Source organism: Acartia tonsa, chromosome 14, assembly GCF_053477335.1.
Source record: "Acartia tonsa isolate MP-2025a chromosome 14, ASM5347733v1, whole genome shotgun sequence".
Classification (NCBI taxonomy): domain Eukaryota; kingdom Metazoa; phylum Arthropoda; class Copepoda; order Calanoida; family Acartiidae; genus Acartia; species Acartia tonsa.
This window is the reverse complement of record NC_137273.1, coordinates 20,396,791-20,530,972: the sequence shown is the minus strand read 5'-3', so window position 1 is coordinate 20,530,972 and position 134,182 is coordinate 20,396,791. Positions and strand designations below refer to the sequence as shown.

General features: G+C 32.3%; 5 protein-coding genes across 9 annotated transcripts; 4 read left to right on the top strand and 1 right to left on the bottom strand.

Annotated features, from left to right (window-relative positions):
- Positions 1 to 11,160: 11,160 nt before the first annotated feature.
- Positions 11,161 to 24,225, top strand: LOC145305877 (uncharacterized). Of its 5 annotated transcripts, none has more exons than XR_013874760.1 (21): positions 11,161 to 11,300; positions 11,750 to 11,813; positions 12,396 to 12,441; positions 13,141 to 13,197; positions 13,552 to 13,604; positions 13,794 to 13,868; positions 14,309 to 14,372; positions 14,725 to 14,811; positions 15,036 to 15,129; positions 15,832 to 15,897; positions 16,189 to 16,298; positions 16,899 to 17,009; positions 17,287 to 17,351; positions 17,749 to 17,814; positions 18,534 to 18,593; positions 18,994 to 19,069; positions 19,732 to 19,803; positions 20,281 to 20,333; positions 20,689 to 20,740; positions 23,091 to 23,547; positions 23,915 to 24,225. XR_013874760.1 is itself a non-coding variant. In XM_080147718.1 (20 exons), exons 1-20 carry the CDS (start codon positions 11,178 to 11,180, stop codon positions 23,182 to 23,184), a joined length of 1,488 nt encoding a protein of 495 aa, XP_080003844.1. In that variant the 5' UTR covers positions 11,161 to 11,177; the 3' UTR covers positions 23,185 to 23,693. The 5 variants fall into 5 exon arrangements, 2 of the variants coding, with proteins under 2 accessions (XP_080003844.1, XP_080003843.1); XR_013874759.1 differs by having other exon boundaries at positions 23,091 to 23,569; positions 23,927 to 24,225; XR_013874758.1 differs by having other exon boundaries at positions 23,091 to 23,569.
- A 4,667-nt stretch (positions 24,226 to 28,892) lies between these two features.
- Positions 28,893 to 32,616, top strand: LOC145305363 (uncharacterized). The gene is made up of 5 exons (XM_080146982.1): positions 28,893 to 29,004; positions 30,730 to 30,784; positions 31,157 to 31,278; positions 31,606 to 31,703; positions 32,482 to 32,616. The coding sequence occupies exons 1-5, from the start codon at positions 28,917 to 28,919 to the stop codon at positions 32,614 to 32,616; spliced, it is 498 nt and encodes a 165-aa protein (XP_080003108.1). The 5' UTR covers positions 28,893 to 28,916.
- Positions 32,617 to 33,099: 483 nt separating this feature from the next.
- On the top strand, positions 33,100 to 40,933 carry LOC145305797 (pancreatic lipase-related protein 2-like). The gene is made up of 6 exons (XM_080147610.1): positions 33,100 to 33,162; positions 36,779 to 36,883; positions 37,342 to 37,498; positions 37,840 to 37,919; positions 40,058 to 40,218; positions 40,642 to 40,933. Exons 3-6 carry the CDS (start codon positions 37,383 to 37,385, stop codon positions 40,729 to 40,731), a joined length of 447 nt encoding a protein of 148 aa, XP_080003736.1. The 5' UTR covers positions 33,100 to 33,162; positions 36,779 to 36,883; positions 37,342 to 37,382; the 3' UTR covers positions 40,732 to 40,933.
- A 3,041-nt stretch (positions 40,934 to 43,974) lies between these two features.
- On the bottom strand, positions 43,975 to 88,993 carry LOC145305796 (uncharacterized). Its single transcript, XM_080147609.1, has 20 exons — positions 88,961 to 88,993; positions 85,706 to 85,756; positions 81,948 to 82,011; positions 75,568 to 75,642; positions 74,945 to 74,994; positions 66,744 to 66,798; positions 66,380 to 66,462; positions 59,489 to 59,564; positions 59,139 to 59,241; positions 57,236 to 57,322; positions 55,418 to 55,550; positions 51,134 to 51,227; positions 50,808 to 50,929; positions 50,273 to 50,322; positions 47,296 to 47,389; positions 46,815 to 46,904; positions 46,123 to 46,241; positions 45,438 to 45,531; positions 44,681 to 44,821; positions 43,975 to 44,147 (listed from the first exon to the last, which is right to left on the bottom strand). Exons 2-20 carry the CDS (start codon positions 85,727 to 85,729, stop codon positions 44,100 to 44,102), a joined length of 1,602 nt encoding a protein of 533 aa, XP_080003735.1. The 5' UTR covers positions 85,730 to 85,756; positions 88,961 to 88,993; the 3' UTR covers positions 43,975 to 44,099.
- Positions 88,994 to 115,146: 26,153 nt separating this feature from the next.
- Positions 115,147 to 131,297, top strand: LOC145305876 (uncharacterized). The gene is made up of 16 exons (XM_080147716.1): positions 115,147 to 115,232; positions 115,704 to 115,765; positions 116,400 to 116,446; positions 121,318 to 121,399; positions 122,284 to 122,350; positions 124,722 to 124,804; positions 125,388 to 125,435; positions 126,128 to 126,249; positions 126,686 to 126,775; positions 127,021 to 127,082; positions 127,490 to 127,569; positions 127,991 to 128,080; positions 129,026 to 129,096; positions 130,125 to 130,162; positions 130,512 to 130,594; positions 131,159 to 131,297. The coding sequence occupies exons 1-16, from the start codon at positions 115,170 to 115,172 to the stop codon at positions 131,226 to 131,228; spliced, it is 1,158 nt and encodes a 385-aa protein (XP_080003842.1). The 5' UTR covers positions 115,147 to 115,169; the 3' UTR covers positions 131,229 to 131,297.
- The last annotated feature ends 2,885 nt before the right edge of the window (positions 131,298 to 134,182 follow it).

Genomic DNA, 134,182 nt, shown 5'->3' with positions numbered 1-134,182 from the left:
TATGAATAGGTATAAACTTTGAATCGCCCCTAATTAAATAGTCGTGTTTTAAATTCATAGGACAACTACACCAAAGCCACAGTAAATGTTTAAATCCCTTTCCTGAACTCCATGGCTTATATGCAGTGGTGGATAAGGAGTTCCTTGTTAACATCCAAAATATTATATTTTTATTAGTTACTTATTAGTTACTAGATGCTTCACAAAGGCAGGGGAAATTAGAAAAATAGCTTAAAACCACCTCAACAAATTCTTTGCAAAAGTACAACTAATTCAGGCCAACATTTTTTGAGATCTTTATTTTCAGAGAAAAAAAAAATACTGCTTTATTTAAAGGATTTGAAGTAATTCGGCTTTTAAAATTATTAGAAAATATGAATAAAATGCAATTAATAAAGCATAACAGTTAACTGCTGTTTTTCGTAAAAATGTAGGTAATGCTGTTTGATTGCACCATTTTAACATAATTGTCCTTGCAAAGTACACAAGGGCAGTCTTCAAATATGGAGGACAGACAAAAAGTAACGATAATAGAGCAGCTTCGCAAATAAAAATCCTAATATTTTGAAAACCTATGGAACTATTCTCTTGTAAAGCTTGATAAACACTGGAACTGTTAATAAGATATGTTGACATACTAAAGCATTTTTTCACACCAACTCTGTGTCGATACACTGAACATGTTTTAATCATTTTACAGGGATAAAAACCAGGCATCTAACGGGATAAGACAATGGCCGAAGAATTGATGTACATCCCAAATGATGATAAAGAAATTAGCTCTTCTGTAGATTACAATTATTGGTTGAAATATTTAAACACCAAACTTAATGAATCAACTAATCAATATTCAATAAAAGTCCCCAAAGTTTTTAAGCGTTCCCTAGGTCCCTGGCATTTCAAACCCAACATTTGGTAAATATAATAGGCGATGACAGAAAAGTAACATTCCATGTGACAAAAAATTGTATTTAACAATAAACAATCATTTTTTTGTAGCACGGCTGCTCTTTAACATGCTTTCATATCTGAATATTAAGATTCTATATTTATACTGGAATAAATATGTTCACATTATCTGTGTTTGTCTTTTTGACAAACAAACTTATTTTCTAAAAATGCGCAAAGATTTTTTTCTGAAAACTAAATTTTTTCAGAACTGTATTAAAATTACTATTCTTTTTTCATGTGTTTATGATTGCTGCGCTAATCATGAACATTATTATCCCTGCTGTTAGTCTAAATCATGAAATATATATTTTGACAAGAATAAATATTAAGAAATAAAGGGATAGAAAATATAACAAAACTCATATAATTTTCTATCAAAATTCTATTTAACAAAATCCTGCAGAGGGGGGTTTGAGTTTCAACCCCAATTTAAAAGGCATGTATTCCCCTTTTCCCCACAAGAAATACAACACTCTGAAAAACTTTAAGCATTCCACTAATTTCTACAATTAATAATTTTTCAACTAGGACTCTTTAACTCATTTAAAAATCCCTATACTCATGAAAAAGATGATATTTTGCTAATAAATGCACTTTGCCTTATTATCATTTTTCAAAGCTATACTTAGTTCATTAATGAATAATAAAATAAATGAAGTATTTAGCTTTTTAAATAAGGTTCTTATTAATTTGATAATTGTAAAAAATGAATACACTTAAAGTGTTTAAATCATACACACTTTAATCTTGAATAGCATCCGAGAAAATCAGTGTTTCCCCAAATCGTTTCAAATAAGACATTTGGAGTTGTAGAGTAGCTTTACTACTAAAAAAACAGAAAATGCTCAAAATCAACAAGTTTTTTTTGGGAGATTTTTCTTCCAATTGACATTTGGATTTTAATAAAAAAAGTTAAAATTAGTAAGAGAAAGAGTAAAATTAGTGTATTTGCTTTTCCAGTTTACTGTAAAATTAGACTATTAAGTAAATATTTAACTTTAGATAAGATAACGTTAGATAAGGCTGGTTTAAATCAGATACAAGAATAACAAGGACAAACGTGTCTATAAATGGCATAACTTACATACAAAAAGAATCTAAACATTAAAAGGGGGGGGGGGCGAAAGTGACACTTTTTGAAACCAAAACTAAAAGTCAACAAAGGAACTCGACTAAAAAAAGAGTTACAGGTCTGAGATTTTGCATGGCAGTTGCTTTATAGGGGTACAATATGGAACTGTGAAGAAACGGCGGCGCAACCGCCGAAAACCGCCGTTTCCCGCCGAAATTTTTTTTGCCTTTTCTCGGCGGTTTTCGGCGGTTGCGCCGCCGTTTCTTCACAGTTCCATATTGTACCCCTATAAAGCAACTGCCATGCAAAATCTCAGACCTGTAACTCTTTTTTTAGTTGAGTTCCTTTGACTTTTAGTTTTGGTTTCAAAAAGTGTCACTTTCGCCCCCCCCCTTTTAAATAGCAGCTAAGTAAATTCAATTTTAGGGATACAACTATAAAATTGCTTCACTATTGTATATAGTAAAACGTACTAGGTTTGGAGGATTTTATCATTCTTTAAAATCAATAAACCCTGTAAAACAATATTCCTGTATGTATGGCTTGATGACCGCCCATAGAAAAGCCTCCCATAGACAAATTATCACATCCAAGCTTGTTTATTTCCTCAACTAATTCTCCCAGTCCGTCTGATATTTCATCTATGGCCGGCAAATCCTTTTGTAAAATTCATCAATATTTTTTCATAAGCATATTAGTAGAAAGCCTCATATTATGTTTTAGTATACATTATATCATTATATGATAAAAATTAATTTAATGTGTAACTCTTTTGTTTATTTTTGTTAGAAGTTAATATTTATTGAGTGCTAAATAAATAAATTGCTAAAATAACATGCAAAGTTCATTATATTTTCAAGCTTAAAATAATAACATCTAGTTTCATCAAGGAGGATGGGGACAATGGGCTGTTTATTACATTAGTCCTCAAAGTTTTATAATAGCGTTGTTTTATTAGTTCGATACCAACTTTGGGACTTCCAATGAATTTTGATTATTTGGTTCATTAAGTTGAGTGTCCAAACGTTTGGACCATTTCTTATTGTAATCTAAAGAAGGTAATTTGTTTATCATCATTGGGGATAAATGTACATCAATTTATCAACCATTGTTTTATCTCTTTAGATCCCTATTAAAAACGTTCATTAGATATCTAAGTTGTTATCAAATGTATTATTCAATTTTAAATAAATCATTCAAAAATACAAATATATAGTTTTATAGTAGTTGTTCTTACAACTACAGGATGTAACTAATAAAACTGTAGGTATATAAACATGTAAGCTAGGTAGAAAACAAATTATGACTAAATAGTGAAATTCAAAAAACCTTCTAAAACAAGTGTATTACACACAATATCCTATATGCTTCAGTAGTTAGATGTTCGTGTGTATGTTCGGTAGATACAACAGATATGGAAAAAAAAGTTCTAACTTAAATAAAGCTTTGTATTGTTTAATGCTGGTTTTATGCTATTTTGTGGGATATATATATAAATACAGAAGAAATACAGGGATCTAAAGGGCCGATGAATTGATGTACAGCCCCAATGAAGATTACAAATAATGGTTGAAACGTTTGGACACTCAACTTAATAAACCAACCAATCATAATTCAATAAAAGTCCACAAAGTTTATAAACAACGAATAATAAAAACATAATTATAAAACTTTTGGGACTAGTGTAATAAACAGTCCATTGTCCCCTCTTTCTCTGCCAGTGAGATCTTTAAATCGATTGGACTACTAGGTCTGCAATAAAGCTTGCACTATATATACTACCTTATGGGGGGGGGGTGTATGTTCCAAAAAGTTAGATGGGATAATGGCTAATTTTATTTAGTTTCCGGCAATTGTTACTCAAGTACATACAATTTACTGCAATGGACAACAAGAATTCAGGGATGTAACAATTGATGATAAATTAAACTTCGCCAAATTTCTAAATGTAAAAATCTACCTTTGGTAGATTGTAAATATTATGGAAACAGAAGTGTGTAGATTAATTTCAGTTTTTCCCTTTGTCCCTGAATTTTTATAGACATAAAAATTTAGATGAACCAAATACATTTTTATTTTTTTATTTATTTCTTTTTATACAATGCAGGTAGTTCTTTTAATCAAATAAATCGATTCGGACATAACATTACAAAAAGTTATATTTGAACCATAGATCTGTTTATTACTCTAGTCCCCAAAATTTTTTAATACCTAACGTTTTCTTGTAAGTTGGCTTAACTTTGGAACTTTTGATTGTATTTTGATTGGTTGGTTCATTGAGTTAAGTGTCCAAACGTTTCTTCAACCACTAATTGTAATCTTGTGTATTATCATCATTGGGGGTGCAATTTAATTTATAGGCCATTGTCTATTCCCTTTACATCCTTGATTTTAACTGTATAAAACTCCACTGTTCTCTATAAATTTATGTTTAGTACATATATCTAATAATAATATTTCTGTATGTAAGATAATTGAATTGGAATTTCCGATATAAAAATGTGTATCAAAATTCAAGTGTAATTTATGCCTTGTATAAAAGACATTTATTACTTTGACATTGTCAAAAAAAAGGGATGTGGAGCAATTTTAATTCACAAATATACATCTTTTATTTTAACTATGCCTCGAGGAGTAGAATCAGGATCTTAAGTCCGTTTCAAAATATATCGTTCCTAGCCTGAGAAAATCTCAAAAAACCTCTACAAATTTGACAATTTTTTTGTTTTTTTTTTGGTTTTGATAGTCATTTATAAGACTCGAAATGAGATATTTTGAAACGGACAAAAGTTCATGAATCCAAAGTTCTGATTCAATAAATTTCAGTTCGTTTTGCATATTTTAAAAACTTTCAGTCCTTATGTGGTCGCAATTTTTGCATTGCAGAAAAAATATTTTGCATGGGTCATTTTTTTTTGTATAAATCAACCACATTTTGGCTGGGGGCAAAACTTTTCTCAAAGTTTTTCCAGGGCGGAACAAGCTAATGCTCATTATCAGCAGAAAATTTACATAAAATTATTTTAACTTAGATAGCAGACGTGTAAATTACGATTATACTTGAAGTTGTTGCCAGATAAACGGACATCTTCATGTATAGGGTAACTTGGCCAATAAAAAGGACATTTTTTTATTGATGATTTATTTCCTCATGATCATGATTGACATCCAATGCTATTCTGTCATGCCATACAGATCTTAGACGTCCTTAAGAGTCCAGAAATCTCATTTTAAGTATTAATTCTTGAACATGTTCTAGCTTCTAGAAGAGCTATAATATTAATGAATTCTTGCAACTAACTACTCAGAAAAAATGTACAATTCTAAAAATGTTAGATTACATGAGATTTTCCTTTGCTCAGGGTATAATTTCTCATAGGCGAACTGATTAAAAAATGCTTAATTTAGTACATATATGCTAATCTTTGATAATATTTTAACTGTTTATTTGTTAAACTCATTCGTTAATATCTTTTGATTTTATCACTTTGAGGCCATTTTGGAGTTTTATTGAAATAATATTTCCTTACACTAAAAATCAAAGCATAATATTTATACTTAACCAGATAATCCAAATAAAGAATGTTTACCTATCTGACTTAGCCGTTTATTATGAGGTAGAAAAAATTTTTAAAAATATGTAGCTTACTCTTAAATTATTGATGATATTCTAAATAAGCATTCCTTGGCAGTAATAAAACTACATTTTCAGGAGGGGTCCAAATCTAAGAGAAAGGTAACTTTATATTTTAATTTAACTCTTATTGAAGTAATTAAAATTCATAAAAAAAAGTATTGAAACACGTAACTTTATATTTTAATTTAACTCTTATTGAAGTAATTAAAATTCATAAAAAAAATTATTGAAACACAGTAACTTTAAAGAAAAATTTACAATATTTAGAGGAATATTTAAGGAGTATTTTTTTAAAAATATAAAATAGAAATGCATAGTTTATCTCCAGAAACAAACTAAGCAATGACATCATTCCAAACTGTGGGCCGTCGACCGAAAAGAAGGACATACGACAATTACAGAGTAGCTATGCATTTTACGCAAGAAAATATTCATCAAAAACCTGTTTCATAGATTTTTCCATTCCAAATGAGGTAATGCGTGAGCCATGTAGAAATATTATTACTTCTAGTGGGAAAGTTTCTTCCCTATTATAACTTATTATTCAAATCCTATTATATAAAGTAGTAAGCGTTTTTTGTCTGTCCCGAAGGATCTCGCTAACCGCTGAACAGAAATTGTACTCCTTTACAGTGAAGCTTCTTAGAGGTCCTGGGAAGGTTTTAGACTATTTTTGGAGAGGGTGTCGTTACCCCATTTACCCCCCAAAAAATATTTTTTAACTCTTTTGAAACTTAAAAAAATGGGATGAGGTCGACTTTTCCCCCTCCTACCAGAGTGGCCCTAGAGGCTTCTAGGGGCGTAGCCACTAGTACCTTATACAAAAATAGCATAATGTTTATGAGTCTGATTGTCGGTCTGTGTGTACCGAAGGATCTCGCTAACCGCTGAGCCAATATAATTCTTCTTTGCAGTGTAGCTTAGCTTCCCAAAGGTACTTGGAAAGGTTTATAACTATTTTGGGGGAGTATACCACCACCCTCCCAAGATAAATAGCCCCTAGAATAACGCCCCGCTCCCCCTGAAAAAAATATAAATCTTAGCTTCAACAATAATCAAATACACTTAATTGATTTATTATTTTTTTATCAATGTATAGATATATAATGTATATATAAATAAGTTCCTGTGTGTTACAGGCGAAGCCCATACTCTTAATCTGCTGTTAAGGAACTTTAATTTTTGAAAGTCTTGTATTAGTCGGTTCAATTGTTTCATTTCTAATTCTAAATTTTTTAATACCTACATAAAAATAAAGAATATTTAAAAAACAAAATTTAATATTTTTTAAAGGGTTATTTCTGTTGGCTAATTTCTGGCATTTAAATTAATCTTAAATGTTATAACCTATATAGTTAAGATAAATAATTACAATAATATTAATGATTCTTTATATATTTGGCTAATCTTTTTGTTGAGAAATAATCTTTATTGATTTTAGATTAAACATCACCCAAAAAAATAATAATTTCTTATTCATAGAAGTTTAGCCTTCTTTAATTTCTATAATAAGGGGACCTGAGTCGGTTTAATAGTTATCGAAATCTTAAAGTACAGACATAAATCTTTCCATATTGGGATTGGAATCCTGTACTAAAAATAGCATTAAACAATCACAAATTTGACTAAACAAAAACACAATATTAACAAGTTTTAAACCCTTTTGTCGCTGTAAAATAATCACTTTTAAGCAAAAATTAATAATATTATTCACAATATTATTGAAGTTACACTATTTTTCACTAAAAAATTAATTTTACAAACTTTTATTTCACAAATAAATCATTTTAGGTAGCACAGCTCAAATAATAAACTCTAACTACTTGTAAATGAAAGGGATCTTATGGGGGGGGGGGAGATGAGAGATATAACATACTAAAAAGGTTTCGAAACCGGTCTTAATCCGGTTATTCACGCGCCGAACTTAAAAAATTATGTTTTGTTTTGTATGCCTGACAATTTTTGACGAGTAATGAACATCAATATTAATAACAATACTAGTTTTGTTAGCCCCTTCAGGGACAACAAAAATGAAATTAATCACATATATCCGCGGAAAGATGACTATAAAACGATACAAAACATAAGTAAGGAAGGGGGAAGGACGGGGATGCCCCAAATTTGCTTGCCCATTAGTTTACAAAGATAACAACAAATGTTGGGGAGGGGGAATTTACACAAAGGCAGGTTGCCCTACAGGGGAAGGGTGTTAAACAAATAATAAATAAAGGGGAAGGGAGAAAGGGGAAACATAACAATAGAACGGCCATATTGGAATTAATCCCTTTGGGGCCATAGCTGCCGGGTTAAAAATTAAAATTTCTTGATAATAAAATTATATATGTGTTTTCTACTATTTTTCCTGTATTTGTTATTTAAATCAAGATATTTTTTTTGTAAAATTTAAAATATTAATTATTCACATTATTATGGCAACTTGCAATTATTGTTTTAGTAGCAGGAAAAATCACCAAACCTTAATTTAATTATTGACCAATAAGAGGACAGAACATGAAACAAGTGACCAATCAGAGGCTACTAAGTAAAAATCAAACTAATCAGAGAAGAGATTGGATATCTTTCATTTCTCTGATTGGCTAAGATCTTAGATTAGAGGTAGCTTAGACAGATTTTGATGATAAGGGACAAATACTGTATTCTTTTTTTCCTATATTAAAAAAATAAACATTTTGGTTATTTCTAATTGTTGAACTGAACAACCGTATGAAAAATGCAATGAAAAAATTAATATTCTTCTTTAAAAAAACTAGTAGTGTCGTCCCAAGCTTCAAGGGAGGGGTAGTGGAGATCACGAATATAGCCTAAAACCAATCCAAGATAATTATTAAGCTTCACTGAAAAGTATGGGCAATACGGAACACTTCCCAAGATCAGAAAAAAATTTAAAACTTACTGGATAGATTATTCCCTAATCCCTAATTTAATGTTTGGAAATGTCTAGAGAAAGTATGCGACTATTTTTATAAAACGACGACTTTTTTGTCACCTTTGAATAATTATCCGCGGCAAAAGCGCTCAAAAACAAAAAAGTTTGTTTACATTTCTACATATTAAGGCACACCTATGTTTTCTTATCGTTTAAATAAATACAAGTTTTTTATTTTTGAAAAATTTTCAATTGAATCAAGTGAAGAATGAATTTAGAACAAAAAATAAGATTTTGAGGCCTAAACTGAGTAAGAAACCACAATGCATCGCTGAGACATTTTACTAAATAATATATTTACTAGTAGAAATATGTACGGAAATGTTCGGATTTTTTTTTAATATGGATGGAAATGTACGGATTTTTTTTTAAAAAAACCTTGTGGCCACCCTGATTAATTAGTTTTCTGAAGGAAAAAAATGCATTTACAAAAAACGTCCAAAAAATTGAAAAGAGAGAGCGACCTTTAACAGAAGAAATGATTATACAGCATGACCCTCGAAAAAGTATTTTTAAGCATCTGCAGCCCTTATTTCTCAATGAATTATCAAAAAATGCATATGTCCTTGTTCTCTATAGTATTCTACGTAAGTAGATATAAAAATATTTTTCTTACCTCCATTAACATCGGAGATTTTTAGTGCTAAAGTTTTGAAAAAGTGACTGAGGAAAAAGTAACTTTTAACATGATACGACTTTTTTAGCAAAATTAAGCTAGAAATCCTTTTATTTTTGTTACTAGCAGAAACTTTATACAAAAATGAAATAAAAAATTTAGTTTTTGAGTAAAAAGCATTTTTTTACACATATTTTTTGAGTCTTTTTAGTTTAATGATATTTTGAAAAACTTACTTATTAGGCAAAATTGTTTAAGATTAAAAAACCAAATAAATCTCTATGAATATAGCAGGAATATTGTTTTTTTTCACAATCCTAACTTTAATAACAAAAAAGTTATAAAGAAAATAAAAATAAAACATAATGATTTTTTAGCCTAAAAAGCTTAATTTACCCCTTATTAAATAATTGAGATGTCAGAAAAGTAGGCGGAGCAACTGTCATAATTAATCCTTTTCTATAAATAAGGGTTAATAAATAACCTAAAATTTGCAAATAATCAATTCATTCAGTAGTATTTTTTGCCATTAAAAATTTATATTTTTTGGTGGAATAAAAAAGAAATATTTAGTTAACTTGTTTTTCTTTGTGTCTCATTATTCAATTGCCAGAAAAACATAATATAACCATCCAAAAAATAAGAGAAGCAAAAAAAAATTCTTTTTCTCAGTCACTTTTTCAAAACTTTAGCTCTAAAAATCTCCGGTGTTAATGGAGGTAAAAAAAATATTTTTATATTTACTTACGTGGAATACTATGGAGAATAAGGACATATGCAATTTTTAATAATTCATTGAGAAATAAGGGCTGCAGATGCTTAAAAATACTTTTTCGAGGGTCATGCTGTATAATCTTTTTGCTGAAGATGTCAAATTCTCCTTGGTGATTTTGAAAAAAACAAGCAACACAAATGGCAAGATAAAATCTAATTCAGTTTCAAAAAGCATGCCAAATAGAGATTTAGATTTAAGTCAAAAAACAAGTTGACATCAACACAAAGGACAAACTTCTCAAGCTTCCTTAAATTAAAAAATACTAAGAAATCAGGCGCGGCGAAAGAACTAAATTACAGGAAAGAATTCTAAGAGAAGAAACAGAATCTACAATGAAAGTATTGACAGCTGAATTGCCAATGAAGAGGCAAAGAATGTCCAAATGGAAAGCATAAATTCATAGAATGAAAGAAAACATGCAATTACTGAAAAGTACAGAATTTTTCAGAAATTATGGAGAACCAGAAGAAATCATTACAATTGATATTGTGATGTTAATATTAGAATTGCAGGAACAACACAGAGAAAATATGATGCAAGTTAATTCAGCTATTAGAATTATATCAAAACAAATCACTAGAAAAAACACCACAGTGTGATTATTATTTTATCCAGTCTTACTTTACTTTTCATTTTTACTATAGTAAACAACTAGCGGCAACGCCCCCTAGAGGCCTCTAAGGGCACATGAAGAGGGAAGAGTCGAATTTGATAACCCAATTTATTATTTTAGACTTGAAAAGAAAAAGTAAAAAAAAATTTAAGGGGGGGGGATTTTTTTTTTTGGGGGGGGGGGAAATTTCCCCTCCCCGTATTTTTATTTTTAGTTTAAAAAAATTACAAAATGTTTTTTTTTTGTGGGGGAGGGGCGATTTTTTCTAGGGGCGATTTCTCTTGGAAGGGTGGTGTTACCATCCCCCCAAAAAGTTATAATCCTTCCCAGAAACTATGAGAAGCTACCCTGTTAAGGAGAACCCGATCGGTTCAGCGGTTAGCAAGATCCTTCGGTACAGACACACAAACACACGACCAGACAAACAGGAATCCTGTTACTTTAGTATAAGGATATGTTTTTTAGGTTTAGTTGAGCTCCTTTATGACAAGGTTTTTTAGTCTTCCTACAGCTTTTTAAGTATTTTATTTTTGTTCAAATTTCAGATATATGAAAATCAAACAAACATGAGTGAAGAGGAGAAAGGAGAGGCGTCTAAAAGGGATGTGGGAGGGGAAAATTCAAAGTTGGAAAAATTGACTTCTGCAATATCCAACAAGATTGAACAAATGGAGAATGAATTTAAAAAGGTATTTGTTTGCAGCTACTCTACAGTTAACATGCACTTTTCAATTTAGCAGTAAGAAAACGGCACTATTTAGTTTATGAATAGGTAAAGTAAAACAATGAGAATTTTTTTTTGATAGTAGTAGAAACATTAACATTTTTACATGCACTAGGAAGTTTTATCGATACCCTTGAAGATTAGGCTTTTCATGTTTTACTTAAAGTTCTTCGAATACCTTAAAAAGAAATCTCTTTAAATCGACAAAGGCAGAGACAATTAATGTGAAATCTCTTAATCCAATTATTTATAAGTTATGACATAAACATATGGAAGCAATTTAGAATTCTAAGATAAAGCCTCCTTTAAATACCATTACCTAGTCACACAAAAAATATAAAAAAGCTTTAATTTTTTTCTCTCTCGATTTTACCAAGTGTTATTTATATGTAAATATGATAAATAATATTTAAGGAAATTCGAGAGGAGATGGAGGAGAAAGGAGTAATGATCGACAATGCCAAAGATACAGCTAAAGGTTGGGAAATAAAACATTTCTTTATCCCCTGTTTAGAATCGAAGCTACTCTATAATTCACTTGCCTGTCCGTAACACTATTGGGGACAGATATTTCTCTAAAATAACAAAGAAACAGCTAAATAAAGGTCGTTCTAATACATATTTTTAACTTCACTTTGTTAAGAAATCTTATCCTTATCACGTTTTGATTAGCGAAGCTACGCTATAATTCACTATGTCTGTCCGTATTGCTAATGGGAAAATATGATTTTCTTGGCTGCTATCAAATGATAGACAGGTGAAATTTTGAGAGAATTTTCCCCCTTCCATCTAGAAACCTATTATCTTAAAAAGTCAAAAAAGAGGGTTAAGGTTTTGTTGATCCACATACAGTTTTGAGTGAAAGCGCTATTATTTTTCCATTATTATCCTCATGCAATAAAATCTTTCACTTTTAAAAACCTTTATATCATTTGTTGAATGTTTTAGGTATGACCTCATACAGACAATCATGCAGAATAAAATGCTTATAAATAAGGCTTTCTTTAAAAAATAATCAATAGGTACTTAATCATTTATCAGAATCTTGATTTATTTTTAGAGTTAGCAGCACCAGAAACTATAGACAAATTCATTGATATAATCAGGTAAGATTTTTTTTTGTAGATTGTCTCCTATTATCCTTTTTTATAAAGGAGTAAGGTTTTATAATTTGTAGCTTAAGATTTCGATAACCTTCGAATACAAAACTCCTAGATGCTAGAAGCACAGCCACTAGTGTATCGATATTAGAGTAAAACACTAGAGGGGGGAGGGGTGAAATAACTGTTTTTCTCTATCCCAATGACCTTTTGTCGACTCTCAATTGGTTCTTTGAAAATCAACCAATGGTGTCGGGAATATTAACACAGCCAAGTAGCAGAAAACAATTTGCTAGCATATGAAAAAGGTCATTGGAAAAGGGGAGGAGGTAGTTATCTGTGTATATTTATATCTATACTATAGATCTGTTGTAACGAGTCTGTTTTGTCTCTTGTGATTTATTTTTAAAACCGAAGTTTTCTATAATTATGGTCAATCTGTCCGTGCAGAAGATTAGCTCTTTTCTTTAATTTAGACATGTTAGAATTGTCCTTAAACATTATCATGTATTTAATCAGTTTTGCAATTTTGTTTAGAATTATGCATTTATATTTTGATTAGGTATTCAGTTCTGGCACTCTACAAGTGTTAATGTTCGTCTGTCCTACCATTTCAGAGCGTCGCACTTATGGATGTTGTCATCCTTGTTTAATGACGAGTTATTAAAAAATATAAATGACAACGAAAAACTTTATTATTTTCAGAGAAAAACCTGATTCTCCAGATGGAATAACAGCAAAGTTATGGCTCTACATAATTTGGTAAGCTAATGAAATCCAAAAAAATTCACGGATCATGGAAAGAAAACGCAGTAGCAGGTTTTGTCGTTTTTTCACAGTAGCTTTTCTCCTATTTCTAACCACGGCTGGGGGTTATAACCCTGCAGCACCGATTTCCTAACCCTGCGGGGTAATCATTAACATTTACCTAACATAACATATCTAAAACTACTGTGAAAATATGACGAAACCCACTGCTTTGTTTTCTTTCCATGATCCAAATTCACCCAAGGAAAAGCTTATTAGTCTAGAAACCTTATTGGACAACTGAACAACAAATATTTATATATAATAATAATAAATATGAAATAAGTCCATTAAAATATTTATTTTTAGGAAATTTATTACCTCAGTTTGCCTCAAACTTTTAGACATTGGAACAGATATAGGTAGGCAATTAAAAACTTTGGTCCAAACTTTTCCATTAAAAATTTTAATCTTCAGAAGAGAAATTTACATAAATTGATCTTCCATTTTTGTGTATTAAGATATTAAAATGACAGCCAATCTACTAACCCTGAGACTTGTTTAGTAGGTTTGCTGAAAATCTTATAAAAATCCTTATTATTTTTGTTTAGCTGCCGCTTCAGAGCATTTTGAAAGGAGGGACTGGTTGTATGGAGGTCTTACACTTTTCTTTGTTTATCTTCCAGGTATAAATTAATTTTGAAAGGAGGGACTGGTTGTATGGAGGTCTTACACTTTTCTTTGTTTATCTTCCAGGTATAAATTAATTTTGAAAGGAGGGACTGGTTGTATAAAGGTCTTACACTTTTCTTTGTCTATTTTCCAGGTTGAAATAAAGATTTTTATGCCTTTGAAATATGCATAGGTAGGTATAGTTTTTTACTCGTCTTATGGCCCCATGGACCTATGAAAAATAGACTCTAAGAAGATAGTGTGTCTTTGGGTTTCACTTTTTAAAAATTTGCATGATATCTTATTTCATTTTATTTGTTGCCAAAATTATTAGGATGTATTTCCCAGAAGTTCAGTAAAGTAATTGGATGTCTAATTGTCAAATTAGCAGGCTTTAATAGTGTCTGTCTAATTCTATGTGCTATTATTCGTATATAAAGTAAAATATTTTCAGGTTTTGTGCTTTCAGCAGCCCTATCAATATGGGGACTTTTCTACAAGCGTATTGATGGCAAAAAGTAGGAATTAAATTATATTTTGATTTGAATTGACGATTCAAGTTTCTTTATCAGGAGGGGGGGGGGGGGGGCTAACACAAATAATATCAATGTAACAACTACCTGTCTCAATTTTCGTCTTTCTTTTTTTTCATCTGCTAGCAAATTGCTTTCTGTTGTTTTGTAGGCACTCGGCTGTTTTTCCGACGCTTTTAGCTGATTTTTAAAGTCCCCTCCGTGGGGCGAGTTACATAGGTATAGATCATACCCCTTCTATTCTTTTACTTCAATCCAGCCCCTATCATTATATATCTTCATTATATTTATATTTGCTTTAAATGATAAATTATCATTATTAAAATTACTGTTTTAGAAAAGAAATAACTTTGGAGCGGTTAGGAAGATATACTCTTGTCCTCTTTCTATTTCCATTGGCTTATCCTTTAATACAAATTGGATTGTAAGTATTTTTCATTCATAGAAATAAGATAGCTTAAACTTTATAACCTTATCCTTAAAAAGCGTTAAAAACAAGGATTTGACTGTAAATTATACTGTTACACAAAGTTATTAACAAATTCTTTCATTTGTTACCTAAATAACTTAAAATACTTCTATCAAATCTTAATTGGTTCCTAGTGTCCAAACTTTTCAACCAATGATTTGAGTGGATAATTTATTTAGAGCATTGTTGATGGTTATTTTGATGGTGAGACGAAGAGATAAAGAAGCTAAAAGATTTATGGGACATGATCTTAATCAATTTAAATCACTAGAGGTTTGTTAGCAGATTTATAGATTATTTTTTCCAGTATGGCTACGAAACCGATTAGTATCCGCTGGATTAGAACTTGTTAAGAGCAATACTGAAAAGTCATGTATAGCATCGTATTACAGAAAATTTCCTATGAATATCAAATAAAAATAACAAAATAAATACCGTAGGCTCGAGCTAAGGCAGGTTTTAATCTTAAAACTTTTTATTTTAATTTCCGTGGAAAGCTGTCTATAGAATGACGACTCAATAACTATCAATTTAGGGACAGTTCAAGCTATATTTCAAAATTTCCTATTCCCCTAACATAATTACTCGCAGCTACGCCTCTACAAGCCTATAGGCGATCGCGAAGCTTCACGGTTCAGGAGAATCATATAGGTTTAGCGGTTAGCGATAGCCTACGGTACAAAAACGCAATACAGACCCTGTTACTTTTATATAAGAAATATAGTTCTTTAATGCATCGTATTATAAACCTCTTTCCGCGGATATAAAAATGTACAATTATAAGATTAAAACCAGTTTTGTTAGACCCGAGATGGCGACGGCACTGACTAACAAAATTGGTTTTAACATTATGGTTTTACATTCTTATATTCGTAAGAAAACCGGATATGATACGATACATAAAAAAAACATATTAAAACAATATTTTAGAATCTAGCCATTTTCTTGGGTTTTCAACCTTTTAAATTGTTTTAGGGTTTTTTAGAATCTGGTCCATCGTTCTGCTTACAAACCTACATTCTGATGCTTGGACATTATAAGGTAATTTATTCTGTATGTTTATTTGTTTATTACTTTAGTTCAAGATTATAGTTTATATTGGGTTCTGTGAAGTCCCGAAGGGTTAGGGCACTTCAGTGTTAGGACCCCGCAGTGGTTAGGCCTCCCATCCCCTCTTATTTTCAATTGATTTAAGTAAAAAGGGGTGGGGGTTATCAGTGTTCTATCAGCCTTTTTAAAACTTAATCACATTTCACTTCTTATGGCATAATAAATAGAATGCTAAACTTAATCAATCCTATTGGAATAGATAATGGATTTGTGTATTTTTAGGGAACAAATATAGATTGGAACAATATTAACATGGATGATTTGGAAAGGGTTGGTCTCCTGGCATTCTCAAGTCTAATCTCATTTGTCAATCTCACAAAGACCGCATACAAGTAAGTAGACACTAATATACACTATAAGTATACAGGGATGGAGGGGACATTGGAATTAAATTATACTGGTACCCAAAGTTTTATAAACACGTTTTCTCATTTAAAATCTTATTTATAAACTAGCAAATTTTATGGGCTGCTATTATAGATAGACAGCTGAATTTGTATTTAAAGATTCCGCATCTATTCTATACATTGTTTTGTTCGTCTGGCGGTCTCGATTAAGGAAAAAAAATATTAGGTATTTTTTGAAGGTTAGCGAGTTTCTTTATGACAACTGAACAATGACATCCGTCTATAACTCACTTTGGCCGTTTGTCCACTGTATATTTTTGGTGCTTCGCTACTCTTAGATGTTCTTGTTATATTATTGACCCATTCAATGGATATAGAAAAGGTGGATAAATTGTCGTCAATTTAGATTACTAATATGAAACTCATTTATTGGCCAGTTCGTTAATCCAGTATGAGGGGAGACGAGAGCATGGGGTAAATTGGATCGATGGGGGATATCGTTTTTTTAGCCAAGCTTTGATCACTTTATTAGAGTACACAAAAATCTGGTACAAAATCCAATTAATAATATATTCATTATTCCAGAGTAAATGTGCCTGATCCAGATTCCCGGAGGAAGCAGAAGCAGTATCCTGATAATCCTAAATATTTTAAACTTACTCTTCTACTCTTCAATATTTTCTGTATTCTATATAGGTAAATCCTTAATATATAAGTAACAGGATGTCCGTCTGTCTGTACTGAAGAATCTCGCTAACTGCTTTAACGATATGGTTCTCCTTTGTAGTGAAGTTTCTTAAGAGCTTCGTATTCGAAGCTACACTTATCGTATTATATAAATATCCAATGAACCGATTGAGTTCTCCATTTTAGGGAAGCTTTACATAGGTCTTGGGGTGGTTTTAGACCATTTTCAGTTGTTTATCTTAAACATTTGAATACAAAATTCTTAATATTTTTGTATTTGTTTTAGATTGATAGGTATATCCTATTTCTGTGTGTACCTGCGAAACTATGCAATCCTTGTTATTTTTATAGGTAAGGAAGATTATGACAGTGTAACTTTAATGAATTAGTTACTATTTTACAAAAAAAATAGGTTTTCTCGTACTTTCCAAGTAGCTTTTGAGAGGCTATTTTAGGTTAGTGATTGCCCCGCAGGTTTAGGCAATTGGCCCCTCCTAGTGCCTATCGAGTACTGACCCCCCCCCCCCCTTATTTTGAAATAAATTATAAGGGTAGGGTTATTTTTTTCCTGGCAATTCTCTGCGTGGAAGCAATAAAGTTCCTAACCCAACCTGACCTAAAATAAAAAATAGAAAAACTAAAACTTCTCCCTTATTTTAAAAATAATAGAAGAAGGGGTTATATGTACCTATTCAACAAGGTTTTTTGAGAAAAAAACCCCCTATTAATAATAATTTCTTCTAATTAGGTTATTTTGTCAATTGGTTAGCATTCTTCCTTGGTGGTGCTGAACTAACCATTGCAATAGTATTAAGTAAGTTCTTTTTTGAGTCTTATATACCTATTTTTGCAACAAATTCAAAATTTTCAAGTATACTTTCTCCTAAATTTTTTGGCAAGATTCTCTATGAATTTTTTTAATTGAAAGTTTAAGTAAAAGAATATCTATAATACAAAGTAGAACGATGTCTGTCTGTCCGTCTGTCCGTCTGTCTGTCCGTCTGAAGCTTAAGATCTCGGTAAAAACTGAACCGAATGGGCTCTACTCTTCAGGGAATATACCTACTGGTCCTGTGGTGGTTTTAAGATATTTTCTTGAGGGGTGGGACACCCCTAACCCCCCCAAAAACTAAAAAATCCCCCCCTTAGGGGAGACTTCAACGTCAAATAAGGTGGTATCGTACATAAAAAATTAAATTTAACAAACAAAAACATTTAAAGTGCCACTAGAGGCCTCTAGGGGCGTAGCCGCTAGTATATATCATAGAAGTTATATAAATAACAAGTTTCTGCGCTCATAGCCTTTTGGGTAAGGTGAAGGATGTTACATATTAATACCACCCCAAAGGCAATTATAAAACTTTGGACCTATAGGGACCAAAAATTGTCGTAATCTCAATCTTTAGCCAAAAATTCTTTATGTAAATGGATACCTATTATTTTGGCGTGTTGAAGAAGCCAGGTGTCTTTTTCTCTGTATAAAATTATGCGTTTTTATAATTTTTAAAATGCTGATATTTTTTACTGTTTTAGGTGCAATCTCCATATTTGTGCCCAATGGTTACCTTCTACATAACTTTGCTGGCACTTTAGGTACCTTTTATTTGTCATGACAATGGATATAGTATACGTGAATATTGTGAGAGATCCTTGCATTCCTTGCAAAATGTTTCTCCCAGCTGGCTAATATACGCTACCCCCAGCTCCATCCCCCCCCCCTCTTATGACTACCTCCTCCCATCTTCTGACCATGGAGGAGCGTATGGACCAATATCTAAGGTCTATTAAATTGACGACAAAAGCCCTTTGTCAAATTATCCACGTATTATTGATGTACTTACCCAATGATAATTAACAAAATTAAGAAAAGCAAGTCATTTTAGCGGTTAACGAGATCCTTCGGCACACACAGACAGACAGACAGACACACTCAAGTCAGAGAGACATCCTGTTGCTGCTATATAAGAATGTTGATTTTAACCTTCTATTTTAGAGGTAGATCTAACGTCTACTGGAAGCAAAATAGTTTTTCTTACAAACACAATTGGTGTCAACTTTATTTGGGCAGGGTAAGTTTATTTTTTTATTTTGATGCAGGGAGGGAGGGGACATTACCATTGTGCTATTTATTACACTAGTCCCTAAAGTTTTATAAGATCTTTTTCGTTGGCCTTACAACTTTTATTGAATTTTGGTTGGTTCAATAAGTTCAGTGTCTAAACGTTTCAACCACTACAGAATGGGTAATTTTGAGTATGTAATGGAGATGTACATTGTACATTAATTCATCGATCATTGTCTTATCCCTTTAGATGTCGATTGAATTAATACGCTAAGACTTCGATTTTTCAGGGATCTTAAGGGATAAGACAATGTGCGACAAATCGGTACACATCCCAAATGATAAAAAACAAGATGACCCCTTTTGTAGATTACAATTATAGGTTGAAAAGTTTTGACATTAGCAGTTTGGAACTAATCAAAATTCAATAAAAGTACCCAAAGTTTTGAGGTAATGAATGAGATAAAACTTGGGTAACAGTGTAATTTACAGTCCCATGTCTCCACTCACCCCCACCCCCCAGATTTTTGGTGAGTGGGTGGTTGTTCTTTTGGCCTTAATTCCCTCCGTTGGTATTCTATGGGGACTTATATTTTTAGTGCCATTTTCTCCTATCCATCTAAAATAGCCTGAAACCTGCCAAGTACTTTTTAAAAGTTTATGTTTCAGAGGTATTGCTGCAGTGTACGGTCTAATAGGTTCAGATCTTGAATGGATACTTAGAAGTGATATTTTCTTCAGGAATTTAAAAGCTGACTGATACAAGCAATTTTTATATAAAATTACAGGATGTCTGTCTGTATGTCTTTCTGTACCGAAGGATCTCGCTAATCGCTGAACTAAAGGGTTCTCATTTTTACAATGTAGCTTCTTATAGTTACTGGAAAGGTTTATAACTATTTTGGGTACCATCGCCCTCTCTTAAAAGATATATAAACTAATAACCCGCCCCCCCCCCCATCTCCCCACCCAAAAGTTTTATATGTTTTGACAATTATAACGAAATATATTTATATTAAATGATATCTTATCACATAAATCGGCAAATTTACTATTCAACTCGCTTTGTCCGTTCGCTTGTCTGTGCGGGTGTACTGAAAACGTTGTTATATTACAATCGTAATTGGGGCTTTACAAATATCTATCTATCGTCCATTGTCTTATCCCTAAATCTTCATGCATCTAACTAATTTGTCTAAGCTTTGAAAATGTCAATAGTGAGGATAAAGATCTTCATCTCAGATACGTCCTCTGGTTAAACTCTGTTCTAGGTAAAATATAATTTTATATTATTGAATAAAATAATAGGTACCTAGTCCTAGGTGCTTAACCAAAGCATGGGGCCTAACCCTGCGGTGACCCCACCATGCGGGGCTACCCTGTATCAAATAACCTAACCTGGCCGCTTTGTTAAATAACCCAACTAGGGTCTAGGATTAGGCATAGGGGTGAAATACCCCATGCCCCTTACTTTCAATTTATTAAAAAAATATAGAGGAAGGGAGGTGGTTTGTTCGGAATTCATTAATTGGAAGAATACCACATAATTATTACTACACTAATATAGGTTCCTATTTATATCAATAAACCAACAAAATCATGTGTTAAAAATATATTCTGCTTAAGGAGTTCTAGGCGTTTTATCTCTTGGTCTTGGAATCCTTCATTGGTTTGTCAGGTTAGCATAGTATATATTACAGTATGGCTTTGGTACTGATTTGATATCAGCTGGATCAGAACCTGAAAGCTGTCTTTAATACGATGCGATAAATAACTATTCCAACTAAAGTAGTTTTGTAAAAGTATTTTAACCATGGAAAATCTATATTTGACACAATTAGACTAAATTTTTGGGGGATTAATTCAGGGTGGGGAAAAACCCAGGGTTTTTTAAAAAAGCCCAACCCAACCCGTAAAAACCCTTAAAACCCTGGGTTTTATTGGGTTTTTTCGGGTTTTATTGGGTTTTTTCATTTAGGAGTCAAATACATTTGATATATTGATGAAATATTAATGTTTATGTTGTTGTAGGTAAAAGGTAAGCAAGATTTCACAATAAACAAGATAGATAATGAAAATAACTGGCATTTCGATCAATTATAAACGGTGCACAAAATATTCTATTAAGGGGGAGGGGAGGTTAAAAGTTTCAAAACATGGAACCTCCTCCTCTATTCCTAAGCTGTCAACACCTCCCCCCCCCTCCCAGAAATTATTAAGGTATTCCCCTTTTTACATCCCCTTAATAAAACCCTCTGCACGCCACTGTAACTATTTCCTTTCATAAATTGTTATGTTTTAGTTTAAAAATAAAAATAAATTATGATTATGTAATTTACACAATTTATATATCATCAATTTAGTAGCAAAGCGTTTTCTGAAATTAAGTTTTGAGAGAAAGTAATTTCATAAACATTTGAACAATAAGTAGGGCATCATTTTTATAAGGGGGGGGGGGGTTAATGCAACCATCTCGTAATCAATGATTAAATAGCACTTAGAATTCGAATTTCGATCTGAAATTTTTCATGAGTAATCCTTGGTAGGTCTGTTTTCCCTAAATCGAACAAAAAGTTGGAAAAAGTAAGGGCTGGCGGCTCAGCCGTTTAGCTGTTTTTTTTTTGCCTATTTTAAGGGCAAATTCATCATTAATTACGTAGGAATCAACTTTTTAAAACATATTTTGGTTTAATTCATGTTAAATGATAGCAATAACCATTTTAAAAATTTCTAGTACCTACAGCAACCGGCTAGAACCGTTTGATAAGGTTTTTGAGCGACAAAAAGTATTATGTGGAGATAGGTTTTGTGACTAATTTGCTCTTAAGATAGCCGAAAAATGGCAAAACATCTGAGCTGCCAGCCGTTAGCCATTACTTTTCCAACTTACCAAGGATTATTCATGCAAAATTTCAGATCAAAATTCAAATTCTAAGTGCCATTTAATCATTGATTACGAGATGGTTGCATTAAACCTCCCCCCCCCCCCTTACTTCATATTTTTTTTACGTTTTTTAGGTAAAATTTGCTTTAAAATGTTATTAGATTCTAGTCTTTGAGTAAATAGAGGTTTAATTTGTAAATTTTAACGTGAAGTTTCAATGTTTTTTCAAAAACCCAAAAAACCTTGGGTTTTTTTTCAATGGGTTTTTTAAAAAACCCTGGGTGGGTTTTTTTGGGTGGGTTTTTTGTATGCCCACCCTGGATTAATTAAAATCTCCTTTAACTTGGTGGTGTACAACTTCATGATCAAATGAAAATTATACATTTGTGATTGATTTTTATCATTATAGATGAGATAAAAACTAACAAATTCTATGCTAGTTCTTAATCGCACAGTATTAGGTTTAGAAAACTTCCCTCTGATATAAAATGAAAAAATCTAATATTAAAAGTAAAACCAGCTTTTTAGCCCCAAGGGTGTTAATTTTATGTTTTATTTTATTGTTCGTTGAAAATTGTCTTTAATACGATTCTAAACATGATTTTTCAGTATGGCTGAGAACTTGTTCTTATCCAGTGGATTTAAATCGATTTTGAAGCCATGCTGAAAAAATAGTTCTTTTTTTCGTATTCATTCGAATCCGGTGGATAGGAACCGGTTCTCATCCATACGAAAAAACTATGTCTAGCATCGTATTATATCCAGCTTTCTACGAATATAAAAATGTACAATCATAAGATTAAAACCACTTTTTTTAGCCGGTGCCTTCGGCACCTCGGGACTAAAAAAACTAGTTTTAATCTTATAATTGTACATTCTATATCCGCGGAAAGCCGTTTATAATACGATGCGAGAAATAACTATTAATTATGAAAACCTTAAGATGTAATAAACAATAACAGGGGGGGGGGGGGGTAAAGGAGTGATAATCCTCCTTAAACATTGAAACCACTCATTTAACCCCCCCCCCCCCTCCTTAAAACTATTAGATTGCCTCTCAAACTCTTGGAACCACACATTTCAACCCCTAAAAATAAAAAGCTTTTTTGTCTTATATTTTATTGATTAAAAATTATTATTTCAGTATTGAACCATTATTTCGACCCTCGGATGAAGAACCAAATCAAACCCAGGAGGAGGGAGATGAAACTCTAGAGTTGGAAACCATGGATTCTTAAATTTGCACAATTTGGCATCCCTGAAATAGTCAATTTCGTACCAAAAAATAAATGCAAAAAGTATTTAATTTGACATCATTGAAATGCAATACACAAAAGAAATCATTTTATACAGTTACAGGGGACCAGGATTCTGACAAGCAATTTTAGGTGAAAATCTCCACGTTTTGCGCCAACATTTCGCCACAAAATTACTCAAATTTTTCCCAATATCAAATTAATTTGCTGAATGACGGCCCCTGCATTTTGTGTAAATACAAAATTTTTCTACTTTGTTACTTTTGGACATATTTGTTATTTTCATGTACAATTAGGACAACAATTTGTAATTAATCTGTCTTTAAAATGATATTCACAAAACTGGTGTGAATTCACTTCCGAACATGTATTACAATATCAAATCATTATAGTCTTATATTATTTCAATAGCACAAACTACATCCTCCCATTAGCTTTAAACACATCACACCTACTGTTATTTATTTGATATGCAGGGAAACGACATTGCTTTGGATTGTAAATGAAACTGGTACCCAAAGTCTTATAAACACTTTTATTCATTTGTGAGCTTAAAATCTTTGGATACTTTTATAAAATCTTGAATGTGTTTTCTAAATAATAATATTTTAAACATATTTTAGGGATAATTTGGTTATCATAATTTACAATGGGTATCTACATTGATTTATCATCTATTGTCTTATCCTGTAAATCCCTGCGAATATAATAGACTGTACGGAAGTTAATGCACACCCCCTTAACGAAATGTGATATTTGTATACTCAAGTATTTTACAAAGCTTTAAACAAACTAACATTGCCAAATTCACAAAGTTTAAGTTTTAAGTAAGTTTGATTTTATTTTAGTTTTGAGAATTCGGCTCTTGCTCAATTTGTGATCAAAATTGCTTTAAATTTTGTTGACCAATACTCGTCTCGTTTTAAAGGTAGGACGATGGTAGTTTTTAAGAACCTTACTTAACTTTTGCTGAAAAAAGCATGATTTCTTATTCTTTTTACCCTAAAAATTTTTACCCTAACACTTGGTTGACAACCTTTTTATCTGCCCCCCTTAGATTTTTCTTAGCAACTCAATCAAAGGCTCATACATACAATTGTTGTTAATAATATTCCCCCCTCTCAAAATAAATTTATTTTTGGGGTTGTCAAATTTTTCCTCCCGTACGGTGTACGCCACTTCTCTTATGATTGCAAAATTTTTTATAAAAAGTCAAAACTCTGTCCCAGACCAATAAGAAGCTTACCTGCTTGGAAGACTCATATCAATCCAGCAGTAGCGAGATCTTTTGGTGCAGACATACATAAAGATTGATTATAGTCCTTTTCAATGCTCTTTAGAGTGCCTATTAAAAATGACTGCATACAATACAAATACACAGACTAAAATGCCAATGGCAGGCCAGTAAACATTATATTTGACTGATGGTAGGCCAGTATGATGCAGCTTATACCAACAATGAAATTAATTCGGAAAAAATCACAAAACCTATTCGTGTTTTTCAGCTGTCGTTGGGGGGCAACACATCGTAAAATTGAGACCTCTCCATTTGCCCCCCAAATATTATTTTAGATTTTTTTCGCTTGTTGGTTATACCTATTCCTGAGTATGACGTTATTTTTTAAAGGTATTATAAAAAGATTCGTCCTTATTCTTTGTTCCTGCAATTGTTGTACTGCAATATGTTAATTTTAATTTATAATGTAAACTTGAATGCATGATTATTCAGAGAGAGAAGGGACTCTATCAGATTAGTCCCCAAAGTTTTATAATTCGTTGGCTTAATAACTTTGGAGACTAAGTGAATTTTGATTGGTTGGGTCTTTAAGTTGAGTGTTTAAACGCTTCAACCACTTATTTTAATCTACAGAAGGGGTAATTTTGTGTATCGTCATTTCGGATATACATCAATTTATCGGCCATTGTCTTATATTTAAAATCTGATAGTTTAGTTGAAATTTATTTGTTGAAAATTTCTTAAATTTCTATTATTGCAATAATGGTGTGAGACTTGTATGCCCTAATCAATCCTTCCTATTATCATTTTTTCCGCTCCAATATGAATGGGTGAATACACATTACTGCATACTTCCTACTTTTTAGGAAACTGCCATTTGGGAAGAAATTTTTTTTTATAAATTATCCATATCAATAAATTTGACTGTATATATAAATGTATATAATACTCGTTTAATTCATTTATTATTGTTTTTTTTCTATGTATGTACGGTACATCCAAGAATAATAAATCTAATCCCTGTAGATCCCTGATGATTATTCCTTCATCAATAATGTTTCACTGAAATTGGACAATTCAATCCATTAAACACCAGGGATTGGCAGGAAGGGAAGGGAAATTGGGCTGTTTATTAAACTAGTCCCCAAAGTTTTTAATAATGTTTTCTTATTTATTGGCCTTACAACTTTGGAGACTTTTATTGAATTTTGACTGGTTGGTTCATTAAGTTGAGTGTCCTAATGTTTAACCTCTAGTTGTAATCTGCAATTTGGGTAATTTTGTGTATAATCATTGGGGAGGTACATCATTTATCAGCCATTGTCTTATCCCTTTAGATAGCTGAGGGATTGGCCAATTTTAACCTGTTCAATTTTGTCTTTGGTAGTTGCCTTGGAATGCCCTGGCCCCAAAAAAGGCGCAACTCATTACCATGCACAGTTAGGACTTCTTTGACAAAGGTCGTGCAACCAAAGAGTTGGTTGTCTGATGAGTGTTACGTGTTTGGGCAGAAAATGATACTTTGGCTCTCCTCAGTTATCCTGGTATGTTGGACTTGGCGTTTAAGTGTATGGACAGCACACCCGCCCACATTATGAGATAATCTTTATAGAACACGCAATGTGCCAGAAATAAATCCAAAATCCTATTGTGCATTAATCTACACATTTATATATAACATTAAAGTTAGAAAGTTTGCCTTTATTTTTAGACACATAATTAATTAAATCTAATAAAACTTTGGACAAGGACATTTCACATGGTGTGCGATACTATCCGCAGAGTATCACATCCGCTTAGTGTTTCATAATCGCAAAAAGACAAGTTATACAATACGAAATATCAGGGGCGGAGACGACTCAAAGAAGGACTTTAGGCTGTTTATTACAAAAAGTTTTCTTTTTCGTTGGCTTAACAACTTCAGGGACTTTTATTGAATATTGATGGGTTGGTTCATTCAGTTGAGTGTTCAAACGTTTCAACAACTAATTGTAATCTGAAGAATTTTGTGCATCATTATTGGGATTTACATCAATTTATCGGTCTGTGTCTTATCCCTTTAGATCTTTGCGGAGAGAGTTTGAGAAATTGCAGTTTAGATTATTTGTTGAAATGTGTGGAAGTGAAGGGAAATCATTTTGTGTAACATTCTCATGTAGTTTTATTTACTAAGTATATTTGCGATAACTTTTATTTAATAGATTCTTCCAATTTTTAACATTTACAAAACGGCTTGCTTTATTGCTTCAAGATCCATGTCAGATCTATATAGGAAATAAATGTCTATAGTTGAGCTCGATTGTGGCGACACCCTTTGTGAGTTCAAATATTAAAACTAAAATTTTAATCATATTAACCCTTTGGTGATGGTAATGTGAAAAAAAATATAATTTAAAAAAAATCTTTTTAAAATCATTAAAATTTTTAAATATTTACTTATTTCTTTTAGATAGTAATGGCGGGGGATGAAAATTGATTTATTGAGAAATAGATAAAATAGATATGTACTTATAGAAAACTAGCCACTAGTGAGATAGTTATATCGAGCCAACTCTAGTCTGTTATATCACTGCAATAATAAAATTTAATAAAAGATTGACAATATATTATCCATAGAGAGCAAACATTAATATCATGTAGCACAGTGCGTATGAAGGTGCTTTGACTTTTGTGTCAGAACCTAAATTGGGACATTCATTACCCTAGGTTAGGTAACTTCATTTCATTTTTCAATAAAATCTAAAATGCAGCAGTTTTTGAGAAAATTAGATTTAAAAATTTCAAGTTCAATTTTCATCCACTAGGAGTTACCGCATAATCATGACAAGAAAAGCAAAGGTTATTTATTAAAATTTTTGAACAACTTTGTTTTTACAAAGTCTGTCATAAAACCTCTCTATATATGGTTTATTTAAAGCTGAATTTCCGTGACCTTAGCAAAGCAACTGATAAAAAAGACATTAATTAACTCACTTAAGGAGTGGTTTTATGAAGAACTTATGAAAGCAAACTTGTTCAAAATTTTAAATAAATAATCTTTGCTTTCCTTGTCATGATTATGCGGTAACTACTAGTGGAGTTAAATTTTCAATTTTTATTACGGACTAGCGGATAGACAACGTGAAATACAGAGTATCTTTGCAACAGGATGACATCACGGGCGTGCACTCGATTTTTGTTGTGGACCTGACCTGGAGTGGGGGGGGGGGTGAAACAAATTTGTTTACCCTCTGACTTAGGTCGTTCACTATCCCTTCCATCCTTAAAAACTCTTATAGGGGGGGGGGGGGGGCTCCGCCTTAATATGAAGATAATATTTTTTTTATGATAATTAGTTGAAAGAATCTTTAAGAGAAAGTTCAGACGCTCAACTCTTTCAAATAACAGTAGGTACTTAATAGTAACAGAAATCTTCACTAAAAATGCAATAGATTATTTTTTAACAGGAGCTGCGTAAAGTTTTCTTATCCCCCTCCCCCCATTATAGCGCTTTAATTTTCATAATTTTATCAATATGATTTTAATGAAGGAAAATTAAACTTTAAACATAAGATAAAATTGCAAATTTTGTTGGGGTGGAGGGGACAATGGGATGTTTTATTACAGTAGTCCTCAAAGTTTTATTATAATGGTTTCTCATTCGTTGGCCTAACAACTTTGGGAACCTAATAAATTCTGATTGGTTGGTTCATTAATTTTAGTGTCCAAACATTTCAATCAGGGTACAGAAAGGTTAATTTTGTGCACCATCATTGAGGATGTACATTTTTTTATCAGGCATCGTCTTATGCCTTAAATTCCTGAAAATATGTTGTTAAGTACATACTACATGTTTCTCCAAACCTGAAAACTGAAAGAGCATAATATCGACAGGATATTTTTAAATAACATGTTTTATTAAGCAGAGAAGTCCAAATCTTTATTTTGAGGGGGGGTTAAAATGAGAGTTCTCAAAAGTTTCAGGGGGGTAAATTTACGTATTTTTTTAATTTTGAGGGTAAAATGAAAGGGTTTCAATGTTTGATAGGGGTAAACACACCTTTACCCCAAACTTAGTATATAGTGTGTCAGCCAGGATGTAATAAATAAAGTGAAAAACCATTAATAATACATTTTAATGGAATGTCAACAAAATTGACAGTAGGCAGAAACTAAAAATATGAATTTAAAACTTTTAAAATGTATGGACACTACAGTAAAGATAAGCAGGGATAAGACAATGGCAGATAAATTCATGTTCATCCCCAATTATGAAACACAAAATTACCAATTCTTTAGATTACAATGTTTGAAACGTTTGGTGACTCAACTAACACACCAATCAGAATTCAATAAATGCCCCCAAAATTGATAAGCCAACAAAAAGTAAACCGATATTATAAAACTTTGGGGACTAGTGTAATAAACTGCCTAATGTCCCCTCCCTCCCTGAAAGATAAGTCTTTATTTTCATAATTAAAAGTTAGTTTATAAGAAAATGTTTTACCTTCAACACTATTTATATTTGTTTCTCCTAATAGTTTTCTGTATTAATTTTTCTTCTGAAGGACATATAAATAAAACAGGTATTCATAATTTTAGTCATTGTTTTTGGCCTCTAAACTAAATTTAGAATAACGGGTATAACTTTGTTTATAAGTGGCGCAGCCACAATCTACAAAAGAACAGAAATAAAACAGTAATGCTAAAGAAAACCTTAAGACATATTTAGAAAATTTATTTAAAAGATTCCGCTACGCCCCTAAGGGCACTCGAGTAAAAAGAGTTTGGTGGAATACCTAAAAATCTTATTAAATATTTGAGGTTGGTTTTGTTAACTGACTCGCCCTCACTTAAATCTAGGGACGACGGACCGACCACCTACTGAATTAGTTCTCATGGATTAACGGATGCTGAAGTGCGTCCCTAGACAAAATCATTATTATTGAAGGCCTATTGGGCACTATAGTCCCAATAGGCGACAATAGCCGATAAATTGATGTGTTGTAACCTGATATTCGCCGTATTTACTCACAATCAGAAAGTTAATTACTAATTTAAGCGACCATATTCTTTGTAAATAAAAATTTAATGATTTCTGCTAAAATAAAAACTTTTATTGTATATTTAATAAATATTTTACCAAAATTAACCTAAATATATCAATTGAAGGTTTTTTTAAGGTTTTGTGATTATATTTTGAGACACCTAGCGGCAAACTATTAAACTACATATAATACAAATTTCTGTTAATTGTTTTTGATTGTAAAGCTTTCGTTTTAATTTAGGCTAAATCAGAGTAAACCAAATTATTTATTACTAGTTGATACGCCCCTAGAGGCTTTAGGGGCACTTAAGGGGGTGGGGGGCTAAGTTGACCCCTCCCCCCACTTTCAATTCTAATTTTTAAAAGAAAAGTAAAACAAACTTTTTGGGAGTCATTTTTTCCTGGGGTTATTTCTCTTGGGTGTTACCCTCCCATGAATTACTATAAACATTACAAGGACCCAGGGGCGTCCAAGCTTTTTATTTTTTATTTTTTTTTTTTGGGGGGGGGGGTAATTTGTTTTTGGAGGGGGTAAAATTGCGTGCGAAGCGGGCCACAAATTTTTCTTACCCCCCCTCCCTCCAAAATTTTTAACCCAGGGGGTAAAATTGGATTGGGGGGGGGGGGGTAAAAAAAAAAAATATTTTACCCCCCCCCCCTTAGACGTCCTTGCAAGGACCTATAGGAAGCTACTTTGTAAAGGAGAACCAAATCGGTTTAGCAGCTAGCAAGATCCGGTACAGACAGACACAGATCCTGTTACTTTTTAAATGGATATATGAGCAGTATTGCATTTCAATTGAAAATGTATTTAAAGTACACAATGAGAACGATTACGTCCAATATTTTCAAACAAATCAACGAATTATTAAGCTTACAAGGTTTCGTGATTCTTTAGCACTTTTATGGTTTTGGTTCTTCAAAATTTTCTTTTTTATTGCCAATTTCCTGTTTTTTTAGTAGTGAAATTACTCTATATTAATTTTTTCTGTCTGTCTGTTAGTCGATTTTCTCAGCTGCTATTCAAGAAAGACGGATGAATTTTTTGGGGTAGATTCTCTATACAAATAAGCATCCACTTTGTAATTTACTTTGTCTGACAGTTAGACGTATGCTACCAAATGTGAATATTAATCGATATAAAGAAAACATGCGAAAAGTTTCGTGATTTATTCTCTCCAATATATTTCTATTTATGCTCTTTATAACTCTTTCAACCTAGCAATTGCTTCAAATGCTGTGCTACTTATGTCTTTGTTATTAGGAGATAGACTGATCCAGAATGATTGGGAAACCTTGAGAGTGGGTTCAACTTTAAGGTAAGATTTTTATCTCCCCCCCCCCCCCCCAATTTTTTTCTTTTAACTAAAATTGAAAATAAGGGGGGGAGCCCCCCCCAATTTTTTTTTTTATAATTTGTCTTAAAAAATTTGAAATAAGAAAATGGGTTATTAAATTCGACTCTACCCTCCTCAAGTGCCCCTAGAGGGGGGGGAGCCCCCCCCAAATTTTTTTTTTTTTATAATTTGTCTTAAAAAATTTGAAATAAGAAAATGGGTTATTAAATTCGACTCTACCCTCCTCAAGTGCCTCTAGGGGCCTCTAGGGGCGTAGCCGTTAGTATAGAAATAATTGAGGTAGCTTTAGAAAACATTTGGGGGGGTAAGATTAATTATTATTGTTTTGTTAAGGTACATAAGTCCTGATAAATATTACGAGAATGGCTCCCCTCAAGAAATTTGGGACAATATGGGGAGGGATATACTATGTCAAGTTTTTGATGACCTCACCACACAGATTATCCTTCCTCCTGGTAAAGATAATTCATACATAAATAGATACCTACCTAGATAATTCATAGATATATTGATACCTATATAATTCATCGATAAATAGATAAAAATGAGGGATGAGGAGAGGAGGAGTGGGAAAGAAAACCCCAAAAAAGGGACGGAAAATCCCTTGTTTTTATGACGTAACATGCTGATTTTTTGAGAGACTTTCTTCGTCTTCTATATAACTAGATAGACAGATAAATTTATAGAAAGATAAATGGTTAGATAGATAAATAGATAGATAAATAAATAGATAGATTTAATTTAAAAGTTGCATTCAATTAAAATCCTTTTTTTGTTAACAGATTTTCGCAAAGACCTTCCTACGAAAGTATTAACCCATGGATTCGCTACAACCATCAAGGGAACTGATGATGCTAATTATGTCAATGCTTGGATGCAGGTAGATAGACAGACAGCTATACAAACAGATAGAAAGAAGGATTCACATACAGATAGACAGACAAATAGATGGAGAGACTGGAGACTCTGATTATGTTAATTCTTGGATGCAGGTAGATAGACAGATGGATTGACAGACATATAGACATCCAGATAGACAGACGGATAGACAGATAAAACCAACAAGAGGACGAATGATGTTAATTATGTCAATGCTTGGATATGGTAGATAGATAGATAGATAGACATTAATATAGACATTCAGATATACAGACAGAAAGATGGATAGACTAGAGAATCTTATTATGTCAAATTGTCAATGCTTGGATGCAGGTAGATAGACAGATAGATTGATAGATAGAAATATAGATAGAAAAACGGATAGAAAGATAGATAGACTTGTAATATTATCATATGGACAGGTAGTTGGATGCTTGGATGCAGGTAGTTAGACAGAAAGACATACAGAGAGACATACAGATAAACAGACGGATAGTCAGATAGATTGACTTGTAATATTATCATGTGGACGTGTTATGCTTATAATGTCAATTTTTGGATGCAGGTAGATAGACAGACAGATTAATTGACATATGCAGACAGATAGACATACAGATAGACAGACAGGCAGATAGATGCAGCTAGATGCAGCTAGATAGAAAGATAAGTAGATAAATATTTTTGACACATATGAACAGATAGATAAATGAATATATAAGTAGATACATTTTGAATTAAACTTTTATTTCTTTTAAAAATTGTTGTATTTTCTCTTTTAGTTGTACAATAAAGAAGTGAACATAATCCTGTTGGACTGGTCTGACCTGGCATTTGCCATCCAGTTTCCAGACTGGGACAGCTACCTATATGATTCAGCCGCCAGGAATTTATTTTCATTTTTTACCTCATATTAGAATACAAATGAGGGGAGATTTGGGATGGGGGTTAGGGGGCTGGGGGGAGTCAAGAAATAGGTTTGAGTGAAGACACCTTCAAACACAACCGTCTTAAGTACTTGAAATCTTGTAGATAGGCCCTATAATATTTGGAGTTTTTGATGTAGCATGTAAAGAAATTTCTATAGACACCTTAAAAAGGTTTATAACACAATCCTAGCCAATTTGGCATTAAAAAGAAAGACCTAGCAATCATCAAGAACTAGAAATAGTCATGTCTCAAAGTTGGATGGGTCTGTATTTTTATGTCAAAGTTTCAAGGATTGAGTTAGAAATTAAGTTAAGGTGTCTATAGAAAGGTTTTTACATGTCCCATCAAAAACTTTAAACATTATGGGGTCTATCTCCAAGATTTGAAGTACTTATGCTGGTTCAAATTGTGAACGATTGGTTTTTTTGTACACCCTTTAATTTAGACAAATAAAAATGATGAAAAAAGGAATTGTATTGATGTTGGGGAATACCTTGGCCATTGTTTGGCTGCCTTCAGTCAACAAGCACCAGGTATACAGTAGATAGACGGATAGACAGACATATAGACAGACAGATATACAGACAGATAAACAGACGGACAGACAGATAGACTAGACAGGCATACATATATATAGACAGACAGACAGATATACAGACACATAAATTAACAGACAGATAGACAAACAAATACACAGACAGACACACAGACATATAAGCAGGCAGAAAGACAGATAGATAGACACATAGATAAATAGATATGAATTAATAGATAAATTTTACTTTCAGTCTCATTTTTACAAAGCCATCAAATAAACTTTTATATAAAGTTGTAAGGGTTTTATGTCTAAAGCTTAAGATCTTAAAGAAAATGACCGATAGATTTTTGTATTGGTTTAAAGATATTTTTCTAGCCCTCTGTCCCTTCGAATAGAGAGCTTCTTGATGCTAGTGCCATAGTCGCTAGTTATTAATAGGGTAGCTTCGCCCCTAGCCACTAGCCTCAAATAATTTTTAAAAAATTTAGTGGAATTTTTTTAGGGGGATGGGGGCTTGGGGTTGCCCCACCCCCCAAGAAAATAGTCTAATACCACCACAGGGTCTAAGAGGTATATTCCCTGAAGAGTAGAATCCGATCAGTTCAGTGGTTACCGAGATCTTAAGGGACAGACCGACAGACGGGCGGACAGACATCAAGCTACTTTGTAATATAAATATGAATAGTAAATTATGTAGAGCCATTAGAAAGATAATTCTTCATATAAAGTGTGTATATTTGGAGGGAGGGAGGGAGGGAGGGGACATTGAGCATTTTTTTACACTGGTCCCCACAGTGTTATATTAACGTTTCCTTATTCGTTGACTTAACAACTTTGGGGACTATATTGAACTTTGATTGGTTGGATCATTACGTTTAGTGTTCAATCGTTTTTTATCACTAATTGTAATCTACAGAATAGGTAATTTTGTGTAACATCATTGAGGATGTACATCAATTAATCGGCCATTGTCTTATCCCTTTAGATCCCTGGTATATATGTAATTTTAAACAAGGACAATTATATCTGCACAGTTAGCTAGTTATCTTTTTAAAAGTAAAGCTTCTTATGATCTTTTAGACATTTTTTTTAGCAAATTAAATGTCTGCTAAATGTTAAATGTCTAATAAAATGTTTACTAGTTCGATAATGTTTTAAAATCAGTTTATTCATTTATTCATGCCCTTTTAAGAATAAGAGATTTTCATATGTTAGGTAAATTGTCGATTAAGAACGTCTAAGGTTTTTCATGGGGCTAAGATGTGGTGTATGTGAGGAGTGTAATCTAATGTATTAAAAAAAAGAATTTACAGGGGTTGAATAAGGTGCTTAAAAGTTTGTGGGCGGTAATTACCACTACCCCTTGGACGTGGATTGTGTCTGTGTCAAATGAAAAAACGGTCAGAACTATGTATATATCTTGGTTACAGAGTAGCTACGCTACTGAAAATGAGTGGTATCTGTCTGTCTGTCTGTCTGTCTGTCTGTCTGTCAGTGTAACAGACTTTGCTAATGAACTCAACTTCATTTTACTGAATAAAGTTAATTCTCTCTAATGTGATATAATTTTATGTAGTTAGGACAATTTACTAATTTATAAAGTTGACCCCCCCCCTCACCCCCGCCGTTGTTTGTTTTCTTTTTCAAAATCATAAGAATAGGTATACGATACACTCTATAACACGAGCGACTGCGCAACTAGAGGCATTTAAGGGCACTTGAGGTCGGGAGGGATTGGTTGAAATCGACCCCCCTCTATTTTCAAAATTAGTTTTTAAAAATTATTGGGGAGCGGGGCATTTTTTGGTTAGGGGGAGCAGACAACCCAACATTTTTAATTTTAGTTTTGAAAAAATTAAAGCAAAATTTTTTTGGGTTATAGAATATTTTCTTAGCGATTTCTCTTGAAACAAAGGTGGTAACATCTCCCAAAATAGTTATAAACCTTCCTATAATCTACAAACTACATTGTAAAGGAAAACCATATCGGTTCAGCGGATGAGGGGATCCTAAGGTACTGACAGATACTATTACTTTTAGAAGAGGGGCTTCGTAGCTCAGTGGTAATGCACTGAGTTACGGTGATGAAAGTTCGAGTTCAAGCCCCCATGTGGCAACTCGAATTCTCAGTTGAACATATTCACACAACTTCCCCTGGTTGTGTAAGAAGGGAGATTATTAAGTGGTTTGGATACCTAATAGTCACGTACATAATATCTGTACAACCCTTATCCCAATCATTCATTACGGTGACTTAATTTGGGACACCTGCCATACTCGGCGAGGGTGAGGTAATAAAGAGTAGCTCCCTTGAGACAGCGTGTCAAGGCATAATGTACTTGGGCGTGGGGCTTGATACCCCCAGTGGCTATACAAAAGTGTCTCGTCCTTCTCCATGACTACTTATCAATATATTTATTTTTTCTACATATGAATGTTATCATCCTTGTAAAAATGTTAATCTGTTTTATAGAAACACTTTTTTAAACTTTCCATCAAGTTTCAAACTTTGCTTTTATTACAGAGTTATGTAAGATTTATAATATCAAATCATTAGAAATTTAAGTAAACAAGGATGACATTCATAAAAGCGAATCTCTGAAATAGTAGGACAAACGAAAATTAAGTACTGAATAAGAACAATATAAATTTACAAGTTTAAACAAAATTGTAATGAGGAAAGTACTGACCAAGGAACGATGACTAAAGCAACCTAAATAGACAACAAAATGTCCCCTTCTAAATCTTACATAAATATTAAAAATTAAAAAAGCTTAATCATTTGAAATTAGATATTAAAATGTTGAACATGTATGTACAGGGATAAGACAATGGACGATAAAGTGATTTACGTAATTAATAATGATAAACAAAATTACCCCAGATTGTGTAGATTGACATTTCTGAATAACAACTTAGGACTTTGCTTTTTTGTAAAATCAATGAAAATTTAATAGAAGTTCCCAAAGGTTTTGTAGCTAACGAATGATAAAGTATCTCTTAACATAAAACTTTGGGTACCAATAAACATTACAATCCAATGCATTTTTCAGAAAATGTTGTTAAAAAAGTTTTATTTTAAAGAACATAATTTGATAATTAAAGTCTGTAATAATATCTCTGGGCCATATTTACAAATAAATTTGAATAAAACTAAATTTTAAAATTACGAAACTTTCAAACTAATTAGAAAGAGTTAAAAGCTTCAAAGAGTTTGACAGAGTTAAAAGAGATAGAGAAAGGAAGATAGATAGATAGACAGATAAATAGCTTGTTATAGATACATAGAAAGACAGATATTTAGATAAATGGAGATTGAGATAGATAGATAGAAAAAGAGATATATTATTAGATAAAAAGTAATATTTATAGAGATTGACAAAGAGAGAACACAGTAATAGTGTCTGACTGATTATGACGTAACAAAAAAAATTAGCCAATGCGAGGCCACTATAAATTTTACCATTGGTCAATAACGGCCTCTCATTGGCTAATTGTTTTTTGTTACGTCATAATCAGTCAGACACTATTACTGTGTTCCAAAGAGAGAATGAGATATTTTTACATTGATCCTAATGGATAAGACAATAGACGATAAGTATACATTTAAGATTCTAAGCTTCACCTTGTTGGGCATAGTCTTGGCGCTCATCTGGTGGGGAAAGCTGGAAGAACATACAATGAATTTTATGGACAGGCTGTCCAGAGAATTACAGGTTTACTTCTTTGTTTTGATACAATTAGAGATTAAACAAGTGATGTACATTAAATTGACTTACATCTTATGATGATAAACAAAGTTACCCCTTTTTTTATTGTAAAGTAAGGTAATATTAAAAAAAAGTGTAGAGTTTGTGTGGCTGAAAAAGAATTCTTACAGATGAGGGATCTAGAGGAATAATAAAATTGCCGATAAAATAATGACATCCCAAATGATGATACACAAAATTACTACTTCTGTAGATTAAAATTAGTGGTTGAAACGTTTTAACACTCAACTTAATGAATTAACCAATCAAAACTAACTTCAGTCCCGAAAGTTGTTCAGGCAAGGAATAAGAACATGTTGTTATAAATATTTGGTGACTAGTGTAATAAACAGCCCATTGTCCCCTCTCTCTCTGACTATCTATTGACCTTGATAAGTTAATCTTTTCTAAAATTAAAAGTTTAGGTTTGGATCCGGCAGGTCCAAGGTTTGTTGACGGCCCCATAATGTCTGCTATACCTGAGCTCAATGAAAACCGGTTATGCCCGGAATCAGCTGATTTTGTTGACGTCATCCACACATGTGGTTCTCTTACTCCAGCAGCTGTTTGGATTGAACCAAGGTATTTTTCTTGTTGCTGTGGCTACACCTGCCACCCTTTCTAGATGGGGAAGGGTGAGTTAGGAGGGTATACTGGTGCAAAATATTCTTGTAACCCTCTCTGATATTTAATTGTAACCTATTCCTCATTTTCATTCTTTCCTAACTTTCAAGAAACTTTCACTTAGGGGGGGGAGGGGAACTAAACTCTATTGATGAAAGGTATGGTGTATTTGCATTGTGCATGCCCGTGACAGTATTATAAACATGTAGGGAAGTGTCTTAACCCTTAAGATCCCTAAATATAAAATTCATTAACTACTTTTTGAAAGTAAAAATACCAACTCAGGTTTTGTTGTTTAGGCTAGGTGACCTACATCAGTTGGGACATGTTGATTTCTACCCTGATAATGGATCATCCCAGCCTGGATGTGAATTTGGAGGTCAGAGAGTTATTCACAACAAAATATAGGACTCTATATCTTATAGCAGCTTATAGATTAGATTGCTCTACATTTCATCCAGCTGTAACCAACAACTAAATTGATTTGAGAAAACATTTCATAATTTCAGTTTTTTGGGGTGGAGTTTAAAGGTGCAGTCTCAAGAAATTAGTAAGGTAGCACCCCAATACAGCTGAAATCACGATATTTTTTTAATTAAATCAGTTGTTGGTAATACTCTCAACTACATTTAAATACGAACTACAGTACAAATAGGCAATTGACATAACGATTTATATACTGTGTGAGTCAAATAAAACTGAGTTTTCCGATTTTCAGAAACAACCAGAAGGAATACAGAAAAAATAATTATATGTCCTTGTTCTCTGTACAAAAGCACATCAAACTTGTAAGAGGTGTTTTTTATTATCTCTAAAAAAGCGGCCTCTATGATAGGTGTATCGTGTCAAAAAATGCCTTGTTTGAAAAATGTTGATCAAGAAAAATTAAAATAACTCATCTATTTTGTATAAAAAAAATCGTACCTAGTATTTCAATATTAATTTAGAAAAAGGTCTAAGAAAAAATACCTAAATGAGTTTTAAAGGTGAAATGCTTTTTTGCTCCGCATTTTAGAATACTGCGATTTGTCATTTTTTTACATTTATTGATTGTGATGCGTTTTCAGTAAAAGAATTTTCTTTAATAACGTAGCTTATATTATAAAGAAAATAAAACCTTTTTATTTGACAAAAAAATCTCTAAAGACCAAAAAGTTATTGAAGTTTGAATTTCTTTTATAAAAATGTATTTTTTAAAATTTTACCCTATTTTGATTATTAAGTTATTATGACGGATTATAAAATAAAGGATGAGCAAAAAAAAATGCGTAGATTTTTAAAATTCAAATTGCGCGGCTTGTGTTAATAGTAGAAAAATGTTACGCATACCATTAGAACTGATAAGAAGTCTATTTTTTGGAAATATAAGAACGATTCCTCTGCTACGTATAGTTAGGGAGCTACATGTTAAAATGTTCCAACTGACTTAAAACTTGACTTGCGAGTAAATTTTGATACATTTTACCACCTAGCTCCTAGATTATTTGAAGCACAGGAATCGTCTTTATATTTCTAAAAAATACAGTTCATAGCGGTTCTAACGGTATGCATATCATTTTTCTACCATTAACACAAGCCGCGCAATTTGAATTTTAAAAATGTACGCACGTCTTTTTGCAAGAATTATTGTCTAATATTTACTAATATACTCGCAAGTCAAGTTTTAAGTCAGTTGGGACATTTTAACACGTAGCTCCCTAACTATACGTAGCAGAGGAATCGTTCTTATATTTCCAAAAACTAGACTTCTTATCGGTTCTAATGGTATGCGTAACATATTTCTCATTAACACAAGCCGCGCAATTTGGATTTTAAAAATCTACGCATTTTTTTTTGCTCACCCTTTATAAGCATAATTTGTCAAAAGGGGGCGGGGATTTTGAAGATTAAATCAGGTCATCATCTGATAATCTGATTTATACTGTGAAAATTTTATTAAAATATGTTAAATAATCAGTTGAATAAAAACTTTAATGAATAAAGAATATGTTTGGTCATATGTTTAGAATGGCAGAAATATTTTATTAGAAATAAATCTACTTAAGATGTTAAATATTTAGAATCAGTTGAATAAAAACTTTAATGAATAAAAAATATGTTTGGTCATCTGTTTAGAATGGCAGAAATATTTTATTAGAAATAAATCTACTTAAAAAATACAATATAATAGACGAAAAAGTCATCACACACACTTTTTGAAATCTTTATGCTCTAAAAAGCGCTGTTGTTTCAGAAATATTCAAAAACACCTTTTCTAAGTTTAATGTATATTTTTATAGAGAACAAGTAAATTGCATTTTTTCCATATGCCGCATGATATGATGAACCTTTTATGCTATAATATAAAGTACTCAGGTTTATTTGTCTGAAGCTAAAGATCTTGGAAGTTGCTGGTCCAAATGAGTTGCACTTTAGAGGAAAGCTTTACAATTTGTTAAGTTGGCTTAAGATATTTTACCACCACCCTTCCCCCCTACTCCAAAGGCTAGAGGTAAAGCAACTTGTACATTTTTACAGGACCAGACAGCCTACCAGGAGGAGTTTGCTCTCATGACCGTGCCATCTATTACTACCTGCACTCCATATTTCAACCAGAACTTCTACCTGGAATTGAATGCCAGAATCTGGAGGCCTGTATTGACAGGCAAACTGGAGTATTTATGGGAGAAAAGGCACAGGTAAAAAAGAGCAACATGATGTCTGTCTTAGTGTCTGTTTGTACCAAAAGATTTCGCTAACGGCTGGGCCAATATGGTTCTCCTTTACTATGTGGCTTCCATTAGATCCTGTGAGGTTTATAACTATTTTAGCGAAGAGTACCTTAAACCCTTCCTCCCTATTTTTTCTTTTTTCTTTTTAAAACTAAAGATCAAATAAGGGGGGGGGGGAATGTGTGGACGTTTTCCCCCACCAAAAATGCCCCTAGAGGCCTTATGGGATTTATCCACTATTGTTACTGTATATTAATAGAGACAAAAAACAATGAACCAGTGGGGTTGTACTTTTCAAGGAAATTGATTTTGCCCAAATTAATTAAAATAAACATTATCACATCATGCAAAAAGGAATAGTGTTCAAACTTTTAGACCAATAATTTTTAGGATTCTTGGAATGGAGAAGGAGTAGAATCTAGAAAGATTTATTATGTTGAGATTCATGATCATCACTGGGACTATTATGAACATAATTAATTATATTTGTATAAAAGTAACAGGATGTCTGCCTGTCTGACATAAATATCTACCTAACTGCTTGACTGATATGGTTGTCCTTTGGATTGAAGCTTTTTATATGTCCAGGGTAGGTTTATAACTATTTTGGAGAAGGTCATCTCTACTCTCCCAAGAGAAATTGCCAACGAAAAAAATAACCCCCTTAAAATAGGAAAAAAAAGTCGAATATTGAGGGTTTACATCCTTCCCTATTTCTTCCCTTAAGTGCCCCTAGAAGCCTATGGGCGTAACTGCTATTACATGAATAGGTAGCGAGGCAAAGTGTCTTAAAAATCAGCCTTGTGACGTCATAAAAATGAGGGAGATGAGCGGAGATATGGGAAAGAAATCCCCTAAAAATGACGTCACATGGCTAATTTTTGAGATACTTTGTTTCGTTACCTATTTCAAAAAGGGATTTATACCAAATATCAATTCAACTTTCAGAGGCAGTATGTTAGTGGTTAGTTGCCCTTATATTTTTAAAACTTGTGTACCCTATCGGACTACTAGATGTGTGTTTTCTTAAATATGCCAAATTAAATATATTTATTACAAATGAACAGCTGAATTTATTATATTTTTAGTAGCGAAGCTTTTCTGCAATTCAATCTAAGTAACCTGAAGACCTCTATCTCCTATATCAGCCAAGATAATAGGTAAGGGGTCGCCCCTACCAATGATTTAAGTTCTGAAAGGAGCACAGTTGTGATATATATTTAAACTACAGGCCGTTTAACCCTATTGTATAAAGGAGTAGTTTTGCAACAAAAAATGAAAATATAATTTAATGTTTATTTTATACAAGTAAATTCCACATTTAGATTCTAATAATAACATACTTTTACATTAATTATATCACATTATTAAAATTATGTGTTTACATATGTATATAATATATATTATTTACAAAGATTTATATTAGACATAGAAGATCTAGATACAATACTCTTTAAATCAGTCAATAGGAAATAAAAATCTGGCCATATTATTGTTTAGAAAGTGTACAGATTTTGGTACGTAAGAGAATCAGTATTTTTTCAAATCACTCGCATAATGGGTCAGCTTTCAATAGTCAAATTTATAAGGATAGAGGTAGCTATCGGGAACTAAAATGAAATGTGTATGACCAAAAACAAACAAAAAACAATTCGTCTGCTATGAATACATTTGGTTTGTCGGATTTTGGTGCCAGATTAACCCTCTAGATCTTCTATATCTATTAGTTTTATTTTAAAAGGTGTGTATTCACTTCCGCATATTATAATCCAGGAATCTAAAGGGATAAGACATTAGTTGCTAAATGGTTGTACGTCCCCAATAATGATACACAAAATTTCCCCTCTATATATATATACTAGCGGCTTTGCCCCTAGCCTCTAGGGGCTTTGCCCGAAGAAGTAATTTAAAAGAAAATATAAAAAAATTCTGGTGCTGCCAATTTATGTGAAGTAACTGCCTAAAATAATTTTTTTAGACATCGTTCTACTTTCTATTATAGATATTAGTGGTTGAAACGTTTGGACACTCGACTTAATGAATCAACTAATCAAAAATTCACTAAAAGTCCCCAAAGTTGTTAAGCCAACGAATAAAAAACGTAAATCTAAAACATTGGGGACTAGTGTCATAAAAATGCAATTTTCCCCTTCCTCCTTGGAAAGAAAATATTAGACAGTGAAGCAAAACGCAAGAGGCATTTATAATAAAGTGCCATTCTTGTGATCTTACAGTCTGAGAAATGAGCGGAAATGAATACACACTATTAATTATAATTCTTTAAAATCAACAAATTTCTACTACATGATAAATAATTAAGAAGCAGTTGATAGTGCCAATTAAAAAGTTACGTCATACAATACAAATAACCAATGATAGGCCAGTATACATTATAATTGACCAATGGTAAAATGTATTCTCGCCTCTCATTGGTAGTTTGTATTGTGTGACGTCAGTTTTTATTAGGCTATATCAACTGCTTCAAATAATTTATATGAAACTTTGGGAATAGTACCTTTCGTGGCAATGCCCCTTAAGGGGCGATTCGTTGTATGTTTAAAATGGCTTTTTATAGGTTATTTTAGGTTAGGTTAGGTTATATTGGTTTAGGTGATTGCCTCACATGGTTAGGCAATTGGCCCCGCAGGGTTAGAGGCCCCAGCAGGGGCTAGAAATAGGAGAATGTTTACTGTGAAAAATACGAAAAATCGCCCCTTAAGGTGCGTTGCCACGAAATGGACTATACCCGAAACTTTTATTTTATTGTATTATGATTATGGACGGCTTGATGATTATTTAATTAAATGAAAAAAAGAAAGAAAAACTTTTTTCTTATTAGACAGCATTTTATAGTTTTATTGATATCAAGAAAAATATTAACATTTAAAAACTTGTATTAAAGAAGTTATCTATCTCACTCCCTCTCCCGTTCTCTTTTTATATTTCTCTTTCTCTTTCTCTGTATTTTTTTTATTTCTCTTTTTTTTATCCCTTTTCTTTTAACCTCGCCACTATCTAGATTAAAAACCAGTTATTTTCTGCTGGATTAGAATCGGATCTCGGCCATACTGAAAAATCATGTTTGGCATCGTATTATAGACAACTTTCTATTAATGATAAAATAAAAATCATAATATTTACACCAGTTTTGCTAGACCTTTGGCTCTTTGGTGGTAACAAAACTGGTTTTGAACAAGCGAAAAGCTGTCTATAATACGATGCGATAAATAACTATTATTGTCTTTAATAGATGAAAGCACTAAATATTTACAATATATATGATTACCTTAATCTTTAATTATTAACACCTATGCATAGAGAATCTAACATGATCAAAATAAAATACTAAATAAAAGTAATACCAGTAATAATAACAATTAAAATGAGATTTTTAAAAATTTACTAGTAGCTTTGCTCCCAAACATCTTATGTCAAAATAGATAAAAACAATTGGGAAAGGGTGTAACTAGCTCTCCAAAAAGCCTAGTCAAGTAAACAATATAGCCGTTAGCTGTTTAAAAGATTCTATTGAGAACACATTTATCCAAATATCACAAGTATATGACAATTGTTGTCAGCGTAATCTACATAGAAAACACCGACAGACACATAGACTACCCATTACTTTAGTATACTGCAGTGGTTTACCCCCTAGTTTAAACGAATCTCTACTCCTATTATTAAAAATAAAATACATTTAATCCATCCCCGCACTATCACAATGACATTTTCATAAAAAACAGTTTTCCTAAAATAAAACTTAAGTTACTATAAAGATTAACAACTTAACTGGTTATCTTAGAGCACAAACAAAACTTTATACATTAAATCATGTTAAATAAAATAAATTATGATGAAATTGTAGCAATCTCTGGCACTCGGTGGGTTTTCTTAACCTGAAAATTTTTAAAAATCTACTTTAGACAAAGAACAATATACAATGAATAAGTAGCGAAGAAACTATTATACATACATATTTGAAACAAACATTCTTTGATAATTTAAAGTTTAACATAAAAAGTTTATATTTTGATGGTTATAGAAATCCACATAAAAGAATAATATCATACATGCAGTGACTATGCATCAAAAACTTCAAAAACGTTCAGAGGGAGAAAGATAGAAATAGAGAGAGTGTGTGTGTGTGATTAGCTAGATTAGATTCTGTAAACTAGAAATAATGGTGGAAAGGTTTTTAATCAAGAGAACGTATATATAAATGTTTGAGACCAGTATAATTTACAGTCCAGTAGTTAAAAGGGGTTCAAAAAAATAATTGCTTACAATTTAAACCGTGTTAAGTTTGCTTGAGCATGCATTGGATTATTTTTATCAGTTTTTGACCTAAACTTTAGGGTTTATATTGAAAAAGTTAAGCAAATGTTTTTTTTTCAACATCTTTCAGATTACTCCCAAAAAATAAAATTACCTTAAAATGATTTCTGTATAGGTAAGTGAGACAGCCCCCTGCCAGCCAGAACAAGGCAGGTATAAACAGCAAAGAGTGGTCCTTCACCAAGGAGATCAGCTCCAGGAAGATTAGATAACCCAGCGTAGCATCAATATAAATCTATACATATAAAACAGCATTAGTACTTTAATTGGTATGAAAGGTGAACAGTTAGTTAGGTATGTAGATCTAGAATATAAATTAGTATGTATGGTAAGCTAAGTTTATTTAATGTTACATAAAAAGCTGATGCGCAATTTGCAGTTTTTCAAGGTATTTCATATTAAGATGCTAAAATAATGGCAATCTCATATGAATTAGCAATATGGACAAGGAAAAACATGATTAATGTTGTTTAATAAGTAGTATCCTAACTTCATAAAATCTCCTTCCTTGCAACTTACATGCATCTCAGGGAAGGTTGCGTAAATAAATAATGCCAAATTGCAACAAAATTGTCAACCAAGCTTAATACTGATTACTAGACAACCTGTAAATATTATGGTCACAAGACAGATGTTACCTGTATAGCTGCCAGCTTAATACTGATGGCTAGACAACCAGTAAATATTATGGTCACTAGACAAATATTACCTGTATAGCTGCCAGCTTAATACTGATTACTAGACAACCTGTAAATATTATGGTCACTATACAAATATTATCTGTATAGCTGCCAGCTTAATACAAATTACTAGACAACCAGTAAATATTATGGTCACTAAACAAATATTACCTGTATAGCTGCCAGCTTAATACTGATGGCTAGACAACCAGTAAAGATAATGGCTACCAAGCATATTATTGAAACTTTCAGTGCAAAATGAATCCTAAAAAAGAAAAATCACATCAGTAAACATATAGCATTAAAAATGATCTAATTAATCATAAAAAGCTTAAAGCAGTGAGGAAAGGATATTATGCTGGTACCCAAAGTTTTAAAAATAAGTTCTCCAATTCGTTTTAAAACTATAAAAACAATCCACACATAATTTTAATCTACAGGAGGGATAATCATAAATAAGGGTTTAAAATCAATTTATATTGTTCATTATCTTATCACTTAAGATCCCTGGCCAAAACTCATTTGAATCATTTGTTGACTAGCGGTTGCGCCTCTAGATTATAGGGAATCTGTCTGCTAAGTGATAAGAAGTGGGCAGGAAAATAGCCTAAAACCATCCTAAGGATAAAATCTAAAAAATAGCCTAAAACTATCCCGGGGCATATGTGCTCCTGTATTTATCGAAATCTTAATCACAAAAAACCTTACTTCTTTTTATAGTAGGATATTTGTTTGACTTTAATTACTGGTTTTAATATTAAGATTGTCCTTTTTTATATTCGTAGAAAACTGGATATAATACGATACGATACGTGGCTGAGAACTGGTTTTGAAGCCATACTGGAAAAAGTTTTACCTGGCTGAATGTATTTGATAGTTTTCATATTGTGAAGTTGTGAAAGCAAACAGGATGACCAGAAATAACAAAGCCAGCATAAAGAACAAATATATTCTCTCTGTTTGGGAACTTTGCTTCTGAAAAAGAAAAATATGTTATTTTCGTAGCTGTTTATAGTTCCCTTGCAAAATGGAGATATATGCCACTGATTTTGGCCTACCTATTCTATTGACGCCAGGAAACACCCTATACAAAATCTCTTTTCTATGGTTTTTTTCCCACCTTTTCTTTCTCTTTTCCTCTAATATGACGTCAATAGAATGAGTAGGCCAAAAGCTGTGATATCTATCCCCATTTTCATAGGGCACTATAGACAGCTTCGTTATTTTTTATTTATTAAGTAATTTTAGTGATAGAGGGCAGGGAGGGAGCGGACATTGGAAGGGCTGTTTATTACACCAGTCCTCAAAGTTTTTAAATAACATTTTTCTTCATTGACTTAACATATTTGGGGACTTTTATTGAATATTGATTTGGTTTGGTTCATTAAGTTGAGCGTCCAAATTAATCAATCACTTATTGTAATCTACAGAAGATTAATTTTATGTATCATCATTGGAGATGTACATCAATTAAGCAGCCATTGAATAAAAGGTGAATTCTGAACTTTTTTCCTCGCCCATAATAAAACGTTTGTGTCAAAATTTTACCTGGGTAGTTTGAATATTATTTGTTCTTCTGTAATTATCAAATGCTTTGTCAATATCCTCTTCATCTAAGTCACTTTCTACCATATCCATCTGAAAAGTTATTCCAATGGATTTATAATTACTTGGATATTCCATCAGACTATAATGTACTCTAACAAAGTAAAATTTTTAGCTGGCTAAAATAACGAAACCCTCCATTATTCTTTGTTACCCCATCCCTTAATGGATGAACGAACTGACCAATAATTGAGTCCAAATTATCCATCTAAATTGAGAGAGAGAGAGAATTGAGAAAATAAAATAGAGAGAATAAATTGAGAAAAGTTTACACTAGCCTTAAACGCTCTTAAGTTACAAGAAGCTTCACTAATTTTAGACGAATTTCTTTAATTTTGATTTTAATATTCGTGGGAAATTGTCTGTAACTCGATGCTGTACATAATTTCAAATCGGTTTTAAAGACATACTGTAAAATACTTACACTTGTCTCATTATCGATAAGTTGTAGGTTATCAATTTTTAAAGATCTTTGTTTAAAATCATCAATTATTCTGTTCGTCTTGTCTGCCAAACACCTAAAAAATATATTATTATCAGGAATCTTGTAAGGGATAAGACAATGGATGTTAAATTGATGTATTGCCTTGATGATTGCAAACAAAATCAATCCTTATGTAGGTTAAAATTTTTGGTTGAAAGCATAGACGTCCAAGGGGGGGGGGGTAATGGGTAGATTACCCCCCCCCCCCATTTAAAATTTACCCCTACTGGGGGTGCCGTAGGAGGGGGTATTTACCCCACCCAAAATAAAAAATCTCTAATAAAAAAAAATTTTGGCGCGCATTTTTAATACTATATATTTAATAAAATTTAAATTACCCCACCCAAAAATTTTACCCCGGGGGTAAATTTGGGGGGGGGGGGTAAACTAAATTAACCTCTGCCAACAGATTTCAGGGGGGGTAATTACCCCCCCCAAGCAAATTTTACTCCCGGGGTAAAAATTTTGGGGAGGTAAAATAAATTTGCGGCGCGCTTCGTGCGCCATTTCCCCCCCCCCCCAAAAAAAAAATAGCTTGGACGCCCCTTGTTGAAAGGTTTGGACACTGCTAGAGACAAATCAGTAATGCGGTTACCGACATCTTAAGCTTAAGACGGAAGAACGGACGGACAGACATCATTCTAATTTTTTTGGTTGATAAGTTTGAACTAAATAATCGAGATTGATTAAAAAATAAAGTTTTGAGACAATAAATAAGTTAACGTACTTTAAGCTTTTGAGTACCAGCACAAAATAAATCGCAATATGGATGTAATAGCAAGGAAATAAGAGGAAAACACTGGAGGGAGGAAGGGTTAAATAACTGTATCTCCCCATCGCAACCACCTTGTGTAACCTTATTATTGGGTCATTGAAAATCAACCAATTATGTCGCTTATGTTAACACAGCCAAGTAGCAGAAAATAAATTAAAAGCAGACGAAAGAGGTCTTTGAAAAAGGAAGGGAGGTAGTTGTCTGTATTTATACATCTATACTATAGATCTGTTGTAAGAAGTATAAGATAATTCAGATCATTTTTCTAAATATACAAAACAGTTTAACAAAAGAATGACGAAGGTCAAAGATTAATCCTAAAACGGTCAAAGATGTGAGTTTAAAGAACAGCTTGGCCAAAAGATTATAATTTCTTATAATATTAGATTGAATGATAGCTTTGTTGCGTCTTACTATCAATGGGTGTTGTCATCCTTGTTTAATTAAATAAACTGAGTAAATTTGTAATTTTGAGGAAGATTAGATAAAGCCAATTGTCAGTTTGGAATTAGATCAGGGAAACGTGGATAGGACAATGGAAAATAGAACGGTTAAAAAAACAATTCTCCAATGTGTAATTCAGCAGAGAGGTAAAGGGATAAGACAACGAATTAAAATTATCTCCCAAAGTACAATAAAATTATTGGTGGAAAAGTTTGGATACTGCAAGTCTGTTCCAACCCATCAAGATAAAGTAAAACTTTTTCAAATCATAAAAGCCAACGCAGGGGGGAACGTTTCCTTTAAAATTTTTGGTACCAGAGTAAATTTAAGCCCAAGGTTATCAATTGGGAAATTTTGCCTTCAGTTTAAAAGTATGAGGAGAAAGAAAGTAATGTAGATTGATGGTCTATTTTCCCTGATTTTATATATAAATAGATATATATGTCTAGATCAGAAAATGAGAAAATAATTGAGTCCAAATTGATCTAACATTAGAGTTAATACATCTAGAGCTCAACCATGGCATTAGAGTTATCGATAAATTGGCCTATAAACAAGCGCAACTCATTACCATGCCAGGGATCTTAAGACAATGGCTAATACATAGATGTACATTGTTGTACATCCCAAATAATGATACACAAATTACCCCATCTGTGGATTACAATTAGTTGTTTAAACGTTTGGACACTCAACTTAATAAACCAACCAATCAAAATTCAATAATATCCGCCAAAGTAGTTAAGTCAAAAAAATAAGACAAAACTTTAGGGAATAGTGTAATTCCACCTCCCTTCCTGATACCATGCACAGTTATGACTTCAAGACAAAGGTCGTGTTATCAAAATGGTTGATTTTCTGTTAGATGTTTTACCTATGTTAACTCTAATGTGTAAACTTGAAGAAGAAAAAAAACTAAAATGTGTAAACTGACATAAATTGGATTTTCATCTTTGTTCAATCAACAATAATGTCAAGGCTGCTTTTATCACAGGGATCTTAAGGGATAAGACAATGGACGATAAATAGATGTACATACCCATTGAGGAAAAACATTACTCCTATGAAAGATAAAATTATTGGTCGAAACGTTTTGACACTAAAAGTTTGACAATAAATAATAAATTTGACAATGAAAGAACCAATCAAAATTAAATAAAGTATTTAAAGTTTTTAAGCCAACGAATAAGGTAACATAATGGCAAAACTTTGGGTACTAGTGTTTTTAACATTCGAATATCCACTTCCTCCCAGGTTTATATAGGGAAAGGACAATCCTGTCAAATAATTTTGTTAGGTTTTTGCTCTCTCAATTAACATGTCGCTAGCCACTAAATTTATGGATGATCAACATATCTTTCGAAATGGTTTTAGGCTACTTTATTTTTAAGTTACTAGATACTTTTAGTTTATCAGGTTTCAAAAACCCAGTTTCTAAGAGATAGATAACAAATAAGAGAACTTATTTATATACCTTTACAATCCAATTTAGTTGGCCCGGAGGGGACAAATGCCCGAAACATCTAAACTTGTATTGTTTTTTTTTCTTTTATTATTCGCGTGGAAAATTGTCTATAGTATGATACTATACATGATATTTCAGTATAACTAAGAACCGGTTCTAATCCAGTGAGTATTAATCGGTTTCATAATTATTCTGGAAGACTCTGGAAGACCCTGGAAAATGTAAGTAGTTACCTGAATTTTTGTACCACCAGGGGAAGTTTATCACATTGCAAGGCCAGCTCCTAAAAAATTAAACACCTATGGCAACACAGCTCTAAAATGAGCAGTTGGACAGAAAAACATTAATACTTTTAGAGTGTCGTAACCTAATAAGCAGAAAAAATGTGTAAGTCTAAACAAAAGTGACACTTGATATTTAATTTTTGATATTTTTTGATCTAACTCATAAAAACCACCAAACTTCCATCCCAATATCTTATAAAAAGGAATACTAGGCTCTACCCCTATGGAGTTATAGTTATAGTATGCATTTATTATCAACTAGCAGATGCAACCCTCAGCCTCTAGGAGCTCTATAGTCGAAGGGATATGGAAGGGAATAAAAATAGCATTAAACCATACCCAGGCTTATTCTAATAAAATAAAATAGCCTAAAACCTTATCAGGACCTATAAGAAGCTTCACTGCAAAGGAGAACCATTTCGGTTCAGCGGCTAGCGAGATCCTTAGCTACAGACAATAAATAAGTTTACTACTTCATGCTTACCTTCGCTGTGTTATTAAAACAGATGAGGTTGACCGCTATGGCGTGGAAAACAAAGAACAAAAAGGCCATGGTCACCAACTCGGAGATGTTTAACATGGTTGCAAACATTGAAGTTGCAAAACCTAAATGATTATAGATAGATAGATTTATAAACATGGTAATCAACCCAGAAATGATTGCTATCTATCTATCTATCTGTCTGTCTGTCTGTCTGTGTGTTTGTCTGTGTGACTTTCTGTATGTCTGTGTGTGTGTGTCTATCTATCTATCTATCTATCTATATATCTATTTATCTATCTATCTATCTATCTATCTATCAAAGTTACCTACAGTGATACACCCAAAGAAATTAGTATCAGTAAGAGGATATTTCCAAGTGAAGAATTTGGATATCAGGTTTCTTGATGCCAAGTCATAGATCTAAAATATGGAAATTTAATTGATAGTGTAGCAAAGTTACTTTATATCTCCCCTAGCGGCTTCGCCTCTAGCCTCTATGGGCTTTAAAAATGCAAAAGTGAGGTTTATGGTTTTGTTCTATGAGTGCTCCTAATCCTTATGGGAAATTTTTTTGGGGGGTGTCCCACCCCCCAAGAAAATATCCTAAAACCACCAAAGGACCCATAGGTATATTCCCTGAAGAATATAATCCAATCGGTTCAGTGGTTGCCGAGATCTTAAGGGACAGATCGACGGACGGACGGACAGACATCATTCTACTTTGTATTATAAATACTCCATCATTTAGTTAGATAGTAGCACAGTAGGTTATCTATTGAGAAAAAAAATGGTCGATAGATTGAGAGCCATCAAAAGTATTGTTACACAAAATTACAGCTTCTTTGATAACAATTGAAACACATAAATAAATCCAATTATACAAGTTTATCAATTTGAAAAAAACCTGCCTATTTTAACCCATAACGTTGTCGGAATGTTCTTACATTGTGTTCAGGGGCGTCCAAAATTTTTATTTAGGGGGGGGGGGGGTGATCACCCTTTATCCCCCCCCATTGGACATCCTTGATTGTGCAACTATCGGTTTCATTAACCCTTAACGGTCGGGGGGGGGGGGGGCGTTGAACGCCCCCCCATCCGGTTTTTTCTATCTCATTTTCTGTGTGTGAAAGATAAAGAGCCCAAACTGCTTGACTTTTTAAGTATGGGTATGACACATAACTGAGAGTTGAAATTTTTTGAATATCTCCATCCTGGCGGGCACAGGATGCCAGCAAACCTGGCAGGGTCATCCAGGTAAAGAGCAAAAATATTTTTTTGACTAAAACAAAGCATTTTATCATACCAAAATACTAAAAAATCCTCTAGTAGTACATCCTTATATGAAATACAGGTGTTCAAGTCACTTTCAGGTTCTAGGTATGATCCTGCAGGTCCTGATCCTCCAGGTCTCCAGAAATCTTTAAAAGGCTCCTGTGGCCGCAATTTTTGACTTAGAGACTTCAAATTTTAAACTTAAGCTTTTCTTACATGTCTACATAACGTATAAAAATTTCATGAAGATCCGCCGCCGTTTTCCCGCCGACCGCCGACTGCGGCGGCTGGCAGCTGCCAAGTACAGCTGCGGCCGCTGAAATTTATATTTTGATATTTCTAATGTAAAATTTACATAAAAATAAACATTTTCTGGAAAAAAAATTTTCTTCTAGCTTCAAAAATAAGAAAATTACAGCCGTTGAAATTTTTAAGTAAAAAAAGACCTGAAAACAAAGGTTGTTAAATAAAAGGGTGAAGGAAGCGAAAATTTACTTAGACTTATAAAAGGTCGGAAATTCATAATCAAACAGGGGACTTGCACAAAAAAATTTAGCCCTCTAGCTCTAATAGGAACTGAGATAATAAGGGGGGGCGTTGAACGCCCCCCCCCCCCCCCCCAACTGATTAAGGTGCGGCAAGGGGCCCGACTGTAAAGGGTTAAGGGATTGTTCATCTAGACCTTATGTATTTATTCCTGTCCTGAATCAGAGATCTAAAGGAATAAGACAATGGTCAATAAATTTATGTACATCTCCAATTAAGACACACTTAATTATCCCTGGGATTCCCTGCAGTAGATTAAAATTGGTGGTTGACACGTTTGATACTCAACTTTATGAACCAACTAATAAAAATTCCCCAAAGTTGTTAAGACTACAAACAATAAAAGGATATTATAAAACTTTGGGGACTAGTGTAATAAACGGCCTATTGTTCATCCTCTCTGTTGTCCTTAATACTATAAGATCAATGAAACTGCGCAACGCTTTGTTTCCATAAGATGCAGACAAACAGACAGACAGACCAACAAACAAATAGACAGACAAACAAACAAACAGACAGACAGACAAACAAACAAACAGCAGCTAAGCTTTACTTTTAAAAAGTAAATAAGAAAGAAAAAAGTTTGCAAAAAGTATTATTCAACTTTCAAGTTAAACCTCAATGCAGAATGAAAGTTAGATGGATAGACAGATAGACAAACAAATATAAAGATAGATGGACAAACAAACATTGCAACATTTAGATAGATAGATAGACAAATATATATTTAAATAGATGGAAAGACAAACATTTGTATAATTGAATAAAGTCATTGGTTAAAAAGTTTGAACATTTTTTTACTTTTTAGCCAACTAATAAGAGAACTTTTAAGACTTTGGGTCCCAATGTAATTTACAGACAGACGGATTTTAGAGTAGCTTCGCTTCTCATTCTACATATAAATACAAATTAAAATAAACTTTAATAGGATATAAAATGAAATAAAGTTAAATTAAAGAAACTACTTAAAATTAATTGAAAACTCAGTCATAAAAACTAAATTTAAAAAACGAATTTTTTTTCCACATTTAAGTTTTGTTCGTCCGTCATTACGTAAGTAACGGATAGCTATGGTAGTGAATCGAGGCATGTTAGAATTGTCCTCTCGATTTTTTACTTTGTGTGTTTTTAAGCTTTTAAGAAAGGGTAAAAAAGTCTGTTGATTTTCGTTTTTCTAATCAATGTAAAATCATAGATTTATGTATAACCCAGACAACTACCCGGCCTAAGTGGTGGGGACCTTTTTGTCTGCTAGTAAATTGCTATCTAGTTTTGTGTAGCGACTTGGCTGTGTTTATGTTTCTGACGCTATTGGCTTTTATTCAATGACCCAATTGAAAGTCGACTCAGGGCCCCCACGCCGTAGTTACATATTGCTCGTGCCCCCTCTATTAACTTACTTTAATGTTTTTATATCCGATTTATCGCGTTGTCAAACGCATTTAATATATTAGAGGAATGATAGATAGAAATGTATTTAAATAGACAGCCATCTAAAAGATAGATAGATATATAGATAGATATTATAATAGATAGATGATTAGATAGATATTATTATAGATAGATGAATAAATATATATTATGATAGAAATGGTAGATATAATTAAAGTTAAATATAAAATTCAATGCAGTATTTATAATGACTAAAAGTAAAAGTGACGCAAGAAATGGAGAGAGAGAAAAAGAGAGAGAAAGAAAGAGTTAGAGTTAAATGTGTGTTAATAAATCTAAAACAACCCACATTACAATTGTGAGGAAGATTAAATTATACCCCGTTATCCTATCCCTGTATTCAAGGGTTTATGTGCATTTTGGCAAGTGCTGCTTTATGCAATACTAGAAAATAAACAAATACAAGAAAATAAAATAAGGATTCTTAAAAAAAACGATTGCTAGTGGATTTGCCTCTAGAGGCCTCTAGGGGCACCTTAGTGAAGGAATGGCGGATGTAAACCCTTCATTTCTCATTTTAGTTCAAAAAGAAAAAGTTAAAAAACATTGGGGGTTATTTATATACTATGGGTGATTTCTTTTTGTAGAGCACGGATATATTTTTATAGTCTTTACATTCCTAAGGAAACATACTTTTTATTTTAAAATATCCTTATTCCATATTGAAGTTTTACCAGTGAGTAAAATTTTACTAATACCCATAGTTTCATAGGTACGATTTATCTCATTTGTTGACCCAAAAATTTTGGGTACTTGTAATAAATCTTGACTAGTAGTATCAAAACTTTTGAGCCAATAATTTTATTCTACAGAGTGTTTATTTTGTTTATTTTCCAGATGATTGTATATTAGTTTATCGACCATTATCTTATCCCTTAAGATTCCTTAATTTTATGCAATACTTTAAAATAAACCCAACAAAACCAGTGAACAATAAGACTAAACTTACTTTTTCTGAAATAAAGAGGTAAATAAAAAGGCATGCCAAAAAGCATTGTTAAAACAAGGATAACAACATCCATAAAAGCGAAGCTCAACAAATCAAACAGTCGGACATACGAACATTAAGAAATATAGAGTAATTCAACTTTATTTAGCGAAAATTCCCTATAAAACTATCCCAAAACTACTCAAATACAAGATACTTAATACGAACATTTAAAAGATTTATGTATCATGCAAAAATTGAATTACATTTTTGTTTAGACTTATGCATTAATATTCTGCTTATTCAATTCTGACACACTACAGGTGTTGATGTTCGTTAGTCCTTCCAATTCAGAGCTTCGCTTTTATGGATGTTTTCATCCTTGTTTATTAAAAAATAATTGGTAGTTTACCTTCTGATGTAGGGGAAAGGCTAGAACCAGACAACTGAAGGCCAATCCAGTTACAGAGAGACCCAAACTTATGACCCTCAGGCCCAGAGGACTGTTCTTATTTGTAAAGTACACAAACAATCCATCTCCGCACCTTGTATAGGTAGATTAAATGAGTGGTGGAAAAAATAAATAAAATTGTTTAAATAGTGAAGTAGAAGAAGTGAGACAAATAAAGAAATAATAGCGGCTGTATAGCGCACACACTTTTTTGAAGAGTAGTTGTGTGCTCCATAATAATAATGTCCTTGTATTAAATTTGTTTTAGGTAAATCATAAATATAACTTTGTATTATGTTTTGTAATTGTGATAAAAAATGGCTTTAATGTATAAATACATAAGTAGGTTGATTTTTTTTAATAGTAAGACGAATACTATATTTGATAAGTAGTATTTAAATAGGAATAAAAGAGAAAAAAACTAGATTAGAAAAATTGAATCATATTGGGTAAATTTGCCACAACCAATTACTATAATAACACCAATTGACCAATCAGATTTTTTTTTTGCCTGTGGACAATTTTCATCTATTTGTAAACTTCCTCTAACTGTCAAGTGGACCAAAATTAATAAGCGAGTTACTTTTTACAACAAACTAGTCGTTCGCCCCTATCCTCTAGTGACTGTGCCCCAAGGGGTAATTAAAAAAGTGTCCCACACCCCAAGAAAATAGCTTAAAATCACCACAGGACCAGTAGATATATTTCCTGAAGAGTAGAATCCAATAGGTTCAGTGGCTTCAGACGGACGGACAGACTTCAAGCTACTTTGTATTATAGACTAGCGGCTACGCCCCTAGAAGCCTCTATTGGGCACTTAAGGTAGGAGAGTTTCAAACGAGCAAAAAAATATTTTTTGGGGAGAGGGGGTGAAGACACCCTCCCCAAAAATAGTTTAAAACCTTCCCAGAACCTATAAGAATCTTCACTGCAAAGGAGAACAATATTGGTTTAGCGGTTAGCGAGATCCTTCGGGACAGACAAAAAACGCTTACTAGATTACAGATATAAAAACCAGGATGATAACATCTATAACTAGCGAAGCCCAGACAGTTACATGGATAGATAAACGGACAAAGTGAGTTATAGAGCATATGTTGAGTTGTCACATAGAAACAAAGAGAGAACGAACAAAAAAATCAAAGGATTTTTCTAAAAGTAAGTATTTATTTCTTTTGAAGCACGAATGACAAACATGTGAAAAAATAATGTACTGATTAGATGTGCACTGGTCATAGGAATCTTCTCTGAAAATTCCAGCTGTAACTCTTAAATATCAAACGTGAGAATCACATTTCCCCCATAGCGTTACGGACTGACTGATGGACGGGCGGACAGACAAAGTGGATTATAGAGGAGCTTTGATACCAAAAATATCCTAATCTACGTTAATTTATTGACAACATGAAAAGGAATAATGTTTTCATTTTCTATCTTTCTGCAACTATTCGAGGAAAAAGTATTTAATCATCAATTAATCATTGATATCACGTTATTTTTTACATTTGCATTTGTTATAAGGTTAAAATCAGGAATAAGGTATAGCCAAAAAGCAAAATAAATCTAAAATAATTCTTGGGGGCTGAAAATCATGTATATTTTTTTATTTTTTTTTTTTGGAATTATCTATCTATAAATATTTGTATCTAACTATCTATCTGTCTATCTACCTTACCTAATAGAAGGAGTAGTAACATTCAGCTATTTGTTATTATAATCTATAAGATTATCTATCTATCTATATTTGTATCTAACTATCTATCTATCTATCTATCTTACCTATTAGAAGGAGTAGTAACCATAAGCAGCCCAATAAAAATGATAACAGTCATTTTATAACACCAAGCGGTCACAGCTGCTAGCTTCCTAAAATTAAAACTATATTTTAGATTTAAAAATGTAATTATCAAAAACACAATAGACTCTTATAACATTGTACCTAATCAGTGGCGTGTACAGTGAATCATCAGGAGGGGTGTGAAGCTATTAGGAGGTGAAAAAGGACAAGACAGGCAATTATAATTTAGATTTTAAGAGGGTTGTTAACCCCCCCCCCCCCTCACTACCTCATCTCACTGTGCAGCCTAATTATATATTCATTTCAAATACCATATTATTACAGGAATTATAGACAGACTTGCAAACTTTTATAGCTGCGCTTCTTATGGACTTGTCTGTCTTTGTATAAAGGAAAGAAACTTTTTCACAATAATTTTAATCTACAGAAGGGGTAATTTAGTTTATCATTATTTGGATTGTCCATAAATTTATCATCTTATCCCTTAATTTTCTTGATTATATAAATTAAAATTAAATGTTATTGTTATCTTTAATTTAATCTTCTGCACAATATGCATCCAAGGACAGGAATAGATATTTTGGTATTGTAAACAGCTTTCCGCGGATATAAAAATTTACAATCATTTGATTTAAAACAGTTTTTTAGCCCCGAGATACTGAAGCCAGGGGCTAAAAAAGCTTATAATTGTACATTTTTATGGGTTTAGAAAACTGGATATAATACGATGCTATACATAATTTTTCAGTATAGCTGAGAACCGGTTCTAATACAAGTCCCTATCTTTGGAGTGCAAGGATTAAAATTAATTACATTCAACAAAAATAACCAAATTATAAGATTATAATATCTAAATACAAGTCCCTATCTCTGGAGTGCAAGGATTAAAATTAACTACATTCAACAAAATTAACCAAATTATAAGATTATAATATATGAATACAAGTCCCTATCTCTGGTGTGCAAGGATTAAAATTAATTACATTTTATAAAATTTACTAAATTATAAGATTATAATATCAGAATACAAGTCCCTATCTCTGGTGTGCAAGGATTAAAATTAACAACATTCAACAAAATTAACTAAATTATAAGATTATAATATATGAATACAAGTCCCTATCTCTGGTGTGCAAGGATTAAAATTAACTATATTCAAGAAAATTAACTAAATTATAAGATTATAATACCAGAATACAAGTCCCTATCTCTGGTGTGCAAGGATTAAAATTAACTACATTCAACAAAATTAACCAAATTATAAGATTATAATATATGAATACAAGTCCCTATCTCTGGTGTGCAAGGATTAAAATTAACTACATTCAACAAAATTAACTAAATTGACCCGCAAAATTTACTGACTCTAATAAAAAACAAGAACGTTTTTTTCACACTTTTTGCGCCAATATAATTGGTATTTGGACATTTATATATTGGAAATAAATTTTTGAGAAACAACCCAAGAGTAACCATTTTTTTTGATTTCATAACCTTTGTCTAAATGATCTTACAAGTGTTTTTTTAGTTTTATGGGTCAAAGCATTTCAAGACGTCTAAGGATAGGGGGGGGGGGGGGGTAAGAATGTTTACAAACCAAAACTTTAAAACCCCACATTTTACCCCTTTCAATAATTTTAAAAATTCAGTACACTATCCCCTAAAACCTTTGATTGCACGAACTTTGGCTGGGAGTCCTAACTGTGCTTGATAACAAGTTGCGTCTGTTCGGCCAAGGCATTCCCCATCTTCCAACTATAAATGTCGCGAACAGTAGTATGAACCTTTTTCATCGTCTTATGACGCTAAGCCGAGATCGGAACCTATAGACTCCCTGACGACGAGCGGACGTCCTTGTTTATCAGTATCTACCTATGTACATACCGGGTTTCAAATGCTTGTGCCCGCATGTAAGGAGTTTGACCGCTGGTTACTGGACCATTGCGCCGGTCAATCGGCGAATAATAAGTCATTGTGTTTTCTGTTTCTAAAATAAAAAAGATTGAATAAAAGTATAAATATCAATAAAAATGTATTTTATTTTATACGGTGTAATTTTGAGGAAAGCATTGACAATTAAACATAGAATCTCGGCATCTCGGGGCTAAAAAAATTTTTTTAATCTTATAATTTTACATTTTATACCAGCGAAAAGCTGTTTATAATACGATGCGAGAAATAACTATTAATGACCTTAAACGCTTTACAAAAGTCAAACTGCATATAATTCTTACTTGATAGCCTTGCCAGAGAAATAGAGTTAAATCCAGTAAATAACAGAAGGACCAGTCCAGAGCTGCTTAAACTTTTCTAAAATAGATAAATAAGTAAGCAGTGAAAATCACAAAGATATATAGAAAATATATACAGTAGATAGATAGAAATTTTAAAAAAAAGCATTGATCTATTTTCCCCTGTCTCTGCTTTGAAAAACATAGCTCTAAAGCCGCTATTGTATATACAATTGATAAAATATTAATAAAAATATATACGGATTATGTAAATGTTGGTCAGTTCGAAAGAAGATTTATAAATAGATGAATGGGCAAAAAAGATAGATAAATAAAATAAATTATAAATATTAATAGATTGACAGGCATATGGATAGTTAGAGAGATAGAATGACAACAAAAAAGCATAAAGATTTAAAGACAGATAAGTAAGCAAATTAATTATTGAAAACAATGGCATGCAAAGGGTTTCGCAAGAGTTGTGCACAAATTTTGACACCACTTTTAAAAAGTATGACACCCTCCTTGAATCAAAAGGGGTGTGGGGGTTGTAAGCTTTAGGGGATTAATTTTGCCACGGGGGTGAAAGCACACCTTCCTTCTGCACGCCTCTCTGGTTACTTCTAGTTAATAGACAGAGAGAGCAGTTAAATTGAAACTTTAAATTTAATAAATTTAATCTCGAAGAACACAACTAAAACTTGTTAAAAACTTTCCTTTAACAAATAGACAAATGTATCTTACATTTCTAATTTAGATAAGAATATGATTTATATTTAAGTTTTATCTTTAATAAAGTGTAAAAAGAGGATCTCTGTGTATCTGAAGGATCTCGCTAACCGCTGAACAGACATGGTTCTCCTTCTCAAAAAAGCCTTGGAAGGTTTATAGGTTAAAAAAATTTTGTTTTTACTTTTTCATTTGGGAACTACAATTGAAAGTTGGCGGGGTGGGGGGAGTCGACTAACCCCCTTAAACTTTCAAGGGCCCTTAGAGGCCTCTAGGGGCGTAGCCGGTAGGCCTTATAATAAGTAACAGGATCTGTGTCTGTTTGTACCGAAGGATCTTAACTCCTTGACACTGTAGCTTCCTACAGGTCCTATGAAGGTTTATAAATATTTTAGGGGAGGGTACCATTACCCTTGCAAGAGAAATCGCCCCATTTTTTTATTTTATCTTTTTAGAATTATAATTGAAAATATGGGGGAAAGGAAAATTGAAACAAAATCTTTACTAAAAATATAATTTTCTCAAATATTCTATTATATGAAGTTCTAAACTATCTAAAACCTTTAATTGCTATAGTTAGGCCATTTCCAGTTAGAATATCAACAAAATATACAATTACAATGTTTGTTTTGTCAGAAAGTTGATTTAGTAATTAACTTTCTAATGGTAAGTAAAAACGGCCAAAATAAGGTTACAATACATCAATTTATCGGGTATTGACGCCTGTCAATCCTAAATAGGAATCGAGAAAATCACGAAAGCCTAAAAATCTAGGAATAGATCTAGCACCCAAATTCATAGACAAATCTTAAAAAAACTAAATGAAAATATGTACAATGTATAATTAACTAATCACTGAAAATTTCAACCTTCTATCTTAAAAAGGAGTTGAGAAAATCCCGAATATTTGAAAAACTAGGAATCGATCTAGCACCCCAAATAATAGACAGATGGACAAAACAATGTATAGATTATTTCACTGTCATTTATTTGTCAGTTCGTTCATACAGTAAAAGGGGATAGGTTAAAGAGGGGGATGAGCCCGTTAAAGTTTCACTTTATTAGAGTACATAATAATCTGTTGTAAGATCCAGGTAATAATAAATCCAAACTATGCTACCATCTCAAACTAATAATGTTACATAATATAAAGAAACTTTTTTCTGCATATTCTACATTGATATGAAATGCTTTGAAATTGACTGAATATGATTGTTTAATCAAAGTTGAACTATATAATATGTAGCCTACAACCATTTCATTTCTATTGTATTAAAGACAAGGAGGAAGGGAACATTGTACTCTATATAATGTTAGTGCCAAGGGTTTGTCTAAAAACTTTGATTAAATCTTAATTGGGTGGTACATATCTTTAGTATCCAACCTTACCATAAAAAATTTCAACCTGCAGATGGGGTAATTTTGTTTATTATCAGTAGCAATGTACATCAATTTATCATTGATTGTCTTATCCCTTAAGATCCCTGACTGGCAATGCAGTATGCATAGCCGTCATAATAGACATGCATATTATTAAAGACACGGATACTACAAGTAGCGCAGCTACTCTATAATCAGAGATTGCATAAACATTCGTTAGTACGTCCGCCAGGCTACAGAGGACGTAATTGTAATATTTAGCTTTAGATGAAATGATATTATGTATCAGAAAATAATTTAGATACCATGAAAGGAGGGAACATTGGACTGGATTTTATACTGGTACCCAAAATTCGTTGGTAAAAAATTTGCATACACTTATTAAATGTTGTTTAGCAGGTTGAAATTTCATTTACAACTTTTATTCTACAGAAATGGTAGTTTTGTTTATTATCATTTGGATTGTAAATCATTTTTATTTAATTGTTTTTATCCCTATATAGATTAAACTAGCGCCTACGCCCCTAGAACCTAGTGGCTCTGTATTTAAGGTGCAGAAGAAGAGGGGATAGAAAAATAGCTTAAAACCATTCCAAGACCTAAATTTGAAAATATGACAGCATAAAACCATCATAGGACCTAAAATAAAACCCAATCAGTTCAATGGTTAATAAGATCGTAAGCTTCAGACAAGAATCCCTTACTACGTTATATATTAGGATAGATTAAATTTATTTTTCTCTCTCTCTCTCTGTAAAAGACTCGAGTAAAGGGGCAATAGTATATAAGCTAGGCCATTTCCTTAAACTGCATTGGAACTCAAATAAAAGGATAGTTACTTAAATACCAGAAAAACTTTTCTATACTTAAATCCGTACGTTATTTTAGCCATGTTAAGATTGTCTTATCGATTTCAAATTTGCATGATATGATTCCTGGAACAGTTAGGTATGATTAAGAAAGCGTAGCAACTATATAATCATTACTAGAAAGTAAGTTTGTACAATCATTAATATGACATGCTGATTTCATCTTTTTGACAACAATTTTCTGTATGATATCATCTAACTTTCAAAACAATTTTGAAGGAGGTTACAGCACAATTATTATATCCTCTGAAAAAATACCCCCTTGCCTTGCAAAAAAAAACCAACTGATAAATGGATAGTAGACTCCCCCAACCCTCCCCTAAATTGCCTCAGGGTGCGTAGCCGATAGTAGATTATATTAGAATTTCAGCACAATTTTATATTCCTTATATTCTTTATCTATACAATAGGTTTAGCTTGCATGGAGCTAAAGGGATAAGACAATGGCCAATCAATTGATATAAATCTCCATTGCTGATCACAAATTATCCATTCTGTAGATTACAATTTGTGGTTGAAACGTTTGGACACTAAACTTAATTAAACAACAAATCAAAATTTAATACAAGTCCTCAAAGTTGGTAAGCCAACGAATAAGGAAACCTTATCATAAACTTTTGGGGACTAGTGAAATAAACAGCCCAATATCCCCTTCCTCCCTGTTCAGCTAGTGCATTAAGCATTTCTTACATTTAAACTTTATATATGTGTGTGTCACAGGGCGTTCGAAGGTGCTTTGACTTTTTTATCAGAACCTAAATTGAGACATAGTGCATTTCATTACCCTAGGTTAGGTAATTTCATTTCACTTTTCAATAAAATCTAAAATGCAGCCGTTTTTGAGAAAATTAGATTTTAAAATTTCAAGTTCAATTTTCATCCCCTAGGAGTTACCGCGACCTTTCCGTGTCCTTGTCCGCAAAGCAATTGATAAAATGGCCATGAATCAACTTACTTCAGGAGTGGTTTTATGAAGAAATTTATAAAAGCAAAATTTTAAATAAATAATCTTTGCTTTTCTTATGATTATGCGGTAACTCCTAGGGGATGAAAATTGAATGTTAAATTTCTCAAAAACTGCTGCATTTTAGATTTTTTTTTGAAAAGTGAAATGAAGTTACCTAACCTAGGGTAATGAAATGCACTATGTCCCAATTTAAGTTCTGACAAAAAAGTAAAAGCACCTTCGAGCGCACTGTGGTGTACTGTGAAATAGAAAAGTATATTTCAGTATGGCAAAGAAAAAGGTTAATATCCGCTGGATTCAAACTGCACCGGTGTCCTGGATAGGAAACAGATTTTTTTTGAGTTACGTATGACAAGACCTATATTTCTATGACCGGGCCTGTATAACGGTTCAGCACATAACTTTCATTAAATCACAGCTGATCATTTTTGTGGATTTTTTTGAAAATTACTTTTTTACCCAGATTTTCATAGTTTTTCCCCCAAAAAATCACAATATTCACACATTTCTAGCTTAGTTATTTTAAATTCATCGAAAAAGTATACTAGATGACAGCTATAACAAGATCAATAACCTCAATTGACTATTCTAAGATTTGTAGGTAAAACATAGATTCTGGATGTGATACAAGGTTCCTCTGAGGTTCCACCAAAAAAGTTTAAACAAATCAGAATCAGCAATGATTTTGTACAATGTTTTCAATGTATTATTGACAAGTAAATCACTTCTAGACACCAAGCATATGGAGGACTGGTAAATTATTTCATTACTGAAACGTGGGAAACTTGACAATTAGGGTTCTAGCTACTGCCCTGTCTCACTTCTTTATCCTGTCTGCATGATTCGTCCCTACCTGAATGGTGCTGTTAAACTTGCAGACCAACATTTTGGCTTTCACACAGGCAGGTTCACCACCACTGCCTTACAGAGTATTAAAACCTTAATCAACAACAGCCTAAACAATAAGAAACCAGTTATCAGAACAGTGCCAGTTGCCATTTATCTTTCAAAGGCTTTTGACACTGTAAACAATGAGGTTCTACTGCATAATATTAATGCACTAGATTTGAATGAGTACATGAAACGTTTTTATGTGAATACCTTAGAGGTAGACAACAATTTGTTGTTATTAGAGGATCTAAATTGCATACAAATCTGCCAAACAGGCTGACCTACAAGGAGGGGTCCTGTACCATATACTTTTCGAACTGTAAATTTCATAAATGCCAACACCTCACTCTAATTAAATCTAGTTTCCTCTGCTGACAACTCCAACAGCATAGGTCCCCTTATTTATCCTTATGTCAAGGACACAAAACCTTACTTGGCAGTTCTTAATGATTGGTTAAAAAGCCTGAACCCATTCATTTCTCCAGCCAAATCATCTACAATAGTCTTTCCCACCTTTTTTGTATGAAGCAGGCACTGCAGTCATTGTTAAAACAGTAGCATAAGTCAGACATCCTAAGTTCTTAGGTGATACATGTGACAATATTTTCTATATCAACCATCTTGTTAAGGAGCCTAGAAACAAACTAAACTATAAAAACAAAATGCTTTAAGCTCTCTCCACCAGAGGGAAAGAAAAGTAAGTCATAGTAAATACATAAAAAGCAATTTGCCAGTCCCTGATATTCTACTGCAGTTCCATACTTAGTAATGCCAGCTGGGACAGCCTACTGTTTGCTGGAAAAGCTGCTCTGAGAACAGCCATCTACAGGCACGTCATGAACCAGGAAGCATTCTTTACCAGCAATATTTTACCATGTACTGCAGTAGATATAAACTCATTGCCCAGAACAGCTAAAACTACCCTGTTCCAATACTTTCAGGTTACAATGTTTACCTGAATACCTTAAAGGCCAGAGTAAACAAGAATCTGGTGCAGTTTGTGTCTGACATTGGCAAGAATTTCACACAACCACCATCATTTCAACTGCAACCACAACCCATCAAGACCTTTAAAATCAGCCACAATACTGAACTGACTGTTTCCAATGATGATGAGCAGGAACAAACTATAACACATTTCATTTCATTTCACTATTTAGACATCAAGTCAGCAAGGAACTTATATTGAGCAAGATAATTTGTCAATATTACAAGGAAAACTTTATACAGAACCATTGCTGATTCTGAAGCATGTTAGTTTAAACTTCATTGGTGGAACCTTAGAGGGACATCTTATTACAGCCAGGAACTATGCTATAACAATTCATGAGGCATGAATGAGGGACTTAAAAAGTGAGTATTTTTTTTGTTTTGACTACCAAAACAAACTTAAGTTTTGTTTAACTGTTTAGACATTAATTTAAATAACAACTTCAAATAACTTTTACCCAACTTCTAGAATACAAATCTTAGATTACTTAATTGATTCTGAAAGATCTTGTTATTGATAATAACATAATCTTTGGTTCAGCTTTTATCTATTATACTTTTCTTTAAATAAATTTAGATTAACTAAGCTTTAAATATGAGAACAAAGTGATTTTTTGGGGAAAAACTATGAAAATCTGGGTAAAAAAGTAATTTTCAAAAAAATCCACAAAAATGATCAGCTGTGATTTAATGAAAGTTATGTGCTGAACTGTCATACAGGCCCGGTCATAGAACTATAGGTCTTGTCATACGTAACTCAAAAAAAACCTGTGTCCTATCCAGGACACCAGTGACTGGCTATGAGCTATACTTAAAAATCGTGTATCGTATCGTATTAAAAAAAAATCCGCAAATAAAATAAAAAAATGCAATTATCAGTAAATGTATAACAATAGATGTATAATCCAGACAACTACTTGCCCTATTTTCTTCTGCTAGCCAATTGCTTTTGTTCTTCAACAAGAACAAGACAAAATGAATAATAGAGTAGATTCGCTACTAAAAATATTAATCAATAAACAAACAAAAACACATGAAAAATTACATAAATTAAAATGTTTTCCCTACCTCATAAAGATAGCTGTATTCTGAACTAGATGTTGTCATCTCGACTTGGGAAGATTTCTTTAATATGGCTGATAGAAGAAATACTAAAATATTAGATAGATAGATAGGCAGAAAGATATATAAATAGATTATAAGATGCCGTCGTCTGTAATTGTGAAGATTTCTTTAATATTGCAGATAGTAGAAATACCAAAATAATAGATAGATAGTAGACAGATTGATAAATAGATAAAAAGATGCCGTCATCTTGTGAAAACTATAAAAATCTAAGAGCGACACCATTAGTAAACAAAAGAGTTATCAATGATTTAAGAGACCCTAAGCTTTTAAAACGCGCAATTTTTCTTATTAAAAAAGAAAATACCTATTATTAGCAGTAGATTGATCAAATTTAATCCCTTTTCTAGAGTTCTCGATCCCTAAAAAAAAGAATTTAAATTAATAAAACAACTACTTTATACAGTTAGGGAGTTGAATCCATTTTTATAGAAGCAGAAATATAATCTATGATTATGGTTTGGACCCTCTGAAACTGTAATCTACCCTTCCACTTTCCCCTCTCTTGGTGAAGATATCTTCAACGCTGATACGATTTTTGAAATATAAGATTCCACTTTTGTCTCTCTTGTTGAAGATATCTTCACCAAGAGAGGCAAAAGTAGAATCTTAAATTTCAAAAATCGTATCAGCGTTGAAGATATCTTCACCAAGAGAGGGGAAAGTGGAATCTTACATTTCAAAAATCGTATCGGCGTTGAAGATATCTTCACCAAGAGAAGGGAAAGTAGAATCTTACATTTCAAAAATCGTATCGGCGTTGAAGATATCTTCACCAAGAGAGGGGAAAGTGGAAAGGTAGATTACAGTTTTAGAGGGTCCAAACCATAATCATAGATTATATTTCTGCTTCTATAAAAATGGATTCAACTCCCTAACTGTTATACAGTTTTAATTACTAATTCATTTATCAACTTTTAAGGCCCGTTAGTCCGTCAGTAATGAATAATTCTGATCATTAATTACGGTATGTTAGAATTGTCCTATGAATTTCAAACTTGCAAACATTATATAAACTAGAAAACTTAGGGTAGTATTGTAATTAAACGTCCAATGTGCTCTCCCTCTCTAGATATATTTTCCGTGTGTATTGACAACTATTGTACATCCCCCCCCCCCCCCCGTACAAAAAGAGAGGGGACAATAGGCTGTTTATCACACTAGTCCCAAAGTTTTATAATAACGTTTTCTTATTTTTGGCTTAACACCTTTGGGGACTTGAGTGAATTTTTATTGGTTGATTCATTAAGTGGAGTGTTCAAACGTTTCCACCACTAACTTTAATCCCTTTAGGTCCCTAACCTCCCCCCTCCCTTTCCCCCATTATTTTAAAAATAAAATTTTGATGATTAAATTAGGTCGGTATGAGGGTTTTGGGAGCCCAGTATTATCAAAGCTCCCCCCAAGGCTAAAAAACGTTTAAAAGATAAAAAATATTTGGTTGACGGAAGGGGTGGAAGGGGTATGTCAAGATGTCAAATTATTGGATGATAAGCAAAATTCAATTGACAAGTTTATTGAAAATATTTGAAAACTAAACTTTTAAACTTGAGCTAACTCAATAATATCTATATATCTCTCTTGTCATAGATAAAATAATCTATTTATCTATCTATCCTTTGAGCTATTTATCTTTCTATGTAATAATCAATCCATAGATCGAACTACTTACTAATCTATATATCTTTCTATCAACCAAATATCAATTCATCTATCTATCTACCTATATATCAATACTTTGCTTAAGTCAATATTATATTGTAAACAGTTAAAGAAAATTTTATGCATATTTTGTCATATTTTGCATTGTTTAAATACTTTTCCAGTGTGGCTTTGAAACCTATTAAGAGCCGCTGGATTAGAACCGGTTCTCTGCCATACTAAAGAATCAAGAAAAGCATTGTTTTGCAGACAATTTTTTACGGCTAATAAAATAAGAATCATAAAATTAATAAATTTTTTTAGCCCTGGCCTTCGGGTCCTCAGGGCCAACAAAACCTGTATTAATCTTATCGTATAAGTTTCCATTTTAATATTCGCGGAAAGCTGTCTATAATGCGATGCGATAAATAACTATTATTTTTTTCTTTTATCAAAATTATTGGCTAAGCACCTTGCATCCTATTGTTTGGCGGTATGTCTGATCACTACCCCTTAAACATTAGCATTTAACCTCGGTTTTTTTCTTGGGGGGGGGGGGGCGGGGGGGGGTAGTTATCTACCCGTCCATTGTTCTATCCCTTATTCCTTGGATCAAAACCAGGGAAGTAAGGAGGAGCATAAACTGGTTCATAGACAGTGAACACTATCTCTCATTCGTTGGCTTCAAAACTTTGAGGACTTTTATTTAATCTTTATTGGGAAGTACAAAATTCAAGTGTCGAAATTTTTTTTATTAATAATTTTTATTTACAGAGGGAGTAACACTGTTTTTTTTTTTATATAATTGAGGTAAATCCAATTTTCGTTGGTTGTTCTATCCCTGAATACCTGGATAACAACTGAAAAGGTATTGAAATCATATTGATAACTTTGGTAAAATATTCATTCATATCAGCAAAATATTATTTTTGGCCAATTTTCGGGTATAGTCCCTTTCGTGACAACGCTCCTTAAGGGGCGATTCTCCGTTTTTTTTTTCACAGTAGCTTTTCTCCTTTTTCTAGCCCCTGCGGGGCCAATTGCCTTACCCTGTGGGGCAATCACGTAACCCAATATAACCTAACCTAACCTAAAATAACCTATCAAAAGCCATTTTAAAAATACGACGAATCGCCCTTTAAGGGACTATTTCTCAATTTTCTTAGAATTTGAATTACCCTACCCCAAAATAGGTCTCAGGACATATGAAAAGCTACATTGTAAAGTAGAGAAATATTGGTTCAGTGGTTAGCTAAATCCTTCGGGATAGACAGATAGACAGATAGACACACAGATAAGCTCTGTTAAAACTTCCAGATAAGTGTTATAAGATTAAAAATCTTGGAGACTATTCATCATTATCATTGTTTTGCTATTTTGTAAAAACTTATCAAACATTGAATTGAAAATTTGGTACCTTGAACCATCTTTTGCAGAAAGGCAAAAATGTCAAGAATATATGGAATAGTAGGAAAATTTTATATGTCATCCATTTATAAAAGTTAAAAAATGTCTGTGTGTCTGTAGGATCTTTCTTACCAATGAACTTGTAATACATACTTCTCCTTTTTAGTGTACCTTTTTTATACACTTTATATCCTATTAAATAATAAAATAATAATTTCTCGTTTGTGTATGTTGCGTGATTATATTCTGACAAATTGTAACAGCATTTGTCATCCAAGTGCAATATCTATGAGGGGACTTGAACTAGGATTTTTCCCAACCACAACGTAGTGCGCTAACCACAACTCTATGGGACACCCTCGTTTCTCGTTTGTCTCGCTAACCACTGAACCAATGAAGTTCTCCAGTTAAAGAAACCTTTACATTGCCTCTGAAAAGATTAAGTTTTTAAAGGCCCAGCTGGTGGTCATAATTTTTTTTCTTTTCTCAAGTTCTCAAGTTAAAGAAACCTTTATATGGTCCCTAGAAAGAATTTAATTATAAAAGGCCCAGCTGGTGGTCATAATTTTTTTTCCTTTTTGTGTCATAATCCTATCATTCTTGAAAACTAAGAAGTAAAAGCGAAGCAGTGCAACCCAAACATTTTATTTCAAGCACAGTTATTTTTTTATGGAATTTACAACAGAGCAGGTAATATAAGATCATGCTATGCTTTTTTTTGTCTCAAAACAATCCTCTTTAGACTTGCGGCTTCGGCTCTTGGGGCACTTGAGCTGGTAAGAGGTTGAATTTGTCCCCCCCCTCAATTTATTATTTTAGTTTCAAAGATTTTTTTATTTTGGGGGGGATGGTAATCAACCACCGTCAATTTTTAAATTTAATTTTAAACCTACATTGTAGAAGAACCTTATCGGTTCAGCGGTTAGTGAGATCCTTCGGTACAGTCAGACACACATACAAACAGATAGAAATCAATCTTGTTTTATATTTAAGGATTTTAGAGTTTATTTTTCTTTTTCTAAGTTTGCAGTACTTCTTAAGGACATAATGATCCTTGTTGTTCTCTGAAAGGATTTTGAAACTGAATTATTTATGATGTTTTCATAAGTATAATTTTATAATAATAAAACTATGGCTTCATAACATTAAACTTTCTAGTTCTAGCTTAGAATAGAATTTATAATTTGTATGTTTGTTAATATTAAAGCTGTTATATGTTTCTCTATGGTCCATCAGTTCGTCTGTAACAAACACTATGCGAAATATGTGATTTTCTCAACTGTCTCATTCGATTACTCAAAATTTTTAGGAACTTAAAAAAAATTTTGATTCCATTTTGTAGTGTCCAAACTTTTCAACTAATAAACTATTCTACAGTAGGGTTTATATTGTTTATCAATTTATCGTTCATTTTACCCATAGTGCAATGTTATGTTGAGGGTGCAATTAGAAAAATCTGCATTCGACATCGACAAACATTTTGGCAGTTGAAACATTTTTCAACAAGGTAGACAATGGATTTATTATTACTTGGATCTTACACCAGATTATCATGTTCTCTAATAAAGTAACCTTGTTACGTGATAAAATAAGTATCTCCCCGATTCCCTTCTTTACCCTATCACCTCCCCTCCTACGGAATAATTAACTAACTATCAAATGACAGTGGCAAAAGCAACCTAAATTGACGACAGTTTTTCCCCTGTCATAATATCCATGTATATTCTACATTTATTAGGCTGACAGTGCGTCAATAATAGCGCAGGAAATACAGGGAAATTTGTGTAAATATAACAGGGAGTGGGGAGGGGAAGTTAAGGAAGTAGTAGAAATTGGGGAGGGAAGGGATGTGATTCATCTTCACTTCGAAAAATGGATATAATATATGTGGATATTTTGTCGTCAATTTAGGTTGATACTTTAGTCCTCATTGATTGGTTAGTACTTTCCTCCAGTAGGATGGAAGGAGATAGGGTAATAGGGGTGAAAGGTGGGTATCGTTATATTAGCCAGCTGGAAGGGCCATTTTATTAGAGTAGGTGAAAATATGGGGCAAAACATCCAAATAATTATACATCGATGCTTAAAAATAAAAACAAGTAAAACTTAAACTTTTTATACAATCCTAACATATATAGTAGAATAATGTCTGTCTGTCAGTCCATTTGAAGCAATGTATTTAAGAAACCATTGATTCAATTATTCCCCTTACTTTTAAGCGAAGCTTGCTACTGGTCCTATAACAATTTAAAGTTTATTTTGGATATGCTAATTTAATTCTAACTGGAGAAACAAATTTACTTAATAAATCTTTATAAATATACAATTATGTTTGAAATACAAAATAATAAATTGAAAGCATTGAATTTAATTATAAAACACTTTATTGCTGCTAAAATAACATCCTTTCTTATTAAATTGTTTTAAAAAAACCTCCCTAATAAAATTCTTCATTAATAAATTCTCCGATATAAAAGGCAAAACCCCAACCCCCCTTAAAAAATCATTACTTGTGAAGTTTCCTGATACAAGTACTTGGTACTCTTTACCCTCGTGTGGGGGGGGGGGGGAGGTGATATTGGAAAAGAAAAAGTACTATTACATCTTAAATTTTTACCCCTACACATATTGATGAGAAAATGTTCCAAAGAATTTAGAAAATAAGGTAAATGTTGAGATAAGATTTTTACTTGATACTATGTAATGTTATATATATATACATTAAAACCTGTAGGTTTACCACATACCTATCCTAAATTAAGCTGAACTTTGAAAATGCCTGTTAGGGAGGTAGGGAAATGTTCACCTCTGTCTAAACGTGGGATATTAATATTTTTCCCTCTTCACATTTCTTAGTAAAATTTCTGCTTCTTGGAGAAATTGTGTCAATTTTTGGCCTCCTTATATTTCTACTAAATTCGATAAAGCCTGACTGCATTTCTATGATTTAATTTATTATTATTTTATATATATGCAATCCATTTATCTATCTACCTATCTAAAAAAAACTATTTAATTTAATCCATATGTCTACCTATCTTACTATCTACTTATCTGTGGTTTAATATTTCAAATCTATTTTTAAATTTAATTTTTTTTACAATTATTTAAAAGATTAAGATAAAACAATAGAGGGGGAAGGGGATAAATAACTGTATGTCCCCACCCCTTGAAACATGTGCGGCCGGCTTTTAATAGGGTCTTTGAATATCAGCCACTAGCGTCTTAAAAATCAACACAGCCAAGTCGCTACAACAGAGCAGAAAGCGATTTTCTAGCAGACGAAAAAGGTCCCCAACTCTGGATCAAGAAATATATATCTATATCTCTTAGATTTATTTTTCAAAATTTCAATTTCCTAACCCTGTGGGGCAATCACCTAACCCAATATAACCTAATATAAACTATCAAAAGCCATTTTAAAAGTACGATAAATCGACGATGCGACGAAAGGGACTATTCCCTAAATTTCATTCAAATTGTAGACAACTTTCCGCGGATTAAAATAATAAATTAACAGATTAATTCTAGTCGTCTTAGTCCCGAGGGTCCAAAGCACAGGCTAACAAAACTGGTATAATAGTTTTATGATTTTTATTTTATTATTTGTAGAAAATTGTCAGTTATAGGATACGATACATGATTTTTCAGTCTGGCTAAGAACCGGTTATAATTTAGTGGATATCAATCGGTTTCCAATAATATTTATCCAATATCCGCTTTATGTAATTTTGTATTATGAAACATAAACTTTTAAAAGAATATTAAACTCTTTAATAAAGTCAAACTTACATTAAATAAGAAATATAGATAGTAGAAGCTCAATTTAGAATTGATTTTTAAATCTTATTCTGACTATTAAAATATCACAATTTGTTGTAATTTTAGAAACTTTTTTTCCTATGATTTAACAATAATCGTCTTATAAAAGAAAAATTGACATATAAAGCAACGTATTGAAAAAAAACTTAATTCTAACCTATTACATAAAGTAGTAAGATTTTTTGTCTGATGCTTTTTATCTTTGATATTAGTAATCCGAAGTGAATTTTATATTTCAGGTAACCTTTTCAGGTCTCTTGGGGTGGTTTTTAACTGTATTTCTTACCTCACTCCCCTAGAGGCTAGGGGCGAAGCAACTTTCTTAGGATGAAATAAATAGTTTTGTTTTTCCTTTCATCAAATCTATTTATTCATATAATACTGCCAAAAAGTTTTAATTTTCAGGAAAGCTAAATTGTATTTGAAACTAGTTTACAAATCTTGATTGGTTGGTACAAACTAACAATGATCAATCAACCAAATAATCTCAATGTACTAAAGTAACACCTGTTGGACAACCAACCTTTATAACCAAACCCAACCCCCAAATCCTCCCAAAATGTTTTGGGCGCCATGGCTAAAGAATACGAAATGTAAAAAAGCTTTTTAAAAACTTTTCATTCTGCTGGCGGCCGACGGCTAAACGTATATATATTTTGTTGACACAAAGTTGTAAACATTATATTACAAAGGAATAATTTGTGAAGCGGTTTTGTGTAAATATAAATTTATAGATAGATCTATAAAATGCATTATATCAAATGTATTCTATTTTACACAAATATAAAATATTATCGCCTTTCTTTTTCATACAGAATTAGAGATATAAATTATACATCATCGTTACAATTTAGAAACTTTTTATGTTTTCATATTTCATTTTTACTTGTTCCAATGGTGTTTATTTATTTATCAATGAATTTATTTTATTCTGACCTATTACGCCCTTAAGCTATTAAATAACCTACCAACTGACTATTACATCAGCCTACCAACCATTGAAACTTACCAACTTACTAACTTATTAGCTTACCAAGCTACTAAATAACCTACCAACTTACTATTACATCAGCCTACCAACAATTCCAACTTACCAACTTACTAACTTCTTAACTTACCAACTTACCAAATTACTAACTTACCAACTTACCAACTTACCAACTTACTAACTTACTAACTACCAACTTGCTAACTTACTTACTTATAAATTTTAAAACTTACCAACTTACTAACTTACTAACTTACTAATTTACTAACTTATTTACTTACTAACTTACCAACTTACCAAATTACCATTCTACTAATTTACTAACCCATTCCCTACATAGCTATCTAACTATATTTCTGTATATCTAATGAAGTCTATCTTATTCTCTATCTATCTATCTATGTAAGTACCTGAATTCCACATCCAATGATAGCAGCTGGTATCACACTAATTATATCTATCTATTGTACCTGAATTCCACATCCAATGATAGCAGCTGGTATCATACTTATTATATCTATCTATTGTACCTGAATTCCACATCCAATGATAGCAGCTGGTATCATACTTATTATATCTATCTATAGTACCTGAATTCCACATCCAATGATAGCAGCTGGTATCATACTTATTATATCTATCTATAGTACCTGAATTCCACAGCCAATGATAGCAGCTGGTATCATACTTATTGCTCCGGCTAAAATAATATTAATAGAATAAAAAGAATTTAAAAAATTAGTTGAGGAAATAGGCTTTATTTTGTTAGTTAATTGACATATCTTTAAAAAAAGATTTAGTAGTGTTTTGTACACAATACCTGCTAAGGTTAGGAACATTATATCAATGAAATAATTAATCTATAGCATGATTTTTATTAATTTTTATGTTGATAACTAGTTTTTGTTGCACTACTCATGATTATAGTTGTCTGTGTTGTTTTTTTATATTTTGACTTTGACTTGCTTCTAGAGGCTTTGTTTTCGAAGAGCATAAAACCATCCAAGACTTAATTTGAAATTATTTAGCCTAAACCCACCCCGGGGCCTATGTGAATCTTCCTTTAAAACGAGAACTCAAGTAATTTGGTAAAGAAAAAGAGACCTTACTCCATTATAAATATAGGAATAATTAAACCGTGTATCCTTTTAAAAAATCATAAATTATTTTTCATTGTTCTATCTCTAAATTCCCTGGTTTATTTCCCTTTTCCATGTAAAATATGTATGAAAGAATTTTACAACAGAAAAAATAAATCTAAATTAATTTTTACCCAGAAAATCTGGGAAGGTTTCCAGGAAGGGTGTCTGTCCAAACCACCGAGATATATGCGCCTGGATACTTGAACCTAGATAGAAAGATAGATGTTAGGTAGTTAGATAGATATAAAGATAGATAGGTAGATAGATAGAAAGATATACAAGATAGATAGATAGATAGACAGGAAGGGTGTCTGTCCAAATCATCGAGATATATAAGCCTGGATACTTGAACCTAAAAAATTTATATATAGATAGAAATATATATTGATTATAGATAGATAGATAAATAGAAAGATATACATATAGATAGATGGATTGGATAGATTGATAGATAGAAAGAAAAAATAATAGATAAAAGTATAAGGTTTGGCTCTTAAGGTTTAGCATTTCATATTTATAGACAGAAGCGTATAGTTATTTCATTATAGTCAATTAATTCCAATTGAAAATGTCGCAAAATTTAATATTTTGTTGGAGTATGGTTGGAGTAAAACTTGTTTTTTTTTCACGTAACTGAAGGGGAGTTGGTAAAAAGGGCGAGAAAAAAGAGAAGGTGGTTGTTGGAAAATTTTCCTTTAGAATTGTTTGTCAGAATCACATTCCCTTTCCCCTGATTATAGTATTCCTGTTCGTGACATTAATTGATGTAATTAGTAATATTTAGAATTGGAAATGTATTTTTATTGATGAAAAGATCATTATTAAATACAATTTAGGTTCTAGATAAGTTATTTTCACAGCTTATTAAAGAATTAAGAATATAATATATTTATGTAAACAATTATTATTGTTTTTTTTTCTGTCGATAATATTACATGTTATAAACGTGTTTTAGAGAAATTCCGGAAATTTCTTCCAATGCCATTAAACAATTGGCACCAACTTTTAAATTCATTTTTATTTTTCCACCCATCCATCCATTAGGCTATTGAAAAAAAGATAAAAGTCATATTTTCTCAGCAGCTACTAAAGATACGTGTTTGAATTTTTAAGTAAAAATGATAATTTATCTTATCTCCTTTTTTTTCTAACCGCCTGTCTGTCCATTTGGGGAAATTATTATGTTTTATCTTCCCCTCTCTACTTAGGATGTGGTCATCCTTGAAAATTATTGTGAGCTGCAATGTAATTAATGTTCTGTAGTTAGTGAAACACTAAATAACATTACAGTATTAATTAAGGAAAAAAAGTATTTACAGAACTTTTTATTGAACAAGGATGACTACATAAATAAGTAGTAATGCATAGAAATACAGACGAAGAAGCTCTTTATAGTGTCTATAAAAAATGACGTCATACAAATGACCAATTATAGGCCAGTATACATTTTAATTGACCAATAGTAGGCTAATCTAACGTCACTATCTATAAGCACCATAAAAAGCTTCACAACCAAACAAAACAAGTAGTGAGCAAGTTTTATTTTACAAAATTATATCAAATAGACAAATTAAACAAGAATAATCACGTACAATAGTTGTTATAACCAGCGAAGTTTTAAAGCTTTTACAATAAAATTACATTTTTAGCCATAATATGTCAAACTTTTTTTTTATTAACTTTCTTGTTAGATTCACGCCAAAACGTGAGGAATGCAACGTTTTAGTATCTTACATTTTGAGCAATTGTATTGTAATTAATACACATCAATATGCTGTGATGATTTCTAAAATTTATCCGTACTATTGTTTTAGAACTGACAATTCAAAAATCCTATAATTTGATGTATTCAAGTTAGCATTTATGATTTTAGCTTTGCTTTATGTTATGTTTTTTCTCCTTTTTTTCTTCTAAAACTACAAAAAAGAGTTAGAAAATAGTTAAGAAAAATATACATTATATGATTATTTCTATCTTAAATAATCTTTTGTAACTATAAAATTGCTATGTAAGCAAGTCTGTCTATATGGTGAAAATATGTAATAGGTATAAATAGAAAAAATACATAGATGAGAAAAATAGAAAATATTAGAAAAATATTAATTTTGACAAAAGAAAGATCATTATGAAGGGAGTGTAAAAATTGTAGCCAATTTAAAAAACACAAATTGCGCAGCTTGTGTTAATGATAGACAAACCGCCTTGAAATATAAGTATTGTATTGTATGTACTTTGGTAGCTACGGTAAAAAAAGGGAGTTTGGGTGAAAAGAAAAATGCAAATTGCGAGTAAATCAAGAAAATTTGAATTATAAATATTTTTCTCATTTCCATTTGTCATATTCAATTGTTTTTTTTTATCTGACAACCAATAAATTATACATTTAGTAAAAGGACATTTATTCTAAGGGGGGTGTGCCTTTTTACCTTGACACCCTCCTTGGGTGTTTTAGGTAGGTGTATCAGGGGATATAGAACCTTTTCAAAGGGTGTGGACATCTAGTGGTGGTGTATCCAACCCCTTATTTTTTCATGGGGGTGGATACACCCACTTTCTGCACATTTTTGATCCTATCTGTAGTGTATGTTCGCACTATATAAAATCACAATATAAAAGTACAAATGTACAAATACTTGTGTACAGTGGGGAAAAAATTATGAATTTATCTAATCTTTTACAAACCTATTTTAGTGTGTTATTAAGCGAAAATTGATTTTTGGGATAAAGAACCTTTTCAACTTTTAGATTAAACGAAGTCTGTGAAAGATTTAAATTCAAGTTTTTGCCCATAGTGATCTATGAAACTATTCTTTACTCCCATCTTTGCCCCATTGTGTAGTGTATTAAGAAAGCTAAGACAAAGAGATATGTGAAATGTATATTTTGTTTAAATTCAATTTACACAATTGTGCATAGTGAAACTTTTAGTCATATTTAACTCTTAGCATATCAAATTCAGGATCTAGTCTAACGTATGAAGGTAGATGTGTTTTGGTAAGTCTAAAGTCGACTTTATGGCCTGCTTTAATCCTACAATATAAAGTAGCAAGGTTTATTGCCGGACGCTTAATATCTCGGAAATTCTGGTCTGAATTGTTTATCTTTCCAGAGAAGTTTTACTTGGATGCATTTTACTGCCCCCCCCCCTTCCCTAGAGGCTAGAAATGAGGCAACTATTGACAGTATATATTAGAGTGGGTCGATTTTGGAAATTTTTATATGAGTCTTAAGCGGGAACTTGCACTCAATTTATATCATTTTGTAAGTTTCAAAATATCTCGTTCCTAGCCTTAGAAATGACTAAAAAATTGCCTTTTTTAGGGTTTAGTCAGAATTGTCCAATTTGTAGATTTTTTGAGATTTTCTTAGGCTAGGAACGAGATAATTTGAAACGGACAAAAGTTCCTGATTCTACTACTCAAGGCTTTTTCAGGGAGCACCATAAAGCCATAGTTCTGATTCAATAAATTTTTAATTTTCATTCACAAATAGCTACACAATTGTATGTGGTCGCCAACGGTTTTTAGACTTAAGATAAATTTTATATCATCCAGAGGTGTATTGTAATCATATAAATCGAGTGCAAGTCCCCGCTTAGGTCTCAGATAAAAATGTCCATAATCTACCCACCCTAGTATATATTGTCAATGCTTTAAGAAAGTTTTTAAAAACGGTTAAAATGTTGTCATTTTATTGGGGGAAACTATAAAAGAAATTTGTTTTTGTGTATAATTAAACGTTTTTGATTATGTTTGTAAAACTCCAGACTGAATTTAAAACTATCGAATCAGCGACCAGCGGTTTGGTTGCCCGCCTGCCTGGAAAAGGTTATTGATATTGTCTTAATCCTGAAAGTACATTTTATATATGTTCATAAAAAAACATGGACAGACGGACATTTGTAATGATAAAGATGCTTTGCTGCTTAAAATGTTGCAAATGAAGAAAAATACCCAATGAATCAACCGAAAATCTGAGATGGACTGCCGACAATGCTTTACAATTTGCAGACCAAATTTGTTTAAATTGCAGCTGGACAAAGTGTTTCAAAAATCAGCCATGTGACGTCATAAATTAGGGAGATGAGAAGAGAAGTGGAAAAGAAAACCCGTAAAAAAAATATATTAATCCCTCATTTTTATGACGTCACAGGGCTGATTTTTTGAGACACTTTATCCAGCTACTTTAAATTTGACTATTTGTATCCAAGGCTGTAGAAGATATATTATCCTTGATAGTTGATTGGACACTATAATCCGGGTCAGTTGAATTTGAATTGCCGAATGTGTACACAGTTTCCTCGGTGTTTCCTCATCCTATCTCAATATTTACTACTGGATAAAAAATTTTGATTTGTTTTTGAAAGTTTGAAGCTTTTTTAGGTAGTAGTAAATATTGAGATATGATGAGGAAACACAGAGGAAAGTGTGTACACATTCCGACTAATTGAAACAAGGATGACAACATCCACAAAAGAGGAGCTCTAAAATCAGAAGGAAGGACAAAACGAACAAAAGCAATTGTTGAGTGTCAGACCTTCTAAGTCTAAACAAAATTGTAAAAAAACATAATTCTTAAAATAAGGTGAATATGATTTTTAAATCATAAAAAAAATGATTTCTAAATGTTAAAAAATCAGCATATTTTAAATGGACGTACGGACTTTCTGGTAAAGATTATAGAGTTGCTACGCTTTCTAAATTGTACCTAACTGTCATAGGAATTATCATGAAAAGTTTAAAATCGACAGGACAATTCTAAATTAACAAAAAGAGCTAACTGTTACGGACGTACGTAAAAGCTTATATAAAATCTTGGCCCTTAAAAAGAATTTCTAGGAGGCAAATATATAATTATTTTTAGTCTGACATGATTTAATAATAATTCATATTCATAATGAGATATTTTTGGAATATATAATATCTCCAAGCAAAGATTTACCCTAACATATTCTTCTTATCTTGATGAAAAAATAACTGCCGCTTCGTACCAAAATGCGAAAACAATATTGTCGGATCCTATACTATATTCCTATTGGTCCAAAAAAATTAATTATTTCCACTTTCTAAAGGTACCGCCGCTAATTGGCATACAATTCTAAGCTGACTCCATTGTTTTCAGACAATATACAACTGCATGCAAGATATATTGGCTGATTGCGGCTTAATGCCAGTTGTCTATGTCTATGATCTGCGGCCAAGCCGCTAAAAACAAAGCGGCTTCCAATCCCTTGGCCACAAAAAACGTGGCTAAAATGTTGATTTATTGAAACAGTTTATCTTGATTTCCCGTGCTTACACACTAACACACACACACACCAACACACACACATACACATTTATACACTCCAACATACACACACACATACCCACACAAAAAATCTCCAAAAACACAGACAGAATACATTATTTACATTTACAAACAATATTCGAGTTTTTTTTGGCAAAATGCTCCTTTTCAATAATAAGGTCTTTTTAATCAGTAGGTTTCATGCATTTTTATATAAAACTTCTTTGTACAATATCATAAAAGACTTTAAAATATTTTTTAATATTTATCGAAAGCTATTCTTAATTCAAGACAAATTAATTTTGTAAATTTATTTAAGAACAGATGGACAAATAAAAAAAGAAATATAATTTGATTAAAGAAAATAAAGCAATCCCCCCCCCCTCTAAATATTATTAATGGGGGGGGGGGGGGAGGTTATAATATAATTATACAACTACAGTTCATTAGAAAAGATTATTAATGGTGGTTTAGTAAGGAGATAATGAAATAACATATTTTATGTGGTAGTTTACAAAAAAAAAACCATTATTCTAAAATATTTCCAAAAGGGTTGAAAGCTATGTGACATGTATCTAAAGGAATAAGACAAATGGATGATAAATTTATAAGCATCCCTCTTTAGATTAAAATCATTGTTGGAACAATCAATACTTACTACAGTACAAGTGTCCTAAGGTTTTACCCCAATGAAAAACTATCGGGAAGTTGTTAAAATTTTCAGTTTAATTTAAAGTCCATTGTCTTTTCCCTGAAGATCCCTGGGTTTTTCATTCATTAAGCAAAGAATTACACATCTTTTGTTCTTATAATACCTAGTCATACAAATTACCTCATATTGTTGTAGAAGCAAAGCTGTTCAGTATATGTAATATGTCGGTCTGACATTCAGTAGGGAATATTTCTTACTTACAATTATACTTCTAATCATTATAAACAAAATACCCCATTTATAAAATAAAATTATAGGTGAAAAAATGGCCACTTCTAGTTATACCATCCAATCAAATGTTATGCCAACGAATGGGAAAGAATGTATGCAATATTTTGCATAATTAAAATATCTTCATTTTGGTAATTTTAAAATAATTTAAAAATTCTATGTAAACCTCCATCGATTTAAAATACAATAAAATCACAAATCTATATATTGTAATGGAGTGACATATTGACGTACGAACAGACTCTAATTATAGAATAGCTACGCTGCTATAAATCTTACCTAGGATGAAGTCAATTATATGTGAAAGAAATCTTGCTACAGCCGCCACCAGACAGATATCAAGCTAAATAAATTAATATTTATAGACCAGAGGTGGATTCTTAAAAAAATTTGCCCCACTAATAGCTTAGTGGGGCAAAATTGTTTTCGGGAAAAATCCACCAAAATCACATTAAAAATCTACAAAAATTAAACAAAATCATAGAAAGGTTATAAACATAAGATTTTATTTAATTTTTGTAGATTTTTAATGTGATTTTGGAGGATATTTTGCAATTTTGCCCCACTAAGCGATTAGTGGAGCAAATTTTTTTTAAGAATCCACCTCAGTAAAAAGGTTTACAAAAAGGTGATTTTTTGATATATATAGATAAATAAATAGTAGATGGATGAATTAAATAAAAGTTACAGGATGTTTAATAGTCTATGTGGCGGTATGTTTGTGCTTTTAAAGGATCACTAAACCTATATGGTTCATCTTTACAGAGAAGCTTCTTATAGGTCGTGGGAAGGTTTTTGACTATCATGTGGAATGTTTATAAGATAGCTGGAACTATCCCAAAGAATTCTTTATTTTTCCCTCTTAGGGTGGAGTAACTAGTAAGGTAAAAAATATACATATAACATTTTTAAAAGCGAAGCTTTTCCTTAAATTAGGGTCGGTCCGTACGTCCGTCCGTCCGTCCGAGATAGATAGCTTTTATTCGTTAATTTAGGCATGTTAGAATAGTCCTATCGATTTCAAACTTTGCATGGTGATTCCTGTAGTAGTAAGGTACGATTTAGAAAGCGTAGCAACTCTATAATCATTACCAGAATGTCCGTACGTCCATTTTAAACATGTTGATTTTTCTACTTTTTTAAAAACAAATTTTTATGTGATCTAATTATCCGTTTTATCTGATTTTGGTATATTGATTCCTAGGACAACAAAGAACAATATTTAAGCGAAGCAACTCTATAATCAAGACTTAAAAATGTAAGTACGTCCATAAACATTATCCTGTATCAAGCAGTTTTTCAACAAATTTACTTACAATTTTGCTTCGACACTTATACTTTTATATTCTGATTATTCAAGTCAGACAGTATACAAGTGTTAATGTCCGTTTGTCCTACCGTTTCAGTGCTTCGCTTTTATGGATGTTGTCATCCTTGTTAAATTAAATCTTAAGTGTCCAAAACCACATACAAAATTAGCGATGGTTTTACCATAGTATAAAGAGTGTTTATATTTTATTACAAAAATACAATTTTAACACATTTACATGAAATTCAATTAAAAGAAATAGAACTGTAAAAGCATTCTGTTTACATAGAAAAATGCCAGACTTAGATATAAATGAAAATTATTTATTATTACTTTAACTAAGCCTGACATAGCAGCAGTATGTATTACTTATTTAAGTTTTGAATGTTAAGGGATACTACTAGGAACAAAAGATTATGTACACTTTCAATTATGACAAACAAAAGTTCCCCCATTAGATATTTTTTTAAAATCAAACTTGGGCATTGAGCATAAAACAGTCCAATGTTTCCTCCTTCCCCAAATGTTTCTACCGCAGTTGGTTAATAACTGTTATCGAACAAGGTTTGAAACATTTGGATATAATTGTCCTTGTTATAACATTACATAGAACAGAGAGAACAATGGGCTGTTTACAACATTTGTCCTCAAAGTTTTACAATAATATTTTCTTATTTGTTGGCTTAACAACTTTGAGTACTTTTGTGAATTTTGATTGGTTAACTAGTAAAGTTGAGTGATCAATCGTTTCAACCAACAATTTCAACCTGTAGAAGTGGCATTTTTGTGTATTATCATTGGGGATGTACATCAATTAATCGGTCATTGTCTTATCCCTTCAGAACCCTGGCATATAAGCAAATAATTTAGTTTGGAACAAACATTTTGGTTTTACTACATTAGCCACCATTTATTATTCATTAATTATATCTTTATACATTAATAAATTATTTACATATACATGGAAATAAACACTAAAGCAAAAAATATAAATTAAAGATCAAATAAGTAGCTTTACAAAGTGTCAAAAAAAATCAGCCATCTGACGTCATAAAAATGAGGGAAGAGAAAGATTTAAGATCAGCTGCAGTTCACGATAAAATATTCCTTGTAACGAATATTTCCAATAATCTATGAATTTTAAAAGCTGCTAGCTGCCAAGCGGCTGAACGTACAGATCATGCCCGCACACTGTTACCAGGAATATTTTACCGTGAACTGCAGTTGATCCGAGATGGATAATTCCTCATTTTTATGACGTCACATGGCTGATTTTTGAGACACTTTGTAAAGCTACACTAAATAAGTTGAAATTTTGTTTAATTAACTTTGTCTGTCAGTCTAGTAGATGTTTGTTAAACAATTTGTCATTAATCAATTTATAATTTTCTCATTCAGATTTTATTTTATACTAGCAGCTGTGCCTCAAGCATCTAAACTAGAGGCAAAAATACAGTCTAAATATATCCCCATGACGCGGTTGTAACACTTCGGGTACCAGTGTAATTTACAGCCCAATGACCTTTCCCTCCATTAGTAAAAGTGCAAAAATATTATTACAGAAGAAATTTCATCAATTTTCAAATAGAAAATTGGATTTTGTCAATAGTATCAGGAAGAGGGGAGACAATGAGCTGTTTTTTTATACTAGTCCTCAAAGTTTTATAAAAACGTTTTCTTTTTCGTTGGCTTAATTTAAATCAATTTGAGTATATAAACGTTTCAATCACTAATTGTAATTTACAAACGGGGTAATTTTGTGTATCATAATAGGGGATGTGCATAAATTTATTGACCTTTGTCCCTGCAATATAAAGTAATCCACATCCCCCCCACAACCTGAACGGTTATTGAAAGTTCAGTCTACATTTGCTCAACGTTAGAACACTTCAAAAGTATAAAAAGCCATTGTCTCAATAATATAAATTATCATCGCAGTCTGCGCGAATGCGCGAAAAGACCGTATTAACGGAAGTTTTCTTAAACTAAGTGCATTTTCAGTCTTCAAAATTTGTTTGTGTTACTAAAAGGGGTGTTTGATCCAGCCGTTTGACCGCTAGATGCTTATAAAGCAGTTAAAAATACCTTTCGTGTTAATCTTTACTTGGTCCAAAAATTTAATATAAATTTCTTTTGTTGATATATGTTTTCAAAATTTTTCAATTACTTTATCAAAGACTTAAAAGAAATGAAAGAAAATATACTTCAATTGCTTTTTTTATATTTTCTTCATACTTTTCTAATTTTTATTTTCTTTACTAATTGTTAGATAAATTAAATTGATGGATACAATGATATAAACCAAGAGTTTAGTAAAAAAGTGTAAAGCATAAAACATTTCAATCCCCTTTATTTTTAATTTCAGTTTTAAAAAAAATGGAGAGGGGGGGCTTTTTTCTATGGGTGACATTTTTTAGGAGGTGTTGGTAACCTCCCCCTGTACTTATAAACCTTCTAAGGGCCCATGGAAAGCTTCTTTGTAAAGGAGAACCATATCGGTTTAGCAGTTAGCAATATTTTTTGGTAAAGACAGACACATACATACTGTTACTTTTATATAAGAATTACATCTGTAAATAACTTGTACACGTGTAAGTTGGACGATTCAACAAAGCAACAAGAACGACAGTAATAGGAGAAGTAAGCGTTACAGACAAACATACACACTCAGACAGAGGGAGGGAAGGTAAGCTTTAAAGAAAACTATTTACGTGTTGAAAATACTTACAGGTATATTTATCCAGGACAGCATAAACAGATGTGACTGCTTCAGTGGTCTCTAAATATAAAAAATATAAATTATTAAATAAAATTAGAAGTATTCAACAATTCTTAAAGCGATTCGGTGTCAATTACATAGGAATAAAAACGTTTGTCATAGAACGACGAACAAAAAATTCGAAATATATATAAAGATGCTCATAGTTCAACAAAATCACCAGCTTTCTATCTCTAATAACAGATAAATAAATTACATCTCCCCTGTATACTTCTAACATCTCTAAGAGCATGAGCGACATACCAACGGATCAAGTAGGTTATCTACTTGATGATTAATGATAAGGGGAATCATGACAAAAAGTATGACATTTCTTTGATAGCAGCTGAGTAATTAGATAAAAAATTTGTTTTTGAGTACCTTCGCTACCTACTAAAAAACAGGTAAAATGTACGGATATACAGACCGACCCTAGTTACATAAAAGATTCACCTTTCAAAAAGTTAGGTCACAGCAGAATAAAAAAATAAATGGAAATCAAAGAATTAAAATTTTTAAAATAACAAGGATGACAACATTTTTAAAAGTAAAGCTTTAAAATCAGTCTTTAGAAAGTAAAACAAATATTAACTGCACTGTACGTGTACAGTGACGAAACTTATTAAGCAGAATAAACAAAATTGTATGTAAATTGTTGCAAAATTGCGTGAATACAGGATACTGTTTAAGGACATTTACACTTCTTAAATAGGGAAATGCATTGCTTATGACATTGTACCTTGTTGTCCTAATTATTTTACCAAAAATACTATAATAGTATAATAAAAATGAATAGAACAATTTAAACATGCTTAAATTAACGAAAAGAGGCCTTACGTACAGACCCAAATTATAGAAAAGCTTCACCTTTCAAAAGATATCTTAGGAAATCAAAGAATTTAAATATTTAAAATAAGATGAAAAGGATTATATTTCAAACGTGTTAAAGGATTATAACCCAATCAAGTGACTCAGCTGAAGTTTTCCTTTATTGAAGAAAGATAAAGCGTGTTGCTTGGAATTTTTTTTTATTTGTATTTAGTTGCAGGGGTAAGACAATAGCCGAAAAATCGCCGTACATCTCACGTAATTGTAATACACAAGATTACCCTTTCTTTAGATTTTAATTAGTGGTTGAAACATTTGGACACTCAACTTTATGAACTATATCATAAAAAGTCAATTAAAGTCCCCAAAGTTGTTTAGTCCCATTCCTGGAAATAAAATTTAAAATTTTTTTAATTGCTCAAAGTGCGAAAATCTCTTACAATATCCACGTATTCGACGAAGCCCATTTTGTTCCGAATTTGTATCACTTTTGAAAAGTGCGACTCCAGTTACGTCATATTTTTCTTTCCCGAAAAAGGGAAGGAAGAAGAAAATCTCTTCAAAAGAGATGGGGAAAACCCCCTTATCTCTCATATCTTTTTTCTTCCCCCCTTCCCTTTTTTTTCTTTCCCCCTTCCCTTTTTCGGGAAAGAAAAATATGACGTAACTGGAGTCGCACTTTTCAAAAGTGATACAAATTCGGAACAAAATGGGCTTCGTCACGTATTCTATATCCATTATTATCTTACATGTAAAATTGATTTTAAAAAGATTATTTAAAAGCATAAATGCCCCATAATAAAAAAATTAATACAATAGAATTATTAAAAAGTGTCAAAAAGAAGAGAACTTTGTATTATATATTAATATATTTTCTTAGGAATTAATAAGATAAAGTAATATATACCAAATTCATAGACAATAGAAGTCCCCCCCCCCCCACAATATCTTTTCACTTACAAGAAGTAATACATTAATTTTGATTAGTTGGTACAAACTAGCAATGTCTAGACTTTTCCACCAATAAATTTCATCTTCATTAGATGTGGTAATTATTATCATGATTAAGGCTCAATTTACCTTGGATTACCTTTCATTGGGATTCACGTGACTTATTTTTATCATACTCATTTTTGTCTAAAATTGAAACTAGGGTTGGGCCGGATATCCGGCCATTCTCAATACCCGGCCGGATGCCGGATATTGCAACTTTCCGGTAGGATTCTTTTGCTTCTAAACTATCATTTTATTCGGCCAGATATCTGGTAATTTGCCGGATATCCGTCATTATAAATCAGTCGGATAGCCTATTTGGGACGATGGGGGTTAAGTGGGGTGAGGGGTAAGTTTGTCTACTCGCAATATGATGTATTCTGACATTATGGATTTTCAATATTAGTTTTTCTAAAAATATTAACTTATTAGATTTTGTCTCCAAGACCATATTGATCAGGCATTCAGAGATAGGCCAATGTGAAATGAATTAATCAACCACAGTTAAAATCAGTAATAACCAACAAGCAAAATAAATCTAAAATAATATTTAGGGGGCAAATTCAGAGGTCGTCAATTTTACTATGTGTTGCCCCCCAACGACAGCTGAAAAACACGTATAGGATCAGGGGCGTCCAAGCTTTTTATTTTGGGGGGGTAAAAATTTTTTTTTGGGGGGGGGTAATTCGGTTTTTTTTTTGGGGGGGGGGGGGGTAAAATGGCGCGCGAAGCGCCCCGCAAATTTTTTTACCCCCCCAAAATTTTTACCCCGGGGGTAAAATTTGCTTGGGGGGGGGGTAATTACCCCTTCTGAAATCTGTTGGCAGGGGTAAATTTAGTTTACCCCCCCAAAATTTACCCCCAGGGTAGGGGTAAATTTTAAATGGGGGGGGGGGGGTAAAATTAAAAAAATGTTGGGGGGGGGGGGGTAATCGCCCCATTAACCCCCCCCCCTTGGACGTCTATGTATAGGATTCGTGAATTTTTTCCGAATTAATTTCGTTATTGGTATAAGCTGAATTAAAATATTCACTTTTTCAAACAGCGATATTTGGGAATTTTTTTCTACGTTCAAGGCCTGTCAGTCCATGTAAATAGATAGCTATCACCTTTAGAATCGTCATATCGATTTAAAACCTTGCATATTTTGAGATAATAAAATCATCGCAATAATTTGATGTTTCAAGCAGTAATTCCCTATACGATTTGGTACAAAAATATAGGGGTATATTTAAGACTTTAAATGTTATTTTAGGCATTTTATCATTTTTACAATTTTTAAAGATAATTTTCTGTTCAATTGTCATTTTTCAACCATCCTGCTTTGCTTTCGTGAATCTTAAATAAGTGACAAACGGAACATAACTTTGGTATAGAGAAGCTTCGCTACTAAAAAGAACGTACCTTTGCAAGATGATTGGATGAAACGAACAGTAATATACTAAATAATAATTATATCAAAAGTTGTTTTATGCTTCTTTAGATTTCTTTTTAGAAATGCAACTACTCTATAAATGGTTTTGTACCTAGGTCTGTTGGTAGCCACGCAGGGTTAGATCGATGAGTGTTTAGGCCCCGCAGGGGTAAGACAACGCAGGTATAGGCCCCTAAGAGTTACTTCCCAACGTTAGGACTTAGGGTAATGAAGAGGGGGGAAAACTACTTGTCAAATTATTTTCAATTTATTTTAAAAATAAGTGGGAAGGGGAATGCTCCCAATGCACTCTATGTGTGAAAGGACCCAAGCGGAATTGTAGACTCACCTGAACCTTGATTCTTTTGAAGATTATAAAGAGTCTTTTTTCCCTTTAGTTGGAATGCTTTTATTAGTTAAAACAAAACCTATTCAGGACTTAGAAAGATTAAAAGGCCTTTAAAAAAAACACAATACAAATTTAAGATAAAAAATGAGTTATTTCTTAGTAAAAACTATTTTTTTCATATTTGCTTTGCTTTTACTACGTCCTAGATCATGTAAATAAGAAATAATTATTTGTTTATGAATATACATCCAATTATTTCTTCATTTATTACTTTTTTCATGAAGGAATCTCTGATTTTTTTTCCAGGAAATAGTTTTTTTTTGATGTAGTAAATTGTAGCAACGCAGAAGCAAATATAAAGGCTTTTCCAATATGGTTTAAAATCTGATTAATATACGCTGGATTAGAACCGGTTCTCAGCGATACTGAAAAATCAATTACAGCATCGTATTACAGACAGTTTTACAAAAATATTGAAATAAAAATCATAAAATTAATGCCCCGCGGGGTTTACAAAACTGGTTTTAATCTTATAGTATTTCATCTAATTGAATATTCACTGAAAGCTGTCTATAATACGATACGATAAATAGCTATTAAATCGTTTTCAATTTATAAAATTATTTCCATTTTTTCTGTTGGGTGAAGGTTTTGGATTTGTTTAGTCCAACGTTGTAAAGTGGTTTTAATATTCTACCTTCTAAATTAAGCCCTATGGCTTCTTTTTGGATTGTTAGCCATAGGTTTATTAAAGATGGAACTAATTTATACTTTATCAGGAGAGTAATATGAATTGGAAGAGAGGGGGTGGGGGGAGGCTTGCCTTGGCCTTAGATAAGCGTTATACAGTACCAAACATTATTAAGCCCTACATAACAAAGTCGTGTAATCAAAGAGTTGGGTGACTTTTTATTACTCAATGCAAAAAAAAATTACAATTCCTTTTAATTACTCAATCCTTGAATAATAATACTTTTTTATGTAAAATTCTTCACCAGCTACGCATCTAGATAATGCATTTATCGTTGTTACTTAATCCTACTACATAAAGTAGTAAGGTTTTTTTTGTCTGTAGCTTAAGATTTCGATAACTACTGAACCGATTAAGTTCTCCATTTTATGGAAGGTCCATGGATATTTCTGAGCTATTTAGTTTTCATATCTAAACTTGGTTCTGTGCTATATTCCTACTGTCCTTACACCTTCGAATACATAGTTTCTAGATGATAGGAGCGCAGCCTCAAGTTTAGAAATCAAGTGTAACTGTATATTGTTTTATATTAACATTTGATGATATAAAGATACAATGATCAAATAGGAAAAACAATCATTTTGGTGCTTTTTTCCTTACAATTTAGTGTTTACAAAATACAGTCAGTTTTTAAAAATCTATTTAGAAAAGTGACAATAATGATACCCTACCTTCATAATAGTTGTAAACCTTCCTAAGACCTATATGAAACTACATTGTAAAGGAGATCAAGATCTGTTCAGCGATTACCAAGATCCTTCGGTACAGACATACAATAGACATAGTAACATAGACATATCTCTCTTTAAATAAGTTTAAACCTTCCTTGGACACATGTGAAGCCACATTGTAAAAGAGAACCATTTCGGTTCAGTGGTTAGCAAGATTCTTTAGTACAAACAGACAGACATACTCGCATAGACATTCCTCCCTCCAAATTATTCATAAACCTTCCTTTAATCTAAACTGTATAGGAGAACTATATTGATTCAGCGGTTGGCGAGATTCTTTAGTACAAACATATACTCATAGTTTCTTGAACATCCCTCCACCAAAATTAGTTATAGACCTTCTTGAACCTATGCGCAACTACATTGTAAAGGAAACCATTTCGGTTCAGCGGTTACCGAGATTCTTTGGTACAATGGTACAGACATAGTCACATAGACGTATCTCCCTACAAATTATTTTTAAACCTTCCTGAAATCTATGAGAAGCTAAACTGTATATAAAGGAGAACCATATTGATTCTGCGATTGACGAGATTCTTCGGTACAAACAGACATTCATAGTTTTTTGGACATCTTTACACCCAAATTAGCTATAAACTTTCCTTAGACCCATGGGAAGCTACATGTTAAAGAAGAACCATATCGGTTGGCGAGATTCTTTGGTACAAACAGATACTCATAGTTTCTTGGACATCCCTCCACCAAAATTAGCTATAAACTTTCCTTGCACCTATGAGAAGCTACGTAAAGGAGAACTATATCGGTTACCGAGATTCTTTGGTACAAACAGACAGTCATAGTCTCTTCGACATTCCTACACTAAACTCTCCTTTGACATTTGTGAGACACATTGTACTTGAATACCATATCAGTTTAGCTATGAGCGAGATCTTTCTGTACAGACAGACATCCGGTTACTTTCATCTATGTATAAACGAACTTTTAAATTCCTAGTGACAATAGAGTAGACCAGAGATGGGTTTTGAGTCAAGAATGCCGCATTTTTTCGACATTTTTCGACATTGATTGATTGAACGAAGACGATATCAATCAACAGAGTATACTACTTAAGAATTCAAAATTTTAAAACTATTATTTTAGCCATTTGTATAATGTCTAATACAGCTTTAAAGAGATGCATTAATTAATATGCAGCAAAAATGGATTGAAGATAATTTGTTTTTCTTCTATGAAGGCCTTATCAACAAAAGGGAAATAATTAAATAAATAGTTGTATAATCTGTTTAAATTTCGCGAATCAAAATCGCGGCTTTTTTTTTATGAGAACCCATCTCAGGTATCCGATACTTTTCTGACACATGGATACAAACAGACACACATAATGTTACTTTTATATATAGATAAAATAACTTTTGAATTCCTTGTAACAATAGAATAGACCAGATATCCGATACTTTTCTGACACAAGGAAACAAACAGACAGACATCCTGTTACTTTTATATATGGATAAAATAACTTTTGAATTCCTTGTAACAATAGAATAGACCAGGTATCCGATACTTTTCTGACACAAGGAAACAAACACACAGACATCCTGTTACTTTTATATATGGATAAAATAACTTTTGAATTCCTTGTAACAATAGAATAGACCAGGTATCCGATACTTTTCTGACACAAGGAAACAAACACACAGACATTCTGTTACTTTTATATATGGATAAAATAACTTTTGAATTCCTTGTAACAATAGAGTAGACCAGGTATCCGATACTTTTCTGACACAAGGAAACAAACACACAGACATCCTGTTACTTTTAAATATGGATAAAATAACTTTTAAATTCCTTGTAACAATAGAGTAGACCAGGTATCCGATACTTTTCTGACACAAGGAAACAAACACACAGACATCCTGTTACTTTTATATATGGATAAAATAACTTTTGAATTCCTTGTAACAATAGAATAGACCAGGTATCCGATACTTTTCTGACACAAGGAAACAAACACACAGACATCCTGTTACTTTTAAATATGGATAAAATAACTTTTGAATTCCTTGTAACAATAGAGTAGACCAGGTATCCGATACTTTTCTGACATAGGGATACAAACACAATTCCAAACAGTAAATACCCTGAAAAAATAGTAATTTTAATAGTTACTTATCGTATTATAGACAGCTTTCCGCGTATATTAAAATGAAAAATTATACGATTAGAAAGCAGTTTTGTTAGTCCCGAGTGGATGAAGGTCCGAGCTAACAAAACTGGTATTAATGTTATGATTTTTATTTAATATTCGTAGAAAATACGATGCTAGATTTTCGTATGGATGAGAACCGGTTCTAATCCAGCGTATATTATTCGGTTCTAAAGCCATACTGGAAATATAATTACACGATACATAATAGTCAAGATTCACTATGTAAAGAAAAGTAGTTTAAAACCATCCCGGAAGGGAAGGTAGAGCAAAAGATGGCCTAAAACTGACAGACATTTCATATTTATAAAGAATCCTTTTACTCTATCGTTCTGTTATTTTTTTAATTTTGTTTTACTTGTGGATGTTTTATCAGGACTTCAGCCGCTTGTAAGCCTCTATAAAATCGTCCTATTATAAGTATAAAATTAAAGATGCCATAGATGTATAAACCTGTTCCTAAACAGACAACCCATCGTTTCGTATCTTTTTTGTCTAACTAGCAGGTTTAAATTTGAGGAATATGCGCGGATGAGAAACGGCTGTCAATACAGAAATATTTCTGTTCATTTTTTTCTAATTATAATATTCTTCATTATCTATATTAATTAATAACTAAAAGAAATATAAGAAGAGATTATTAATCCATAATACAAAGTAGCTTTATGTATGTCTGTCTGTCCGTCCAACCGTCCCTTAAGATATCGGTAACAACTGAACGGATTGAATTCTACTCTTCAGGGAATATACCTTCTGGTCCTGTGGTGGTTTTATGGTTTTAGGGGGTGGGACAACCCCAACCCCCCCAAAAACAAAAAAAATCCTCCCCTTTTTTTTATTTTTTTATGCAGTTATTTATTTTGAAGTAGTGGTTGCAGCTCCATAGGTACTTAGTTTTTTATTTTTAATTACATCTTTGGGCAAAGCCTCTAGAGGCTAGGGGCGAAACCGCTAGTTAATAATATATTTGAGTTTGTCTGCCTATCTGCAATACTCTTGGAAATAATTTTCTCAGCTGCTATTTATGATAGACATATAAAATTTTATGAACAGATTTCTTTAAACCAATTATCACTTCTCTTTACTAACATAATCTGTTCATTTGTTTTTTTTATGGATGTCGTCATCTTTGTCTCATTAGAATTTGTAGAATAATGTTTGTTTAATAATAGTTTAGACTTATAAAAATGGCTGTTTTTGATAAGTATGTGATGTCGTTAGATAGAGTAGGGTAATGCCTTGGCCTGTAAACAGGCATTACTGACACACCTGGATTTTATGGGCTAAGACAATGGATGATAAATTGATGTAAATCTCTCGCTACAAAAAACAAATACAACCCTTCTGTAGATTAAAATTATTGGTGAAAAAGCTTGGACACTGCTTGTTATTTAAAGTCCTCAAAGTGTCCAACGATGAAAATTAGATATTGATTTTATAAACTTTGGGTACTAGTATGATTTACAGACCAATGTCCCCTTTTTCCCTGAAGAAAATGAAACCGTACAAAATCCTTCCATAGCCTAGTTACAGCAGACGTTCATACAAAAAAAAGAAAATGATTTAAAACAATGCAACGTAGGTTATTAAAATGCATATATGTTATATTGGTGTTTTCCCTCAAAGTGCTTAACGAGCACAAAATAGAAACTCCCTTTTTCTCTTTTTGTATAACCCCTGCGGAGTCCTTCCTTGCAACCATCTACCCATTATAACCTAACCTTAATTAGTCTCAAGTAAAGAACTAAAACAACCTCAGTCCCTTATAGAAATAAATTTTAAAATAAAGGGAGGAGGGGGGGGGGGTGAGGGAAACCGCTATTCCTTATTTTAAAAATTTAAAGCCAAATATTTTGAATTTTTTTTGTTTGTTACGAAGAAACAAGATGCTGTGAGTATTGGTGCAAAAAATATGACGTAACAAAAAAAATTAGCCAATGAGAGGCCGTTATTGACCAATGGTAAAATTTATAGTGGACTCTCATTGGCTAATTTTTTTTGTTACGTCATATTTTTTGCACCAATACTCACAGCATCAGAAACAAAAGTTCAAGACTGCGACATATTTTTACTTCAGCCAAAATCAATACTTTCCAGGGTTATTAAGGAATAAGACAATGGACGATAAATTTAAGCTTTACAAAGTGTCTTAAAAGATCAGCCGTGTGACGTCATACCAATGAGGGATGAGAGGAAGAGTGGGAAATGAGACCCCTACAAAGGAGATAGATAATACCTCATTTATGACGTCACACGGTTGATTTTTTGAGGCACTTTATAAAGCTTCCGAATAATTGATTTGCAATCCCCTTAATGAAAATGAAATTAAACCCTCTGCAAATTAAAATTATTAGTTTAAAATTTGGACACTTTAAGTTTAAACCATCCAATTAAATTCCCAAAGTCTTGAAGCCAATGAAAGAGTGAACGTGTTTAGTTTATTAGTCCAATTTCTCCTCCGTCCTTAACACTTGTACTGTAATATCAGTTTTTATAAATCTATCTTTTCTGAAGTTATCTTTCTATTATTAAAAGCGAAGCTTTTCTATAATTAGGGTCGGTCCGTCCGTAACTTTTTTGTTAATTTAGGCATGTTATAATTGTCCTATTGATTTCAAACTTTGCATGGTGATTCCTGTAGTAGGTAGGTACGTTTTAGAAAGCGTAGCAACTCTATAATCATTACCAGAATGTCCGTATGTTCATTTTAAACATGTTGATTTTTTACTTTTTTAACAACAAATTTTTATGTGATCTAATGATCCGATTGATATGATTTTTATTATTATTATACATAATTTTGCTTCGACTCTTATACATTTTTATACTGATTATTCAGTTCTGACACTATACAAGGGTTAATGTCCGTTTGTCCTACCGTTTCAGTGCTTCTCTTTATGGATGTTTTCATCCTTGTTTGTCTAATTGTTTCTATTGTAATCTATCCCAAAAATGATAGCATGTTCGTATGTCTGTCTCCAAAAATATCTTATTTTTCAATGAGGAGGGCGGTGACATTATACTGTAAATTCCAAAGTTTTATGTATACATATGTTCTTTTAACTGGTGGCTTACAAAGAAGGAGTTGATTGGGGGAGGGGGGGGGGGGGGGTGTTACAAACTTTCATTGTTTAAACTTTTTTACCAATAATTCTGGTCTACAGAAGGGGACTTTTTTTGTATGAGCTAAACTTCCATTGTCTTATCAATTAAGATCACTGCAATTTTTCAACCCATTTATGAATGAAATTATGAAATAAAGAAAACAGATTGAATTAATGTCTTTCTTCTCAGAGAGAGAGAGAGAGGGGACAATGGGCTGTTTATTTCACTAGTCCCCAAAGTTTAATGATAATGTTTTCTAATTGATTTGCTTAAAAACTTTGGGTACTTTCTTGAATTTTTATTGGTTGATTCATTAAGTTGAGTGTTCAAACGTTTAAACCACTATTTTAATTCTGTGTATCATCACTCGGAATGGAAAAAAAAATATCGGCCATTGTCTAATTCTTTGGATCCCTGCTTTCTTCCAATAAAATTTTCCAAAAACATTTCTAAATTTAAAATATTATAATTCAAGGTACAAGCTTCGCCCCTAGACTCGAGGGATAACAACTCGTTATCTGGAAGGAAATGGGGTCGAATATCAGCCCATTATTGGCATAACTTAAGACATCAAAGATAGCTCCTACTACTGCTTTGTAAGATGAGCGACAAAAATTTTAATTTTTCCTTGGCTCAAAGCAGATGCAACCTATTAACATTCACTGTTAGGACATCCAGAAAAAGGTTATGCAATGATGTTATTCATTAGACCTAGTTGTGTATCCCGTCCTCTAGAGGTTCATCACGGGCCGATAAATTGTTGCATGTCCCCAATGATATAACACAAAATTATTCTATCCGTAGAATAAAATTAGTGGTTGGTTGAAACACTCAAATTAATTAACCAACCAATCAAAATTCACTAAAATCCCCAAAATTGTTAAGACTCAATAAGAAAATGTTATTATAGGACTTGGGGACTAGTTTAATAAACAGCCCATTGTCCCCTCTCTCTCTCTCTGGGTTTACCAGCCCCCATATGAACACTTCCTAGACCGGACTTGTATTTATTGCCGAAATAGAGATGTATAAATATTTAATCATTTCATGTCTCTTTGCAAATCCGGGAAAACTCAGAGATCTTTAGGGATAGGACAATGAACGATAAGTGAATTATCCATCCCCAATAATGATTAACAAAGCTAACCATTCTGTACGATAAACTATAGAAAAATTTGAATTCTACCAGTTTGGAACAAACCAATCAAAATCATTATTAAGTACCCAAAAGTATATGATCCAACGTAAAGGATAACGTTATTATAAAACTTTGGGTAATAGTGTAATTTACGGTCTAAAGTCTTCTCCCTGCTTTGTAAACTTTTCTAAAACATTTTCTAAAGTTTCGTCTAGTAGATTACCATTATTATTCACAATTTTTTAAAGCAATTCTTATATGTAATTAGGATCGGTATATATTTTTTGACAATTTTGTTGCTGTTGATATAAGTATCCAATTGATCTTTTTTTAGCTCATTGATTTCTAAAACAACATGGTACAGTATTTTAAGCGAAGACTTTGGATGAAAAATTATGATTCAAACTAACCTGAATTTGTGGAAGCAATCTCTGTTATTAGCTTTGTGAAAAAATCTTTGGATAACGTCATTCTTGTAGAACTATGAACTATTCGTTTTACAAATTCTGAAAATTATTCAAATTAATAAAGCAGAGATTTTTTATAATCAGGAAGATCTGTTCGTTCGCACGTCCGTTTATCCTTCGTTAAAAAATTTTAGCATTGTCCTATCGATTTCAAACTTGGCATGATGATTCCTGTAACAATTAGAAAGCGTAGGAACTCTATAATCATGAATATTTAATTCGTGATTTTCTTAGAGATTTTGCATATTCTCTCTTTTTTTCATATATGTCTGTTTGTCCATTCCATGATATTTGTGCTTCGCTATTTATGGATGTTGTCATCCTTGTTAATTCTTTACTCCCAAAGAAAATTTGAATGTGTAAGCAATACAACAGCATAAAAAGTTTATTCCACGATAAATTGATGTTTTTAAAACCCAATGATGATAAATACAATTATCCTCTAACTAAATTCATTGGTTGAAAAGTTCGGACACTCGTTTACCCAACAATTCACAATTGAATTAAAGTACCCAAAGTTTTAAAGCCAATTGTTAAGAAAACAGGGTTGTAAAACTTTGGGTACTTGTTTAATTTACAGTCCAATGTCCCCTTCCTTGATGATAAATATATTCAATCAGCACAAAATGTTTTATTTACTTTTTACTGGCCATAAACACCAGGGATCTAAAGGGATAAGACAATGACCAATATATATTAATGTACATCCCTAATAATGATGCACAAAATTACCCCTTCTGTAGATTAGAATTGGTGGTTAAAACGTTTGGACACTCAACTTAATAGACCAACCCATTTAAATTCAATGATAGTCCCCAAAGTTGTCAAGCTGACGAATAAGAAAACGTTGTCATAAAACTTGAGGGGCTAGTGTAATAAACAGATCAATATCCCTGCATTATAAAATCGTTAATAAAATTTTATTCATACAATGTTGAACATTTTTATAACAGCTAAATGTTTGTTTGTTACGTAGCAAGAAACTCTATAATTTGAAATTTTCGTTGGTATGATCGTTTGTTAGGGTAAGATAAAATTTTTATGTTGCTTTTTAGGCTAGACTTTAATTTAAAAAAAAAAAATTTCTAAAACCAATAAGCTATTATTTTTGGTCCGTCAGTCAGTCGGTAATTCTATTTGGGTAGGAAGCAACTACCCCCCCCCCCACACACACAAATATAATATTATGTCAAAATTCTTGAAGGATTCTTTTAGCCCGTGCCTTCGGCATCTCGGGGCTAAAAAACTGGCTTTAATCTTATAAAGCTGTTTATAATACGATGCAAGAAATAACTATTCTTTACTCTGTTTTCTATTGTTTCTCCTGATTTATATTGTAAAGTTGTACTTTAAATACTGGAATACAAAACCATGGGGATATGGGATTATAAAAGAAAACTTAATTTTCTGCTATAATTTTGTAAATTATGTTTTATGTATTTGTTGAATATTAGGAGGGAGTAAGGGTTGTAGATTACTTGAATTGTGAATTGAGGACATGGACTGTAATGTTTTATAAACAAATATTTTTTTATTCGTTGGCTTCAAAATTGATTTGTTGGTTCAAACTAGTAGTTTTCAATCAATAATTTTGCTTATTATCATTCGAGGTGTACATAAATTTTTCACTCATTGTCTTATCCCTTAGGATCCCTGGGTAAACCACATTGTACAATTACATGTTATGCAGTGTGAGGCCTCCTACAAAAATAAAAGAATTTTCCTTCTGACATAATTTGGGACATTCATTCTTCCCTATTCTATAGTATAAGTATAAAATTTATGCTCATTAAAGCATCATGTCTTTTTATTTATAACCAACTAAAGATTGTTTTTAACATTAAACACTGTGTATTGGACTTATCAAATAAAAATAACATGTTTAATTAAACTGTGTTGATCACTCTATATAATATAAAGTAGTAAGTTTTTCTGTTGTCTGTAGCTTAAGATTTCGATAACTACTAAACTGATTGAGATCTCAATTTGACGGTTTTAGGCTATTATATTTTATATCTAAGTTTGGTTTAAAGCTATTTTCCTACTTTATTTGCTCCTTCGAATACAGAGCTCCTAGATGCTTGCAGCGCAGCCGCTATCACTGTTTTAAATACTCATGGCTTCGCCCCTAGCCAATGGTGGTTCAACTAAACAGGGGGATAGCAGGTAAACAACCCTCGACCCAAAAACTGCACTGTGGTTTTGAAATTATTTGATTAAGAAGTTTCTTTAAGGAGATACACATTTATTAGGCGCAATTTCTCCCTTACTATTCAAGGACAGATACTAAGCTTCCCTGAAAATAGAAGGGCGATCAGTAAAGCTGAGTCTAGCCAGGTTGTTAAGGGATCGATTCTCAGTCGAAAATAACATCACAATTAAAATTATGCCTACTGGTTCTATGTCAGATGGATGTCATTAATGATTAGACTCGGGGAATGCCTTGATATAAAACAGGCACAACCTACTGCAAGATACTCAGTTTAATATATATATCTAGAATTTTGGTCGTCAATTCAGGTTGCTAATATATTCCTCATATATCGTAATATTAGCCAACTGGGAGAAACATTTATAAGAATACGCGAGAACTGTTGACGATATCCATGTATTCTATATGAACTTAGTTGGTACTTCCAGACAAAGGTTATAATATTGAATGTGACCACCAATCTAAAGGTATTAACCAACGACCTGGAGGGGGGGGGGGGGGGGGGGTGCGGTTACAAATTAAAATGGAAAATGGAAAAAAATTGCTTAGAACTTTTAATCATGCAATTTTGAATTTGTATTTTAATAATTAAAATAAAACCTACCAAAACAGTAAACTTGCTAAATATAAATAATTTAGAAATAGAAATGACATTTAATTTTTATAAAAATATTGTCCTATTTTTAAATAAGGTTGACGATCATATAAAACAAAGCTAAACAAGGATGACAACATCCATAAAAGCGAAGCACTGAAACGGTAGGACAAACGGACACTAACACTTGTATAGTGTCAGAACTGAATAATCAGAATATAAATGTATAAATGCGAAGCAAAATTGTAAGTAAAATTGTTGAAAAACTGCTTGATACAGAATAATGTTTATGGACATACTTACATTTTTAGGACTTGATTATAGAGTTGCTTCGCTTATAATATTGTACTTTGTTGTCCCAGGAATCCGTATACCAAAAATCAGATCAATCGGATTATTAGATCACATAAAAATTTGTTATTAAAAAAGTTAAAAAATCAACATGTTTAAAATGGACGTACGGACATTCTGGTAATGATTATAGCGTTACTATGCTTTCTAAATCGTACCTAACTACTACAGGAATCACCATGCAAAGTTTGAAATCAATAGGACAATTCTAACATGCCTAAATTAGCGAAAAAAGCTATCCGTTACGGACGGACGTACGGACGGACGGACCGACCCTAATTATAGAAAAGCTTCGCTTTTAAAAATATCCTCTAATGTTTTGCAGACATAGAATTAAGTCAGCGAAATCTTCACCAAACGTTTAGTTATCTTTTTTAAGGTGAGATCAAGATAGAATTTTTTGTGAATGAGCATCTCGTATATGATCAACTTGGTCCGTAGGGTTGTTGGTAAATGCTTCGACGAGCATAATATTTTTGTAAAAAATATAATTTACTCAGCTTCTGTTATAGATAGATTTATTGATGATTCTTCCGACCAATGTGCAACTAGTATTCAACTTTTTTAGTCCGGCGGTATGTCAGTAATTCTCTAAAATGCATCAGGAAATATGAATTTTGTTAGTTGTTAACTTCTTAACATTGTTTATTGATTGACTACTCATATAACCACTGCGCTTCTACTTTACAATTTAAAATGTCAGTCTGAAATGATTATCATATTTGGATCAGATTCAGGCTTCTAGCAGATTTTTAAATATTGTAAGAGGTTGATTTCACTGCGGCTTACCGGCGGCTAACACGAAGCTACCTAGCCCCGATTATAAGATAACTATTATAAATAAACTTTGGTTCAGTTGAACCGACTCCTAATTCTAAACTGCGATACAAACTGAAAATAAAGCAAGACATAAATAGAAAAGTGAGGTAAGAAAGAGAGAGTGCGAGAGAGAGAGAGAGAGAGAGAGAGAGAGAGAGAGAGAGAGAGAGAGAGAGAGAGAGAGAGAGAGAGAGAGAGAGAGAGAGAGAGAGAGAGAGAGAGAGAGAGAGAGAGAGAGAGAGAGAGAGAGAGAGAGAGAGAGAGAAAGAAAGAAAGAGAGAAAGAGAGCAATATCGGAGTACGGGAAAATCTGGTTTGTATATACTTACCTACAAAACTTCATTATAAAAAACAGCAAATATTTTCACGGATTTTTATCACTGAATATCTAAATTGAGTTTGCATATTTTAGAATCGACCTTTTGTGGTAATTTATGTGCAAAGCGTAAATATTACTTTAAAACCACCTTATTTTTAATGGTATCAGCGGGTTGCAAACCCCTTTCAAGAACGGGAGGGGGAGGGGTTAGAGGATGGTTCCATAGGGTGGAGTATTCCCCCCCCCCCGAAATATGCCAGATGGATTTACCCTCTTTTAATTCATTTTAGAATTAGTGGTTGCAAAGTTAAAACATTGCTAGTTTGAACCAACCCATCAAGATTTATTTAAAACATGTTGTCAAAATAGAAATAAAATAAACTGATTTAGAAGTTTGCAAAGATTTTTTGAGAGTTGCTACGCTTTTAACATTCTACCTTATTGGTCGATAAATCATCAAGCAAAGCTTGAATTATACAGGAAAAGAGCTGATTATGATATTTACTATTTATAAAAAATTCACTGTATTATGTGAGCACCGATATTCCGACATTGTTCACTCCTAAAGTTAGAGGTATCAGCCACGGAGTAACCATTCCCATGGATAGATGGATAGATATTCCGTCAGTGTCCACTCCTAAAGTTAGAGGTATCAGCCACGGAGTAACCATTCCCATGGATAGATGGATAGATATTCCGTCAGTGTCCACTCCTAAAGTTAGAGGTATCAACCACGGAGTAACCATTCCCATGGATAGATGGATAGATATTCCGTCAGTGTCCACTCCTAAAGTTAGATGTATCAACCACGGAGTAACTATTCCCATGGATAGATGGATAGATATTCCGTTAGTGTCCACTCCTAAGGTTAGATGTATCAACCACGGAGTAACTATTCCCATGGATAGATGGATAGATATTCCGTTAGTGTCCACTCCTATAGTTAGATGTATCAACCACGGAGTAACTATTCCCATGGATAGATGGATAGATATTCCGTTAGTGTACACTCCTAAGGCTAGATGTATCAACCACGGAGTAACTATTCCCATGGATAGATGGATAGATATTCCGTTAGTGTCCACTCCTAAAGTTAGATGTATCAACCACGGAGTATCTATTCTCATGGATAGATGGATGGAATGGATTTAAAATACGTGGATATTGTGCGAGATTCTTGTATACCCTGATAAAATGTTTCTCCCAGCAAGATAGTATAGATACCCAATCCCCCCCCCCCCCTAACCATAGAAGGTATTAACAAATATCTTAGGACTATAATGGCAACCTAAATTGATGCAAAATTTCCCTGTCATAATATCCATATATTCTATATCCATTATGGATAGAAATATGAAACCTGAGGTGTGTAGCGAAGACAGAGGGAGAGAGGGGGGGGGGGGAGACCTCCGTTTTATTGAAAATATATCTAATTTTGTTGCCTTGTTTTCACTTTAAACTTTATCTAGGTCTCATAAAAATATCTCTTTAACAATTTTTGCTGGTATTGAAATGATAAATTGTATCTATGACTTTGTTTTATTCATCACTGGCCTCACCCCTAGCTTTTTGGTTTCAACTAAAGATATGAGTGTTTGATAAACTAACATGTTTTATATATTTTAATAGTCATTTCTCGCATCATATTATAAACAGCTTTTCGCGGATATAAATGAAGGCATGGGCTAATAAACTGGTTTTAATCTTATGATTGTTCATTTTTATATTTGTAGAAAATTGGATATAATTCGATGCTAGACATAATTTTTGTCTTATGTCTGAGAACCGGTTCTAATCTACCGGATATCAATCGGTTTCGAATGAATACAAAATAGTTATTTCTCGCATCGTATTATAAACGGCTTTCTGCGGATATAGAATGTACAATTAAAAGATTAAAACTATTTTTTTTAGCCCCGAGGTGCCGAAGCACCGGCTAAAAAAACTGGTTTTAATCTTTTGATTGTACATTTTTATATTCGTAGAAAGCTGGATATAATACGATGCTAGACATAGTTTTTTAGCATGGATGAGAAACGGTTCCTATCCACCGGATTCAAATGAATACGAGAATAGTTATTTCTCGTATCGTATTATAAACGGCTTTCCGCGGATATAGAATGTACAAATATAAGATTAAAACTAGTTTTTTTAGCCCCGTGGTGCCGAAGGCACCACGGGGCTAAAAAAACTAGTTTTAATCTTATGATTGTACATTTCTATATTCGTAGAAAACTGGATATAATACGATGCTAGACATAGTTTTTTCGTATTCATGAGAACCGGTTCCTATCCACCGGATTTAAATGAATACGAGAAAAATTTTTATGGAGGTTCCTACAAACTTTTGTTTTCTTTAGTAGAGTGGGTAGTTGAGTTTGACAGGGTGCCACTAAAAATAGGCTAGAATTTATTGAAAAAATGTATTACCTGTTTTTAATTTTTTAAAACTTTGTATCTAAATACTAATAGTTGCCCCCCCCCCCCCCCCCCCAGCATGTAGGGGTTCCGTAATTCAAGGGTAATGGATGGGCAAAAAAAAATGTCCCGAATCTAGCAACAAAATATTCCTAAAAAATCTTTTCTAAATTCGAGAACTCATTTGTTCAGTAGTTATGGATATCCACTAAGTTACAGACAGAAAAAATTTATATAATTGGATGTAAAACCTACAAGAAAGTAAATAGAATAGAAATAGAAGAATAGAAGCATATTCTGAACCCTTTTTTCGTCAAATCTAAGAAGGAACATTTCTAGCAGACAAAAGTATTGTTTACTTTCGACTCAAGCTGATGTGGATTCTTAAGAAATTATAGACTCGCTACTCGATAGTGAGGCAAAATTATTTTTTGTGAAAAATCATCCAAAAGCACATTAAAAATCTACAAAAATTAAACAAAATCATATGTTAATAACCCTTTTAAGAATTATTTTATTTTTTGTAAATTTTTTTATTCGATTTTGGAGGATTTTTCACAAAAATAATTTTGCCTCACCAGCGAGTAGCCAGCCTAACTTTTTTTTAAGATACTAAGCTTTCAAATTTAAACGAAATTTTTGAGCAATTAATTCTGATTCCGCAAAGCTTTCTACTAAGAAAATATACTGTTTACAGCTGACTTTTTTCAATGTATGAAATGAAAAAAAACATGCATTCCTAACAAGATGTGTACAAAATTGCAACCAATGAAATTAAATGTATGTACCGATGCGATTCTCCTATTGGCTCAATCAGACATTCCCTCTCTTTCTTAGTACCTTTATTGTAAATAGACAGACATATAAATTTGTGCTCATTATATAGGAGAAATAATTTCCAGAATGCATCTTTTGCTATTCCAGACTTTTAAAAAAACAAACGTAAAGTATTCAAAGATTTATTGCAAATTTTTTTCATATCAACTGAATTAAATTATGTTAGTACAACTATTGTTTGTAAAATAAAAGAGCTTTTATATTCCTGGTCTATAGAAGTAAACCCTTTATTTCAAATCAAATCTCAAGAAAAATTATTGAAGAATATTAAAAACATTTGTTTGTCAAAATATTAATCAAAAATAATTTGTTAAAAAGTGTGAAATAATTGTTACTGTTAAACTCTATGCATCCCAAAGCCATTTGGAAGAAAATAAGACATTAATAATTAACTTCTGTCAATAGTAAGTGGGTTAAATATGGCAATTCTTTTGTTCCCTTATATCTTACTAGCAGTTACACCCCTAGAGGCATCTAGGGGCACTCAAGAAGGGAGGGGGGAGTATAATTAACTAACCCTTTTTTTATTCAAATTTTCTTTTTTAGTTAGGGGAGTGTCAACCATCCCCCATTTTTAATATCAGTTTTTAAAAAAATTAGGGGAGTATTTTTTGTAGGGGCAATTGATCATGGGAGGTTGGTGGTGTCCTCTCCAAAAAAAGTGCTAAACCTTCCCAGGACGACCCTGTAAAGGAGAACTATATCGATTCAGCAGTTAGCAAGATTCTTAGGTATAAACAAACAGATTGACAGACAGATAGAGAGACATCCTGTTATTTAAATTTATCTTATATATCAATACATAAATGTAGAGTAGTTTTGCTTCTTCAAACCAATTAGGTTTGAATGCAAAACAGATTTTTACTTTTCTTTAAAAGGAACCTAGTTATTTTTAGCATACCAACTATCTTCTATAAAACTAAGTTTCATTCACATTTTATGTCAGCATGCTTTCAAGGTATTGTTTTCTATCCCCACTTCATCCCCTTGACAAGGATCTACACCTGTTAAAGCCACTAAAAAGCCACAAGGTGTGTTAAGATAAAAAATACACAGAACTCCTTAAATTTTACCAATTAAAGGACTTTAAGTATGTTGAACATTAAGGGGTTGGACACCTAGGGGGTTGTATCCACCCCCCCCCCCTAACAATAAAATGACAAATTCTTGTTGTCTGTATTTTGTTTAGTTCTAGTTCAAGAGGAGTGTCTAGAATTGTGAAAGGGAGTTAATAAAAATTCTGCGCTTTGCAAACATGTATGGCAAAACACTGTTCATGTCAATAATCCACTTTTCGTATCCTTTAGATTTTCATCCCCTTCCATTAAAATTATTTTTTTCAAATACTCCTACTCTATTTTTATCATATTTTACTTTGTATATTTATTATTCACTTCTTTTGTGTCCGATTTTAGTTGCAAAGCTACTGTAAATCTCTTAGAAATATGATTATCCAGACTGGTATTCAAGTTAAATGGCCGAATTTTTGGTTTGAAGATTTCAATTACCAATGAACATCAAATCTATAATTTTTTAAAGATTGTAATTTTTATAGCTTACACATAAAATATATGTATATTTGAATATTTATGTGAAGATTCTTTTTGCCTTTCACATTGCCTTTCTATCCATTATTATACTTCAACAGAGACTTTATTTCTATGCTTTACTTCTTATGGATGTTGTCTTTCTTGTTTAACATAATAATGAACCTGAATTATACCTGCATTACTTCAAGTGGCGATAATTCAATAATCCCTCTTGGTTTTATGCACTTTCTTCAAAATTATACATTTCACATAAATCAAAATAGCGTAGTTTCCCTTTAATAAACTAAAGATGTGCATCCTATGTTTATAAAAACAAAATTAATGTTATTTTATAAAGGTTAAAAAACCCAAAGAAAAAATTAAGTTTGAATTAGCGGCATGTACAGTAGACTGGCCCAAAAAAACATGAATTTTTAAATCTTTACCATATCAATTTGCGGTTACCTTGAAGTTGTTACCGGCTCAAATGTAGACCTTTTAGTGAAAACTAGACCTCTCTACAATGAAAATTAATCTCGAAATTTCAATCTTAAGCTTTTTATCAAAAACTTTATATTTTTTATGATTTTAACAAGAAATAATTAAAGAACTGCCAACCTAAAATAATGTTACAAGAGTTCAAATATAAGCAATTATAAAAAGTAGACAGAACCGTTATTCCTGCCGAATAATTCCGAAAAAACGTCTAAAAACATTGCTTTATTTAAATTGATAATTTGTGTAAGAAATTTAACTAAAACAGTAGCTATTAGTCTTATGAGAAGAGAAATGATGAAAAACTCTAAAAAATATACATTTTAAAGACATAAAATAGGAAAAAGTGTTTTTAATAAATTTCATGGCTCAACAGACATTGTCGCCAATAAAGAGACAATTAACTAAATAAAAAATTAAATGAAGGTAAAAAAAATATGTAATATACTTATTTTCATATTCAACTTAAAAAAAGCATACTAATAAAAAAATTAATATTGCAAAAAATAATTTTATTGTTTTAAACCAGGAATAAAGAGTAAGGCTTATCTTTAATTATTTTTCTTCAATGATTTTGCAGTATGAATTAGCTTTCCCAAATTATTGTAATTGTACAAAAATAAATTTTTATACTTTCTTTCTTCATATGTTTATTCCTGGTGATTTTAATATTTTATTTCAATGTTTGTAAACAAACAGACAGAAAATTTGATGTTTTGCTTTGTATCTGGTGTAAGGCATTCTTAATTTGGGGAAGTAAAGGTGAAAATAATTATGCATTTGACGAGATAGCGATAGATTTTTTCTTAAAATCAATTATAGGGCTAAAATCTACAAACAATACATAACCTATTTTTACATTCCGCACATTGAAAAGCGATTTAGACCTTCATTTGGGCCACACTAATGTACAGTATAGGGATTTGCCAGGAAAATGCATACCCGAAAATTTTGACACTACCCTAACGATTTATCTTTTTAACGATTTCCTATACTACAAACAAAAAGACTGAAAAGTATCTTGCACCTTTTACATAAGGAAGAAGAATGCTTTAGCTTAAAAAAATGCCTCTGGCAATATTGTTATTAAAGGAATTGGTTCAAACAAATCAAAAACCTTAAAATTATATAATTAGATATCTAAACTCAATAATCTAACCAACGAGACCATGGCTCAACACGTAGCGAATCCGCTCTTTGTTGGGGAGGTAATAGGTTTGAATATCGGCTTAACACTGCGTCATACCTTAAGACGTTCAAATTGGCACCTACAGCTGCTATGTCGGGTGGGCGACATAAATAGTTTGAATGCCTTGGCCCAAAAAAGACGCAACTAATTCTCATGCACAGTTAGGACCTCTATGTAAAGGTCGTTCAATTAAGGAGTTGGTTATCTGATTAGTGTTAACTTAATACCGCGGGTGTTTGGACAGAAAAGGAGTGATTGGGCTCCCCTTAGTTATCGTAGGTTGTTTGACCTGACGTATCCTCGCCCGTATTAGGTAACCTTAATTATGTATACCTTGAAAGTATATTTCATGTCTACACTAATCTCAAACTCTCAAGTTTTAACATTCACTAACAAAAACAACAAAATCTGCAATAATGGTTGCCATATTTTAGAGGTTTGATAAGAAAAAAGCAACCACAGATACCATATTTTAGGTTTTAACAATATCTTACAAAGTAAGAAAATTTGCAACCAGGGTTTAATTTGAATTTTTAACATTAACTAACAAAATCTGGAATAATGGTTGCCATATCTGATAATTAGAACTAACAAATTCTATAATAATGGTTACCATATTTTTGATGAAAAGAACTAACAAAACCATAGTTGCCATATTTCTGATTATAAAAATACCTAACAAAGCTACGGTTATGGCTATAACATTCAAAAATATCATAACAACATAGCATTCAAATAGTAAAAACAACATCCATAAGTTTTCCTTATAAAAATCCATTTCCCTAATAATCTAAAGATATTTAATTATTCTAATAAAAAAGATGATTTGTTAGATAATAATTCTATAAAAACTTTTTAATTTAAACTTATTCTAAATAATTAAACCAAAAATAAGAGAAATATTATATTTATTGTATATTTAACACATATCAATGAAAGGTCGCCTTTTATAGGATAATTACAAAAAACAGTATAAATATGTGTAATTTCTTTGTGTTTATATTGTAGTGGCGGTGCCCCTAGTATCTAGGGGCCCAATATTCAAAGAAGCTTGGAAGGACAAAAAATAGCCTAAAACCATTATGTGGCCTCTTTGAAGATACCCTAAAATGAAGTATTAAGTCGGTTTAGAATTTATCGAAATCTTGAGCTGAAAATATTTTTTTCTAAAAGCTTTTCTATAGTTGGAGCAGGTCCGTGCGTCCATAACGTTGCCTTTTTTCGTTAATTTAGAAAATTTAGTATTGGCATATCGATTTAAACAGTTAGGTATGATTTACGAAACGTAGCATCACTATAATCGTTACCAAAAAGTCCATTTAAAACATGCTGATTTTAATATTTTGTCAACAACTTTTTGTATGATTTGATAATCCTACTGATTCCTATTACTACAAGGTACAATGTTATAAGCGAAGCATCTCTTTAATAATGTTAAAAAATTTAAATGTCCGAAAACAGTTAAGCAGTTTTGCATCAAATAAATTTATAATTTGATTAGACTTAACATTTATATTCTGATTATTCAGTGCTGACACTCTACAAGGTTATTGTTCGTTTGTATTTCTTTCTGATTGTAGAGCTTCGCTTTTATGGATTCTATCTTTCTTGTTTTATTTAAAAATAATCACCATTCAACATTCATAAAAGAAAACAATATAGAATTCCAACACTGTTCAAATTGACGTCATAAGACTTCCTGTTCCTGATTACACCTTTAGGAGTTAAAATAATATGTCATTGTTATACCATATTTTTTACAAAAATTCATGTTTAAAATGGATAGGATAAATTGATCTTAGCTATCATTACGGATGATAACAAAATGAAGAAAATCTTAGCTAAAATCTTTTGTCATTTGATCGAATGACCTTCTTATAGAATTGATAAACAGAGCAGTGCAGCTATCCTAAAAGAACAAGATTTAAGCCTGTTAATGAGTCATGGTATTCCGCTGGCTTCAAAAATAATCTTTATGCTTATGACCAGAGACATACAGAATGGTGTACCCGACATATTGCAAAATTAAGGGGACTGAAAACACCTCATTACACCCATCTAGACCCCCCCTTGATTTACAATGGTCTACACCTCCCTGATACACCACCCTAAAACAGCCAAGGGGATGTCAAGGCGCGTCAATTTTCAGGTCAAGTAACTTTTTTTTTGACTTTTTAAAATATTGATTAAGTTCAGATTTTTATTTTAAAAACATATACTAAAGATTTTATGTTTCTAGTTCCTACGGATTTTCGGTTTTGATCAAATATCGCACTCAATACCTCTCTGAAAATAAGCGGCTTACAAAAACTGCAGGTCCCTTATCTTGCTGGCTGTTACATGATTAATTGGGCAATTAAGAACTTCCGTTCATATAAAATGGGTAATTACAAAACAAATAAAAACCAATGCATGATGTTTTCTTTGAAACAAGGATGACAACACATTTCTATTTTTAATAAATCTTTGATCTCATTTTTTGGGTTATAGTATCATGATAAAATTTCCAGAAAATTATGCATCTACTCTTTATGTTTATTTCGCAAACATCCATGACGGTCGGTCTGCTTTTAAGCTGCCTTTTGCCCCCCCCCCCCTTCCGAAGGGGGAAGGCGAAGGCATGGTGTAGGATAAATTCATTATCAAGTATCTTTTCCCCACCCCCTCTTGAATTGGTCTTGTTAGAAAAAAATCTGTGTTTAATCAAAATCTACCCCCCACTAAATCAAACTGCCTACCTATCGAACAAGATTAAAAACAGTTTTTTGTAGCCCCGAGATGCCAAAGGCAGGGGCTAAATGATTGTAGATTTTATGTTCATAGAAAAGTGTATAATGAATATAATACTATATTGGACATAATTTTTCAGCTTTTAGCTTACCTATTCTATTGACATCATAGAAGAGGGAAAGAGAATTTCACATTCTTTGGTATTTTTGGTCAGAATTTCAAAACTCTTGTGATTAATTTACTGCATAAAAGTTGAGGAAGCTAAGCATTTAAATTTGCATAATATCCTATGCGTGTTGTACAGCTATTTCCAACATCAAATATGATTTGCTAAAAATGGATTGCCTATTTTTCCCTAATTTCCAAAGTTGTACAGCAGATAACCCAATTATTGCAAACGCTATTTTCAGCTACTCCGATGAAAGGGAAAAGCGATATAAACGATTTATTCAATATACATTAAAAATTTTAATTTTTCAAATTTTAATTTTTTTTTGGAAGTTTGTAGGTAGCTTTTATAGCTAGTAGTAAATATTGAGATGGAACGCGGAAGCTAGGTACACTTTCGGAAACTAAAATTCAGTACATCTCAAATATCCGAAGAATATACGTCTATGAACTTGCTAAATATGCATAATTTGTATATACTGTTCAAATATATGTAGAACCAATTATTAGTCTTTTAAAAAACGAAGCATTTCTACACTATGGGACAGTTAGGCGCTCTCTTCATTAATCTAATCAGGTTAGAATTGTCCTATCAAACTTTTCATGGTGATTCCTTGCAGTAGTTAAGGAACGATTCAGAAAGCGTAGCAACTCCCCGTAAGTCCATTTTAAACATGTTGATAATTATTGTTTTATAACTTTTTTAACAACAATTATTTATTTGCTTTTGGAATATTGATTTATAGGACAACAAAGAACAATATTGTAAGCGAATGATCTCTATAATTAAGTCCTAGAAATGTAAGCATGTTTGAACTCTCATACATTTATTTTCAGATTATTCAGTTCTGACACTCTTCAAGTGTTAATGTTCGTTTGTCATACCGTTTCAGAGCTTCGCTGTTATGGATGTCATCCTTATTTAAAACAGGAATATAGGTAACAAGTGTCTGTGCCTCTTGCCCTCTTTTTTTGAAGAGAGAAAAACGAAGCAGAAAAATAGCCTAAAACCAGCCTACAACTTCAAGATGAAATTTTGTTATTAAAACATTAATTTATCGTGAATTGTCCAATATTTCTATTCCCGATAACACCGCTTAATAAAGTAAATAATAAAATTACATTGATAAATGCAAGCATTAGGTAAATACTGTTATATATATAGAAACCTCATTTTTAATTTTAGTTAAAAAGTTTTTTTTTAAATTTCCAGGGTTTTTTTTGGGGGGGGGGGGTAGTGGGTGTCCCACCCCCCCCAAAAATTGAGAAAACTGTTATCTTATGTACTTAAGTTTGTCTATCTGTTGACTGTAACAAAAGATCTCACTAACAGTAACATGGAACTAGGTCTAGGGAATGTTATCTAAAATCTATTTTGAGGGAGGGTCCTCCCAAAAAATCACATCCCACGAAAAAAGTTACATTACAACAAATTTTTGGGTTGGTGGGTCGATTACAACCTCCACCCCAACTCAGCCATCTTAAAGGTGGCCCTATAAAGGTTTTAGGTTATTTTTCTAGGCAGGAGTGTGTTAACATTCCCAATAGTGGTAGCTCATGAAAATTTAAGGTGAAAAAAAGAGATATACAAAGAATAGATGAACAATTTTTTAATTGGACCATTAGAACCAAATTATATTAAAAATCTGTCCCTTAAACTGTTGATTTTCCAAAGATAAATGCTCACTCTCTAAATGGGATTGAAATATATGTGACTAAAGTTAAAAACAAGTCTTATGTATATTATTGTCTCTTATTGACCATCTTGAGTAATAAAACTATTCTAGACAACTTCAAAGTGTAAAGGAACCTTGAAACGGCTGGAATACCCTGATATACAAATACATAGGTAAAAATGTACGTCTGAAAGTGGTTAATACACCAGGTTTTTACTATATTTTTTTTCTCGTATTCATTCGAAACCGATTAATATCTGGTGGAGTAGAACCGGTTCACATCAATACGAAAACATTATGTCTATAATCGTATTATATCCAGTTTTTACGAATATAAAAATGTACAATCATAAGATTAAAACCAGTTTTTTAGCCCGTGCGTTCGGCATCTCGGAGCTAAAAAAACTGTTCTTTAATCTTATAATTGTACATACATTTTATATCAGCTGTTGAAAACTTAATTAGTTTAATGGTTTTATAGAGCCTAACCGACAACAGAGAAAACTTACTAAATTATATAATAGGAGTATAAAGGTAAAATATCCGTATAACAATAATTTTCCAAATATGAAGGTACCAATTCAGTTATAATTGGGTAGTTCATAATTGAACACCTTTAAGCAATTACAATACAATCAATAAGGGACAAACTCCTCCAAAAAAAAACACAGCGTATAAAATTTACATCAGTTTCAAAGTAAAGCTTTTCTATATTAAGGGTCGGTCCGTCCGTCACGGACAGTTAGCGTTTATAACAGGTTGTAATTGCCAAACTTTGCATGTTGATTCTGTAGAAGTTAGGTACAATTTAGAAAGCGTCGCAACTCTATAATCATTCTAGAATTTCCATACATCCATTTTAAACATGTTGATTTTTAACTCTTTTAACAACAAATAATCCGATTAATTTGTTTTTTGGATCGAATACTGATTCCTAGGACAACAAAGTACAATGTTATAAGCGAAACATCTCTATAATCAAGTTCGAAAAATGTAAGTATGTTCTTAAACAAAATACAGTACAGAAGGACATACAGACAGACACAAGGAGTCATAGTAAAATAACTTTTCTCTAAAAATTCTTTGTTTTTTATTTTCATTTCTTTGTGATAAAGAACTTATCACAATTAAGAAAAGCTGCGCTTTTAATTGAATTGAATAAAATGTTGGATGGATATTGATAAAATAATTTAATATTTTTTACAATAATAATCTATATTTAATTTAGAATATAAGTAATTATATTTATATTTATGGTTAATAAATTGCCTCACCAATCCAATATAATTTACTAGTTTATTTTAAGCCCATAGCCTCTAGGGCCTTGTATAAAATATAGTACATGTGGTGCATCTTCAACTTCATCATCTGCATCATAAAAAAATGAGGGAGAATTTTTTTTATTTTTGGGGGGGTTGGGGGTGTCCCAAGCCCCAAGAAAATAGCCTAAAACCACCACAGAACCAGTAGGTATATTCCCTGAAGATTAGAATCCGATCTATTCAGTGGTTACCGAGATCTTAATGGACATACGGCCGGACAGACAGACATCAAGCTAATTTGTATTATAGGTATAATCAATGAAGAAAATAAATATAAGACAATAAGCTGTTTCGATTTTTTTCCCGCCATTAAAAATGATATTGCAGCTGGAGCGTTCTTCATTGCTTCATAAGCTTTTATGGAAAGTTTTATAGGCCGCGTATTTTCTCATTAGTTGGCTTGAAAACTTTAGGTATTGTTTATTAAATCTCAAAGGTTTTAACAAATAATATTATTATACATAAGGTGTAATTTTGATTAGTAAGTAGATCATTTTATATCGTCCATTGTCTTATCCCTTGGTAACTTGTTGTAAAGATTAAAACAAGAAATTGAAACAAACAGGGAGGGAGGTGACATTGGGCTGTTTATTACACCAGTCCTCCAAATTTTTCATAATAATGTTTTCTTAATTGTTGGCTCTACAACTTTGGAGACTTGATTGGTTGATTCATTAGGTTGAGTTTCAATTTTTTCAACCACTAATTGTAATCTTTATAATAATGGGTAATTGTGTGTATTGCATTGAGAATTTAAATCGATTTATCCTTCATTGTCTTATCCCTCTAGATCCCTGAAACAAACAGATTAAGTTTTCAGATTTTAGCAATATGAGTCCATTATGGAAAATACTGTTTGCTAGTATCATGTTCATAGCCTTCATTTCATTGCAGGTTACAATTTTAACAAGGGAAATCATATTCAAAATTTTCGCAGGAAGGCGAAGCGTTTGTGTTAGGTTCGTTCGTCAGCAAAGGACAGCTTTGATTTTAAATTCCAATTAAATTCAAAGCCTGTAAAAGATTACTGTAACAACAAGGCATGATTAGGAAAGCATATCAACTCTAAGATCACTACTTCCAAAGTTCGTAGGTCTTAGAATGTCTTCGGGATCTATCCCTTTCCACGGAAAGAAACTCCACTTGTTAGAATTGGTAAAGCGTCTATTCGTCCGATGGATATTAGGTTTTCGACTCTTTGATTGTACGACATTTGTCTGGTAGTCATAACTGTCCATGGTAATGAGTTACGAATGTTTGTTGGCCAAGGCATTACCTCTACTCTTACTATTGATGTCACCCGCCTGATATAACAGCAGTAAAAATAACTGTTACCAATATCTTAATTAACATATTTCTATTTAGGCCTTCTCGCTGATAAATAAATATTTGGATAAAGAAGTTTTAGTTACCTCTAAAGTTATTAGGTACATTAGATATATTTTATATAAATGCAGCTACTCTTCAACTTGTTTGTATGTCTGTTAGTCCTTCAGTCTTACAAAAAGTAAGAATGAACCCCTCCATCCTTCTATATTACGTTTAAGAGGGAGGAAGCTAATTGTACAATTACATCCTGTTATAAACAGGTTTTGGGTTTCTTTTTTTGTCTATTAATATTTCTCTAACCACTCATTTAAATTGTGAAGCTTCATGTAGTTTTTTTTTGCATAAGAGCCCCTATATTCCAGGGGAACCATTATACCAAAAATTGCTTTATGTTTTCTTTCTGAAAACCTCTTGATTACCCTAACTTTAAAGGAAGCCTGCAAGAAATACCACGCTTTAACTGCTGAAAGACTGCCAGAAGTAGACCCAATACCCCAAATTTGAAGCCTTCAGCTTCAATAACAAAAAAGTTCTAGGCATTTTAAAATGACATTTTATGTACAATGAAAATTTTGAAAGATTTTCATTGCTTCATATTTGGGTAATTGGGTCTACTTGTGGCAGTCTTTCAGCAGTTAAAGTATTACTTGCAGGCTTCCTTTGAGCATCATTTTTGGTAAAAGTTGCGCAAATGTTAAACTCGATTTTTCTTTAAATCTCTTTTTTTTCAAGAGAGGGGAAGTTGACTGCTCCTATTATGACAATTTGCGGAAGTGTTTGTAAGTATTTTCGGACCTTCACACAAAGTACACCATCCCCTCCCCCTGAATTATTTTTAGATGAATTGAAAATAGGTGTGTAGTTTCAATATATTTTTTAAAAACGGGGGGGGGGGGCGTTATTAGTGCTTAACAGGTACTTTGTGTGAAAGCACACAATTTTCAATTGTCTCTTTATTTGAAACTACATCAATAAATAAGAAATCCATGATAAGCTGTTGTTATAAAAACTGTCGGAATAGAACCTCTGATGGGTCTTTTTCGACTTACTAAATTGAAGAGAATCTAACCATATCAAACAACGAGTATATAATCCGCAAGAATTGACCTTTATTACCAAATGTAAAAGCTTTTGATTGAAAAACTATAACATAATAACAGTTATTAGATACATCATTATAAGCAAATTAATTGTAAAATAATATCACCTTTAGCACCTCGGGGCTAAAAAAACTTTTTTTTTTTTTATCTTATAATTGTACATTCTATATCCGCGGAAAGCTGTTTATAATACGATGCGAGAAATAACTATTAATTAAAGTAGTAAGGTTTTTTATCTGTAGCTTAATATTTCGATAATTAATGAACCAATTAAGCTTTCAATTTAAACGAGGTCCCAGGATGGTTTTAGGCTATTTTATGTTACAATATAAGTCTTTGGACGGTTTTATGCTATTATTCTTAGCCTTTCTATTACAAAGTCTTAATATGCTAGGGTCGGAGCCCAGGGAGTAAGGGAGGGGACAATGGATCGAATATTCAATTTTTAGAAGTCTCAGACTTTGGGGACAGGCTTAAAGGGAACATGCAAGAATTTAGCAGTTTCTAACCAATCTTGGGGACCAATTATGAATGACGTCACGCAAAATCATGCATAATCTCGCGGCAAACTAGCGCGTCAACAAAAAGATAAACAATAACAAGCAGACAGAATATTTTGATTTTGAAAATTATTTTGTAAATTGAATCATTACATTTTTTAAAAGCGCGAAGCTTTTCTATAATTAGGGTCGGTCCGTCCGTCCGTCCGTAACGGATAACTTTTTTCGTTAATTTAGACATGTTAGAATTGTCCTATCGATTTCAAATTTTGCATGGTGATTCTTTTAGTAGTTAGGTACGATTTAGAAAGCGTAGCAACTCTATAATCATTACCAATATGTCCGTACGTCCATTTTAAACATGTTGATTTTTTTACTTTTCTAAATAGCTTTTTTCATTAATTTAGGCATGTTAGAATTGTCCTATCGATTTCAAATTTTGCATGGTGATTCCTGTAATAGTTAGGTACGAGTTAGAAAGCGTAGCAACTCTATAATCATTACTAGAATATCCGTACGTCCATTTTAAACATGTTGATTTTTAAAAACATTTTTAACAACAAATTTGTATGTGACCTAATGACCCGCGACCGTGGCTCAACACGTAGCGCATCCGCTCGTCGTCGGGAAGGTGATAGGATCAAATCTCGGGCCGACACCGCGTCATAACTAAAGACGTTAAAAATAGTTCCTACTGCTGCTATGTCAGATGCGCGACATAAATAGTTAGAGTAGGGGGAATGCCTTGGCCCAAAAACAGGCGCAACTCGTTACCATGCACAGTTGGGACTTCTTAAACAAAGGTCGTGCATCACAGAGAGTTGGTTGTCTGATGGATGTTACTTAGCCTAATATCCTTGGGTGTTTGGACAGAGAAGGGTGCGTTAGTCATCCTTAGTTCTCCTGGATTGCTGGACCAGGACCTGGACAGTACATCAAGTCGATAAGGTCCGGTACTGCAATCCTGCCCGTACGAGGTAATCTAAGGTAATGTGACCTAATTATCCGAATGGTCTGATTTTTGGTATACTGATTCCTAGGACAACAAAGTACAATATTATAAGCGAAGCAACTTTATAATCAAGTCCTAAAAATGTAAATATGTCCATAATCATTATCATGTATAAAGCAGTTTTTCAACAAATTTACTTACAAGTTTGCTTTGACTCTTATACATTCGCATTCTGATTATTCAGTTCTGACATTATACAAGTGTTAATGTCCGTTTGTCCTTCCATTTCAGAGCTTCGCTTTTATGGATGTTGTCATCCTTGTTATATATAATTCTTGTTTAATGTTAATTCATTCCGATTAGTACGTTGTAGAAAGAAATTATATTAAGATTATTAGTTATTATGAGCAAAGCCTTCCTATAATTAGGTCCCGCACATTTGTACGTCCGTAACGGTTAGCTCTTTTCGTTACTTTAGACTTGTTAGATGTTTCTTATTGATTTAATGTAAAGGCAAAAGTTTTTTGTGTTTAGCTTAATATTTCTGTAATTAATGATCCAATTAATTTCAAAATTTTAGGGAAAATTCACGAAGTCCTGAGTTGTTCAAGGTTTGTTTATCATTAAAATCTCAAGATGGTGTTATTTTATTTTTCTGTCCTGGATGCTAGGAGCGCAGCTACTAGTTATCCTAAGATATGTTACTTAAACCTTAAGATCTTTAACCCTTAACGGTCGGGGGGGGGGGCGTTGAACGCCCCCCCATCCGGTTTTTTCTATCTCATTTTCTGTGTGTGAAAGATAAAGAGCCCAAACTGCTTGACTTTTTAAGTATGGGTATGACACATAACTGAGAGTTGGAATTTTTTGAATATCTCCATCCTGGCGGGCACAGGATGCCAGCAAACCTGGCAGGGTCATCCAGGTAAAGAACAAAAATATTTTTTTTTTTTTTGACTAAAACAAAGCATTTTATCATACCAAAATACTAAAAAATCATCTAGTAGTACATCCTTATATGAAATACAGGTGTTCAAGTCACTTTCAGGTTCCAGGTATGATCCTGCAGGTCCTGATCCTCCAGGTCTCCAGAAATCTTTAAAAGGCTCCTGTGGCCGCAATTTTTGACTTAGAGACTTCAAATTTAAAACTTAAGCTTGTCTTACATGTCTACATAACGTATTAAAATTTCATGAAGATCCGCCGCCGTTTTCCCGCCGACTGCGGCGGCTGGCAGCTGCCAAGTACAGCTGCGGCCGCTGAAATTTATATTTTGATATTTCTAATGTAAAATTTACATAAAGATAAACATTTTCTGGAAAAAAAATTTCTTCTAGCTTCAAAAATAAGAAAATTACAGCCGTTTGAAATTTTTAAGTAAAAAAAGACCTAAAAACAAATGTTGTTAAATAAAAGGGTGAAGGAAGCGAAAATTGACTTAGACTTATAAAAGGTCGGAAATTCAGTATCAAACAGGGGACTTGCACAAAAAAATTTAGCCCTCTAGCTCTAATAGGAACTGAGATAATAAGGGGGGGCGTTGAACGCCCCCCCCCCCCACCGATTAAGGTGCGGCAAGGGGCCCGACTGTAAAGGGTTAAAATTAAGATGTACTTATGTTCTCAACTATCTAATTATGTAGTATGAAATTTTGACGCAAGGTATCTCATTTTTATTTCGTTAAATGAAATAACTTGAGTTAAAAGTTCTGTAGGAAGGTAATTTTTTTAGTAAGTTTTGTAATATAATTTATTAACCCTTAACGGTCGGGGGGGGGGCGTTGAACGCCCCCCCTTCCGGTTTTTTCTATCTCATTTTCTGTGTGTGAAAGAGAAAGAGCCCAAACTGCTTGACTTTTTAAGTATGGGTATGACACATAACTGAGAGTTGGAATTTTTTGAATATCTCCATCCTGGCGGGCACAGGATGCCAGCAAACCTGGCAGGGTCATCCAGGTAAAGAGCAAAAATATTTTTTTGACTATAACAAAGCATTTTATCATACCAAAATACTAAAAAATCCTCTAGTAGTACATCCTTATATGGAATACAGGTGTTCAAGTAACTTTCAGGTTCCAGGTATGATCCTGCAGGTCCTGATCCTCCAGGTCTCCAGAAATCTTTGAAAGGCTCCTGTGGCCGCAATTTTTTACTTAGAGACTTCAAATTTTAAACTTAAGCTTTTCTTACATGTCTACATAACGTATTAAAATTTCATGAAGATCCGCTGCCGTTTTCCCGCCGACCGCCGACTGCGGCGGCTGGCAGCTGCCAAGTACAGCTGCGGCCGCTGAAATTTATACTTTGATATTTCTAATGTAAAATTTACACAAAAATAAACATTTTCTGCAAAAAAAATTTCTTCTAGCTTTTAAAATAAAAAAATTACAGCCGTTTGAAATTTTTAAGTAAAAAAGGACCTAAAAACAAAGGTTGTTAAATAAAAGGGTGAAGGAAGCGAAAATTGACTTAGACTTATAAAAGGTCGGAAATTCATTATCAAACAGGGGACTTGCACAAAAAAAATTAGCCCTCTAGCTCTAATAGGAACTGAGATAATAAGGGGGGGCGTTGAACGCCCCCCCCCCCGACTGATTAAGGTGCGGCAAGGGGCCCGACTGTAAAGGGTTAAAGGCTTTTTCATGTCTAAGCTTTTTAATAAATACAATAAAAAAATTTGGGTAAAAGAAGTTGTAAAAGTAAAATGGTATGTTTTCTTAATTTTCCGAAGTTTAAATAATAACAATTATGGAAATGAATTGTAAACAAGGATTTTGATCTCTAGAATCAAGGCTTGTAGTAAAGCATCAGTTTAAGGATGGTGCATTTCGAATTAAAAACAATTCAAAAAGTCAAAAATTTCCACTAAAAGTTGCTATATTGCAAATACTTGTTTAATCTGGAAATATCTGGGTTTTCAACCTTAAAGGGTCACAACTATAAAATTGAATTAACTGCCCATTGTCCCCTCCCTTACTCCCTGGTCGGAGCCACTAGGCCTATTATACAAAGTAGTATTTTTTTCTTCTTCTGTATATTAAGGTCACTTAAAATACTGATCCCAACAGAGACTGCCATGTAAAAAGTTTTTCTGTTTAGATGGTTCTAGTTGGCAGCTTCCTGATGGATTGGACAGTTTTACATCAAAAGATGAACCTACCATGGAACAAATTTGTCAAAGGTTAAAAATTTTTTTATTGTAGAAGCAAAAGTTTGTCTCAGCCGTTCGTTTTGATGTACTGGTCCAATCTATTTTTTTATATGTGTACATGATTTATTTTTTACGCTTCCACTTAAAGTTAATACAAATTCCCCATAACATTATTACGAATTAATTCAGTTGTTGCTAACAGGTAGGTTGACACCTATCTTTTTTGAAGTACATTAATGTTCTTTTAGTAGTGTAAGTTACTCTTTAGCTTGGGTCAGTCCGTATATGTATATAGGTGTGTGTTAAAAATTTAGATTTGTTGGAGACTATTATAGCAGTGGTGTATATTGTGCACAATTTTTTATTTTTTTCCCCTTCTAGTTTTTTCCAGAAAGGAAGGGGATAAAAAGAAAAAATATTTTCAGATTTCTTTATTTTATTCATATTATCCCCACTCCCAAATATTCTTTCAGTTTTTTATTGGGGAGAAAAATGGAAAAAATGCTTTCATTTCTCTTAATTTTTTACTTTTTTTCCCCCAATCCACATATTTTTTACTTCTTTTACCCCCCCTTTAGCAGGGTCAAAGTTTCAAAATATACTCCCATGTATTATAGGTGGAGGTTTGATTTTTTTAGTGCAGATTACTTTAAAAGGAACCATTTTGACTATTTTATAACAAGCAGCCAGATCACTCCTTAACTACTTTTTGGCCGCATTATGTTACTATTTCCCAGCTTTTAACAATGAAAACCACCTAGACTACCTTTTTAGATTCTCCAAGTAACGAGCATATTTTTAGCAGTTAGCTGTCAGATCAATATTTAACTGCTTTTTTTGGCACAGATAATTGTAATAAAACTACTTTCCAGCTGCGTTTGTGCTACTTATAAACATAATTGTTTTTGTTTTAGTATGAATATTAGCGACTTAGAGGAATGCTACAAAACAAAAACATTGGAATTAAATGAGATCATCAAGGTCAGTCATTAGAATATCATGTTGTCGATAAAAGGTCAGCCAATTACACTTTTTATTTAAGCTTTATTGTCGACATAGTCATAAACCATTAAAACTGCACAGGCAAAATGTGCTTTAACACAATGGACTCATAATAAAGTAAAAGGATGTTTGTATATTTGTCTGTGCCGAAGGATCTTGCTAACCGCTGAACCGACCGGGTTCTCCTTAACAGGGTAGCTTCTAATAGGTCCCAGGAAGGTTTATAACTTTTTGGGGGGGGAGGGTAGCACCACCCTCCCAAGAGAAACCGCCTCTAAAAAAAATTATCCTCCTCAAAAAAAATTTTTTTTACTTTTTAAATCTTAAATATAAATTTTTAAAAATGGGTTTTGGAATTCAACTCCCTCCCTCCTCAAGTGTTTAATAAAGTGAAACATGTAGCTGGATAAATTGACGATCCCCCTATTTAACCCTCCTTAACCCATACCCTCCCATCCTTCTGGATGAATGAACTTGATAATACATTATGTCCATGTTAGCAACTTCAATTGACAAAAACTTTTCCACATTCATAATATCCACGTATATTAAGTTGTTAACACATTTTAAAAAAATATTGTTATATTATCTATAAAATTTTTTAAACAGCTGTTTGGCTATATTTTTCATACTCATTTTCTTCTTTATCTATTTTTTTTTTAAAATGTTGAATTTATGCAAAATAATTATCATTAATTTTAAAATTATCCAATTTAAAACGTAATATATGTTTTTAGGTCAGTTCAACGCATTCACTTTTTTAAGCAAAGCCTTTCTATATTTAGGCATATCCGTCTGTCCGTATTGGTTCTTAAATCTAATAGTGTTAGAATCGTTCCAACCATATTAAATGCAGATACCTGTAAGAAATATAACAACTCTATAATTAAAAACCAGAAAGTTTTAGACATAATGATAAATTTTTAAAATTTTGAATTGAAGTTTTAATTCTAAGACTATAGCCTACTGTATTTCTATATAATTATCTAATAAAACGTAATCACTTTTATATTTACTAGCGGCTACGCCCCTAGAGGCCTCTAGGGGCACTTGAGGAGGAGAGAGTCGAATTTAATAACCCAATTTCTTATTTTAGATTTTAAAAGAAAAATTAAATTTTTTTTTTTTTTTTTTTTGGGGGGGGGGGGGCGAAATTTTTTTTTATTTTTTTTGGGGGGGGGGTGTTGTGCTCCCCCTCATTTTTAATTTTAGAAAAAAAAATTTTCGGGGGCGATTTTTCATTTTTTGGGGGGGGGTTGGGTGTGTCCCACCCCCAAAGAAAATAGTTATAAACCTTCACGGGACCTATGAGAAGCTACCCTGTTAAGGAGAACCCGATCGGTTCAGCGGTTAGCGAGATCCTTTGGTACAGACACACAGACACACAAACACACTTACACACAAACACACTTACACACAAACACACAAACACACAGACAAACAGACATCCTGTTACTTTAGTATAAGGATTATTCTATAATAACCCATAATTTTTCTTGTACCAGGGCTTGGCCTCCGCGCTTTAGCTGTGCATAAGCCTCAAATTTGAACCCACTTGTGTGCAAAAACAATTCCATAAAGATGGATTGTCTGTTTGGGAACAGGTTCAAACAGATGAATTTCAAAAATGATCATTTCACTAATGCTATAGAACTTTTTGCCTACTAACCAAGCTTGACTAAAGCTGACATTTAAAAGTTTAGATGGGTATATACATCTTTCTTTAACTATCTACACCCCCCTTCTCCACGCTCATGGTGTCAATGCTCGAAAAAATTCCTATATTTTTTTTACTTTATTTTGGTACTAGCGGCTTCGCCCCTAGCCTCTAGGGGCTTTGCCCCATGAGGTAATTTTTAAAAAAATAAAAAAATTCTAGTGCTGCGCAGTCGCACCATAGTCTCCCTAGAATTTTTTTTTTTGGGAGGGGGGGGATTTTTTTTTTTTGGGGGGGGGGGGGGGGGTTGGGGGTGTCCCACCCCCCAAGAAAACAGCTTAAAACCACCACAGGACCAATAGGTATAAACACTGAAGAGTAGAATCCGATCGGTTCAGTAGTTACCGAGATATTAAGGGATTCTACTTTGTATTATAGATAGTCCCTATCGTGACAACGCCACATAAGGGACGTTTCGTCCTATTCTCACAGTAGCGTTTGATAAGCTATTTTAGGTTAGGATAGGTTAAGTTAGGTTAGGTGATTGCCCCGCAGTGTTAGGCAATTGGCCCCGCAAGCTTAGAGCCCCCCACAGGGGCTAGAAATAGGAGAAAAGCTACTGTAAAAATATGACGAAACTCCCATTTAGAGGCGTTTTGTCACGAAAGTGACTATACCCCTTTATTGTTTTAGTTTGTTGGAGACAAAACTGGAAAATCTCGGATCAATAATTCTGAAGATATTTCTACTCACTACCATACTTCTGCAAACGGAAAGTATGTACTTTTGGGACACAGCAAAGCTACTCTTTAATCTAATTACTTGCCATGCAGTCTTTGTGCTTATACATAAAACTTCTAGTTCCAGTGTGATTGTTACCATTACCTCGCAATGTCAGGATTTTTTTTTCCATTTACTATCTAGGGAATCTGGAGCATCATCCACTTGTAATGGGATGCGGTACTCTAACACCCCAGGATATATTAGGTTAAGTAAAATCCAACAGACAACCAACCATTAAATTGCACGACCTTTGTCTGAGAAGTTCTAACTGTGCATGGTAATGATTTGGGCCTGTTTCTTGGCCAAGGCATTCACCTCTACTCAAACTATGTATGTCACGCACCTGATTTAGCAGCAGTAGGCACCATTGTTTAACGTCTTTAGTTTTGACGCGGATGCTCTACGTGTTGAGTAACAGTCACAGGTTTCAGTATGATTAACAGTTACTTCATTCCTGTTCTTTATGTTTAATTTAATGTAATATGGGAGTTTAATTTGTATGCATTTGACTTCAACAAAGCGAGCGAAAAAATAAATAAATTTTGTTCCATTATTAGCTTTTTATTAATATTATAGGTGTCATTCGATCCAAATAAAAGATGACTTAAAAGCTCACATGATTAAGTAAGTATATTTTGACTAACAAAGCTTCTCTATAAATATGACTTATCTTTTACTATTTAAGAGAAAGCTTATTATTTTAATAAATGTTTTGCTGACAACTAATCTACGTAATAATTACTTCCCGGAGAAGGTGGAAATATCATTCCCATATAAACGACCCCTTAAATAGTGGATGTAAATATTCATTTATTTCCCTGGTATGATCATTTATATCCCTGGTATCATTTAGAAGATTTTAATTTTTTTTTGGAAGATTTTAGAATTTTTATTAATTACTAAAAGAAAGAAAATAATACCAGGGAAATAATTGAAATTTAAAAACCAAAATTAAACCACATTTTAGCATAAAAATGAGTTTTTGTTCAAATGAGAATGATATTCCTATCCAGTTTTTTGTAGGAATGAATATTTTTTACCCTCGTGAATAAACCCATCATTTCCTCGGGTAAAAAATATTCATTCCTAAACAAAAAACTGGATAGGAATACCCCATTCCTTTCCTGGAAAACGTGGGAATATCCTTTCTTTCCCAGGGACCGTGGGAATATTAATTCTTTTCCAGAGACATCATTTCTTTCCTGGAGACTGCGTGTAAATAATTTTTGTGTGTATAAACCATTGCATTGGAATATCATTTCGCTCATGTCAATCTTTTCTTAGTCCATAAACTTTCTAATTTATTATCATTTTAGTGATGCCGTTGTTCTTGCAGTGAATGAAACATTTGTTGGGAAAGGATTTTATTTGTTCTTTCATGATCCACAGTACTATATGATGGCTACAAATCCGTTATCATTAAAAACGGCTCAATTCAGTAAGTTTTTTCTTATTTGCATGAGCTATTTACTGTGTCAATATTAAAACCGAAAAAAACCTTATTACAAAGTTTTTTTGATTGATTGAAATTGCCACAAAGTATTGGTTGAATTCAGTTTTCTTGTCTTTGAAGTAGTAGTGTATGACTATATATATGTATCTTTTATTTAACCCTTCATTTTGGCCACAAAATATATTGTTTCTTTTTTGTAAATTGGTTATCTTTTGTCTGTCTGTAAAGTCCTCGCTGACTTCTAGATAAATTCTCTATTCATTTACTAAGGGATGTTTTAGGCTATTTCAGTCCTAAATTGACGTCTTGGGATGGTTTTAGGATTTTTTTGTATCTTTGCATTAAGAGCCTCTAGTTAGCATCAAAGTCACTGGCCTAAGAAATTTCAATGGCCTTTTCCAATAATTTTTTTCTACTCTAGCACAAATTGTGGAACGAGACCGAGAGAATGGTACTTTTAACTGGTATTATCTAGCAGCTAAGAAACATAATAATATGGAAGTAAAATCAGGTAAATAACTTTCAACAATTTATGGTCGGTAAACCTATTTATCAATAGTAGCAAACTACCATAATTTTTATTGTTGAAAAATATTTTTTTGGGTGGTGAGGGTATATTCTGTTTTTTTTGGTTGGGGAGAGTGTTGCATCCCTTGAACCCTACAGCCTCTCCTTTACCAATTAAAAATATCCGTGAAAATTGTGGATCTCTACGAGATCTTATTGTACAATTCACCAATATAATTAAATATTTAGGAGTCCAAGTTTGTAATAAAGATGAGAACTACAAAGTCATGGACTGTATCAAAAAGTCAAGTGTAAGTATTATTATCAATTATCTTTTCATTGGATAGGACAATTGGGGGGTTCCAGGTGCAATTGCTCGTCAAATTGTGAAGCTAACCTACTCCTATTTGGAGTTATAAGGGATCCTCACTTTAAAGAAAAACTCTAAGAGTTGTAAGATCTTTCTCTATAAATATACATTCAGAAAAATATCCTATTTGTTTATAAATGGTATAGCTACTGTGACCCTAGCATCTAGGGGTTCTATATCCAAAAGTGGAGGTGGGAGGCAAAAACTTTAATAAAACTATCACATGACTTAATTTTCAAAATAAACTTACCTAAACAGAAGAATTTGATAGGTGCAATGGTAAGCTTCTTGGAGATGAATATTTTACACAATATTTAATTTATATAATTATCATATTCTTTATTTAAGGCTGAAAAAATTGGATGTACCCCATTTTACGATCCAGAAATAGAAAGAATCCCAAAATGTACAAAGACTGAGGAATTAGCGTAAGCAAATTACTTAGTTTTCAGTATCCGTTCTTTTGTCTGTCTGAAATTACTAAAATTTGATGTATGAAAATGTTTACACGGGTTATGAAGTTCCTTTTTACTTGATGAATGTAATAAACAGGATATGATGAGCTAACTTTCTGTTTCATCTTGTTCCTTTCTTAAACTTTATTATCATTGGGTGTAATTGTTCTTTATAGTAGTAAATCTACTTTATAACCGATTGTGTCCTCTATGTCTGTTCCACTATTTGGTTACTTTTCTTAGTGTAAAACTTTCATTCAACCTAACAATAGTAGCACAAAAGTACTGATTGAGTTTTTAATTATATGTGTTACTTTTATTTTATATATAACATGGGGTTAGTCAACACTCACCCAAACGATAGGGGCAAATATAATCATAACTTGTATTTTAGAGCTCATGAGAAAATAGAATATTTGATCTGGAATGAGGAGAGAGCTGTCATAGAAAACAGTACTGGATGCCTTCCTCCTTGTTCTTACTAGTAAGCAAACATTTTATTTATAGAGTTAGAAAATATTTATATATACTCTTTAAACAGCCAATAGAAAAACAACAAAACAATCCTGATTAATACTGGTTAGAAATTAAACAGATTTACTTTATATTATGATACTTGATATTCATTTCAAACCAAGTAACATGAAAAACTTGTGTATGAAAAATTACAAGATTTTCTTCAATGTGATTTCTGCTAGATAATTGTCTATATCCCAATAGGTATTTTTCTAACCCACAAAATCATCTTCTTTGGTAAATGTAACAAGGATGACAACATCCATAAGTAGCAAAGCTAAAAATTATGAATGGATATTGGAAAAAAAATTTACTATAGAGCAGTGTCATACAATAATCATTATACCTGATAAAATAGAGAAATCACGAAGCTTTTAAAATCATGCAACCTTTAAATCAAGTAAACTTAAAAATCTAGGAATCGATCTAGCACATCAATTAATAGGCAAATCTTAATGAAACTTGATGTAAATATGTAGAATATGAGCATATTCAATCCCTGATAATTTCAGCCGTCAATCCTGAATAGGAATAAAGAAAACCACGAAAACCTAGCTCAATCTAGCTCCCCAATTAATGAACAAATCTTAACAAAACTTGCAAAAATATTTTTAATGTAAAATAAATAAATCTCTGAAAGTTTCAGCCATCTATCTTAAACAAGAATTGAGAAAATCATGAAAACTTGAAAATCTAGGAATAGATCTAGCACCCCAAGTGACATATTAAATAAACAATTAAAGACTAGATGGGCATATGTCATATAAATCTCCACTAAAAAATTCAGCTGTCTATCTTGAATTGGAGCCGAGAAAATCACGTTTCCCCCATAAAGTTATTGACTGACTTACTGACGGACAAAGTGAATTAAAATTTATCCTCGCTACTAAAAACCTAACCATTGTTTTTTTAGTGAGTATGAATTTGTGGGCGATGTTCAAAGCTTTGTTTCTAAAACTGACGTTTTTGATACTTTTATGATAGGTTAGTTAATTATTTTTACATAATCCTAATATACACCACAAGCATAAAAAATTTTGGAGATTTTTTGTTTCAAGGTGAATTTTTATACTTTTCTGGATTGAAAAAAATATCTTTTTTTTATGGGGGGGAGGGATATTCCCTCTAGATTAACTTGCAATCAAGCCAAGTTAATCCACCATTTACACAAAATATTTCAAGATAATGTGGAAAGCTTTCAACATTTAGGTCCCTAACTCTACAGGGCGCAAACCCTACGGGAACTTTTGTCAATTCTTTACAAATAATTATATATAAACACAGGTTATTTTTTAACATTTTATTGATGGAAGACAATTGTTTCACATACTTCTTTCTTATTATTTAGTCTATTAGAAGGAATAGGATTCAAAATACAAGGACATATATTTACTCTTTCTTTACACATCTTAATTGGAACTGTTGATCTATTTAATAGTGAAACAATTGTCTTCCATCAATAAAATGTTAAAAAAATAACCTGTATTTATATATAATTATTAAATATATCATCAGTTCCAATTAATATGTATAAATAAGAGTTAAAAAAATATATGTCTTTGTATTTTGAATCCTTTTAATAGACTTAAAGTTAAGCAAAAAGAAAAAAGTATGTGTTAAAAATTGTACCCCGCGCAGGGGTTTTTACAACTCATATCCTTGTTAGGCTTGGTGGGGATTTGTATCTTTTTATGAAAAGCGGTAGGCGATTAAAGGGAATTTTTAAAGAGAAAATAGGTCAAATTTTATCATGTGCAGTTACAATTTATTACATACATATTATATAAAAAAAATACTGCATTGGATATGGTTCACTTTGAAAGAAGATATTTGTCTCTATGTGGGCACTTGCTGAATATTTCATTTCTGGTATTTAAAGTTTGTATGTTAGATTTGAAAGCTTTCATTATTTGGAAGCTTTCAGTCAAGCAAAGGTTACATTTTTCTTTACAAATATTCTAAATAGTATATGAAAAATCTGAAATGTACTTTTTAAATTAATTCTTAATTAGGATGGAATTTTGTATCTACTGACTATGAAGAATTAAAGGTGATGTTTTAATTTCACTTTATTATAAGTTTCAAAATATTAGAAAGATTGTAATCTAATAAAATATTTAGAAAATTAGTTAGAACTTAAGTAAATAAGATTTTATAGGACTATTTATGGACATATTTTTTATTAAAAATAGCCTGTTTAAACTATTTTGCACGGTTTAATAATTTTTTCCTCTTCTTTCTCTATTTTTTCTTTATAACATTCTTTTATTTTAACCTGCCATTTCAAACAGCTTTCCTTCAAATGAATATAATAGTCTTTTTTATTCAACAGAGAAATCACCATTAAATGCACAATCACAGAGCGAGTTTATTGCACCTAGTGTAAGGAATCATTTCAGGAAGGGTTGGCTTACCCCCCAGAGTCTTTTATTGCGGAGTTTGGAGGAACTTTGGGCCTTTTCCTTGGATTTTCTTTTATGAGGTAAAACTTTTTTTTACCTGTAGCAATTAAGGAGGGGTAAGAGGGGGGGCGGGTGGATAAGCATCTGCACATCTATTGTCATTTAAACCATGGCTCGCCAGTCGCGCGTCATCCGCGATAAAGCCTCAAATTTTTATCGTATAGTTCTATCTGCTGTAAAAAATATCTACACTTCTCTACAGAAGCTATAGGTCTCGGGAAGCTAGACTCTTTACTCACGAAAGAAAAAGAGAGGACTAAAATGGTCGTAAATTGTCTACTAAAATGTTAAGAAACTGCTAATCAAACAAACATATACGTTGCTAATGGATATAGAATATGTGGATATTGTGAAAGATTCGTGGACACCCTGATAAAATGTCTTTACCAGATAGATAATATGACGATACTCCGTATTACTTTAACCCAGCACCTCCCCTGACCATGGAGGAACTTATTCACCAATATCTGAGGACTAGATTAGCAGCCTGAACTGACGACAAAAATTCCCTGTCACAATATCCACGTTTCTACATCCATTTCTTTGCAACTATTGGATATAATAATTCTTTTTTTGTTTTTCAGTATTTACGATTTGGTAGAAATGTGTTTTGAGAAGGCAAAATCTGCTAAAATCGTTCACATTTTAAATTAAAATGATTGTGAAAGATTTATTTAGACTTTGTTATTGAAAATTCAAGAAATATATTTTTATTAACTTTAAGCCTTCCTTGTTATTAATCAGTTATTAAAATAAAAAATCATAAGATTAAAACCATTTTTGTTAGCTCCAAAAAACCAAAGGCATTGGCTATTAAATTCTATAACTTTTATTTTATTATTCGTGGGAAGTTGTGTACAATAGGATACGATACTGGTTTTTTTTCTTCAGTATGGCTTGGAACCAGTTGTAATCCAGCAGGTATCAATCGGTTTCAAATCCATACTAGAAACATTTTTTTGTATAAAATATATTTACATTGGGTAAGAAAGCATAAACCTAAAAATTCAAAAATAATCATCAGAGCTTTTTTATTGACTAGCGGCTTCGCCTGTAGTCTCTAGGGGCTTTGCCCCAAGAGCTGATAAAAAAGTTAAGGTGAAATTTGTAAAAAAAAAGACGAAGGACCAAGGAAATTGTCTACAAAAAAAGGACCAAGGATATCTCCCACAAAAACAAATAAAAAAATGGGGTTAAGGATTTTCTTTTCTTTTTGGGGGGCTTGGGGGTGTTCCACCCCCTCAGAAAATAGCCTAAAACCACAACAGGACCAGTAGGTATATTCCCTGAAGAGTAGAATCCGATAAGTTCAGTGGTTACCGAGATCTTAAGCTTCAGACGGACGGACGGACAGACATCAAGCTACTTTGTATTATAAATTACTGCACTATAAAAAGCTTCATGTCCTGGGTATACAAAAGTCAGGCCATTATTATCATTTAGAACACAATATTACGTCCAAAACGCATTAAAATATGATTTTCAGAATATCATTCTTTTACTGTGCAATGAAAGTCTACTAACTACGCATTTTCTGTTAACTGATAATAAGGGCTTGAGAGGCTTGGCGTACTTGTAATATACTTTAAATAACAGTTAGGGACATCAAACAGAAGTGCTTATACTTAAAATGTAAAATATCTAAAGGAAGAGTTTAGCGGGTTTTGTCGTATCTTCAAAGTTGCTTTTCTCCTATTGATTTTCACTGAGAAGGGCTCAAACCATGCAGAGCTAATTTCCTAACCCTGCAGGGCAATCATAAATATTTGCCTAGCCTAAAATAACCTATCAAAAGCAACTGTAAAAGTATGACAAAAACCACTACTTCCTTTTCTTTCAATGATACAAACTTTTTTTTCACTATAGAGCAATGGAAATCAATTTGAGGGCTTCAATAGTTATTTCTTGCATTGTATCATAAATAGCTTTCTGTAGATATAAAATGTACAATTTTAAGATTAAAACCAGTTTTTCTTGACCCGAGATGCCACAGGCAGGGGCTAAACTGGTTTTAATCTTATGATTGTATATTTATTTTATATTTTATACATTTGTATTAAAATGGATATAATATGATGCTTGACATAATTTTTTTTGTATGGATGAGAACAAGTTCTAATCCACCAGATATTAATCAGTTTCAAATAAATATGAGAAAGGGATTTATTATCAATTAATGGAGCAATTATAAATATTTATAAAAATTTATTTAAATTGCTGTTAAGAAAAATTTAAAAGGTTAGAAAAGAATTTTGTATCATAGTTGAAAAAGGTTGTTCTGCTATAATGGTTGATTCCAAAAATTTATGAGATTTCCAGATATTCAAATCACCCTACATCCCATGGTAATGTACTTTTTCAGATTATATTGTTCTTTTTTATATGAGATATGTTGTAAAAGGTAATATAGCTTTATCACGCACACAACCTTGCTGTAAACTTTCACTTTTACAAGCATCTTTTTTGAAGACAACAAAGTCATTTGTGGATTGAGCTTAAAAAAACCTTTTTTGTTCTATAAGTCTCAGCAGACCCAACTGTTTAAAAGATACATGCATTGAAATGTTATTCTGTATGAATTTATTTGTATGTGCGCATGTAAAATGACTGCACATGTATACTTACTGCAAGCATTCAAATTGTTATGTATTTGTTATTATTTTCTGTGAAGTTAATTTTCATTGATTAAAAACAAATGTTTTCACAAGATTTCATAAATATTTTAGATTATGAACAAATGCGTCTAGATATTTAGTAAGTAATGATTATTTAATAAACAGAATAATGATTAAAGCTGGCTTTAAAGGTTCATATAAAACAAGGATGAAATAGTCCATAAAAGCGAGGTTCTGAAACGGTAGGACAAACGCACTGTCACCACCCATTTTAATTTTTACTAGATTCTCCTTATAAATTTATTCAAATTACACATTCACTAAATTCTTTCATCAAGGGGTTGAATTCCCACATGTCAAAATATGTAAGGATATTAATTTTGCAAATCAATAAATACAAGCTAAACTTTTTGTTTAAAATACATAAATGAGGTCAAGATTAGAGGAATATTGAGTGCACACTGTGCCTTGTACTATTTACAAGTGGGCATAATACGCATGTACTTTTCCTAACTATTACTTTTATTATGCGTTTTATTTCTTGTTGAATAGATAGTGTAGATCTAGATAATTAATATGACCGCATAATCTTTCAAATTTAAGTAGGGATACAAGCAGATGAACCCTTGGGTTTATTTTATTTATATATGATTCATTACAATAAAACAAGCTTAAAGATTTCCGAAAATCTTCACATTATGTAAAAATCTGTACACTTTCTAAATAAAAGTATGGCTGAATGTTTATAGATTTTATCTATTTCTTGTTGTTTCAAGTTTCCTACTGTTTTTATTCATGAGATGTTAACACAAAAGATTTAGTTACCTATTTCAAATTTAGAAATCAATAACGTCTTTCCTAGTCCATGAAATTTTGATGCTTTCATTCAATCCTTTTTTGGGTCAGTGAGACCTTTCATGTTTGAGACCTTTGATAAAAATAGATTTATCTAGTTCTGGTATGTGAATCTCTAATCCTGCGGGGCCCACAACT

What these genes read in the sequence shown, in the direction of transcription:
- LOC145305876 (XM_080147716.1), top strand. Translation starts at nt 115,170, where the DNA reads ATGAGTCCATTATGGAAAATACTGTTTGCTAGTATCATGTTCATAGCC. An exon ending in ACAAAGACTGAGGAATTAGC is followed by an intron (nt 127,570 to 127,990) that starts GTAAGCAAATTA and finishes CTTGTATTTTAG; the next exon opens with AGCTCATGAGAAAATAGAAT. An exon ending in CTTCCTCCTTGTTCTTACTA is followed by an intron (nt 128,081 to 129,025) that starts GTAAGCAAACAT and finishes TTGTTTTTTTAG; the next exon opens with TGAGTATGAATTTGTGGGCG.
- LOC145305877 (XM_080147718.1), top strand. Translation starts at nt 11,178, where the DNA reads ATGAGTGAAGAGGAGAAAGGAGAGGCGTCTAAAAGGGATGTGGGAGGG. An exon ending in TGCCAAAGATACAGCTAAAG is followed by an intron (nt 11,814 to 12,395) that starts GTTGGGAAATAA and finishes ATTTATTTTTAG; the next exon opens with AGTTAGCAGCACCAGAAACT. An exon ending in AGACATTGGAACAGATATAG is followed by an intron (nt 13,605 to 13,793) that starts GTAGGCAATTAA and finishes ATTTTTGTTTAG; the next exon opens with CTGCCGCTTCAGAGCATTTT.
- LOC145305797 (XM_080147610.1), top strand. Translation starts at nt 37,383, where the DNA reads ATGTCTGCTATACCTGAGCTCAATGAAAACCGGTTATGCCCGGAATCA. An exon ending in GCTGTTTGGATTGAACCAAG is followed by an intron (nt 37,499 to 37,839) that starts GTATTTTTCTTG and finishes TTTGTTGTTTAG; the next exon opens with GCTAGGTGACCTACATCAGT. An exon ending in TTATGGGAGAAAAGGCACAG is followed by an intron (nt 40,219 to 40,641) that starts GTAAAAAAGAGC and finishes AATAATTTTTAG; the next exon opens with GATTCTTGGAATGGAGAAGG.
- LOC145305363 (XM_080146982.1), top strand. Translation starts at nt 28,917, where the DNA reads ATGTTTTACCTTCAACACTATTTATATTTGTTTCTCCTAATAGTTTTC. An exon ending in AGGACATATAAATAAAACAG is followed by an intron (nt 29,005 to 30,729) that starts GTATTCATAATT and finishes CTTTGTTATTAG; the next exon opens with GAGATAGACTGATCCAGAAT. An exon ending in AGAGTGGGTTCAACTTTAAG is followed by an intron (nt 30,785 to 31,156) that starts GTAAGATTTTTA and finishes TGTTTTGTTAAG; the next exon opens with GTACATAAGTCCTGATAAAT.
- LOC145305796 (XM_080147609.1), bottom strand. Translation starts at nt 85,729, where the DNA reads ATGCTGTCCTGGATAAATATACCT. An exon ending in TCATTGGCTGTGGAATTCAG is followed by an intron (nt 66,799 to 74,944) that starts GTACTATAGATA and finishes TCTTTTTTTTAG; the next exon opens with GGATCGAGAACTCTAGAAAA. An exon ending in GTTACTACTCCTTCTAATAG is followed by an intron (nt 55,551 to 57,235) that starts GTAAGATAGATA and finishes TACCTATACAAG; the next exon opens with GTGCGGAGATGGATTGTTTG.